Source organism: Pongo abelii, chromosome X (assembly GCF_028885655.2).
Source record: "Pongo abelii isolate AG06213 chromosome X, NHGRI_mPonAbe1-v2.0_pri, whole genome shotgun sequence".
Classification (NCBI taxonomy): Eukaryota; Metazoa; Chordata; class Mammalia; order Primates; family Hominidae; genus Pongo; species Pongo abelii.
This window is the reverse complement of record NC_072008.2, coordinates 23,407,872-23,552,050: the sequence shown is the minus strand read 5'-3', so window position 1 is coordinate 23,552,050 and position 144,179 is coordinate 23,407,872. Positions and strand designations below refer to the sequence as shown.

The 144,179-nt window shown below is 41.0% G+C and overlaps 1 protein-coding gene and 1 pseudogene across 1 annotated transcript; both read right to left on the bottom strand.

Annotated features, from left to right (window-relative positions):
* Positions 1 to 34,294: 34,294 nt before the first annotated feature.
* Positions 34,295 to 99,330, bottom strand: PTCHD1 (patched domain containing 1). Its single transcript, XM_002831455.3, has 3 exons — positions 98,925 to 99,330; positions 54,280 to 54,940; positions 34,295 to 42,016 (listed from the first exon to the last, which is right to left on the bottom strand). Exons 1-3 carry the CDS (start codon positions 99,273 to 99,275, stop codon positions 40,362 to 40,364), a joined length of 2,667 nt encoding a protein of 888 aa, XP_002831501.1. The 5' UTR covers positions 99,276 to 99,330; the 3' UTR covers positions 34,295 to 40,361.
* On the bottom strand, positions 82,700 to 89,588 carry LOC112130877 (protein Hikeshi-like; annotated as a pseudogene).
* Positions 99,331 to 144,179: the final 44,849 nt, after the last annotated feature.

The window sequence follows — 144,179 nt, the reverse complement described above, 5'->3', positions numbered from 1 at the left end:
GTTGTGAGCTGTGCTGCCTGGGGTTGAGGGAAGGGTGACACAAGCACTCCCTTGGCTGCCCTGGCTGATGTCTCAAGTCCACTGGCTGCAAGCCCAGCACTGCAGCAGGACTTGGCCAAGAATTGCAGTCCTTTGTGGCTTGGATTGCTGCTCAACTTTATTTAGTACCCCTGAGCATTTTAGTTGGAGCACTGAACTGAGGCTTGCCAGAACTCAGGTTCTGACCACTGGGATGGATAATTCCCCTCTGGCTAGGCCTGGCATAAATGCTCCCTCTGTGGATGCTGGCTGAATTCTGCCCTGCGTTGCTTTCCACTGTGACAGGGCAGCCCTGAGTTTCAATGCAGAATCCCACAATTATGTGCTCTCCCTCCTGCAAGTGCACAGATTCTCTCTTAATACCACAATGCCACTGCTAGGGGATAGGGGATGGGGGAGTGGTGGCATCGAGTGGTGGCAATTCAAGACTGCCTTTCCTACCCTCTTCAGTGCCTGTTTCTGTTTTATGAAATTAAAGCCAGGAACCTTGATTGCTTACCTGATTTTTGGTTCTTATGACGGTGCTTTTTTTCTTACGAAGGTGTGAATAGTTGTTCTATTTGGTGTTCCTGTAGGGAGGACGATCAGTGAAGGCTTCTGTTCAACCATCTTGCTCCTCCTTGAGTCCCACATCTTACTAGTCTTGAGGTGGGGGCAGATGGTGTATTCTAGGACTAACAGGACAGTGATGACCATTTAGCATGGCTAGTGTATAGCAGGCATGGAAGGAGGTGGTGTAAGTTGAGGTTGAATAGGCAGGCAAGACAGACTATAAAGTTTTGATTTTATAGGCAATGGTACATCACTCAATGTTTTATGCACAGAAGAGGTGTGATGGGCATGTAACTGGGAGGGAGCTAGGAGAAGACCCAGGAGTGAGTCAGCCATGGTGGGTCAATTCGAGTTTATTGCAGTAACGTGGATGAGGCATCATACAGACCTAAACAAAGGCTATTGTGGAGGGATAAGAAAGAGTATATCACAATTCATGAGGCATTTCCAGTGGTTCGCTAGAGCTAGCTTGTACTAGCTTGTGAGAGCTGATTCTTTACTTGTCTTCCAAATTTCATGATCAGTGTTTTCATATCAGTAGCTTAAAATTGTCCATTGTGGGAACATTTATGCTATGGAAATTGGCAAACATTGCAAATAAAGACTTTAGTTCCTTTTTCTGGAAAGCCATTTTACTAGCACACCACTATATTTAACCTCTGTTTATATGTCATTTCGCTTAGAAAGCCCTACCTTATTGCCAAAGCTGGATAAAGTTAATCTTTTGTGTGCCCTCATAGCATTCTACTCCTTCCACATTGTAATGGTCAACACTCTATATTTTGTTTTATAAAAAATATTTTCAATTTTTACTTTAGATTCAAGGGGTACATGTGCAGGTTTGTTACACGGGTATGTTGTCTGATGTTGAGGTTTGGCATAGCAGCCTACTGCTGCCACCACTGGTGCCTGAAGACGGGCCTACCTGGCATCCTACTCCCCAGCAAAACTTCACCATAGCCTCCACTGATAAGAGCACACTAAGCCCCTGAGGAAACATAATACGTGATAGGTAGTTTTTCAACCCTTACCCCCTCCCTCCCTCCCTCCCTCCCTCCCCCAGTCTGGAATTTTCAGAGCTTATGATTCCCATCTTTGTGTCCATGTGTACCCAATGTTTAGCTCCCACTCACTTATAATGAGAACATGCAGTATTTGGTTTTCTTTTCCTGCATTAATTTACTTTGGGTAATGGCCTCCAGTTGCATCCATGTTGCTGCAAAAGACATGATTTTATTCTTTTTTTATGGCTGTATAGTATATCATGTTGTATATATACCATATTTTCTTCATCCAGTTCACCACTGATGGGCACCTGGGTTGCTTCCATGTCTTTGCTATTGTGAATACTGTTGTAATAAACATATGAGCGCAGGTGTCTTTTTGGTAGAATGATTTATTTTTCTCTGGGTATATACCAAGTAATGGGACTGCTGTGTCAAATGGTAATTCCTTTTTTGTTGTTGTTGTTCTTTAAGAAATCTCCAAACTACTTTCCACAGGGGCTCAACTAATTTGCATTCCCACCAACAGTGTATAAGTGCTCCCTTTTCTCCTAAACCTTACCAACATCTGTTATTTTTTAACTTTTTTTTCTTTTCATTTTTTTTGAGACGGAGTCTCATTCTGTCACCCAGACTGGAGTGCAGTGGTACGATCTCATCTCACTGCAACCTTCGCCTCCTGGGTTCAAGCGATTCTCCTGCCTCAGCCTCCTGAATAGCTGGGACAACAGGTGGATGCCTCTACACCTGGCTAATTTTGGTATTTTTAATAGAGATGGGTTTCACCATGTTGGCCAGGCTGGTCTCGAACTCCTGACCTCAAATGATCTGCCCGCCTCGGCCTCCCAAAGTGCTGGGATTGCAGGTGTGAGCCCACTGCCCGGCCTTTTTTACTTTTTAATAATAGCCATTGTGACTGGTGTGAGATGGTATCTCTTTGTGGTTTTGATTTCCATTTCTCTGATGATTAGTGATTTTGAATGTCTAGGTCAATGTGTAGAAGAGTATTTCCTAGGTTTTCTTCTAGGATTTTTATAGTTTTAGCACTGTGTTTTGATAAACTGTTTGCTTGTTTGCATGTTATTCTGAATTGTAAGCTTTGTGATGGCAACAACATGTCTACCATGTTAACAACAATATCCCTGTGATTATTACATAAATAATTGTTCAAAAATATTTAGTGATTGTGTGAATGGATAATGTTTTATCTCAATAGGTTGTGTGGCCGATATTCATCTACAGCAATTCCAGAAATAGTGTATTTATATGATACTTAATTTTTCTTCTTTAGGATCATTTGAATATTGAAATTATAATGCAGTTATCAGAAAAGCCACACATACCCTCAGCTGTTGAAGGAGAACAGGAAGAATAGAATATTTCTCTGATTACAACATAAAGGAAATGTTTTAAGAGATAAATTATTTAATTTTTCTTCCATGTAGATATGAAGAATGTAGTTTTCTTTAAATGTTAAGTATAGCATGAGAAACAAGAAATTTTTGAAGATCTCAGCCTGCGTTTTATAATATCTAGAAAAGTACGTCTTCATTACTTTGACTTGAATAAAACATAAAAGTCATTAGGAAAAACTGAGACTTTTCTTTTCATGTTGTTGACATTACACCTGTCAACATAGATTACTTCCTGTTATACTTCTATGCATATATAAAAATATATATAAAGTATAGCCATTAAAATAATATTTGTGAGAAATTTATAACATAGTTGTGCTCGTTATCTACTGCTATATAACAAATGACCCCAAAGTGTAGTAGCCTAAAACAATGCACATTTATTACTGAACCCAATTTCTGTGGGGTAGAAACCTGAGAGCAACTTAGCTGGGTGGTTCAGGCTCAGGGTCTCTCTTGAAGTTGAAGTAAAGATGTTGGCCTTTGTTATAGTCATCTAAAAGCTTGAATGGGGCTGAAGTACATACTTCCAACATAGCTCACTTGCGTGCCTGGCAAGTTAGTGCTGGTTGTTGTCAGGAGACTTCCACTTAGCTGCTTGAGTGTTCTCATGTCATGGCAGCTGATTTCCTCCAGAGCCATTGGTGTGAAAGAATAAGCCAAAAAGCCTACATGCTTTTTATGAACTAGTCTCAGAAGTCATATATTCTAGTATTGCCATATTCTATTCATTGGAAGCAAGTCACTAAATATAGGAATAAGGGTGGTTAGGTTCTACCCTTTGAATGGAAGAGTATAAAAGAATTTGTGGACATATTTGAAAACCACCATGATGGTAAAATGCTATGTTGTAATGCTTAGTTTAAAAAAAAAAAGTCAAACTCAAAATTATTTATGTAGATTTTTAGAGCCTAACCTCCGAAGGTCTCTGTGTTGCCATGGGGTTAGAGTTGAAACTGCTGTTGCTGCTGCTGCCTGGCCAAGAAGCGAGAGGGGAGACCAGGCATTTTACTGCACTTTAAGGACAAATCCCAGTACTGCCGCAGGCTACTATGGGAATGAAGTGTGAGAAAACCGCACATCCCACAGCTACCTCCCTACATTGAAACCACTGAAAGTGGCCTCATCCTACCTGGTGGCAGGCCTGCAGCACAGCCACCACTGCCCACACCTGAGCATTTTGCCAGTGGCCTGGGGTCACCTCACCCTTGCCTATCAGAGACAGCACCTGAACACACTACCAGGGGGCCAGCTCTGCCAGCCCAGTCCGTGCCCCTCCATTCCCCTCCCCGGAGTTATTGAGCATACTGTGTAGGAGCCTGGAAATTGTTCAGCCCAGTCCACCATCATTGGTACCTAACACTCCTCCTGGAATCTGAGGTCAGGCTGACACAACCTATCAACACTACCACAGCTGGCGCCCACCTACACACACCACCAATGGCCATAACCAATATGTCATAGACACTCAACCTGTCATAGCCACCACCGGGACTAGCATGGACTGCTTGGGTTTCAGTAGGTTGCTCCACCACTGCTACTGCCATCACCCATATCATATTCGCTGCCCAAGGACCTCAGAACCTATCCACATGCCGGGCTTACCACTGCCACTACCACATTCAAACAAGCCATCTGAAAGCCCAAGAATGGAATCATCTAGGCCCCCTAACATTGGTATCAATGTAAGTCATGTTGGAGGCCAAAGACATGCACACTCAGCCTACTGCTGCCACCGCTGGTGCCCAAACACTGGCCCTCCTGGCACCCTACTCCCCAGTAAAACCTCACCATAGCCTCCACTAATAAGAACACACTAAGCCACTGAAGAAATCACAGATACCATTGACACTGTTTACAGCTGAATAAATCATACAGAAATCACACTACTGCATGCACCCAAAATAAAAGCCAAAGTACCCTACCTAACCAACAACATATATAGATCTTCAGAAAAAAAGTCTTCTTCTATGAAAGCAATCTAAAAAAACAGGAAGAAGTGACTATTACAACAGATGCACAGATATAAATGTAAGTACACAGAAAACATGAAAAAGCAAGGAAATATGACACTTCCAAAGGAAGACAATGATTCTCCAGCAACAGATCTCAATCAAAAAGAAACTGAAAAAATGCCCAGATAAAGAATTTAAAGGGAGGTAGAGCCAAGATGGCCGAATAGGAACAGCTCCAGTCTACAGCTCCCAGCGTGAGCAACGCAGCAGACGGGTGATTTCTGCATTTCCAACTGAGGTACCGGGTTCATCTCACTGGGGAGTGCCTGACAGTGGGTGCAGGACAGTGGGTGCAGCACACCGTGTGTGAGCCGAAGTAGGGCGAGGCACCGCCTCACCCGGGAAGCGCAAGGGGTCAGGGAATTCCCTTTCCTAGTCAAAGAAAGGGGTGACAGACGGCACCTGGAAATTTGGGTCACTCCCACCGTAATACTGCGCTCTTCCAACAGGCTTAACAAACGGCACACCAGGAGATTATATCTCGCACCTGGCTTGGTGGGTCCTACGCCCGTGGAGCCTTGCTCATTGCTAGCACGGCAGTCTGAGATCAAACTGTAAGGCCGCAGCCAGGCTGGGGGAGGGGCGCCCACCATTGCTCAGGCTTGAGTAGGTAAACAAAGCGGCTGGGAAGCTCGAACTGGGTGGAGCCCACCACAGCTCAAGGAGGCCTGCCTGCCTCTGTAGGCTCCACCTCTGGGGGCAGGGCACAGACAAACAAAAGACAGCAATAACCTCTGCAGACTTAAATGTCCCTGTCTGACAGCTTTGAAGAGAGTGGTGGTTCTCCCAGCACGCAGCTTGAGATCTGAGAACAGGCAGACTGCCTCCTCAAGTGGGTCCCTGACTCCCGAGTAGCCTAACCTGGGAGGCATCCCCCAGTAGGGGCGGACTGACACCTCACACGTCCGGTACTCCTCTGAGACAAAACTTCCAGAGGAACGATCAGGCAGCAGCATTTGCGGTTCACCAATATCTGCTCTTCTGCAGCCACCGCTGCTGATACCCAGGAGAACAGGGTCTGGAGTGGACCTTCAGTAAACTCCAACAGACCTGCAGCTGATGGTCCTGACTGTTAGAAGGAAAACTAACAAACAGAAAGGACATCCACACTAAAATCCCATCTGCACGTCACGATCATTAAGGTAGATAAAACCACAAAGATGGGGAAAAAACAGAGCAGAAAAAACGGAAACTCTAAAAATCAGAGCACCTCTCCTCCTCCAAAGGAACACAGCTCCTCACCAGCAACGGAACAAAGCTGGACGGAGAATGACTTTGACGAGTTGAAAGAGGAACTCTTCAGAAGATCAAACTACTCCGAGCTAAAGGAGGAAGATCGGACTAACGGCAAAGAAGTTAAAAACTTTGAAAAAAAATCAGACGAATGGCTAACTAGAATAACCTATGTAGAGAAGTCCTTAAAGGACCTGATGGACCTGAAAACCACAGTACGAAAACTACGTGACAAATGCACAAGCCTCAGTAACCGATGCAATCAACTGGAAGAAAGGGTATCAGCGATGGAAGACGAAATCAATGAAATGAAGTGTGAAGGGAAGTTTAGAGAAAAAAGAATCAAAAGAAATGAACAAAGCCTCCAAGAAGTATGGGACTATGGGAAAAGACCAAATCTATGTCTAATTGGTGTACCTGAAAGTGACCGGGATAATGGAACCAAGTTGGAAAACACTCTGTAGGATATTATGGCGGAGAACTTCCCCAATCTAGCAAGGCAGGCCAACATTCAAATTCAGGATATACAGAGAATGCCACAAAGATACTCCTCGAGAAGAGCAACTCCAAGACACATAATTATCAGATTCACCAAAGTTGAAATGAAGGAAAAAATGTTAAGGGCAGCCACAGAGAAAGGTGGGGTTACCCACAAAAGGAAGCCCATCAGACTATCAGCAGATCTCTCGGCAGAAACTCTACAAGCCAGAAGAGAGTGGGGGCCAATATTCAACATTCTTAAAGAAAAGAATTTTCAACCCAGAATTTCATATCCAGCCAAACTAAGCTTCATGAGTGAAGGAGAAATAAAATACTTTACAGACAAGCAAATGGTGAGAGATTTTGTCATCACCAGTCCTGCCCTACAAGAGCTCCTGAAGGAAGCCCTAAACATGGAAAGGAACAACTGGTACCAGCCACTGCAAAAACATACCAAATGGTAAAGACCATCAAGTCTAGGAAGAAACTGCATCAACTAACGAGCAAAATATCCAGCTAACATCATAATGACAGGATCAAATTCACATATAACAATACTAACCTTAAATGTAAATGGGCTAAATGCTCCAATTAAAAGGCACAGACTGGCAAATTGGATAAAGAGTCAAGACCCATCAGTGTTCTGTATTCAGGAAACCTGTTTCATGTGCAGAGACACACATAGTCTCAAAATAAAGGGATGGAGGAAGATCTACCAAGCAAATGGAAAACAAAAAAAGGCAGGGGTTGCAATCCTAGTGTCAGATAAAAAAGAGTTTAAACCAACAAAGATCAAAAGAGACAAAGAAGGCCATTACATGATGGTAAAGGGATCAATTCAGCAAGAAGAACTAACTATCCTAAATATATATGCACCCAATACAGGAGCACCCAGATTCATAAAGCAAGTCCTTAGTGACCTAAAAAGAGACTTAGAGTCCCACACAATAATAATGGGAGACTTTTAACACCCCACTGTCCACATTAGACAGATCAACGAGACAGAAAGTTAACAAGGATACCCAGGAATTGAACTCAGCTCTGCACCAAGCAGACCTAATAGACATCTACAGAACTCTCCACCCCAAATCAACAGAATATACATTCTTTTCAGCACCACACCAAACCTATTCCAAAATTGACCACATAGTTAGAAGTAAAGCACTCCTCAGCAAATGTAAAAGAACAGAAATTTTAATAAACTGTCTCTGAGACCACAGTGCAATCAAATTAGAACTCAGGATTAAGAAACTCACTCAAAACCGCTCAACTACATGGAAACTGAACAACCTGCTCCTGAATGACTACTGGGTACATAACGAAATGAAGGTAGAAATAAAGATGTTCTTTGAAATCAACGAGAACAAAGACATAACATTCCAGAATCTCTGGAACACATTCAAAGCAGTGTGTAGAGGGAAATTTATACCACTAAATGCCCACAAGAGAAAGCAGGAAAGATCTAAAATTGACACCCTAACATCACAATTAAAAGAACCAGAGAAGCAAGAGCAAACACATTCAAAAGCTGGCAGAAGGCAAGAAATAACTAAGATTAGAGCAGAACTGAAGGAAATAGAGACACAAAAACACCATCAAAAAATCAATGAATCCAGCGGCTGGTTTTTTGAAAAGATCAAGAAAATTGATAGACCGCTAGCAAGACTAATAAAGTAGAAAACTGAGAAGAATCAAATAGACCCAATAAAAGATGACAAAGGGGATATCACCACCGATCCCACAGAAATACAAACTACCATCAGAGAATACTATGAACACCTCTACGCAAATAAACTAGAAAATCTAGAAGAAATGGATAAATTCCTTGACACATACACCCTCCCAAGACTAAACCAGGAAGAAGTTGAATCTCTGAATAGACCAATAACAGGCTCTGAAATTGAGGCAATAATTAATAGCCTACCAACCCAAAAAAGTCCAGGACCAGATGGATTCACAGCCTAATTCTACCAGAGGTACAAGGAGGAACTGGTACCATTCTTTCTGAAACTATTCCAATCAATAGAAAAAGAGGGAATCTTCCCTAACTAATTTTATGAGGCCAGCATCATCCTGATACCAAAGCCTGGCAGAGACACAACAAAAAAAGAGAATTTTAGACCAATATCTTTGATGAACATTGATGCAAAAATCCTCAATAAAATACTGGCAAACCGAATCCAGCAACACATCAAAAAGCTTATGCACCATGATCAAGTGGGCTTCATCCCTGGGATGCAAGGCTGGTTCAACATACGCAAATCAATAAACATAATCCAGCATATAAACAGAACCAATGACAAAAACCACATGATTATCTCAATAGATGCAGAGAAGGCCTTTGACAAAATTCAACAGCCTTTCATGCTAAAAATTCTCAATAAATTAGGTATTGATGGGATGTATCTCAAAATAATAAGAGCTATCTATGACAAACCCACAGCCAATATCATAATGAATGGGCAGAAACTGGAAGCATTCCTTTTGAAAATGGCACAAGACAGGGATGCCCTCTCTCACCACTCCTATTCAACATAGTGTTGGAAGTTCTGGCCAGGGCAATCAGGCAGGAGAAGGAAATAAAGGGTATTCAATTAGGAAAAGAGGAAGTCAAATTGTCCCTGTTTGCAGATGACATGATTGTATATCTAGAAAACCCCATCGTCTCAGCCCAAAATCTCCTTAAGCTGATAAGCCACTTCAGCAAAGTCTCAGGATACAAAATCAATGTACAAAGATCACAAGCATTCTTATACACCAATAACAGACAAACAGAGAGCCAAATCATGAGTGAACTCCCATTCACAATTGCTTCAAGGAGAATAAAATACCTAGGAATCCAACTTACAAGGGATGTGAAGGACCTCTTCAAGGAGAACTACAAACCACTGCTCAATGAAACAAAAGAGGATACAAACAAATTAAAGAACATTCCGTGCTCATGGGTAGGAAGAATCAATATCGTGAAAATGGCCATACTGCCCAAGGTAATTTATAGATTCAGTGCCATCCCCATCAAGCTACCAATGACTTTCTTCACAGAATTGGAAAAAACTACTTTAAAGTTCATATGGAACCAAAAAAGAGCCTGCCTTTCCAAGTCAATCCTAAGCCAAAAGAACAAAGCTGGAGCATCACACTACCTGACTTCAAAGTATACTACAAGGCTACAGTAACCAAAACAGCGTGGTACTGGTACCAAAACAGAGATATAGACCAATGGAACAGAACAGAGCCCTCAGAAATAATGCCCCATGTCTACAACTATCTGATCTTTGACAAACCTGAGAAAAACAAGCAATGGGGAAAGGATTCCCTATTTAATAATGGTGCTGGGAAAACTGGTTAGCCGTATGTAGAAAGCTGAAACTGGATCCCTTCCTTACACCTTATACAAAAATTAATTCAAGATGTATTAAAGATTTAAATTTTAGACCTAAAACCATAAAAACCCTTGAAGAAAACCTAGGCACTACCATTCAGGACATAGGCATGGGCAAGGACTTCATGTCTAAAACACCAAAAGCAATGGCAACAAAAGCCAAAATTGACAAGTGGGATCTAATTAAACTAAAGAGCTTCTGCACAGGAAAATAAACCACCATCAGAGTGAACAGGCAACCTACAGAATGGAAGAAAATTTTTGCAACCTACTCATCTGACAAAGGGCTAATATCCAGAATCTACAATGAACTCATACAAATTTACAAGAAAAAAACAAATAATCCCATCAAAAAGTGGGTAAAGGATATGAACAGACACTTCTCAAAAGATGATATTTATGCAGCCAAAAAACACATGAAAAAATGCTCATCATCACTGGCCATCAGAGAAATAAATGCCAATCAAAACCACAATGAGATACCATCTCACACCTGTTAGAATGGTGATCATTAAAAAGTCAGGAAACAACAGGTGCTGGAGAGGATGTGGAGAAATGGGAACACTTTTACACTGTTGGTGGGACTGTAAACTAGTGCAGCCATTGTGGAAGTCAGTGTGGCGATTCCTCAGGGATGTAGAACTAGAAATACCATTTGACCCAACCATCTCATTACTGGGTATATACCCGAAGGATTATAAATCATGTTGCTATAAAGACACATGCACATGTATGTTTATTGTTCCACTATTCACAATAGCAAAGACTTGGAACCAAGCGAAATATCCAACAATGATAGACTGGATTAAGAAAATGTGGCACATATACACCATGGAATACTATGCAGCCATAAAAATGATGAGTTCATGTCCTTTGTAGGGACATGGATGAAGCTGGAAACCATCATTCGCAGCAAACTATCGCAAGGACAAAAAACCAAACACCGCATGTTCTCACTCATAGGTGGCAATTGAACAATGAGAATGCATGGACACAGGAAGGGGAACATCACACACCGGGGACTGTTGGGGGTGGGGGGAGGGAGGAGGGATAGCATTAGGAGATATACTTAATGCTAAATGACGAGTTAATGGGTGCAGCACACCAACATGGCACATGTATACATATGTAACAAACCTGCACATTGTGCACATGTACCCTAAAACGTAAATTATAAAAAAAAGATAAGTATTTTAAAAACTGATTTTAAAGAAGCTCAGTGACATACAAGAGAATTCTGAATACCAATACAGAACAATCAGAAGAACAATTCAGGATATGAAAGTAAAATTTACCAAAGAGATACATATTAAAAAAAATAACCAAACAAATTCTGGAGCTAAAGAATGCATCAAATTAAACAGGAAATACACTTGAAAGCTTCAACAGTAGACTAGATCAAGCAAAAGAAGGAGTCTCAGAAATTTAACAGAGGTCCTTTGAAATAATCCAGTTAGAGAAAAATGAAAAATTATACAAAAGAACAAGGAAAACCTTTATGACATTTGGGACAACATAAAGTGACCAAATATTCAAATTATTGGTGTCCCCAAGGGCAAAGAGAGAAAGAAAGGTTTAGAAGATCTACTTAATGAAATAGTAAATGAAAATTTTCCAGGTTTGGCTAGAGACCTAGATATTTAGATACAGGAGGCCCAAACATCCCCAGACATGAGGCAAAAAAGTCTTCTCTAAGCTTCATATTGGCAAACTGTCTAAAGTCAAAGCAAAAGTGAGGATACTAAAAGGAGCAAGAGAAAAGTATCTAGTCACCCATAAAGGAATCCCCAGCAGACTAACAGGGAGTTTTCCAGCAGAAACCTTACAGGCCAGAAGAAGATGGATGACATATTCAAGGTGCTGAGATTAAAAGAAAAAAAAAAAACAACAAAAAAAAACCCTGCTACCCAAGGATACTACTAGATTCGATACATAAATTCAATAAAGGTGTAAGATAGGAAATCAACATGCAAAAATTCGTAGTATTTCTCAACACCAATAACTAGCTAGCTGAGAAAGAAATGCAGAAGACAATCCCTACTACAATAAATATGAAAAAAATATCTAGGAATAAATTTCACCAAGGGGTGAAAGATCTTTACAAGGGAAACCATAAAACACTAATGAAATAAATTGTGGAGGACAGAAACAAATGGAAAACACCCATGCTGATGGATTAGAGGATTTAATATCATTAAAAGCACGATACCGTGCATAGCAATCTGCAGATCCAATGCAATCCCTACCAAAATACCAATGTCATTTTTCACAGAATTAGAAAAATTCTAAAATTTTTATGAAATAAAAAAGAGCACAAATAGCCAAAGCAGTCCTTAGCAAAAAGAAGAAAGCAGAAACATCACATTACCTGACTTCAAAATATATTAAAAGGCTATAATAACCAAACAGCCAAAAGGTTATATGTGCTTTCCTAAGGGCAAAAGCTAGTTTTAGGGCAGGACAAATTATGTCCTGCAGGACAAAACAAGTTGAGTAAATTAGCTTGGAGGAAGGACTGTAAGTGAGGCTGGTGGTAGGGCTGAATTCTGGTGTTAATGGTTTGTCCTTAAACGAAAGTATCTCCCCTGGGTGTTTGGTCTGACCTACCCATCCTGCCTTTATTCCAGCATGTATTGCATAATGTTTTTATGCTTTATTCTGCCTTATTGAATTTGATATTCTGATCCAACCATTTGGGACTATGGTCATCAAATCTCTCACTTCTTGAAGCTGGACATTCCAGATGAGGGGATGCAAATATTACAGGCAAAAATATTATTGTCCCATAATAACTCAAATGAAATTTGAGGCTGTATTCATGCAGTGTAAACTGGTAACCAATGACAATCAATGGAGAAAAATGACTTATGGAAATCACTGCTCTTTACAGTCAAAGTACAGATCCCAAAGATAGACAGTGACATCTGATTGATGCTGTTTCTGACAAATTGCTTTTCAGCTTTGAACATTTAGTGTGAGTTTGCTTCTGTTGATTTATATACAGAACATAGCCTGTTCTTAACTTATGCAGGCTCATTGAAGTAGCTCCCAAGGGGAAGTGAGAAAGAAAGTCTCCAGAAAGACAAATTGAGTTGGTGACTTTCCTAATAAACTATTGTTTGTATTGAAAGGTCACTTTGTGCTATAGAAATTGAGTATGCTACAACTCAATAGAATGTCTGCAAAATGTTTTGTTTTTTCAGGAGAGTTGGTGGTTGTATTAAGCTGTTCTTGCATTGCTGTAAAGGAATACCTGAGAGTGGGCGATTGATAAAGAAGAGATGTTTCATTGGCTTATGGTTCTGCAGGCTGTACAAGCATGGCAGCAGCATCTGCTTGACTTTTGGTGAGGCCTCAGGAAGCTTTAACTCATGGTAGAAGGTGAAGCAGGAGCAGGCATATCATATGGTGAAAGCAGGAGCCAGAGAGAGCATAGTGGGGAGGTTCCACATAATTTTCAACAACCGGATGACTGAGAGAACTCACTAGCTATCCTGAGGACAGCACCAAGCCATGAGGAATCTGCCCCATGACCCAAACATTTCCCACTAGGCCCCACCTCTAACAATGAGGATTACAATTCAACATGATATTTATGGGGGACAACATCCAAACTATATTAGTTGTCTTAAAATATTTCCTTCTCAGATGCTGCAGTAAAGTATTTCAGTTCACTTTATACCTTTCTGATGAAGACAAGATGAAAACAAAAATCTCCCAGATTTTTATTGCCTATTCAACCATGTTTCCTTACCTTCTTAATATTCCTCAAAATGGAACAAACTCCCACCTCTGCCTTTGGGCCTTATCCCACCCCATCATGTTCTTTAAGTCTCTTACACCTGGTTGGAAACTTACCTTTTCTTAACTCTTCAAAAGCTCTTTCAAGATTAACCTCCTCTATATTCTATTATTGCCAATCTCAGAGTCCTCTTAAGTCTCAAATCTTGAGTTGATGGTGTATTATTGATAAGTGGTTGTTTTTTAAATAATTCCCAAGCTGCATCTTTTCTGTTGTCCAACGTGGCGATATCATAATAGTTGAGAGCATGGGCTTGAATTTTAACTGCCTAGAATCAAATCCCAGCCCTACCAGTCATTAGCTGTGTGATTTTGGGCAAATTCCTTAACTTCTCAGCACTTCAGTTTTCTCATCTGTTAATTGAGGATAATATTAGTGTCTATCTTTTTTTGTACAAATTTATAAGGTATATAAGTGTGATTTTGTTACATGGTTATATTGTGCAGTGGTGAAGTCAGGGTTTTTAGTGTATCAATCACTGGAATAACGTACATTGTACTCATTAAGTAATTTCTCATCATTCATCCTCCCAACCTCCCCCATACTTCTGAGTCTCCACTGTCTATCATTTCATACTTTTTGTCCATGTGTACACATTTTTTAGCTCCCACTTATAGGTGAGAACATGTGGCATTTGCCTTTCCATGTCTGGGTCGTTTCACTTAAGATAATGGCCTCCAGCTTCATCCATGTTGCTCCAAGTGACATGATTCTATTCTTTTTATGGCTGAATAGTATTCCATTGTGTATATATACCACATTTTCTTTATCCATTTGTATTTTGGTGGACACTTAGGTTGATTCCATATCTTTTCAATTGTGAGTAGTGCAGCAATAAACATATGAGTAGAGGTATCTTTTTGATATAATAATTTATTTTCCTTTTTGTAGATAGCCAGTAGTGTAAGTGCTGTATAAAATGGTAGTTCTATTTTTAGTTCTCTCAGAAATTGCCAAACTTTATTCTATATTGGTTGTGCTAATTTACATTCTCTTCAATGGTGTATAAGCATTCCCTTTTCTTTGCATCCTTCCCAATATTTGTTATTTTTGTCTTTTTTAAATAACAGCCACTCTGACTGGAATAAGATGATATCTCATTGTGATTTTGATTCACGTTTCTCTGAAGATTAGTGTCGATGAGCATTTTTTTTCCATATGCTTGCTGGCTATTTGTATGTCTTCTTTTGAAAAAAATGTCTACTTCTGTCCTTGGTCCACTTTTTTTTCTGAGGCAGAGTCTCACTGTGTCGCCCAGGCTGGAGTGCAGTGGTGCAATCTTGGCTCACTGCAACCTCTTCCTCCCGGGTTCAAGGAATTCTCTCGCCAGCCTCCCGAGTAGCTGGGATTGCAGGCATGCACTACCACGCCCAGATAATTTATTTTGTATTTTTAGTAGAGATTGGGTTTCGCCTTGTTGGCCAGGCTAGTCTCGAACTACTGACCTCAAGCGATTCTCCCGCCTGGGCTTCCCAAATTGCTGGGATTACAGGTGTGAACCAATGCACCTGGGTTGGCCCACTTTTTAATGAGACTGTGGTTGAGTTGTTTGAGTTCCTCAGGGATCATTTCTATAGTTTGTTACCAGTGCCTATCTTATAGGGTTGTAAGCATTGAAGAGTCTGTATATCAAATGCTCAGAAAGCATTCAGTAAATGTTAGTTATTAGTATTAAATAGTAAGAGAAGCTACATCAGCAGGACAAGCATGTGTAGAGGAAAGAGTATGATTTTATTGAAACCCATATCTGCAGCTTTGTAGCATGGTGATATTGGGGATGTCACTTACACTTTCTGAGCTTTAGTTTTTAATATGCAAATAGAGATAATAATAAATATACTAACTTCGGGGCCGAACTGCTAGGGAATAAACATAAGGCTGGTACTTTGAGGTGCTGACAAATATTTATTTCCTTCCTCCCTAAGTTATCAATTAAAATAACCTTAGTTTTTAATATGCAAATAGAGATAATAATAAATACACTAACTTCTGGGCTGAACTGCTAGGGAATAAACATAAGGCTTGTACTTGGAGGTGTTGACAAATATTTATTTTCTTCCTCCCTAACTTTTCAATAAAAATAACTACTGCTTATTTTAATCAAGGTAATATTTTCTTTCCCATCACCTCCCAACCCTGCTAATTAGTTAATTCAGCAAAACTTTGGTGAAGAAAAAAATTAATCAATCTGTGTATTTAGCATCTTGGAGACTGAATCACCTAGCTTGTTGATTTTTTCACTCTCCAGCCTGGATTCACATTGCTTGCATTATTGTCTAGGTCTACTTATTCCTAGAGACCATCTACATTCCCAAGTAATATTCTTGTGTACACAGAATTTCCTGCCCTAAATTAAAGAATAGGTATTTGTGAATTGGAGGCAGCAAAATGGGTAGTCAAATCAACCAGAATTGAATGGTCAGTTGCTCCCTGGGGCTATGGAATTAACCTAAGTGGGTGATTTTGAAACCTTATTTTAATTTTGTTATTGTTTCCAAATCCACAGTGGATGTGGACATTGTGTCCAGAAGCATCCCTATAGCTTTCATGACAATAATATCAAATATTGAGGTTGATTTTTTGGTCGTTATACTCCATGAAGAAACAGTAAGGAGTTTCAATGTTTATCTTTGTACATAACATAGACCTCAGATTTGTGAAAAAACCCCTACAGTCTGTGATCTGTGGCCTTGGCAGCTTCAGCATCAACTGGGAGCTAGATAGAGGTACAAATTCTGAGGCTCCACCCTAGAACTACTTAATTAGTATCTCTGGAGCTGAGTTCCACTATCTTTGTTTTAAGAAACCCTCCAGGTAATTCTTGTGCCAGAGTTTGAGAAGCCCAGCTCACTAGAGTCTTGTCAAATTCTGAATGACTTGTAACAAACTGCTTTAAAAAAGAGGTAAGGTCTACTTTTAGGCATAGAAATTTTAAAAGGTTGGCTTAAGTCTAGGCACAGTTTCTCATGCCTGTAATGCCAGTGTTTTGGGAGGCCGAGACAGGAGGATCACTTGAGACCAGGAGTTTGAAGCCAGCGTGGGTAACATAGTGATACCCCTGTCTCTAGAAAAAATAAAAAAAAATTAGCTGGGCATGGTGGCACATGCTTTTAGTCCCAGCTAGTCCGCAGGCTGAGGCAGGAGGGTCATTTGAGCCCAGTAGTTTGGGGTTACAGTGAGCTATGATTACACCAATGTACTCCAGCCTGGGCGACAGAACGAGATTCTGCTCTAAGAAAACAATAACAACAAATGAACAACAACAAAAATGTTGGCTAAGTTAAAGTTTGTACTGTTTAATTTTTGAAGCCCTGAATCACTTATACTTCGCTTTATATTTTTTCACAACCCTGGGGCTTTCAGTACCCTTGAAGGATGTCATGGAATTCTAAAAAATAAACCCCTCAAAACAAAATAAGTTTTACTGTAGTTTTTAAAACTATGACATTCTGGGGCAGAATATGGAACCATTGGAAACTAAACAAATAAAAGGAGGCCAAAACTTCATAAGTCTGAGAGTCATTGTCTTCAATATTGGCCGGATGAATTTTATGATTTTATGACTAATTGTACCCGTACATATGACTGTACTTCTTTTTCTCTTTAAATCCACACTTAATTGAAAACTGTAGAATTATAGTTCATAATATAACATCTTTTCTCAGAAATGATAAATAATTCTGAGTAGAACTAAGTAAATACGTAGCATATTGAACTTTCATGGTACAGATCATGCTTGAATTAGCTTTCACTCCTTTGGTGGAATATGTAATGTCAGGGCAGCCTGTCACAATACAGCAAAACAAAAGCAACCCATCAGCTGCCAAGCATACGTCTATTGAAGAGGTGAAGAGTGTGGCGGACTTCAGCATGTAATGAAGCCTATTATTTCCTAGAAATTAACTGAGTGTTATTAAACTTTGCTGATGGCAAATAACTATTCTGACCACAAATTCCACCATTTATGAAATGTGAAAGGCAAGTGAGGATATGGAGTGATGCACACACACAAAAAAACCATAGAAAAAAATCCCCTTAAGGAAGGAATCTTATGGCTTTGTAACATATTGGCCTCCATGTAGACAGATATTGTTGGTGACCCACTCACTACTCTAGGACAGCCCATTTGAGTCGTTTTTCTAGGGCTAGGATATAGAAATACGGTCATAAATTATGGCTTGAATACTCAGGACCAGCTGACTTAACTCCTTTCAGTGGGAAGTGTCTCAGAAGCAAGGCCTGTGGACACTGGAGAAATGACAGTAAGGGGCGGAAACCACAAGAGGGGCTTCGCCCTCCTTGCCAATGAGATATTCTTATAACTTGCTCCGCAATCACCTAATCTTTTGGTAAAATGGGCCACCTATATATCCCCCAGTTTTTGCTTTAAAAATAAGTGCAAGAATTAAAATGTCTAAAGCAGTGCCGTGCCTGATTAGAGAGGACTAGATAGATAGAAGGATGATAGATAGAAGAAGAGATAGAAGAATGATGCCTGCTCTGTTGATCTGGGTGCTCTTGTGATCTTGCTGCTGAGAGGTGAAGTCCAAGGAGCAGGAAGAGGTGGGGATGGCAAGGAGGTAGAGAATAGGTGATGGCCAGAAATGGAAGTGGTCGTTCTCAGATAAGTCATGCATTTTGGGAGTTGTGTTTCAAGGGTATTCTCCTCTATCCTTGGTTATGGTATAAACAGTTCTTGAGTCCTTTGACAGCCATTCTATTGGGCAGCTCTTTTCTTGTGTGCTCATGTTCCACAAATAACCAGCGTGTAGAATTGTCTGGTGTGATGGATGTGTTGATCTTAGCCCTGTTGTGGGTACAGCTCCTGACAAATGACACTGTCTAGCCTGTCGATCACCATTGGCTAAAATTGTTCAGCTTAAAAAGTGGCTCATTTTGTTGACAAGGAAAGAAATATTTCTGACTTCAGGCCCGTTAAGTGTCATGCCCTCACGTCTTCCTTCTCTTTCAGAATGCACAACACCCAGCCTTATGGTGCCATAACAGCAATGAGAAAGGATGGAGTGTGGACGGTGGCTTCCCCTTGTAGGGAAAAATTTCTCCTCTGAGGTCTTCTTTCTCCAGCCTAGTAATCATAAGTGTATTTCCGTGCAGCTTTTCTTCATCCTTCAGGTTTTGGTTCCATTCCTTCAATTGCTTTTGGTAAAACTGATCCCATCCATGGCTCTAGAAGTGAGATCTCTTTCTTAGGCCTGAGATTCTGAGGGTAATCCCATTCCTTGACCATACCTATTTGTTCAGGGATGAATTTGTGATATCATAGTAATACTCGCAACTCCTGGGATAGAAGCTTCTAGGATCTTAAAGCTAGATTGATTCCCTCCCTTGAAGAGTATGTATCTCTAGGAGCCACTGGAACTGTCTTCAGACTAGAAAGGGGAAACATCCTGAGGATAAAGTTGACGCATGGAGGAAAGAATCTGGGCCTTCTGTTTCATTGTTGAACTACTGAATCAAATCTACCCTAAAACCTGCCTGCCCTAACCCTAAACTTTCAAATTACATTGGCATTTTATCGTTTAAGCTATTTTGAGTTGGCTTTTCTGTTACTTACAACCTAATTTACCCTAAAAATACAGTGAATAGAAATGGCATTGGAGGGGGGTGTTTAAATGAAGACAATTTTCATCATGTTTTCAAATTAGCAGATGAGACCTTTTGGAGGTCGTGGAATTCAGAGATAGGTAGAAGGCATTGCAGACATACAGGAGTCTCTTGGATGCTAGTATTGATATGCCTCTCTTCTTTTTCAGTCTAGTTACAAGTCCCTCAGTAAGATGAGTTTCTGCCGTAGCTGCATAATATTGAGCAGGTACTTAATGACTGTCATATCCAATTGAATAAAAGCAATGTTATACTACTGAGAAAGCATGTATACTTCTTCCACTCACTTCTTGGTAAATTTGCTAGTGTCATAAAGAGGTCATATTTTCACAGTTCATCAGATCCTGAGTCTTTGGGCCTTTTATTGAAGAGTGGATCTTTGGGATTATGGGTGATGGCCTTTTGCAGGACACTGGAATCAGTGCCATGGAGCACAGGAAGGGCAGGCAGCACAGATTAAGCCTTTATTATTGCTGTAGTTGCCTCCAAAATGTTTTGACACTCCCTTGCCCTCTTCAGTTTCTTTCTAAGCTGCATTGTCCTCTGTATCTTTCAGTGTTACTTATTCCATATACTTATTATTCCAGAATGAGTACACGTCAAGGAAATTTCACTTTACATAATCAAGAACAAATAACACATTGTTCATTCATAAAGGAAGGTGATGGTACATACTTGCCACGAAGATGATTGAGAGGTATTTCTCTTGAGGAAGGGGATCCCATGTTACTCTTCATAATTTCTTGGCCCGATCATGGGTCCCATTACAATTCATGCCCATCCAATGTAGGGTCAACAGTTGATCTGAGTGTACTTGCCTTTTAAAATAATTTACTTAGTATCTGTTTCTATAACAGAGTCTATAGTAGGCCATCCAGTTAAAGCTGCAATGAATGTGATCTCTTTCACAGAATCATCCTGTTAGAAGTAAGCAACAATTTAAAGACTTTTAATACATACAGCATCCATCAAAATCCTGTGTGATTTGAAGTTTTAATAAATTTTCTTGTCTGTAAGAGAAACCATTTATGAAACAAAACAGAGAAAGCATTAATACACGATTTAAATAAAAGTCTTAATGATTTGTTTGTTCTAATTTATTTATTTATTTGGAGACACAGTCTCACTCTGTTGCCCAGGCTAGAGTGCAATGGCATGATGTCGGCTCACTACAACCACTGCCTCCCAGGTTCAAGCAATTCTCGTGTCTCAGCCTCCCGAGTAGCTAGGATTACAGACATGCACTACTATGCCTGGCTAATTTTTGTATTTTTAGTAGAGACAGGGTTTCACCATGTTGCCCAAGCTGGTCTCGAACTCCTGAGCTCATGTAATCTGCCTGCTTCGGTCTCCCAAAGTTCTAGAATTACAGGCATGAGTCACCACGCCTAGTCTCTAATTTACTGATTTTGATTTCTTATGTTATACCCAATAGTTACATACAAATGTACCAAAAATGATGACCTACATAAAAGATAACATTACTGCAATTAAATGAGCTAAAACTTGAGTCATTTCCAAGTAGTGGCAACCATTTACAAATATCCTTTTCTTTGAGATATTAAAATGTCTTTGTCTTCATAGAATTACTTCCCACTTTTCATCACCTGAAGCAACTTAATTTGGTAGTGAATTAGAGGTCAGTATGGGCAGGGGAAATATTTAAATCCCACCTGATTGCCCACCACTTTCGTCACCTCTCTCATATGTTCTGAATATCCTCTGTTTTCTTTTGCAGGTGACTTGAGGAAAATTTAGGTGACTTTTTTATGTAAGTGGTTGGAATATTTGAAGGGAAAATGGTTACAAGGAAATGAATAATTGATAATCGATAGTAACAGAACATCATGATTTGTGTGCCACAGTTAATAATCAAGTTTGTTCCTTATAGAGGATCACAATGCCAGAAATACCATTTTTTGCACATATCAATTAAGCATATAAAATTTATAATCAAATCAACAATTTTTTTTTTTGCCAGTTGAGGAAATAACCTTGTTCCTTAATCCTCTCTTTCAGATATATGTTGTGATAGCATTCCAACAAGGGATTCTTTGAAATAGAAGGACTTTGTTTGAGAATCATTAGTCAAAGATAGGCGAGCAGAACAATTTAAACCTAAAACTAATTTATCAAAAATTAGTTTGAAATTAAGAAAAACTTTCTGGAATGATAATATAAATTAGGGTTACAACAGAAAAAAAGTACATTTAGGCATCTTTTTATAATATGATTTTTAAAGAAAGAGGTATACTCCCTACCATTGACAAGTTCTAGGATAGCTAGAAATGACAGTTTCAAACAGCCAAGCACCTTAGGAAAAAAATACTGTGTTAAATAAATGAAGTTTACTTAAATACAGATTAGGCACTCCATTCTTCCCCTTCTCACCCCCATCTCCTATCTCATCTACCTCTTGCCGGTTCAGGTACTCTAATCTCATGGTAATTTCTTTCTTTTTCTTTTTTTTCTTTGAGATGGAGTCTCGCTCTGTTCCCGAGGCTGGAGTGTAGTGGCGCCATCTCGGCTCACCGCAACCTCCACCTCCTGGGTTCAAGTGATTCTCCTGCCTCAGCCTCCTGTGTAGCTGGGATTACAGGTGTGCGCCACCATGCCCGGCTAATTTTTGTATTTTTAGTAGAGACGGGGTTTCACCACGTTGGTCAGACTAGTCTCCAACTCCTGACCTCGTGATCTGCCCACCTCGGCCTCCCAAAGTGCTGGGATTACAGGCGTGAGCCACAGCGCCTGGCCTCTCCTGGTGATTTCTAAGTGGCAGGCTGCCATCTTAAATCCTATCATTGTCCCTGGCACTCTTCCATTTTGAGATGAAGCTGAGGGATTAGAAATATTGTGTTGGGACTTATGATGCTGGGAAATGTTAAAGCTGGTACTTTAAAAAAAATTTTAATTTTTATGGTACATAGTAGATGTATATATTTATGGGGTACATGAGATGTTTTAATACAGGCATGCAATGTGAAATAAGCACATTCTGGAAAATGGGGTGTCTATCCCCTCAAACATTTATTTTTTGAGTTACAAACAATCCAATTATTCTCTTTAAGGTGTTTTAAAATACACAATTAAGTCATTATTGACTATAGTTACCTTGTGCTGTCCAATAGTAGGTCTTATTCATTCTTTTAAAATATTCTTATTTTGTATCCATTAACCACCCCACCTCCCCCGCCACCCTCCCACTACCCATCTCGGCCTCTGGTAACCATCCTTCTATTCTCTATGTCCATGAGTTCAATTGTTTTGATTTTTAGATCCCACAAATAAGTGAGAACATACGATGTTTGTCTTTCTGTGCCTGGATTATTTCACTTAGAATAACGATCTCCAGTTCCATCCATGTTGTTGCAAATGACTGGATCTCATTCTTTTTTATGGCCGAATAGTACTCCATTTGTGTGTATGTGCCACATCTTCTTTATCCATTGAGCTGTTGATGCATATGCATGCAAATCTTTTTTTTTTTTTTTTTTTTTGCAAATCTTAATTAGTGTAAACAGTGCTGCAATAAACATAGGAGTGCATATATCTCTTTGATATACTGATTTCCTCTCTTTTGGGTATATACCCAGAAGTGGGATTGCTGTATCATATGGTAGCTCAATTTTTAGTTTTTCGAGGAACCTCTAAACTGTTCTCCATAGTGGCTGTAGTAATTTACATTACTACCAACAGCATACAAGGATTCCCTTTTCCCTTTTCTCTACATCCTTGCCAGCATTTGTTGTTGAAAGCTGGCACATTCTTGTTACTGAGAACCAAGAATGTATACCTGGGAAAAATATATCAAGTAGTATTCCTAATTGTACAATGGCTAGTTTTTCTTGTCTGATTATTTCTTCAGCTAATAAGAAGTACCATCTGGCTGCTGTGGACAGAAGGATGGGATGTGCTATAGTAGAAAATAAAATATTGTGTAGATTACAACTTCTTCGAAGAAAAACCTGTCAAGGAATATTAAATAAATGCTTATATTTGGATATCTCTTGAAGAAATATTGGAACTACATCGAAAGACTGTGTTATTAAAATTGCTAATTTCTGCTACTAGTCTTCAGATGACAGTGCAAAATTGAACAAAGGAGTTTAAAATCATAGCCTCGATTCGAGCCAAGGGGTAGCTACCACAAAGAGAAGCCCTATAAAGAGAACAAGTTTTAAGCCACAAATAGTTTCTTCTTCTCCAGACTTTCCTTGAGATGCCTTCTGAATACAAGAACTTCCAGAGTAGCATGTCCAAATAACTGGAAACTTATACTCATTTTTACTCTAATTCTATAATTGACATAATTAAGGACTTCTTTTCATAAAACATAGACACAGAAGAACCCAACTCAAATTTGCCACCTTAGCAGTGAAGAGGGCCAGCAAGTTGTGGGAAGTTTCATGGAAATGAAAAGAAATTCAAAGAGTACATGAGTGATGTCTTACTAACTTCTTTATGTATGACCAGAGGAAGACAGGGAAAGGGGGATATTTTACTTTGAAAATGGATCTACCATTCTTTCTGAACACAGAAGAAACAATCAAGAGAATGGAACACAATTCAGCATGAATCCAGTGTAGAACTCATGTGGTGGCTATCAGGGAGGTTATAGAAGTGTAGCACTTAATATTTAAAAATACGAAGGTCATGGTAAATGCCGACTAATGGTGAGTAGCTTGCTTGCAGACAAGGGGTGGCTTCTTGTAGCTATGGTTGACAATTACCTCTGTTTGTTAAGATTTAATGGGGGAGATACAGGGTTCCCTGAACTCAGGGTGGAGAGGAAGCTCAATGTATGAACTGAACATGCCTTTCTGTTGATTTCATGTGCAACATTTTGTTCATGGCTTGGGCAGACATAATCTGCATTAACTATGATATCTGGAAGACAGTTGAGTATATGACTGTGCTGTGATGTGTTCATTAACTGAAGTACTTATGACAGTTCTAGGTTCTTTTGCTTTTGGATATGAGTATAATTTGATTTTATCTATGAATACATGGAGCAAATGTTAGTGCATAAGCCATTGGAATGGATATGGAATGGATAAGACACATTATAGATGCCAATCTTCAGGTGGTAAAGGACTGCCAGAATCTGACCCAGAAGCACTTCTTCCAAAATCATAATTCCAGACTCAAGGAATCTCGAAGGCTCCGAGGAAGACAAGAATGAGGGAGAGTCAGAGGTTTTCAAGAGGTCAGCCTCCACTAAATATCCCCAAGACCCAAATCAATGGTGTTACCCACCCACACATGTACTGAGGTAGTTACAGGCACAACCTTCAACACCAGGAAGTGGATATGTTTTAGTGGTAGTCAATAGCCCTTAAAAAGTGGCTGGATGTTGGGTGGAGGGATACAGGCAATGGCATGCAGAAGCTGGCTCCTTCCAATTTGTGAGAACTAATTGTGAAATTTTCAGGAGTTTTGCAAGCCAATTACTAAACCATGAGTAGCTTGGAATAGGCCATGCCACCCCTCTTCCCCTGGCAGCCAGTTGTTAAGTTTATCAGCCTACAATTGGATATGAAGCCTCTGGTAAAAACAAAGATAAACTAGAATTAGAGCTCTTCTTGGTGCTGACACTATACCCCAGTTTTTCTCCAGTCATCTGTTTTCTTAATCCTGTTCATACCTTAGAATGACGTAGCTTCTAGAGTACCTCATGAGCTATGATCTTTATCTGCGTATACTATGCCTATGGCCTTAGTTTTTTAGTATTGTTAACCATCTTTTACTTTTCCCTTGGTGATCTTATTCTGCTGGAGACCTTATCTAGACCTTAGCTTACCTGCCTTTAGTCTTTGCTTAGATTCCTGCAGCCGCAACCTCATGGTGTCTCATAGAGCTAAAGAATCTGTTCAGTGTGTGCATATATATATAAAATATGCCTCATTGTACCAGACTGCTGGTGCTCTGTCCTTATCCTTTAACACTTACCATTTTACTATATGCCAAGAGCATCTACTGCAGACACCTGTAGCTCTCTCCTTGAGGCCTCTTCTTCAGGTCACAGATGGGGCAGGCAGGCTGGAGGTGCTGGCAAGTTAATGAGGAGTTAATAATGGTGAGTTAATAAGGAACCTTTATCCAATATTTGATGAACGTGGAAGTTAAATACCCCAGATTACCCAGATAGAACTCTGAACTATGTTCCATAACCATCTCCCAGAAGTCTCCAAGGGGATTGGGCTCCAGGTGCCCATAGAGGTAACCTGTTCATTAATACATCCCCTGTTGTCTTCTTCCCAGTCCCTGTATCACTTTGCCTCTCCCTTGCTGGTACTCCTGGGATTACCTCCTAAACAAACCACTTGCATGCACATATTGTCTCCTAGTCTGATTCTGGGGGAGACCCAGCTGAGACACTCATCTCCCTCATCATTATGTCAATAACTGATTGTAAGACATTTATGAACCAAATTCTGAAAAATGTTTTGAGTTATAACACCTGAATAAGAAGATTCTTGGCTGGCCCATCACACACTAGTAATTGTTCGAATCGGCATCTGCTTTATTTTTAATGCTGTGTGATGGCCAAACATTTTGCAGTAGTGTTTGTTGTGTTTTCCCTTTGCCATGATCCAAGTAATGCAATAGGGATACATACATAGTTGTTTTTAGTTGTGTGCTTAATTTTAAAATCTGTATAAATATGAAATGACAGAGGTGTCTGTTTATTAAACACTGCAAGATTGTATGACATTACACAGTATGTGACAATATTTCAGCTCGTAATTGTGTCCTTTAGCTGTTGATACATAATTCTATAACTTTTAGGAAAGAGTTAATCTGGAAGCTGCATCAGCCACTCTTTTGCGGAACCCAGGAGTCGTTACAATCGCAGAAGTTTGGGAAACATTTGAGCCATACTAGCTGAAGTCTATGGATTGTTTTTTGAGTATTCTGAAACAGTAAAACAATAAGGGAGGAGGGAGAACACTTCTAGAGAGAGAAAAAACATTCAAATTAATACAATGATAAATATATTTTCACTTGCTAAGATTTCCAATTTCTTTAGTAATGGAAAGCTAATGCCCAGACCCTAGAAGGACTGAAAGTAAAGTCCTACTGTGAATTTGTATTTAATGACATTGCTGAATTTCCAGATTTTCTTTTCACGCCTACAAAAGAAATGCTGGGATACAAATCTCACAACTATAGTTATTTCAAATTTAAGTTTTGGACTCAGTGTGTATATATACAGAAATTATTTAGTAGTACTAGATCATTCTAAAATTTACCTTTTAGCCATGGAACATCAATTGCCAAGGTCTGTTAACCATATTCAGTACTACTTCCTGGTTTTGGGGTTTTTTTTTGGTCATTCTATAATTTTTCTATAATGCAAGGTCAAGTGAAAAATTAAGTGGGCCCCTTTTTCTAACAACCATACATTTCTTAATTCATATAAATGCAGACAAATATGACAGCCTGGGATCCTTTATTTGATGGCTTCTAGGACTCTATTCTTACAGATTCGACATCTGTATTCCTGTTCAAGCTATAGTGATGGGTACTTACTATACATTCTTTTGGGGGTCTCTCCCAATGGATGTTTTTGAACTTGGTTTAGGTACTGTGACTCAAGGGTTTTTGTTTCTGTTTTTGTTGTTATTTTCTGTGAGTCAGTGATGCTCTCTGCAGAAATGAAGATTTTTCATGTAGATGATGAAATGTTATCTCAGTGTAACACCTCGTGGGAGATAGCACTTGCCTCCAAGAGGGCAGGGTCTGGCATCTTGAGCCATGCCTTAGTATAAGAAATGTTAGTTTTCTCACCTCTCACTCTTTACAGTTGATTATTTTTTATTCTAAGAAATGACCTTCCATTTTATAAAGTAAAATCATTGCTCCCCATGGTGGTTTTGAATAGACTTTAGCCCTTTGTCAATTTTCTAATTCTAAAAATATTTAAATTTTATATAATATAACAATTGCTTCCCCCACCCTAGTTTTGTATATAGACTATCAACACCCTCATTCCTTCACAAGACTGCCTATTCAAGTATGAAGCACAAATGAGAATATGCTATAGTGAGTTTCTTTTTTTTAATATCTCTTATGGGCTGTGTGTGGTGGCTCACACCTGTAATTCCAGAACTTTGGGAGGCTGAGGCAGGAGGATCATCTTGAGGCCAGGAGTTTGAGGCTAGCCTGGGAAACATAGGGACACTCCCATCTCTACAAGAAATTAAAAAAGAAATGAGCCAGGCATGGGGGTGTGTGCCCATAGTCCTAGTTACTCAGGAGGCTGAGGCAAGATGATTGCTTAAGCCAAAGAGTTCGAGGCTACATGACTGCACCACCGCACCCCAGCCTGGGCAACAGAGCGAAATTCTGTCTCTAAAATAAAATAAAATAAGCCACTTATGTTTAAGATCGAGCCCTATTGTCCTGTTGATCTATGCCAGCTGAAACATACAGCTTTTCATCCCATTTTAGATTCCAGCAAAAGCTAAATATTTTATGAGCTGCAACACTCACCAATTTTGCAAAGGGGTATGGTAAAATAACCTAATTTAAGATCCAAAATCATCATCTACAGTCCATTTTAAAGTGAAAATTCTTTAAAAGGAAATCCTATTTTTATCTTTTCTCATAGAAAAAAAGGACAGAAATGGGAAGTAAAATATTTTCGCCTATCGAAAATTTTCCATGTATAGAAGTCATCTAGGTTGCCTGGTGACCTCATTGAAAGGAACAGTATTCATTCTTCTTCCACCCTTATGGGGAGGTTTTATCAGTACCCTTTTATAGGCAGCAACTTGAGTGTTGGCCTGTCTTCAAGGGAGATGTGGACTAAGATGGAATCATTTATTATAAAATGTCCCCAGAAATCTGGAATATGCACCTATCATTTTTCCATTAGGATAGAAACTTAACAAAGTATATGCTGAAAAATTAAAATAAACTCATTCACTTTCTCTTTTCCCTTAGCCTTTATTTTCCGGGCTATATAGGGAAATGTCAATGCTTCAGAGTAAAGCAAAGTGGGCAAAAATCCAAGGGATTAAATTTAGTTTCAGTGGCTGTCTGCTCACCATAAAATATTTCCAAGTTAGCTAAATTAATTGAACATGCAGTTATGAAATGGAATGCCCCAAGGAATTGGTAGCAAAGGCCTGGTGTGATATATTTACTTTTCTAACCTGAGTTTTTCATCTGCATTACAGGTTTGGCTTCTAAAAAGGGAAGTCAGCCTGGATTGCTGACCCTTCTTCCATTTGTTGGAGAGTTATCTCTGATGAGAGAATGTTCACGCAGAAATTATCCTGTGTATGTTTATACACACACACACACAGACACACACACACACACACAAATACACAAACTCTAGACATTCCCCACCACCGTGTGTGTGTGTGTGTGTGTGTGTGTGTGTGTGAGAGAGAGAGAGAGAGAGAGACAGAGAGATCTGATTTCAGTTTCCATGGAAATGGGCTAAATAAGGACTTTAGCAGACAGGAGTGAGTGCTACTTCTCCTTTAGCTGTTCCCAGCTGCTGGGTTCCAGCTCAGTACTATTGAAACAAAATCTGAAATCATCCCAGTTCTTTACATTATGATATTGTAATTTGGTACCTGTAACATATAATTTTAGATTCAAACTTTCTTTTGTGACAGTGATAAGCACTCATCCATTTATTTAGTCCTGTGAAATGAACTAAAAAAGAACACTCACCTAGCAACTCCCGACAATTGTTTTGACACCCCATGTATATATACTGCTTTGTTACTTTCCTCCTAGGTTTTTCTCCTTTCTCTCCATACAGGTGATGACCTATAACTAATACACCCCACATTTCCTCTCCCCATCCCTAAATACCCAGGGAAAACCAGAATTCTACAGAAAGAAGAGGCCAAGCTTATATTTTTTCTTAGGCTTCTGCTGACTTCCTGTAAGCTCAGGCAGGCAGGCATATAGGGTGCTTCCCACTACAATATTATTTCCCCATTTGTGATTATATATTAAACTAAGGCCAGGAACTGGTTTTTCTTTTCTTACTTCAGAGACAGAGGTGTAACATCATGACTGTTAAGCCAAAGAAGGCACCATATACAAGTTTTTATAAAAAGACATCTGCTGCTAAACAAACACACAAGCAAGCAAACACACAAAAAAACCCAAACCTCTGCCTGTAAGATATTGAGTCATATACACTTTTTTTGATTGCTCATCTGGTATAAACAAAAGAAAACATAAACAAGACAAAAGAACCCATACTAATTACTCTTAAAGAGAAACGAAATACCTGGACATAAAAAAGAAAGAAAAGGCCAGGCACGGTGGCTCACACCTGTAATCCCAGCGCTTTGGGAGACCGAGGCGGGTGGATCACTTGAGGTCAGGAGTTCAAGACCAGCCTGGCCAACATGGTGAAACCCCGTCTCTACTGACAACACAGAATTAGCTGGGCGTGGTGCACATCTGTAAATCCAGCTACTTGGGAGGCTGAGGCAGGAGAATCGCTTGAACCCAGGAGACAGAGGTTGCAGTGAGCCAAGATCGCGCTATTGCACTCCAGCCTGGGTGACAGAGTGAGACTCCGTCCCCCTGCAAAAAAAATCAAACTGGAGATATTCCCCTGGCCCACTGACATTTGACTCTTTGTTGTGTGTCTAGTAGAGGATTAGAAATAAACCCGAAAAAGTGAAAGCAAAAAAAGAAATATGTGAGATGATAGATATGTTAATTAGCTTGATTTAATCATTCCACAATGCATACATATATCAAAACATCACATTGTATCCCATAAATATATACAATTTTTATGTCAATTAAAAATAAATGAATAAAAAAGAAAAGGTGAAAGCAATACATTTGAAATCTCCTTTACATTCGAAATTTGATATCAATATTGAAAACAGGATGCTTCATTGGAAGATGGGATTTTAATATGAAAAGATAGTCAACTAAGGACTCAATGTTTTTGGCATGAGCCATTTCCCAGGTGACTTGGGGGCTTCTACATTGTATAAAGTCCATGTGCAAGCATGAAAGATCGCCCTCTGGTGAAAGCTGGTCAGATGGAGAGGAACGGTGGAATTGCCAATCATCAGTGGGATGGTTTTCCCTGCTGATTTTGTTTCTGTGTAGGTGTGGGATGATGTAAATATATATTTTAGGCATTAGAGAAACTCAAGTAGTACAAAATACTGGATTTTTTTTTTTTCCTGAAAGAGTTGGCCATTTTTTATTACCTTGATTTTTTAAACTATCTTTAAAAGGGAAATATACTGTACACATTTGCCTCAAATGTAACAACTTTAGTCTTATTTTTATAGATATTAAGAAATACTGGGGTCTGGGGTGGCACACACAGCCTCTTCAGATAAAACATTTCTGTTTATATCCACGAACCATTTCCCTGTAGATACTGCAAATAAGCAGTATAAACATCTAGGCTTGTTAATGTTCAGAAGGGCCTTGCTGTGATGATGTAGAGGGGCACCAAAGAAGATCTGTGTGTCTCTTGACTTTAGGTAAAAATTAGAGTTTATTAATGCCCCTTGCTGCAAAGTATTACAGCTCTTTGTGGGAAATTGTTCTGGGTACATTTTTGATAAAATTCCACCCTGAGCACGTTCTGCCTTTCATGGAGAAAAGTGATGTGACTCACACTTTGTAAAGCTTTAGGTTTGACTATTATTTTTTTCTAGTAGGGTTTTATGCTTATCTGTCTCAAAACTGACTAAGCTGAACTCATTATGTGCTCTAGCATTTGGATACTTTTTCCTAGTTTGAAAATAGTTTATTATGACCAGAATCACCCACTTGCCTAAGTGTGAAGAAACCCAACTAAAATACTGGGAAACACAACATAACTATGGGTTCTTTTTGGAGGAATAGATGATAAGGTTTCTGAATACTGAATTAGTGGTTACTTTGATTGACAAGCTGTGGTCTTATGATCTATTGCCATGGAAGCAGCTTAAAAATGTATTGTGATTTAGCCCATAATTTTACAATATAATATGCAATTTCAGGAACTTCTTTCACTAGCAATGACAATAAGAGAGGGGCCATGTTTAAATGTTTAAACTATTTTATGTCTAGGGTGAAGATCTTTTCCAACATTACTAAATATTCAACATAGCTTCTCTTCTTGTTTTCTCACCTACTACAATTAGACTGTTAAAGGAACATTGAACAGTTATGACTATTTTGTCATTAATAATTATTGGCAGAGGTTATCTTTGTTGTTAAAAATACTAAGAGCATTGGCTATGTAGACATACTTTTTACAACTTTGAAACATTTGCACATTTAGAGGAATGAGAGAAGTTTGATCAAGAAATTACTAAAACCAAGCTGACATTTCTTTTGTTTGGGCCTAGCATTCAGTATTCAATAATTTTGCTCACGGGTTCTAAGCTGGAGTGTAAACCACAACAAACAGTTGGTGGTTGTATTATGGGATCATAAACAATAGGAAGAGAACTTGAGTGTATTCAAAGCTGCTTAAGAGGAATTATAGGTCAACAATTCAAAAGAAAATATGGGGTCCCTTTATTCAGAACAACATAGATTCAGGCTCTGTATCTTTATCTTATAGACAATCCAGAACAATTTACATTATCCTCAGCTCATATTCAGTCATTCCTCACATGTTTGATTGTTTTCAGCTTCCCAGTAATTACTTTTTCCCTGTTATACTCTATGCCAAGGTTTTTGGGGGAACTGCACTAGGATTCCTCTTAATGTCTACTCCCAACTACTGTGTGTGTGTGTGTGTGTGTGTGTATGTGTGTATGTGTGTATGTGTATGTGAGAGAGAAAGAGAGAGAGAGTTTGGTATAAGCTTCTAAGCTTCTAGTCTTGGATAGTTCTTCTGTTGCTTGTGTGACTGTTCTCCTAAATGGATGTTGCCTATTACCAGGCCTCCGTGTATGGCACTTCCTTTCCTTGAGGCTGATGAAATGCACCGGTTTTCCCATCAAACTGATGCTAGGGATAAATGGAAACTGCCCACTTCTTCTTAAGACGAGGAGTTGGCAAGATGGAGGGATCACCCCATATATCCTTCCTCACCACTTCTTTCCCCCTTCTCTGGATCACCAAGCAAATATTCTAAATAGATTTCCACCATTCCATACCTTGGAAGAGATCTCTGTGGTTTTGGGTCTATGCTATTCTTCTTGCTTATGACTTGGAAAATTCCAAAAAATGCAATTTTCCCACTGTGAAACTGTTTGCAATTTTTAAATTGCAAGGCACATTCACTTTTCCGGGTTTCTTTTCTTTAAAGCGTACTGTTTGGCTGCTCTTAGCTGCACTCATGCATAAGAAACATATAGAAGGGGAAGATAACATTTTTTCAGTGGTATCCTGCAGACGTCTGAAGCCTTTGTCCTGCCAAACCTTACAGAACTATAGGGCTGCACCTGCCAAGGCATTTTAATGTGCCTCAAATGTGTCAGACATATTGTAAAAGGTGGTGTGCACGTGTATGTGTGCATGCACATCTGTGATATGTGTGTATGTAAACGTGCATATGTATATGTTTCTGTTTTATAGTTGTGTTGTACACACATATATGCACGTGTACATATATGTGTGTCAATGTGTATGTGTGTGTGTGAAGCAGAGACAATGGGTCATACCAGTTTGCCCAGTCACCCACAGTCCTGGGAGGCATCATGGCAACTGCCTTGGTGATTCTGGATCAGTGGGTAAAGGCAATTTTGACAGGATGGTAATTTGAAGAATAAATATCTGAAAGGCTGAGCTAAACATGTTCAAGATTCATCCTTGAAAATTAAGGAAATTGTTTTGTTAAAGAGAACGTTATCAGTTTTCCCCGACCATGAGCCTGGAATGAGTAATGGAAATGGGCTAGGTCTTTGCCATTTTGCAGGAATTAGAGAAAGCACTTTGTTGATCCTAATGAACAAATCCATTGCCAGGCGCAGTGGCTCACACCTGTAATCCCAGCACTTTTGGAGGCCAAGGTGGGCGGATCACGAGGTCAGGAGATCGAGACCATCGTGGCTAACACGGTGAAACCCCGTCTCTACTAAAAATACAAAAAAAAAAAAAAAAAATTAGCCGGGTGTGGTGGCGGGCACCTGTAGTCCCAGCTACTCGGGAGGCTGAGGCAGGAGAATGGCGTGAACCCAGGAGGTGGAGCTTGCAGTGAACCGAGATGGCGCCACTGCACTCCAGCCTGGGCGACAGAGTGAGACTGCGTCTCAAAACCAAAAACAAAAACAAAGCCCTCAAACTTCACATCAGATGCTACAAAGTTGAGCTAATATTCCTCCATCTCAACAGAAGGCTTTCCTCATCATGGCTGGGCAGAAGATGATGGAAGGGCCACTGATCCGCCATTGGTGTGTCCTTTGTGCTTCATGCAAGGCCAAGTAGTGATTCACCCAGCCTTTCCCATAGGTCAACCCAGGTGGATTCCGTTGTGCCTGAAGTTATACCAGCAGCAGCAGAGCCAACAAGTACAGTATAGTCATTTATTTTCCAACTTCCTCCAGCAACCTATATTTTATCTAGCTTCTGACTTGGAGTCAGGAGACCTGGGCTTCTGCATATTTGTGTATAAAACACACTTGTCCTTTTTTTTTTTTTTTTTTTTTTTGAGACGAAGTCTCACTCTATTGCCAGGCTGGAGTGCAGTGGTGAAATCTCGGCTCACTGCAACCTCTACCTCCCGGATTCAAGTGATTCTCCTGCCTCAGCCTCCTGAGTAGCTGGGACTACAGGCACGTGCCACCATGCCCAGCTAATTTTTTTGTATTTTTTAGTAGAGGTCGGGCTTCACCATGCTGGCCAGGATGGTCTCAATCTCTTAACCTCGTGATCTGCCCGCCTCAGCCTCCCAAAGTGCTGGGATTATAGGCGTGAGCCACCGTGCCTAGCCACACCTGTCCTTAAATGCACCCATCTGTCCATGGCCATGATTGCTTCTTTGCCCACTAAAAATATTAACAAGATGAATGAGACTTATTCTCTCCATGCTTGTTTGAGAGTAGGGTACTGCACGTGTGTGAAAGCATGCCTGGTGTCGACATCTCAGAGTAGGGCTCATTTGGGAGCAGCCCTTCCAAGGATGTGGTATGCAGTTGCAAAGCAGCATATCACTATATATAACCTGGAAATAGGCTGCTCTTCCCTGGTTCTTTGACAGGGCACACTTCTATATGTTGGCTTTGTTGGCTGCTGCCTTTATGTGTGTATGTGTGTGTGGGATGGTTACTGAAAATTTGAGGCTATATATATATTTTTGCAACAGTGAGAATGTGGTAGCAACCTGGTGTTCCTCTTGCCAAGAAGAGCACAGTACAGAGGGCTCCTTTCCTGGTCCTGCTGTGGAGGGCATATTTAGCTGCTGCTAGAACATGAATTGGCACTGAAAATACATTTGCAGAATAAAGAAATGAATGAATGAAAGAATGAATGAAGAATAAATGAATAGAAGTAGGCACTTGGCTTGGGATGAAGAAACCAATATTTTGAAGCATTTTTGGATCCTTAGAGAAAAGACAGTTCAAAAGTTCTTGATTGCTCATTAGCCAAAATGAGGACACCAGGATCACACTCCCAATGAGGTCTGTATGAATTTAGGACAGTGGTTCTTCACCCTTTTTCGGTCATAGACCTTTTTTGGAATCTGAGCCCTCACTTTAGGAAAATGCACATGTTGAACATATACACACATTTTTGCATGTAACTTAATTTTAGGTAACTCAGAGACCCCTCCCATGAACTCATTTGGCCCCCAGGTTAAGACCCCAATAATTTAGATGAATAGAATTTGGCAGTAAAGTGGCAAAATGGAGAAAGAATTGAGGCTAAGAACTAGATTTCAATTATAGTCTCATATCTGTTTCTAATTAGCTCTGTGAATATAATTTCATTACTTCAGGTTTCAGTTTTCTCATGTGAAAAACAAAGGGGTAGGCTTAATTCTAACCAAAGATTCATCTGGTGTCAGCATTCTGGAAAGAGAAGCTGCTGGCACATTCCACAGGAACATCACTTCTTCCACCAAGGTTTCTCTGCTTGTTTTCTCCTTGGTATACATTGGTACTAATTTTAATCTAACTCAAAAATCTGCACAGAGGCCATAGCTTTCCGGTTGCCTCCCTTCCTCTTCCTTCGACGGTGCTCTCATAGATATCAAAGAGGACTTCAAACAAATCACCTGGGCAGCAGCGGGGCGGGTGAGAGGCAAGCTGGGGGGGGACATCCTGGCACTGCCTATTCAGGTGAACGGATTATAGCTCATCCACTTTCCTCTTTGCTTTCTCCTGGACTGGCATGAAACAGAAATAACAGTTGTAACCGCCACAGGGAGGAACTCTGCAATGTGTTGGCTGCAGCCATTCTTAGTTCTTTGCCAGCGAATCCACTAACTTAATATTTTTCTTTGTATTGCAGCTTTACTATGCTTTTTAAAAATAGGAACTTTACGTCTCTAAATACCTGGTGCTTTTTACACAAAATTAAAAGCAAATTACCTAAAGGGAATGTTTACCTTCCCTCAGACAAACCTGCCACAGTTATTCAGTAATCAGTGGTGTCCATTCCCCATCCCCAAAAGCAAGTGCCTTTTTTTGGGGATCAGTTTTTTTCAAAGATGATAGTATGATGCCAACATCCAGGACTTGCAGCCCCTTTACAATGGCCCCACTATGTGGTGATTAGCTTTATTTTGAATGTCCTAAAATGATGGGTAATTAACTACCTCCTGTGGCAACTCATTGTTATTTGTAGCCCTAATCTCAGGCTCAAATCTACTTCTCAGTAGCTTTACATCCCGAGCCCTAGTGCTACTGTGCGAGATTGATGAATTACAAATAATGTCTTGAGTCTCTTTTCTTTGCCAGGCCTTTCCAAGAGTGCTTTCCAAATGTCAACTCTCATCTCATTCAATCCCCACAATATACCTACAATGTCACTCAAAGGTAGGCTCTACAAGAGCAGATTTTTAAAAATCTGATTTGTTGACTGTTGTGTCCCCAGCCTCTCGAACAGTATCTGGGCAATATTTGGCACTCAATAATTATTTGCTGAAATTAAAGATATTTACTGATATTATCCCCATTTTACAGATGAGAAAACAGAGTCACAGAGGTCAAACACTACTGTAAGCTACAGGGATACTTTAATAGGATCCAAAAGAATAAAGCCATTATGAGGAAGATAACATTTATGTCCAAGAGGTTCTGCCTCATGCCACACCCCCAAGACAGCTGCCCATTCCACCTTTTCTTGTGATGGACACAGCTGAGCTCTGTCATTGGCACTGGAGAAAAGTGGTGTCATGGTCCCATAATGCCACTTACGATTGGGTGATGGTTAGTTAGAATTAAAGGGTCATAAGGGTTACCAAGGGCCTCATTTGGAGCAGTATATCGCATACATAAGCGTGGCCATGGAGGATGGCATCTGATTATCACACTTCTGACTGAAAACTGAGGGAGTAAAAGGCAGAAGGTAGGAAAGGCAGAAGCAAACACAAACCAAATTAAAGCAAAACAAACATCAAAGGAACTAAAAACTCCAAAACCTAAAACAAAGTAAAACTTATGAGCTGGAACAATGGAGAAACATTTCATGAGGGTTTGTTTTCCTTTTTCTCTGGAACAAACTGTACTTCTTTTAACCTGAGGAGCCCTGATGATGCTTGTTGGAATGTTGCTTTATGCTAAACAATAATGCCCTATTTCAAGTATCATTTTCTTCCTTGCAAACACCACATTCCTTGTGAATTTACATCTTCTTCTGAGTTTCACTAAATGAGAGAATATCACCCTTACCCTGACTTTTAAAAATTTTCCTTATGAATGGCCATAAAAATCCCAGTATCACAGTTTTTTAGTTGACCAGGAGAAATATTTTTGATGAATGGAACATTTTCTTTGGTAAACAAACAATAAACACCAACTAAAAACCAACCAAGTAAGTTTCTTTGGTAAAGTGGATGTTAATGTCTTGGTTGGAATTAATTGAAAGAAAAAAACACAGCTTCTTCAAGTGTTTGCAGGGATCAATTTTTCCCTCTTTATAGCAATTCAAAAAGTTAAACTTGAAGTAAAGACTTAGATTTTATGGGGATGTGATTCTGAGTTACTTCTAAAGTGTCTTCTCCATAGTGGGGCTAAACCAATGCAGCAGAGCAATAATCAATAATCAGTATTAACAAATAAATAATTATCTAACAATAAATAATAAATCTTGGCATGCATAATCTCCCAATAGAAAAATTCATTTCACAGTCAGAATTCCTTAAGCCTTCATTTCAAGTGCTGAAAAGAGAAGTTGACAAGTTTGAAAATGCCCTTCATTAAAAAATACAATATCCCAGGGTATACAGAGACTCAATCAAGTTGGAAAACTATTATCTGTCATAAAACAAAGTTCCACTGGAAGTCATTCTGGTTGACCAAATTGAATGATTAAATTCTCAACAAAATCCATTTAATTGGTGTGTGTGTTGTGTCAGGTTTTGTGGAGTTGCTTTAAGCCGAGGTGCTCCACGTGGCTGACACTAAATCAATGACTGATTTAGAACACACTGTTCAGAAAATGATTTAGCAACACATGATTTAACAGTAAAACCAATCCCCTCTTCAGTTGTATTTTATAAATAATAGCCTAGTTGCAGGCCCCTTGGAGAGAGAATTGATCGAAGATCTATTATGCAAACTTGCCCTTTTGTGAGGACTGTACTTGTCCTCAGATTAAAGCTTATTATCTTCTAGTTGAGTGTATAACACGTTGGTATTATCACTTAGTGTGTCTGCAGAGGAGACTGAACAACTGTGTAATGCATTAGCTACAATCCCTTGCACATGTATTTAGAACTGTATGGACAACAGTACGTGAAATAGATAGCACAGGTTTGCACTCGGTGTGGTTACATCTGAATTATTCGGGCTTTTGGAAAGACAATGGCAAACCTAAACCTCAAATATTTTAATCCAAGACACTAAAAAAATGTCTGCCCTGTGGCCAATAAAGTCCTATGCTCCTTCTTTGGAAATGCATTTTGAGAGGAGTAATAGCCATCTTATGAGAATACTGAAAATTGGCCTGCCCTCTCTTAGGTATGCTGAAATGATGAAAATCCTTTAGCGGTGTGACCTGAGTGAGTCACTTTATTCTCCTAGGTCTCAGTTTCCTCTTCTGCAGAAGATAGGTAAGTTGCACAGTATGTCTGCTAAGGTTCAGAAAGGTAAGATGCTTTTGGGAAATGCTTACCACTAAAGATGTCTAAATAAGCTACATCTCTAAAGGGGAAAAATACTGTAGATATTTGCTTCAAATGTAACCAGGTTTTAGCTTCATTTTTATAAATTTAAAGAAATGTAGGGGCCTGGGCAACGTATACAGCCTTTTTAGATCTAAACCATTTCTGTTTAGATCTATGAACCATTCTTCTGTAGATACTGGAAGTCAAGAGTATAAATATCTATGCTTGTTAATGTACAGAAGGGCCTTGCTATGATGACGTAGAAGGACATCAAAAAAGGTGTGCGGGGGGACTAGCAAGGTGGGGTGCAGCCAGTTTAGCAAGAGAATTGGACTGCCATCATTGATAGATTTGTATTAGTGAATACTTTTTCCAGTCTTTTCCATCTATCTCCCTTTTGGCCCTTTATCTCCCTGCACTTCTACAAAGCTTCTCAGTGTCAGGATGTAGACTTACCAAAGATCTTCTTCCCCTCTCTGTCTCTGAGCAGCTGTGTTTCACAGCAAAGGCAGACTGGCACTACAAGTTGGAAGCAACAGCAATTAACTATTTCAGTGTTCATTTTTTTCCCTCAGTTATGTGTGGGCAGATGTTTCTGGGTATCCATGCAAAAAATGCACGTAGGGCCAACCACAAACAGCTGTAGCAGCTGGCTATTTTGTTGTTGTTGTTAGAATGGAGACACTATTATCTGGGTCCAAGTAGACACCTGCTTTTGCTCCATCATGCCAGGTATTTGGGTTTGGCCCTGTGGTTTTGGGTCCCTGGATCCTCCTGCCAAGAGCTGTAACTAATAAAGCAGACCCATTTGGTGACAAGTGACAAGCTATTCCAAAATAGAATCACACCAATTCTGCAGTGCTGGAGCTGTCATTGGTTTTAAGGTGTTTTAAGCAAACCAAACTATACAAATGTTAAAAGCATACCAATGGCGGAATATGATAATTTCATTCTAGACAATGAAACTGCTTCACCTGGGTGAATTTAGGGATGAATCAATTTTAGTCCATGAGTGATGGCCACTCTACCACATACCAGTTTCCAAGGCTCTGGCTTGCTTTTGCTGGTCAGAACTTTCACAAGCATCTCCTTCAGTGTTAGGGAGCTAGGTGACAGCTAAAACCCCAAACCACAGACCACAACTGGAGCTACTGCTCTACAGAAGTTCTAGAAGCCTTATTATTTGAACAATGCTTAAAGCTGTTTCTGCCTTGGCAGTTGACCTTTCAATCAGTGGGTTTTGTCACAATGCCAGCAACATCTGCAGTTTAGATACGTAAGGATCCTGCTTGTTAATAAGCTTTCTTCTACTTGATCTTAGTTTAAGAGACTATAGGTCTCCCAGGGTGTGTGTGTGTGTGTGCGTGTGTGTGTCTATGTGTGTGTGAATTCTCATAACAACTCTTTTGTTTTAAAGACTGAAAATATGCCATGTCCATTTCTCCCCATTGTCCTTTCCTTTTTTTTTTTTTTTTGGCAATGCCTGTTTCCTATCTTTAAAAAAGGGATCAACTTTGAATTTAATTGTTTCATTAACATAATCTCTTTGGTCTTGATAAGACCTAAGGTGAAAATATGCCAAGCAGACATTATCACACTGTTGTAATTTGGTCAACCACACGGGTACTATCGATATCTACCATTTCTACACACTCAATTTCCTCCCGGTTCTCAGGATTTTTCTTCTCTTTCCTTTTTTTCTTAGAGGGTGGCAGGAAAGTCAGTATCACAGGTAAAATGGCAAAGCAGTGAAAGAAGGTGACAAATGCTATTAAAAACAAGCACCTGAACAGTGTACAGGTCAGATTTGAAGGCACAGCTGCAAGAGGAATCAGACCAACAATATAGCAGAGGTAACTCTGTAAAATAGCTACCCCATGCACTTCCAGGGCATTTTTTACCCATTTAGTTCTTGTGAAATCCTTGCCCAGAACAAATGTGGATAACATTGGAGCACAATTGTCAATTGTGTAATTAATTCCATAAATTAAGCATAGCACAGAAATGCAGTCCAGTTCTACTTTCCATAATGTCATGAAACCTATCACTCCAAACTCCACGGACACAACTGTTAGAGTGATCCAGACGTTAATCAGTGAATCTGCCACCAGGAATGCCGAGAAGAAGAGCAGGAACAAAGCACTGATGCAGGAGTTGTGCAGGGGGGCTCCCAGAGAGGAGGCATATCGATCCATGTACACAAAGGACGGATTGAAGACGATGAATTTCACCTTGGAGGTGACAGAAAGTCTCCTCAGGGTTTCCAAGAGATCATAGAGTTCTTCTCTGTTTGTTTCCATGGTCTTGGCCACCAAAAACATTCTGGAGGCCACTACATCGACCTCATCATTGTATTTTTTAGAGAAGATGATGTCCTCTTGAAAATGTGAAAATTGAGGGGCTTTCAGAAAGGAATTCCTCAACATGTCTGTGAAATTTTTCTTAGGCAAGCCAGTGGATACATTGAGTTTCCGAAGGTAATTTAAATAGCTCTCAAACCAGGATATCCGCACAAACCCCTTGGTGTATTCTAGAACATCTTCTTGGACACTAGTGTTCCAGTATTCTATAGACTCATATATGTAAAACCCAATCACAGGACTGTAGTTGCTAAAGTACTTTTGCTGGGCAGTAGTGTACTCGATGGTTTGTGTCGCGGTTGCTACAATGTTACTAAGGTCTGACCCTTCACTGACCTGCAGATAGCCCATTAAGGCAAAGGAAATATAAATAAGGTAAAAGAGAACTACAAAAGGCTTGACATAGGTGTTGGTTATCCAGTCACAGTAATAGCGTTTGAGGAAACATACCAATAGGTGACTCTCGTAAGTGTTCGCTTCCTCGCCTTCAGCTGTGTCTTCACTGAATCTGGCCGTCAGGAGAAACCTGTACCATGCCGGCTTCTCCTGCAATGCCTCAGGCTTTGGGACTTTTCTACAGAAGATACTATGCTGGTAATTGTTTTCTATGTAGCCAGTGAACACTAGGCTGGAACCATAAAACGAGAGTACATAGAGGTAGTTGAAGAAGATTGCAATACAGGAATTGCAGCAGAAAATCCTGGCTGCCTCAATGTTCGTGAAAGGGCTGGCCCCTATGCCAAAGGTGACCAGGTACATGGCAGTGGTGAGAGAAAAGGGAAGCATGGAGTCTGCATAGACTGCTGCAGTTCTCTCTTTAACATGTTGGTCTTCTCTAGTTTTCCTCCAGGAGGATAACATTTCAAAAGTCCCATATAATCCATGACCTAAGGGGGGCAGAAAAAGACCAGAGCAGAAGTTTAAAGAACTAATCTCTTAAGAGGGAAATCAACTTGATTATGAGGGACTACTGGGTCAAAGGAACCGTAACCAACCCTAGTGGTGACGGGTATGTAAATGCCAATGATTTCTCCTATGCGGAGATAGACCCATGTTTTGATGAATCGTAAATGTTATTGGATAATGAAAGGGCAGCTAGAGAAGCAAAGATCTTCATATTCCCTCTGGCTTAAGAAAGTTATCTTCTTCGGAGTGTTGCACCAAACAAACTGCACTTAGATGAACTTTTGCCTATAGAAAGCTGAGTAGAGCCAGTCATGGTGGCTCATGCCTGTAATCCTAGCAACTTGGGAGACTGAGGAAGGAAGATGACTTGAGACCAGGAGTTTGATACCAGTCTGGGCAATGTAGCGAGACCTCATCTCTCAAAAAAAGAAAGAAAAAAAAAGAAAGAAAATGAAAGAACTTAGCCAGGAATAGTGGCTCATATCTGTAGTCTCAGCTACTCGGGAGGCTAAGGCAGGTGGATCTCTTGAGCCTGGGAGTTGGAGGCTGCAGTGAGCCATGATTGTGCCACTGCACTCCAGCCTGGGCAACAGAGCAAGACCCTGCCTCTAAAAAGAATAAAAGCTGATTAGACTTGTGCATATGTCTCTTGGGGATTTTTCCCATTAATAGCTTAGAGTTATTGGTGCAGTTTGGTTGGTGGAACACTCCAGAGAAGAGAAGATGTCTGGACACTCATCATTTTGCTTTCCATCCCCACAAGTCTGGCTAGGGGTCAGTGCAGAGGAAGATAGTGGGCAGAGGGTTCTGAGTTAATGTCCTGTCACCTCATTTAAAATTGGCCAACTGGAGGGTTTTAGTGATAAAGAGGCAGTGTATTTCATTTGAGTCTTGACAGGAAACTAAATCACAGCCCCCTCTTTTTTCCCTCCCCAAATATCAGGGCAGGAAGCAATAAATCTTAGAAAGAGGGAAGCAAAATAAGTAGGAGTGAAGAAGTTTCAGCGAAGAAAATATAGAAAAAATAAGATAAATAGGAACTCTCCTTGTTATTGATAAAAATTAGGATTCAGGTTGAAGGTTGATGACTTGCAATTTGTCTTCAGGGATCTGTTTGACCAATTTTGGTTATTCAAACATGACTTATCAAGCAGTGATATAATACGTCAGCAGTGACTCTGCTAGCTTCTCCGCACTATTTGATAGTGGCATCTGTGGGAAAGAGCCAGATCAGTAACCCCTCTGCGTAACTGCTTAGTGCCTTCGCCTCCTGGTTTGGTATTTCAGCAATACTGAAATAGCAGAGGTACAGTAAATTCCCATGTTCTAAACTCCGTTCTGCTGTCTGGAACCTGATCTAGCATAACTTCTACCACCTCTCCTAGTTGGAGCCAGACATTTCCCTACTTTGGGTCCCTGTGTTTCCAGGCCACTGCAACATTGGAAGGCTCACCAAAGTGACCCATTGTGGATTTCGATAACTCCTGTCTTGGCACTGGGGATCAGCAGCTCTAATTTCCTGCTTCCATGCCTTGGCATATTCAATCCCATTATTGAGGATAATAAAATCTTTACCCTGTGGTACAATAGTCTTGTTTTTAAAAAGGAATTTAAAATCTGCAGCCAAGCATAATGCTGAATAAAGTGAATCACTGTTATCTTGTGTGTACAATAGCTAAGTGCACATCTTCCCTCATGCCCAGGCTAGTATTTATATCCTTATTGTGAAGTCCTGGCCTCATACCTGAATGCCCATTTCAAAGTAATGATTTAGGCCTATTTCCTCAGAGGAATTTGGCATTTATCTTAATTTACTAGGCATCGTTTTACAGCCACTTTTAGAAGTCAGGTCAATACTGTCAATTTGTTAACTAGCACCGAGGCCCCTATTAAATTGAAGGCACCTAAACTCCCCAGACATGAAGTAAAAAGTACACTCATTGACTGGCATCCTGTTGTTAATTATGCTTAGGTAGTTAACATCTAGTCTGGAGAGGGAACATGATTAAATCTGTTTCTAGTATATTTTCAGGATGGACCCATTGACCTTTGATTAAGTAACCATTCTCTTGACAATGAGGGTAAAAAGAGAATACTTCTGAGGCACTGTCCCTGAAGAAATAATACTGACCTTTTTTTTTTTTTTTTTTTTTTTTCTGGGGCCATGTAGAGCAAGTAAGCTTTGGTGGGCAAAGCACACTTCAGGGGATCACTATAAATGGCAAATAATTTTTTAATGATATTTTCTTGCCAGAAACACACAAAAAATTTAAACAGGGTTTTAGTACTGAGTCATTAAATATGGCAAGAAAATAAAGCATATAGCAGAATTAGAATTAGTCATATAATAGAACTTAAATCTGTTTTGCAGTTCTTTTAAAAATCAGTGTGATGTTTTATAATGACATTATCTAACCCTGATTCTTGGAAAATACAATAAGAATCAATTTCATACCTTGCTGTTGAATAATCTTAGAAGCTAATTGAGAAAACGAATTTGAATTAACAGAGATATTAGGTGACAAGACTGAGGCTCCAGGGCCAAGAATGAAAGTAATCAAAATCAAGGAAAGGTGGAAGCAGGCTGTTGGCTTCTCTCTTGAGTTCTGTTGCTGCATTTTAAATGCCTTGTCCTTCTATAGTTTGATCTTTTATATTGAGTCCTGGCTCTTTTTGCATACGTTCTTGGTTTGGGGGCAGCTCCAAAGAGAATTCTAATTTTATTCTTAGGGGCTTTTGGAAATGATGCCTTTCCTTAGTTCTTCTTGCTACAGGTATGTACATGCAGCCACTCACAGAAATCAGAAGAGGCCCAGAGAAAGAATTTGCTCTAACTCATCACTCAGCATTTGTTGCCAGTTGTCCCTGGCTTTGCCTCCATAGGCCCTGACCATCATTCCTGATAGGTCAGATTCCTCTTTCTCAAGACACACCTCTCTAGCAGATTCCTACACCCGAATCCCCAAACTGGAGTTCTACAGCATCTTACAAGAGCCCTTTCGATTTCTGGGACAATTGCTGATACCATAACTGGGCCTCCTTCCTGAAGCTTTGTCAGTCAAGGGAGGGACAAGCGCTAACATAGCTGTGGTCACCTCTTAAGGATTAACAGCCTGGAGTGCCTGGCTGGCAGTTGTCCTGGCTCACAGCTGGGTATTTTTGCTGAAGAGGTCGGCCTGTTATCCTATAGGAAAGGCCATCGGTGAGGACTCTTGTGTTCTGGCCTGGATTCAAGGGGAGACACATTCCAAAAGCCCTAGGACATGAGGACCATCCTGCCCTCCAGAATGCCGGAATTATATCTGAGTTCCCCTTGGAACTTTCAAGGGTATCCTTTTAAATGCAAACTCCTCTGGGACAGTGGTCTACTGAAGCAGCTTCCCTTAGGTCTGGGGAATGGGACGGAGAATGGAAGTGGGAATGGAATAAAGAGGAAATGGCAGGTAGGAGAATTTCACAGAGACGAATTTCTTCAGTTTTTCCTTCAGTCAGGTCTGACCTTATCTTTTACTAGCACTCAAGAAACTGGGCCATTTGGAGTCAAGGAGAGGCAGAGAAGATAGATTTTAGTAGGTTCTGTTCCTCTCCACTTTCGTCTTTCAGTGGATGGCTCCCTTCCTTAGCATCATCATCATTCATTGCTTTTTTTTTTTTTGGAGACGGAGTCTCACTCTGTCTCCCAGGCTGGAGTGCAGTGGCGCAATCTCTGCTCACTGCAGCCTCGACCTCCCGGGTTCCAGCGATTCTCCTGCCTCAGCCTCCTGGGTAGCTGGGATTACAGGCACCCGCCACCACGCCTGGGTAGTTTTTGTAGTTTTAGTAGAGACGGGGTTTCACCATATTGGCCAGGCTGGTCTTGAACTCCTGACTTCAGGTGATCTGCCTGCCTCGGCCTCCCAAAGTGCTGGGATTACAGGTGTGAGCCACCACGCCCAACCTGCTCTCCTAATTTTGGGGCTGTAGTCCAGCAAGCAGAACTCTGACGCCAAATCTTAGAGACATAGGCAAACAGATACTGCATGTGGACTGAAGATACTTTTCAGAGGTCTGACTATTGTTTCCTACTTTTTAAAAAGGTATTTTAAAAGCAAAAGTACTGCTGTTTGCTTTGCATTCTAGTTTTAAAAACTTCTCTACAAAGTAGGAGTTCTATAAGCTTCTCTGTTAAATCTGACCAGTGGGCCTATGTCATTGGCATAAAGCATCACTTTGGCAAATAACAATTTCCCATCTCCAAAGTCCCAAGCCTGTTCACAAGGAATCCCTGGTGACAGAACTCATGGGGTGGGGGCAGGGCAGAGCTACCTAGTGATTTTGGTCACTAGGGACCCTGTGGTGGTAATGGGAGTCATGACTCATCATTTGAGGGCCAGGTCACAGCCTGAGACCTTGAGGTAAAAGACTATATATCATAGTGAGGATATCAGGAACCTCAACATCCTGACATCCTCACATTCCAAGGATTACCCTGGATGATACAACATCCCAGGGGATTCCTTCTTTTACAGTCACAGTGCAAGACTGAGGAGTTGCCAACGGGAACTGTTAAACACATACTGATTCTATCGGATTTTGAAGATAAAAATGCTTTTAAAGCATTCTCTTGTCCTTTAAAAGCATATTCAAGATGTTTGTTTCTATTTTTGTTACCCCGGATGTCTGTATTGTTACATGCATAAGAACAAATGCATATCAGCATGTGAAAACACACACACACAGACACAGACACATAAAGAGAAAGAGAGAGAGAGAGAGAGAGAGAGAGAGAGAGAGAGAAGAGAGCGCCAAGTTCTAATTATTCATGAGTGAATACTGTGAGGCAGCTCGAGGTTTTTGTCAGGCCAGCAGGGCTCTTCACCAATGTTGAGGCAAAACTTGGGGCAGGAGTGTGATTTTGAAAAGAAAACTGCTTTTATTAATTTTATTGGCAGTGAACTTTGGGGTTGTCATCTAATAAAATAAAATAGTGAAGAATTTAGGCTAATAATTTTTCTTATTCTCAAAAGAATTTTTATATCTGAATGTGTTGTTAACTCTCAGACTTTGAAGCTAATGAAGAGAAAAAGAAGCACAGATGATAAACAACCCTAATGGTGGGAAAAAACCTCAACTGGCTAATCCCATCACTGAGGGTGACTATCAAGCACCCTCAGAGATTAAATCTCACTGTCACCCAGAACTTTCTGGGTCCTGACCAAAGCCTTCAGGGTTGTTTATAATCCAGTAAGACAGAATCCACTAACAAATAGTTGAGAGTTAACATTTCTTTACCCAGTAGATATACTTCTGGAAAGTTGCTCATAAAGTGAATAATATTTTAAATGTATTTAGTGGTTTTGCTATTGGAGACAGTCTGGGTGATTTTTTTATTGTTGTTTGGTTTTCAATGAATAATCATAGGCAAATTGATCTACTTTGTATAATACTTCTGGATTTTGTAAGTCAGATTTTTCTTCAGGCCCAGATTTTCCCACCTGTCCCAACATACACAGTCACAAAACAGCAGCTGAGAGATGCCACTGGGTGCTACTCACATTTTAATCCTCTCCACCCTAGCAGGATTTCCTCATCCTGAGTTCCTCAAAGTAAGGAATGGCTAAGAAGGAGGAAATGGGATGGCTTGCTGATTGATGGATGATCTTTCAGTTTCAGTGTGAAAACATTTAATATCATGAGTCAATGAAGCTGTTTATAGCATGCCCGGGCAGTGCCAAATTTCATGTATGGAAATGAAATTACTACATTCTTCTCAAAAATTCGTAGACTATAATCCATAAGTAAAATCTGCTTAAAGCCTATTTTATTCTTAGAAAGGCTTCACTAAGTAGCTCATGTTTATAAGATGCCTGTTTTTCAATTTCTTCCACATAAATTCATGATTTTTGTGTTTTTGAGAAGAAATTTAAAGTGTATATATGTCTGGGTTGAGTAACATCTATTTTCAGGGAGAAGTTTATTAATTGGGTTACATTTACACTTTGCCAGTTTTAAACATTTACTTTACAAGCTGACTTGTTTGGTTTATTGCAGCCTGTTTTGTCTCAGAGTTAAGAGTAAGAATAAAGGTGTACTCTGTTTAAGTAAAGACAGATGCTCACATCAGGGGGAACACACACATCTTATTCTTTGTACTAGAGACTTGTCACATTTTGAAATTTCTAATCAGAGCATTGGGTTTTAGTCTTAGAAAGGATTTTTCTTCACTATATCGCTGTAAAAGAGAGCCCTAGAAATGAATTTGCTTATAGCTCTTCCTTGTTTAAAGATAAAGTATTTAGATATTGTGTGTATGTACATTATGTAACACCAGTGTGTATAAATGTGGCCATAGCATATATTCATTGCTTAATTTCTTTTCGTATAGAATACAAATGTAATATATAAACATATGTATATATGGCATATTCTATTCAAATATACTTTATATATTTACATACAAAATGTTGCACTCCTATACCAGATAGTATATACAGAGAAATATATAGCACTTCTATTTAAACATTCAAGCAATGTATATTACATAATATATGTTATAAACACATTGTATACATATAAATACATAACATGAGCTTACTACATATCATATTGCATATGATATATAATACAGCTAATGTGATATATAATATATAATATATATTATGCACATACACTATAAAGACACACATACACACAAGATGAATAGTAGGCTGATGTGAAATTTATTTTACTGATGAGGCAAAATAATGTTAGTGTTGCTACACCAATCAGTGTAGAGAAGGGGCTACAGAATCCCTCTCTTGGGCTCCATCTGTCTATATTTTGGTTCTTGATTAATAAAGTAGCTTTGGTGAAATGCAGGGTTTCCTTGACAATAACTATGAACCTGTTTCGGTTGTGAGCTTCTGTATATCCATCTGGTCAAGACTGCCCAGCTGTGACTTTCTGAGAGTCTAGTCCAAATGTAGACACTAGGTATTTCTCCTCAGGGTCTATGTTTAGTTCAGTGTCCTGATGTTGCCTCCTGCTGCCCAACCTTTACAGGGTCTGTCCCTCCCTCACTCCCTGGGCACGACCCGGTAGACAGACCACCCAGAGGATATCTGGGTCAAAGACAAAGCCCCTTTGTATTCCTCTGACTGAGTTCTGCCTTCCTGGACTTGTGCCCCCAAGTCCTGTTCCTGTCTTACTTTATGGGTAAAAGTAGAACAATAAAACTTGTTTTCTTCCATTCCCCTAAACCTATTTATTTCCACCTACTCTCACCCTAATGTGATTGGTGGAGCATAAGAATAAAAGGGCAAGAACGAATTAGAAGCCTAAATGACATAACCTCCTTGTAAATCAGTCCCATAATGAGCGTGGACCATTACAAAAAAAGATATTCGGGAGACAAACTTGGGAAATACTGTAAAATAAAATATCTCTTTTGAAAAAATAGATGTACACAAAAATGTGAACAACAAAACCCTTATAAATCACTTTTTTTCTCTAGAACATGCTGAACCTAGTGCTGATTTATATCTAAGCAAAGTATTTCCACAGCATTCTAATATACTTCTACTCCATCAGGCAAAATTGTCATATTGTTGCAAATAATGGATTTCTACAATAATGTATTAGGCTGAACCACAGAAAATTACCATTTTTGTAGTTCAAAAATGACCAGATAATGGTACCAAGTTTGTAGGCCAAAAATGGTTGGATACTGGCAATTTCATATGGTTTAAATTTTATTATTATCTGACTGATTTTTCCCCCATTTTCCATGACTTTCGAAATGTATCAGAATACTCTTCAGGAAAGCAAAATCGTTCAGGTTTGCTTAAGTTTAGAGCAAAAATAATTAAGAATTTCAATTTTTCAGTTGGAACTAAATTTTTTGCATGAGAGTTTTTGCCCTTCCCCTTTTATGAGCTCCACATACTGCATTATATTTCAAGTGGCATCATATGAGAGCAAATTCTTGAAGAATGGAACCCAATCTTCTGGTTTCTGCTACATATGAATAATCTTAAAATGTCCAGCTAAAAGAAGCCAAACTTCCCTGCTATTATTCTTTTCCTAGCACTAATCCGCAAATTAGAAATAATCCACTAATTCTTTCTTCCTTTCACATCCTTGAATCTGAGTGGCCTGGCTGGATAATTCAAAAGGAAGAGAACACCCTGGATCTGACATCTGACCTCAAAATCCCAAACATTTGAAAAAGGGCTTAAAGAGTATTTTTCATCTCATAAATCTCTGGGGCTCTTGTAACTTGATAAATGCAAAGCAACCTTTATAAACTTGATTACATGTAGAAACTAATATCCAAACTCTTTCACTATGACTTCAATTCTCCTTTTTAGCTGTACAGGATGTACATGAAGCAACAAACCTTCCAGATGCAGAAGGGAGAAAACTTTCCTTTGGTTCGATTCTATATCCTCTAACATTCTATCCCTTTCCTGATTTGTATCTGATCAGCAAAGCTGTGGAAACTTGAAGCCTGTTAAGGAGAGCTTGCACACAGAAGACCTATGCCAATTTTAAAAATCGTACCCAACTGGAGAATAATGGTGTAAATCTTCATCTTTTAAAGGAAATTCCATAACAGATTAAAATAATTAGCATCATATATTCAGAAATAGCAATTCAAGTAACTCACTACTTGATATCAATATATTTGGAAAGGGATATTATTTTATGCACGATAAGGGTATAGACCAAATAAACTCTTCTCCAAATTAGAGTAACTAAAAAATGTCGATGAACATTTATAACGCTGTAGACCTTTTAGGATTTCAGCTCTAAATAAACTGATATGACTCATCTGGACAGAGGTTTTGGCAGAAGTGGGATTGTCTAGTATGCACAACACTGATTAAAAACATTCTAAATCATGATGTATCTATGCTTACATCATTGCCAAAATGATTCATCTGTGTAGGATATATTCCTATTGCCAGAACTGTCGCATATCATCTTGGCTAGAAACACACAGTCACATCCCATTATGGTGAACTCTTAAGAGTTTATCCAAATTCTTTCCTCTTCTGGAATTTTGTCAGGTTAATACTGCTTGACACATGTGGTCTTGAAATTTTCCATTCTAAATCTAGTGTCATTTTGGCATTTGGCTGGATTTGGCCTGTGTGACCAGAATCACACTGACAATGTTCAGTTTGTTGAATTTTAAATCTATAATGTTTATCACATTATAGACCTATTGACAGCCAAGGAAATGTCCGTGTTTGAGACTTTTTCTAAGATACTTTACCTTTTAAATGAGGCTATCTACTTTTTGATTTGATTTTGTATTTATATAACATACTAAATCAAGATTTGCTGAAATCTGCTTAGGTTAAGCATAGCCATTTTAAGTTACAGACATGAAAATTTAAACACTGGACAGTTTACCGTAGTACCAAAACCCTTAGCACTGCATTTCTTCTTGGTCATTTGAAATATTTACTGGCATTTTAGGACTGGTCATCAAAAAACCCCAGAAGTAAGCGATGGCCTTGAATGCAACATTTATGAAGCTGCTCTTGCTTATATTTCATTTTATAAACTCTTAAAAATGAAGAGTTTATCTGAGAAATACAGGAGGGCGAACATCCTAAATCCAGGCACTGTTAGCTTTATGAGCGTATTAAGCACCCATTACATCGTGCAAAGTATTTATTGTAAATGGGCCTTAGCTACTAAAACATGTAGCTTCCTTTCATGTTATGACTAAGTAATTTGAGAACTCTTTGGGCTGAGAATGTATAGAAAGGTTGCACACTGATTGTCAGCAGGGAAAACTGCCATCAAATCAATGCACGTAACATTTCTCACAAATTGCAAACAAGGGCTTATTGGGCACGTGTGGTGCATGGTCTCTTTCACTGCAAATGCTAGATTTTTTCTGAATTGAACTCTGATGTAAAGTTCAGTGATACTCAGTCTTTGTGGGTCTGTGGCATTACTATTTCTGGATTTGTTTTTTAAAGACACTTCCCTGCTAACAGCATCTTTCCATCCTACCGTCTCTTACATCCTTCCCTGCACCAATACTATCTGCCATGGTCTGTTTTGTGTTGACTTTCCCTTACAATATTTAAAACCTCTTTAAAAAGTACAAAAAGGTAAGTTTTAAGAAATTTTAAATATTGCAATTTACTTTATAAAACTAATTTTAAGAAGTTTTGAGTATTACAGTTTCATTTTTTAGTGAAATGAAGTTTTGAATACTGCTATTTTACTTTACTTAAAATTAATTTTAAGAAACTTTAAATATTATAATTTTATTTTACTTAGTAAATTAACTTTTCAGAAGCTTTACATATTCTCACATGCTTTGAGCTCACTGGTAACATCCTGGAATGTCATAAAATCAGCACTGATTGTCCTTTTTCTAGCTCCGGTGTCCTTTTGCCTCACCTTAAGAAACTTAACGATCTCCCTTCAGTTCCCCACTCTTTTTTTATTCCTATTTCTCTTCCTCCCACAAAAGCAGCAAGAAAATGAAAAGCTAAAAAATGAAACTAAACGAAAACCCTTCCCGTAACCCCCAAAACATTCAAGATTGTGACTAATCATGAGCAAAACATCTTAATTTCAACTTTGATACAAGCCTCTGTTTCAGAAGCTACTAATACTCAGTCCTACTCACTCTTCAAGGAACCACTCTGTATTCCACAGTCAACCCACACGGTCTTGGGGTTATTTTAAAGCGGCAAGTTATGCTGCTTTCTTAATAGACTGAACTCAGGAGGAGGTACAGCGGCTTTCTTCTCTGTTGTTTTCAGCAGTGACAAGTACATTATCAAATTATCAGGCTGCTCAGTCTCCTTACAGTGCCCAGCTCTTCACAAAAGCTTCTAGTATATGTTTATCGACTAGGTTTCAATTCCTCAGGCCACAGAGAATCGAGGGCAGAATGTAATTCTGTTGCTTTGCAGCCCCAGCAGCCCTGCTCATCATGTGCCCATAACACAGCAGAGATTTCCTGAGGAAATTCTTTTCTACTACTCTAAAACAGGGCATAAGGCACACTAACGACCTCAACAGTGGTTATTTCTTAGTTAACAAAAAAGTGCCACTTCGTTTGTCATGTTAGTATCTGATTCCAAATGACATTTTAATTTTGTTAAAGGAATTGATGAGAAGCTGCCATAGAAAAGAGGCAAAGTGAACCTCTTGAATCCTTGGCCAGCAAGAACCCTGCCATCAGGCTTGCTGGGCATGCCATTTTCGATAACAGATGGACAGGGCAACCGACGTTATGGCCACTATGGCTTTGTTTTGACCATTAGTCTCCATCAGGGAGTTCCTGCAGCTCCCTGAGTGGACACACTGGAAACACGCTGTCACCATCAGCATCGCTTTCAAATATTCTCCTGAGTTCATAGTAAGAATAGGAAAAAAAGTTACTTCCTACTGGTATCTCACATGTCACTTTCAAAGTTCTTATACATTTATCATGTCCTTTTGTGTGATGCTCACATCCACTCTGTTCATAAGGTGGGGAAACTGAGAGTAGCAGACACGCTCAGTGCCAACCCAGCATGCCCTCCCATTCCCCATTCTTGAGCTTGCTGAAGGCTAATAACTACAAAGTTACCTGAAGGATTTCTCTGCCTGCAGGAGTGTGCTCGGTCTTCCCTGGGAAGTGCTGGGAGTTAACTGGCCTGGGGAGCAGCCCTCAAAGAATCACAAAGGGTCTGTGGGAAAATAGCCCAAATTTCTCACCCGGGGGGAGGACCTCTCCGAGGTGTGTTTTACAAGGTCTCCCAAAGGTCCCCAGTGGGGCTGAACCACAGGTGCACACAGCAGCCGGCCGAATGTAATATACCTTGGGCTCATTAACATACCTTCAACTGCCTGCCTTCAACTGAAGTGCCTTCAACCTCCACTTCCTCACTCCCGTACTGGTGCTTCCTGGGCTCACCTCCCAAATACACTACTTATATCCACATCTTTTTCTCAGGGACCTGCTTACGGGGAAGCCCAACCTAAGACACTGGGACACAGAGAAGATTAATACCTGCTAAACACCACATGGCTGCTCAATGGAGAGTCAGCGCTAGAACCCAGGACTTTGAACTTCTGGCACATTTACCAGATTAGGTTGTGTTTTGATGATTACCAGCACTTTATAGAGTGGGTCCCAGGACTTTTGGGCAAAATGAAGATACTATAAATGAAACAAAGTTGTTAGAAGGCTACTCCTGGCCTTTTAGGAACCTAGTCAACACCACCAGCAGGAGGAAACAGAAGAAAGAAGAGTAGTAATTACCTAGCATGACGAAAGGGACTCCCAGGAAGGTGGAATTATATTTCCCACCGGTAAGATTGATGATCCCGGCTGCAGTGAGAGTGGCCAGGCTTATGGTCACCAATCCGAGCAGGCCTAGCCAGGGTTTGCTGCGGACGCAGTCCTGCATAGAGCAGCACAGGATGGCCATGGCAACCACCAGGATCAGGCTGGTAACCAGGTAACGTTCCGATACGCGGCTGGTCTTCTGGAAATCTTCCCTCAGTGAGGAGGACGTGTAAGGGTACATTTTGACTTTGCTGTTGGATTTCTGAAACAGTCTGACAGTGTCGCAGAAGCTTGACTCCCACCTCTCAGCCACCATGTCATTGAGACTGTTGATGGACTGCAGGTAGTAGGTGAGCTGGATGGCCTCTGCAGATTTCACCCGGTCTTTGCTGTGCACAGTGACGCCCCCAAGCTGGTGCCCATTGTACACAGCCCTCCCGTCCTTTAAGTGAGTGATTGGGTATGTGATAGCAAAATTGGTCCGATTGGTGGCCCGAGCGTTCTTTAGCTCTTCCAGGACGTGCACTATGTCATCCACGATGCAAGTCTTATCATTATTCAGGATACATATATGGGCAAACGTGTAATTGAAACCAGGCCTTGGAACCTGGATCTTGGTGACAGCAGCATGCAACTGTGGGGAAAAAAATGACAGCATTTATTAATCAAATATTTCTAGTTTTGTTTTTTGGAGAGGGTGGACATTCCGTCTCTAAGCTAAACAGTTCAAATCAAATGTTATAAACCTAGATCAGAAATAGGTAGAAGGAATGTGAAACACACATTTGACCAGTGGTTCTCACAATGTGGCCCCTAGAACAACAGCAGCAGCACAAGCACCTGGGAGCTTGTCAGAAACGAAAATTCTTCGGCACCATCCCAGACCTGGTAAATCAGAATTTCTGGGGTGGAGCCCAGGAATCTGGGTTTTCACAAGCCCACTTAAGAATTCTGATGCAGCTGACGTTTGAGAAATGCTGCATTAAAGTACCAGTATTCTTTCCACGTGTTCTTCATTTGTGACCCAATTGGTCTATACTGTTGGGAAATCTTATATAGGTCCCCTGTTCAGTTTCCCTCTTGAAAATGTAACATAAAAAGTGAACTTAAGGTGCAATTCCAAATGCAGAGATCCTCTGCTGGCTCGTCCTTTGATGCCGATTTGCAGGACAACTAAATGATCTCTTCATCCAATTAAATCACTCTCTACCATAAAAGACAAGAGGTTTACCTTGAGGGTCCTTGTTTTCTCTGGCTTTCCTTGCCTTCATGTATGGGAAGGGAGCTATAACTGTAAGAGCCTGGCTGGGATATATGGGAATCATGCTGAAGGAGAACAATGGGATTTATTCTACACACCTTGCTCCATATTGAATTTGCTGTGCCCAGGTACTGAATGCTTGTCATCAAAATATGCATGAGAATAGAAGCACTAATTTAACTGCCCCTACTACATGCCAGGCACAATTCTAGGCTCTTTACACAGATAAACTTATTTAATCCTTGCAGCAAATTACAAAGTCGGTACAAGTACTAGCTTCATTTTTCAGATGAGGAAATACAGAGAAGCCAAGTCAATTGTCCAATGTCACACACATAGTAAGAGGCAGAGCTGGGCTATACCAGGCAGTCTGGCTCCAGAACCTGTGCTCTTGGCCCCTCACCATACACCTCTCGGCATCTGAATGCCTAAGGTTCTTGTTAGCAACTAATTTCTGAATTTGTGCTTTTACTGCCCCACTCCTAAAAGTCACAAATGCTCCATTTCAGATATGTTACGAGTATATGTAATCTACTGTCGAAGATAAGAAAACAAGGTAGTCGAGGGGTGTGGTGGGAGTAAGGGAGTTAAATGAGCTACTACCACGTGTCAGGGCTTCACAACTTAAATTCTCTCAACAAGTCACTTTACAGAGAAGAAAACTGGGGCTCAGGAGGACACGTAGGTAGGAGGAATGGCAGGGCTCATCACTGTCTTTTTGAAAATGGCATATCATGTTACTGTTTCAGTGGTAGCTACACAGGTCCTTAGTTTAACTGTTTCGACTCACCAGCAGCTTATCCTCGTGGTGGCTTTGCTTTCTCTGTATAAAATGTGGCCCGTGTGCAAAATGAGGCCAGTGACAGACATGTAGTTGAGTGTTAAGTAAACTAGTACATCTACGACTGTGCTTAGCACTGAGTGGATTCTCTCAAGAGTACAGATAGCCATTATGACGTATCTGATGAATGAAGGACACTTCATCTGTGAAGAAGCTAGAATTTAACATGCACAGAGTTGTTATACTGCAGCTGTGCCACTAGAACTCATTACCTTCTCCATGATCGTGATATATTTTCTCTCAAATCTGTTCTAAATAGATTATCTGTTAAGACATTTTGCTGCGCATGTGCCTGGATGAGTGGGATATTATGTTTTTAAAACAATGTGTGAGAGGCACAAGCTGTCAAAGTGCCTTCATTAGCACAGAGCATGAGTCGAGAATCCTAATTCTCAGCGGCCCCTTGCCCCACATCTCTTCATGGGTGCCAACCCACAGGATCAGAAAACATTTCATTGTATTATGTTTGGCTGAAATAATTTGAATTCCTTTATATAAATATGTAAACACACACACACACACACGCACACACACACACGCACACACACCTAGGAGGCTATTTTCACAGCCTAATTATATGCTAAATGTTTGTTTTGATGCTTCGGGATTAAATGGTGAGCAAAATGTCTTCAGTGATTTTAAGCTGTGAAAGTGTGTTTTTATCAATTCTTCTCTAAGCATGGCCCAGTGAATTTTGATTTAAAAGAACTCCTAGTTACAAAATATTTCAAATTATAAAAGGTTATTTTGGAAGAAAGAAGAACTTAGAGGAATTTAAAGACAAGAGAGAGTTTTGATAAGCATTGAAGAAAGACTTTGGGAAAAGATTCAGAATAGGCTAGAAAAGGAGTGGTATTGAAAGCATGCCCAAGTGTAATATTTAGTGCATTGTTTGTTCCCATGAGCAGTGTAATAAATCTCCCTTAAAGTGATTACTAAATATGTCAAGAGAAAAAGATTGCCAAATAAGATGGTGTTAAGCCACAGGGCTGAACCCAATTATAGCAAGGGGATATTTTCCATCCATTCTCTATGTCGACCATGCCCTGCTGGGTGGGGAGTTAGAAACTATTTAGTGATCTTCCAACTGTGCAGATCTATTGCTATGACCCCTAGGACCATACATTGAAGAAAACAGACACCATGTTAACCCATGTACTACAAGACCATAGGAGGGAATCTTGGAAAATGAGAACCTTAATGAAGTTTGAGAGGGAAGGTTTCTTAACTCAGTTCCAGAGCTGCTGTAAGATGCAACTGCCTTGACTTTCCGATAGAGTGGTGGGTAGAACATGTCACTCTTGCTTCTGAGTGGCAGAGTTCTGCAAAGTGACAAAGCAGCCAGAGACAGGGTGTTGGCTGAGGCCACCCACCTAGCAGGGGGAATCTGTAGGATTCTACTGTGGAATAAGAGGTGAGAGGATAATAAGAGTTATAATAAGGAGTTGAGACTCCCTTCTATGACTTCTGCAGTGGCTCAGTTCTGATCTTTGGTGCTTATGAATACACATAAGCACAGACACAATCCACTCTTGGAAATCCACATAGCCATGGGCAGATATACTGCACATGCTTCCTGAACATCTTCCTATACCGAGTTTTAGAGTGTCCTGATTTACTTCCCTAAAAGAACCCCACTCAATGCAGTAGAAACATTAGTGGATGTTCTAAACTGTAGTACCAGATATATTCACAGAAGGAAAATAAAGCCAGGGTTTGAAGCTATGCTTCAGATAAACCACAAAATGGACAACTGCAATCCATATAAGGTTGTTTTTGAACTAGGTAAGAGACGCTCTTCTCAGAAAAGAAAAAGAAGGAAAAAATGACACAAACTAATTGTCCTGACCCTTAATGTGGTCTAAATCTGTCGTGTGAAATAACATATAATCCATGTTTCTATAACTGTGTATAGATTCTAGATTATTCATTACACACACATTCAACAGGTACTCATCAAACCTACTATGCTGTCAATAATAGGATAATTTCCCTGAATTTAGCGTGCTTGCACTCACGTGTGGAAAAAAATCACGAGATGCAGTGTCCAAAACAAAGGGAAAATCCTAACAGTAAACAACGCCAAGTGCTTTGTACTAGTAAAGCCCGAACCAGTGTCAATTTCAATAACAATATTTTTTTTTTATTATTGTATTTGCTGCCAAAGAGACCAAAACTGAGTGTTAGATTGAGATTAGTTTTAAGGCTCTGACATCACGTAAATTATTAGCTTCTTTGCTCTCATCATTCTTCTGGTTAAGAATGATAATGATAATAGTAATTAGTTTTCTAAGTGCTTTCTATACAGTTAAAAAATGTATTTAAAACAGACTGTGGCAATGGTGATACTATTATCTTCATTTTATAGCTGGTACAACTGAGGCCTAGAGACTTTCAATCACTTACCTAAGATGAGCCCTTAAATAAGGGCAGACCTGATTATCAAGTCTTACTCCACAGCAGGACACTCAGCATAGATCAAAAAATTCAGCAGTGAGCATGAAGACAACTTGGGGGTGGATAAAGAATTGTCAGCTCACCTGCTTCAAGTGACTGGCAGTGGATATGACTGAGCTGTGGGATGGCCACAGTTGGAGATCTGGGGTCCAATAAGAGAGACCAGAAATAATCCAAACAGCTAAACTCATGTTCAGACAGCAGCAACATTACATGGCAGTATAAACAGGTCATGAACTGGATGGGTTTAGAGTTTAACGATTTTTCTTAATCTCCATCCAGCCTCTGGTGTTGCTAAATAAAACTTTTCAAAGACAGGCTTCCTAAGAAAAACGGTCCTGGGGCACAATGGAATCCAGTAATAAAAAGTTTTGACTTCCAGTGTGGCTTCTATTACCTACCTTAGGAGTGTCAGAAACTTCAGGAATCCCACTCTGCTTCTTTAAGTCTGAAACTTCACGTCTCATATTTATCAGTAAAAAAGGGTGTTGGTCTAGCTAATATTTAAGGACAGACCCTTCCAGTTTTAACACTACATAATTCTAAGATGAGTGATATCCACAAACTACATAATCAGACACTAGTTAAGAGAAAGTTAATAAATATCAAATTGAACATTATTACAGCTACTTGAGGTATGCTTTTCTGACACACTGAAGGTCTTTTTCAGGGCAATCCGATCTGATAGATGAAACCCAGAAGGAAAACAGGGTAAAGAATATAGGTTTACTGGGGGAAAAAAAAAAAAAAAAGATTTCCCTCTCTGAGTGATTTCCCATTCTGGGGAGGCGCTGGCTCTTATAATCCCCTTCTGCCAGATCCTGGGACAAAGCCAGCGTGGGCTGCTTGGTCACGACAGGCCAGAGTCTAATTTCCTCTCTGCCTCTCCTTGGCACACTTAGATCTTCCTCAGAAGACAGCAGGGACACTTTGTAGAGGACAGTACAGAAGGGAGGAAGGATGTATCTGCTCCTGAGTGGTGATTAACACAGGAAAAATACCTGTGGGTTTAGAGGATCTTATACAATACCTTGCAGGGTTTTGGGTTTTTTTTTTGTTTTGTTTCTTGTTGAAAAGGGAGGAGGGAAGGAGGAAGGCCACTCTGCCCATGCAGGGCAATTAACACGCTCTGGGGGCAGCCTCAAACAGTCCCCAAGCAATCTCATCTGTGAGGGAAGACCTGGAGTTCGTATGGGTTCCCCATGTCGCAGCAGGATGGAGCTCCAGTCACCTCCAGTGGGAGTTAGCCTGATGACGCCCCCTTTATAGGCTGTCTTCCCTTCCTTGTCTCACGTTTCCACCCCCTTCCCACGTCCTCTACTCCCAAATAAGCTGCATACATTAAAAAAATGTAAAAAGGAAGATTATGATTTGACTTCTTAACCTATATCATCCGTCCCCAAATATTACCTTCCAAGTGACACTAAATCAAAAGTGCTTAAAAGTGCTTTCAAGGAATATCTGGTTTTCACCCCCAAATGAAATGTTCCCTTCACTGAATACCTCCAAACTACATGTCTTGATCTGGGTCTATATTCTGCAACTGTAAATGGGTAGGTGCTAACTGGCAAGGTATCCTCACTCAGGACGCAAGAAAACACCTTGAAGTAGATGGATCTGGCTGCGGCAGTTCATAAATTACGCTAGCTCCCTTGGTGTTATGTTCTGTCTTTGCATGATCTCACTCTCACCCACTCTCTTTCCTCTTCTTTTAATAGAAACGCATTACATCAGAACGCCAGAAGTCGCAAGTTAGGGATTGTTACCGTGATTCATTTGTAGTGCAGCCAAAAGCAAGTTAGTCATCCCTTAATAAGTGAACAGAAATATCATCCTGCCTTTGAAAGATTACATTTCCAGAGGACACCAAATTTAAGCTGTGGATATAGCCAAACAAGTGACTATCTATCCACACACTTCCTCTGCACATGTGTGCCTGGTGCCATGCTCACCTGCTCCAGTGACAAAAGACAAATGGTTACCTCTGTCAGTTACGGAATGCTAGTGCAGGTCTGGGAGAGTGGAATAGTTCTGTTTTGCTCCTTACTCTACAAGGTGGTAAACTAAACACTCTTATTGCGGGTACTGACACTGACAAGCAGCCAAGACAGCCCTTATTGTAACTCTCCAAACAAGCTGAGTTTGTCTTTGTAGGCTTGGCTGAAAAAACAAGGCAGCTTGGGATTTGAAGCAGAGAAATCTGAGGTTTTAGAAACAAAAAATAGTGATGGTGAAGGAAAATGCAATTGCAGTATCTCATTGCAACTTCTGCCTGATTCCACACTGGTATGGATAAGACAGTCAGTACAGTGAACCACAGGTTCCGCAATCTCTTTATTCCCGTAGTCTGGGAGAAAATTTCACTTGTTCTTGATTTGTGAAAAAATCCTTCATATTATGAAGATACTCGGCAATCTGTGAAGTTCAACGTTCTGATTAGAGTGTTTAGAGTGGCTGATAGAGTGGCTATTTTTAAATTCCCTAAATCCTCACTTGAGTTTCATGGTCAAGCTGAAAGTGTAGTTGAGCTACTTTGTGGGTGAAGAATTTTGTTGGATAACTCTAAGAGGACCTGATGCTCACAGAAACAGGAGAATGTTAAAGCTGATTAGCTGGACAAATGGCAAAGGGAAGTCCCAAGGAACCAAATGCTTGGGCTTGGGAACAGGCAACAGCTGTTACGGGATTTGATTAGCAGACCACAAATAACCATGCAAGGAACAGGAAAAACAGGATGGCAAGGACATTCAGGTCTAGAGAATGACCAACCATGGACCTGAATGGGAGGAGCACTGTATCAGGTGTCAGAAGGCTTCAATTTTAGTCCTGGTTCTGGGTCTTGCTGACCACATGACTTAGAGATAAACAAAACAATGAACCTATGAAAACACGTCACTTCCCTGCTTTAAATTCCCCAAGAGTTCCTCATCATGCTCAGAGCATTGACTGTGGCCCCTGACATGAAACATTCTCCTTGCTGACCTCTGGACTCCCTTCTCGCTATGCTCACATTGCAGTGCTCGTCCTGTTCTTGATTCTGCCTGGGACATTCTTCTTCCAGACACAAAACTTGTGTTCTCATTGCCGTTACTTCCCTGCTTAAATGCAGTCACCTTTCCTGAGCTCACCCCTAATTAAAAAAAAAAAAAAAACTAGCATGTTTGCCCATCGCCATCATCTTTTCTTGTTTTAATTTTTTCATGGTACCGTCATGACATGACATTATCATCATCTCTGTTTTTATTCTGCTGCCCCCATTAGAATATGAATTATGTCATGCCAGAATGTGTTTCTGTTTGGTCCACCTCTACATCTCCATTAACTAGAACAGTGCCTGGAACACGTAATAATTGTGAAGTAAACACATGAATATAATAATCTCATGAGTAAAGGGACTTTAGTTTGTCTCATCATGGGCATGATGAAAGCCGAATGAGATGATCAATGTCCATGCATTTTGTAAACTTTTGAGAGCTACACAAATACAATTGTATTATTACACAGCAGAAAGCATGGATGGTAGCTCCTCTGGTGAGTGGTCTTACAGCTGTCCAAACGTAATCTACAATTGAGTCCTGGAGCCCCTAATCCTTCCCGACTTGACAGTATCTTGTGCTTTTGTGGGAGGGACATGGGTTATGAGGTTAGTACGCCATAAGTTCAAATCCTGCCTCTGTTCATAACACAGCTGGGCCCTGCTCATATCCCCTCATCCTTACCACTTCAGTGCAGTGCACATATCGTACCTATTTCCAGCCTGATGTGGAAATACTGGGGCACTAATATACTATCTCAATTCTAAGCAGGCTGGACCTATGACTAAAGACAGTCTGTGTATGAACAGCCCAGCTCACATGTCCTCCTAAATGGGTTAACCCTGCAACATGTGTTCCTCACTGTTTCCCAGAGTTCCCCAGCAGGATTAAACTCCAGTTGCCCACAGAGAAGCTGGCTTGACAATGCCTCCATAGCCGACGGCTTTTCTTCCCTGCCTCATGACGCTGTTCTCTTCTCAGTGCTTCCTGGGATTGTCTTCCAAATATTCTACTCTCACGAAGTGCTTGACTCCAGGTTAGCTTTTGGGGGAGGTCAAACTAAGACAATGACTTTAGGTATTTAATTCAGTTTTGTTATCTGAATTATGGGAATAATCCTTACCTCATAAAGTCATTATGATAACCTATAAAAGGTGTCTGGCCTGGCATTTAGTATTAGGTTAAACCATATGAAATTGCCATTTCTATAGGTTAAAAAGTAGTTGAATAGCAGCAATTTTATGTGAGTCACCTAACTCAGCTTTCGTCAGTGTTTGTTCTTTCCCCTCCTGCCTCTCCTTCTCCCCAAGAGTCCTGTCAGAACCTGAGCTTCCTGAGGGGGCTATCAGACAATTTTGTTTGGTTTCCAAGAGACAGTTTGGTGGTATCGGGGCAGGAGTTTAGAAAAAAGACAACAGTTTTGGGCTAGGAAGGATCTCAGAAATCTTCTCATTCCCTTTTCCACAAGCAAAAACAGGGCTGCACACATTGTGGGCATGAGTCCCTACATGCGACTGGAATTCACAATTTTAGTAGTTTTACCTTATGAAAAAAATCAAAATGCCATATAACCCACATCCCTAAGATATTTGAAACTGAATAATAATACTGTTAAATCAAAAAATATACAAATGTCTTCATCAGATGAGCTCTTTGGCAATATTTTTTCCTTGAAAGGATTTGCTATGTTTCTAATGGGCACTGAACTTGAGAACAATGGAAATTATGGCTGATGAAAGAAAAAATAAAAAGAAAGTTCCACCTAATGATATGGTAACAGCTCTCCTGAATGATCGACTATAAGCCTTACCAAGGATGAGTACTTGTAATTCATAAAAGAACGTATCATAGGACAGTGCATTTCTTCCTGACAATAATTCTTCTCTGTTCTCAAGGTTCTCATACAAAGCTACTGCCCTTAAAAATCAGAGGAGCATTTCAGCCACTGCCCTCCCTTTCCTGATCTGAAAAGAGGTCTCACAGGGCAAAATGTCAAACTATGATAGTTTCTATGACTCAGCTTGCAAAGGCCTCGACCCTTCTGGGAGGTGCTGATGTTGGTGGCATGGTTTAGCATGATGGAGTCAGACTGCCTAGGCTCAAATCCCAGCTTTGGCACTAAGGAGATGTGTGATCCTGGACACTAAGCTATTATGTAATGGCTATCCCTTGCCTCAGCTCATTCATCTGTAAAATGGGGCCAATAATAATACCCATCTCATTAGGATTGTTGAAGGATAAATGAGAAATTGAATGTAAATTGCTCTGTACAGTCTCTGACACACAGGTGGTACCCAGTAAATGTCTGATAGCAAAGACAAAATGAACAAACAGAAAACCCCATTTCTATCTTCTGTTGTGTCTTGTCTACTTCAACTTTCTTTTCCTTTAAATAGTGAAACTTCCTCCATTTTTCTTGAAAAGTATATTCAATGAAATGTAAAGGTGACCGATTTTTGCTCACATCTTTGCTGAAAGTCTAAGGGGTAAATGGAGTTAGAGGCATGGATCAGTATAAATATTTGAAGAGAACAGCTGGGTAGTATGTGTTTAAAATTGGCACTCCTTAATCCCAGTATAAGCTCCAAGTTTGAAAATTGTCCCATCATCTGCAGGTTAGCTCTCTACTTAGATTACTGTGTGCACATCAATTAAAGGAAGCCAGTCTAGGCAGGAAAAGATGATGGGGGCAAAAGAATGAAACTAAAAGGTACTAAGTGCTTGCTAAGTGCCGGACATTGTGCAAAGAATGCTACAATCTATCATCTTATTTAACCCTTATAGCAAATCACGGAGGTAGATATTACCACTCCATCTGCGGGTGAGGAAGCTGAGCCTCTAGGAGCTTAAATAACTTGTCCATGGCCAAAAATTTAGTAAGTGGATGAGCCCAGATTCAAATCCTGGGCTCAGAAAATTGTCGCCTAATGAGAGTTCTTCTGGAAAAGTAAAGACTTTATCCCCTTATCTCTGTGCTTTGGACATTTGGATATTGATTAACTTGCTTTCTGGTATTAGGCTTAAACGTGGTCAACTCACAGCATGAGATGGTGATGAGTTAGCAAAGTCAGGGTTCAAACATGACAAAGCAGCCTAGAAAAGCAACAAGACTCTGACCAGTACTAAACAGTAAAACCCAGTGAATGCCAGATATTTACAAAAGAAACCTCAGAGAGAAGCCACAAGCCCATTACCAATGACAAGCATGCACAAACAGCTGGAGATGAAGAAAACAGATGTGAAAAGAGAGAAGACTTTCATCAGTCAAAATAGCATCTTTTGCATCATGTATGTGTCTTTTTTTTCTTTTTTGAGATGGAGTATTTTTGCTTTTGTCACCCAGGCTGCGGTGCAATGGCATGATCTCGACTCACTGCAACCTCCGCCTCCTGGGTTCAAGCGATTCTCCTGCCTCAGCCTCCCGAGTAGCTGGAATTACAGTTGCTCGCCACCACGTCTGGGTAATTTTTTGTATTTTTAGTAGAGATGGGGTTTCACCATGTTGGCCAGGCTGATCTCGAACTCCTGACATCAGGTGATTCACCCACCCTGGTCTCCGAAAGTGCTGGGATTACAGGCGTGAGCCACCGCACCCAGCCATGTATGTTTCTTATATAACCCCTTGACCTCAGAAACACACGAGGAAAAAGAAAACACAAAACTTTACAGAACATACTTGTATAAAGGGTGGCAGTGTGTGGATTTACTGAAAATATCAGATTGAAGTTGGGGGTCTTATAGGACTTGGGTATCATCTCTCCCCACAGGGAGTTTAACACTAGAATATATATGCTTCACGAGGGCAGGGATTTTGTCTGTTTCGCTCAATCCTATCCCAAGTACCTAGAGTAGTGCCTGGCACACAAAAGGAGCCCAACAAAGATGTGCTGATGAAACCTTTAGTGTTTGTCCCTTCTTGCTGATTTATATTTCTCTGGTGACAGTGAATGATACTTCATTTGTACCCAAAGGCTACTGTGCTACATGCGTATCATTTACATCTTAAATAAACAGATGACATTGAATTTGGTCCTGTTGCTTACATCCTGCAGACAAATGGCTGGTCTCATTAGACAAATGGATATGGTTAAACTATAATCTCAAAAAATAAGAGCAGAGAAACAATTTAGGTAGGCAACTGAGGTCTGAAATAATTATGTGCTATGCTTAATTATAGGGTAGTTTGAATTTTTCATGTGTATTTGTTTTTCATATTTCTTTTTATTTTGAGGAGAAAAGTTTTTTGTTTTTTGTTTTTTTTAAATACAGAAGTCTGGAGACTATTATAAGAATTTCTGTGTACCTACCATCCATGTCTATCTGAAGATTCTGCTCCTCCTGCTAATGCTGTTGATGGGTAGTATGACCATATAATTTATCATCCAAACTGGAACACTTTTGGGAGTGCAAGGGGGCAGTGTTAATTTCACAGGAACAATAGGCATAAAATGGGACTATCACAGGCAAACTAGGTTGTATACCCTTCCTATCTCTGGATGTGTCAGACGATGCAAGCACTGATGTAACTTCAACTGCTTATGCCTCACAGCAGACCTGAGGTGACAATCCTTTGGTTTGTAGCCCACTGCTGCTGATGGAACCTAGAATATTGCATGTGACACCATCGTGTCATCATAAAGGTCTCCAGGAAAATAATTTGGAAAAACTCCTCTTGTCTGTAACCACTTCCAACCACACCTATGCTCCCACTATTGCAACTTCCTTCCATGTCAAGACTCTGATGTTTCTGCAAGATTCAGTTATCCTGCAGCCTGGTTTTGCTTGCTACTTTAGAGGTGGAGCGCATCCATAGGACCCTCAGAACATTTCATCTACCTTCCCTGAGCACGCCAGCCCTACTGAAATTGACAGATAGCTTCTACTAAGCTGTGTCACTGGCATTTGGCTTTTGGAAGTGATCTGCCCAGCCAAGAGCAAAGATTGCTTTCATGTCCAAAGATGTCACTCTGGGTGATTCTATCTTGCTTTAATGGTGACAATGGCTTGCTAATTTGGCTAATGAAAATTTTCAAGGCTCGCAGATGTGAAGTCTGTGATGGGTCTCAGACACTGGGCAGGTGGGAGGCCAGAGCTTTTTTGCTTTGTTGAGAATTAGAAGTCATGCTGATAAAGTCTTCTGCACTTCATCACCAATTATAGCAATGATGCATTTACTCAACATATATTAAGGGACTACACCATACTGGGCATTATGTAAGCCCTGGAGAGATAAAGAACATTAAGACATAACTTTATCCTCAAGTAACTTAGAGTTTAGTCGAGGGACTTCAGGCAGATTCTCAGAATTGATTAGCACAAGGGAACCATAAAGTTCAGTGAGTGTTACAGTGCTATGATAGAAATAGCTAAAGGGGTATAGGGAGTCTAGTATGTTGGTGTCTAGGATATATACGTATGTGAGGGGGATGCAGGGGTGGGTGTGTGTGTGTGTGTGTGTGTGTACCAGGAGCATGTGTGTAGCGGTGGTGAGTGTGCAATAGAATAAGAGCTGGAAAGGAGACAGGGGCCAGATGAGGGAGGATCTTATTCATTCATTCATTGAAATTTATTAGTAACTATTAGTAAATCTTACCTCAAGCCATGTGAGCAAGACAAACATGGTTTTGCCCTCACAGAAAATTCAAACTGTGGGAGATAAAGACAAGCAACAAGGGAATTACAAAATCTTTGGTGAGTTCTAAGACAAAAGAAGTGCAGAGTATTAAGGGAAGGGCACCCACACTGGCCTTGCAGACATCAAGGACGATTTCTAGATGAACTGACTTCTAAATTAGGACCCAAGAATGAGGAAGAGTTAATTATGGGCAGAGGTTTGGCTCAGGGCGTGGAACTGGGTGAGGGAGTATTTCAGGTGGAAGCTAAGGCATGGGCAAAGTTTCAGAGGCACAAAAAGGATGTCAGGGGAAATGGAAGTAATTGAGGCTGGTAGGAAAACGGAGAGGAAAGCCAGAGGGGCAGGAAAGTCCCAATCACGCAAGGCCTTGTTAGTTCAACTTGGAACACAGACTTTGTCCTGTGGGCAACTGCGAGCCAATCAAAGATTTTATCAGGGGATGAAATGATCTGAAGCGTGTCTTGGGAAGTTCACTCTGCCTGCAGTGTGGTAGCTAGATTGGAAAGGATGAAGAGTGTAACCACGGAGACAAAATAAGACACCAATGTAACAACTAGTTCACTGATGTAATGAAGGTCTGAACCGTGGGGGTCACACTAGCTTGAAGGAGACAGAAGGTTTATGCCTATACTTTTTTATAGGTCTGGACAGCTTAGCCAAGGCAATAAGCCAGGTAATAGAACTGGATGACAACTTTCAGCTCCATGGTACTGATTAAACATTTGGGCTGCATTTCCCAGGTTTGGGTGTTAATGTGCCATCTATCAACTGTAGATTTATAGATATGTAGATTTAGCTGATGCGTGGCTTTTCACTTTTGTGTATGCACACTTCTAAACTGCAGTCATAGACTATACAAGCACAGAAGTTCCTGGCCAATTGCTTTAAGTTCCTCTGCAGCAGATGCAGTTGGCACCCTGCTCATATCCTCTAGCCCTTATCTCTTGAGAGCACACCTGCCCGACTTCAAATGCCAGCACCCACACTTCTTTGTCACAGAGCCCACTTCACCATCTGCTTGGCAGGCCAGAAGTGCTGGGGAATTAACACTCCTTAGGAGCATCCCTCAACCAATGACAGATGGCACTTGGCCTATAAATACCCAGCTCCCTCCCCATGGGTGGGATCACTTTGGGGTGAGTGTGTTTTAAGCTGGTTCCCAGAGCTTCCCCATGTGTGATTGTGCTCTAGTTGCCCACAGAAGTGGCCTGCTTAATTTTAGGCCTGTTTTAGGATTGGCTTCTGAAACACAAACTAAGAAAATTTCCAATAATGCTCATAGCCTCCGGAATCAGAGTTTCCTAGTGTCCTCAAAACACTAAGCCATTCTAAAACCAACTCACCAACGTCTTGTATTATTTTCACACAGCCATATTTGAATACACAACACTCAACCCTTAGGGAATAAAGCTAGGATCTTGTGAGCTTCTCTTCATACTCAATCTTTTGATGGTAGGCACATTTTTATGATGATGAACACAGTAGGTATGCAATAAATATTTCTCCAAGTGGCCCAAACAAGTTCACGAGTGTAGATGGCCTGATGCTGTCAACTGCACTTCACTCTCATTTGGGACACAGTCCAATCTTTTCATTAAGGCTTAAAGCTAATCACATGTTGGGTCTAGGGTATACTGGTGATGAGAATGTACCGTTAACTCTTCAAGAAGTGCTTAGACCTGCATCCTGCCAGGAATGGAGAGCTGTGAGATGGCATGATCTCTTCTTTTTCTTCTGGCTGATGATAAAGGAAGCAGGCATTTATTTGGCTTTTACTTTATTCGGAATAAAAGCTTAGAGACATCGTTAGAAGCCTCTTTGCAACCTTCCGGATCATCTGAACAGGTAAGGTCTCAGGCTTCAGTGTTCTCTGTTTACAGCAAATGCTGGAATATTGCCCAAGTTGGATGAAAGTCCCTATCTTTACATTTCTGGATTTCTGCTGTTATGGCAGTAGGTGTGTGGGAGAGACAGCTGATGTGTTCACTGGATTCCTTCCCAGGCAGTGATGTGCCTGGGAAGTATGTGCTGATGGAGACAAATTCTCCATGCATCGGCATTGCTGCCAGTACAGGTGCTGAAAGTCCCCACGATGGCAGTGAGTTGGATGTCATTAAAACTGGGCTGATTTGTCTGCCAAGATTCAGGCTGCCTTTCTTCTTCTTGGTACTCACCATTGTTGGATGTTCTGCACTGCTGGGATGGTAGTCTAACTCTTCCACCTTACTGACAGGGTCACTGAATAGGGTGTGTGTGTGTGTGTGTGTGTGTCTCTACACTCTTCATAATTAAGGTGTAATTTATATACAGTACAGTGTGCAAATGTTAGGTGCATATTTAATGAATTTTTATACATAGATACATATAAACATTGCTCAGATCAAGACATAGCATATTTACAGTACCCAGAGGGCCCTCTCATGTCCTTTCCCAGTCAATATCCCCACTGTCCCCAGAGGAAAGCTATTCTGACTCTATCAACTTCAGCTAGTCTTGCTTATTCTTCAGCTTCCTAAAAACTGAATCATGTAGAATGCGCTCTTCTGTGTCTGCCATCTTCTACTTAACTGGCCTGTGAGATTTATCCATGTTGTTGTGCTTATCGGTACTCTGTTATTTTTATTTATTTTTGCCGTGTAGTATTCCACTGTGTGAAAATACCACAATTTACTTTTCCATTCTCCTGTTGGTGGACTTTTGGGTTGTTTCCAGTTTGGTTGTTCTTTAATTAAAACTGCTATAAACTTTCTTTTAGATAGCCTTTGGTAGACATATGCACTCCCTTCTTTGTTAAATGTTGAACAGTCAGTTCTATAATAAAAATAGCTTGACTTCCATTCCAAGATGGCCGAATAGGAACAGCTCTGGTCTGCAGCACACAGCGCCATCGACGCAGAAGACGGATGATTTCTGCATTTCCAACTGAGGTACCTGGTTCATCTCACTTGGACTGGTTGGACAGTGGGTGCAGCCCACAGAGGGTGAGCTGAAGCAGGGCGGGGCATCGCCTCACCCGGGAAGCGCAAGGGGTCAGGGGATTTCCCTTTCCTACCCAAGGGAAGCCATGAAGGACTGTACCTGGAAAATCGGGACACTCCCGCCGAAATACTGCACTTTTCCAACAGTCGTAGCAAATGGCACAACAGGAGATTATGTCTCACGCCTGGCTCGGCAGGTCCCATGCCCATGGAGCCTTGCTCACTGCTAGCACAGCAGTCTGAGATCCACCTGCAAGGCAGCAGCCTGGCAGGGGGATGGGCGTCCACCACTGCTGAGGCTTGAGTAGGTAAACAAAGCGGCCCTTGAAGCTCAAACTGGGCGGAGCCCACCGCAGCTCAGCAAGGCCTGTTGCCTCTGTAGATTCCACCTCTGGGGGCAGGGCATAGCTGAATAAAAGGCAGCAGACAGCTTCTGCAGACTTAAACGTACCTGACTGACAGCTCTGAAGAGAGCAGTGGTTCTCCCAGTACGTTGTTCGAGCTCTGAGAATAGAAAGACTGCCTCTTCAAGTGGGTCCCTGACCCCCGTGTAGCCTAACTGTTAGACACCACCCAGTGGGGGCCGACTGACACCTCACACATGCGGGTGGTCCTCTGGGATGAAGCTTCCAGAGGAAGGATCAGGCAGCAATATTTGCTGTTCTGCAGCGTCTGCTGGTGATACCCAGGCAAACAGGGTCTGGAGTGGACCTCCAGCAAACTCCAACAGACCTGCAGCTGAGGGACCTGACTGTTAGAAGGAAAACTAACAAACAGAAAGGAATAACATCAAAATCAACAAAAAGGACATCCACAACAAAACCCCATCTGTAGGTCACCAACATTAAAGACCGAAGGTAGATAAAACAACAAAGATGGGGAGAAACCAGAGCAGAAAAGCTGAAAATTTTAAAAACCAGAGTGCCTCTCCTCCTCCAAAGGATCACAGCTCCTCGCCCGCAACGGAACAAAGCTGGACGGAGAACAACTTTGACGAGCTGACAGAAGTAGGCTTCAGGAGGTCGGTAATAACAAACTTCTCCGAGCTAAAGGAGGATGCTGGAACCCACTGCAAGGAAGCTAAAAACCTTGAAAAAAGATTAGATTAATGGTTAACTAGAATAAACAGTGTAGAGAAGACCTTAAATGACCTTATGGAGCTGAAAACCATGGCACGAGAACTATGTGACGCATGTACAAGCTTCAATAGCCAATTTGATCAAATGGAAGAAAGGGTATTAGTGATTGAAGATCAAATTAATGAAATAATGTGAGAAGAGAAGTTTAGAGAAAAAAGAGAAAAAGAAACGAACAAAGCCTTCAAGAAATATGGGACTATGTGAAAAGACCAAATCTACGTTTGATTGGTGTACCTGAAAGTGATGGGGAGAATGGAACCAAGTTGGAAAACACTCTTCTGGATATTAACCAGTAGAACTTCCCTAACCCAGCAAGGCAGACTAACATTCAAATTCAGGAAATACAGAGAATGCCACAAAGATACTCCTCAAGAAGAGCAACCCCAAGACCCATAATTGTCAGATTCTCCAAGGTTGAAATGAAGGAAAAAATGTTAAGGGCAGCCAGAGAGAAAGGTCGGGTTACCCACAAAGGGAAGCCCATCAGACTGTCAGCAGATCTCTCAGTAGAAACTCTGCAAGCCAGAAGAGAGTGAAGGCCAATATTCAACATTCTGAAAGAAAAGAATTTTCAACCCAGAATTTCATCTCCAGCCAAACTAAGCTTCATAAGTGAAGGAGAAATAAAATCCTTTACAGACAAGCAAAGGCTGAGAGATTTTGTTACCCCCAGGCCTGCCTTAGAAGAGCTCCTGAAGGAAGCATTAAACATGGAAAGGAACAAACGGTACCAGCCAATGCAAAAACATGCCAAATTGTAAAGACCATTGATGCTAGGAAGAAACTGCATCAACTAATGGGCAAAATAACCAGCTAATATCAGAATGACAGGATCAAATTCACACATAACAATATTAACCTTAAATGTAAATAGGCTAAATGCTCCAATTAAAAGACACAGACTGGCAAATTGGATAAGGAGTCAAGGCCCATCAGTGTGCTGTATTCAGGAGACCCATCTCACGTGCAGAGACACACATAGGCTCAAAATAAAGGGATGGAGGAAGATCTACCAAGCAAATGGAAAACAAAAAAAGGCAGGGGTTGCAATCCTAGTCTCTGATAAAGCAGAGTTTAAACCAACAAAGATCAAAAGAGACAAAGAAGGCCATTACATAATGGTAAAGGTATCAATTCAACAAGAAGAGCTAACTATCCTAAATATATATGCACACAATACAGGAGCACGCAGATTCATATGCCAAGTGCTTAGAGACCTAGAAAGAGACTTAGACTCCCACACAATAATAAGGGGAGACTTTAACATCATTCTGTCAATATTAGATAGATCAACGAGAAAGTAGGTTAACATGGATATCCAGGAATTGAACTCAGCTCTGCATCAAGCAGACCTAACAGACACCTACAGAACTCTCTATCCCAAATCAACAGAATATACATTCTTCTCAGCACCACATCACACTTATTCCAAAATTGACTACATAGTTGGAAGTAAAGCACTCCTCAGCAAATGTAAAAGAATAGAAATCACAACAAACTGTGTCTCAGACCACAGTGCTATCAAATTAGAACTCAGGATTAAGAAACTCACTCAAAACCGCACAACTACATGGAAACTGAACAACCTGCTCCTGAACGACTACTGGGTAAATAACGAAATGAAGGCAGAAATAAAGATGTTCTTTGAAACCAATGAGAACAAAGACACAACATACCAGAATCTCTGGGACACATTTAAAGCAGTGTGTAGAGGGAAATTTATATCACTAAATGCCCACAAGAGAAAGCAGGAAAGATGTAAAATCAACACCCTAACATCACAATTAAAAGAACTAGAGTAGCAAGAGCAAACACATTCAAAAGCTAGCAGAAGGCAAGAAATAACTAAGATCAGAGCAGAACTGAAGGAGAGAGAGACACAAAAAACCCTTCAAAAAAGCAATGAATCCAGGAGCTGTTTTTTTTAAAAGATCAATAAAATAGATAGACCACTAGCAAGACTAATAAAGAAGAAAAGAGAGAAGAATCAAATAGATGCAATAAAAAATGATTAAGGGGATATCACCACCGATCCCACAGAAATACAAACTACCATCAGAGAATATTATAAACATCTCTACACAAATAACCTAGAAAATCTAGAAGAAATGGATAAATTCCTGGACACATACACCCTCCCAAGACTAAACTAGGAAGAAGTTGAATCTCTGAATAGACCAATAACAGGCTCTGAAACTGAGGCAATAATTAATAGCCTACCAACCAAAAAAAGCCCAGGAACAGAGGGATTCACAGCTGAATTCAACCAGAGGTACAAAGAAGAGCTGGTACCATTCCTTCTGAAACTATTCCTGTCAATGAAAAAGAGGGCATCCTCCCTAACTCATTTTATGAGGCCAGCATCATCCTGATACCAAAGCCTGGCAGAGACACAACAAAAAAAGAGAATTTTAGATAAATATCCCTGATGAACTGCGATGCAAAAATCCTCAATAAAATACTAGCAAACTGAATCCAGCAGCACATCAAAAAGCTTATCCACCATAATCAAGTGGGCTTCATCCCTGGGATGCAAGGCTGGTTCAATATACGCAAATCAATAAACGTAATGCATCACATAAACAGAACCATTGACAAAAATCACATGATTGTCTCAATAGATGCAGAAAAGGCCTTCCACAAAAGTCAACAGCCCTTCATGCTAAAAACTCTCAATAAAGTAGGTATTGATGGAAAGTACCTCAAAATAATAAGAGCTATTTATGATAAACCCACAGCCAATATCATACTGAATGGGCAAAAACTAGAAGTATTCCCTTTGAAAACTGGCACAAGACAGGGATGCTCTCTCTCACCACTCCTATTCAACATAGTGTTGGAAGTTCTGGCCAGGGCAATCAGGCAGGAGAAAGAAATAAAGGGTATTCAATTAGGAAATGAGCAAGTCAAATTGTCCCTGTTTGCAGATGACATGATTGTATATTTAGAAAATCCCATCGTCTCAGCCCTAAATCTCCTTAAGCTGATAAGCAACTTCAGCAAAGTCTCAGGATACAAAATCAGTGTGCAAAAATCACAAGCATTCCTATACACTAATATCAGACAAACAGAGAGCCAAATCATGAGTGAACTCCCATTCACGATTGCTACAAAGAGAATAAAACACCTAGGAATCCAACTTACAAGGGATGTGATGGACCTCTTCAAGGAGAACTCCAAACCATTGCTCAGTGAAATAAAAGAGGACACAAACAAATGGAAGAACATTTCATTCTCATGGATAGGAAGAATTAATATTGTGAAAATGGCCATACTGCCCAAGGTAATTTATAGATTCAATGCCATCCCCATCAAGCTACCAATGACTTTCTTCACAGAATTGGAAAAAACTACTTTAAAGTTCATACGGAACCAAAAAAGAGCCCGCATTGCCAAGTCAATCCTAAGCCAAAAGAACAAAGCTGCAGGCATCACGCTACCTGACTTCAAACTATATTACAAGGCTACAGTAGCCAATACAGCATGGTACTGGTACCAAAACAGAGATATAGACCAATGGAACAGAGTAGAGGCCTCAGAAATAACACCACGCATCTACAACCATCTGATCTTTGACAAACCAGACAAAGACAAGAAATGGGGAAAGGATTCCCTATTTAATAAATGGTGCTGGGAAAACTGGCTAGTCATATGTAGAAAGCTGAAACTGGATCCCTTCCTTACACCTTATACAAAAATTAACTCAAGTTGGATTAAAGACTTAAATGTTAGACCTAAAACCATAAAAACCCTTGAAGAAAACTTAGGCAATACCAATCAGGACATGGGCAGGGGCAAGGACTTCGTGGCTTAAACACCAAAAGTGATGGCAACAAAACCCGAAATAGACAAATGGGATCTAATTAAACTAAAGAGCTTCTGCACAGCAAAAGAAACTACCATCAGAGTGAACAGGCAACCTACAGAATGGGAGAAAATTTTTGCAATCTACCCATCTGACAAAGGGCTAATATCCAGAATCTACAAGGAACTGAAATAAATTTTGAAGAAAAAAACAACCCCATCAAAAAGTGGGCAAAGGATGTGAACAGCCACCTCTCAAAAGAAGACATTTATGTAGCCAACAGACACATGAAAAAATGCTCATCATCACTGGTCATCAGACAAATGCAAATCAAAACCACAATGAGATACCATCTCACACCAGTTAGAATGGCGATCATTAAAAAGTCAGGAAACAACAGGTGCTGGAGAGGATGTGGAGAAATGGGAATGCTTTTACACTGTTGGTGGGAGTATAAACTAGTTCAACCATTGTGGAATACAGTGTGGTATTTCCTCAAGGATCTAGAGGTAGAAATACCATTTGACCCAGCCATCCCATTACTGGGTATATACCCAAAGGATTATAAATCATGCTACTATAAAGGCACATGCACACGTACGTTTATTGCGGCACTATTCACAACAGCAAAGACTTGGAACCAACCCAAATGTCCATCAATGATAGACTGGATTAAGAAAATGTGGCACATATACACCATGGAATACTATGGAGCCACAAAAAAGGATGAGTTCATGTCCTTTGTAGGGACATGCATGAAGCTGGAAACCATCATTCTGAGCAAACTATCACAAGGACAGAAAACCAAACACCGCATGTTCTCACTCATAGGTGAGAATTAAACAATGAGAACACTTGGACACAGGGTGGGAACATCACACACCGGGGCCTGTCATGGGGTGGGGGGCTAGGGGATGGATAGCATTGGTAGGAATACCTAATGTAAATGACGGGCTGATGGGTGCAGCGAAGTCAGCATGGCACGTGTATACCTATGTAACTAGCCTGCACGTTGTGCACATGTATCCTAGAACTTAAAGTATAACAATAATAATAATAAAAAAGCTCTGGTGTGTGTTGGTAAATACCCCACCATGGCCATTTTTCTTCTACCAAGGGAGTGGGAGTTTGGAAAAGATGTGGCCATTCAGCTTTCAGGAGTCAGTAGGAGCCAGCCCCAGCACATCACTGGATATATAGACTCATGAGTGGAATTTTGGGATCACAGAGTAGGCATATATTTAGTTTAAGTTTCCCAAAGTGATCATAACATTTTACAGTCTCAGCAGCAATGTACGAGACTTCCAGTTACCCCAATTTCTTAGCAACACTTGGTATCGCCAGTCTTTTTAATTTTTTACCATCCTGATGGGTGTGTACTGGTATCTCATTTTGATTTTAATTCACATTTCCATGATGTCTGAAACTAGGCACCTTTCCACATGCTCATTAGTGCTGTGGCTATCTTTTTTTCTAAAGAAGTACCCGATCAAGCCTTTTGCCCCTTGGATATTAGGCTGTTTTGTCTTTTCCTTACTGTTCTGTTGGAGAATATCTAACTTCAAGACTAGTAAGCTAAACTGTAAACACTGCAAGAAAGAAGAGCCCCAGAGGCAGCCTGGTATGGTAGAAAGAGTCTGACACTTAAGTCATACAGGCTTGTATTCATATCAAACTAAGTTAGTCACTTCCTGATGACCTTGAGCAAGTGACCCTTCTGGAGCATCAGCTTCTCCATCATCAAAATGGGATTACTGTCTTGTAGTGTTGTTGGCTCCCGAATGAGACAACATAGATGAAATGCGTGGCAGAAAAGCCCATCACAGGTGTTCAGCACTCTTCAGCACTCCTCTGTGCATTGAGAAACAGTTCCCCATCTCAATCAGAAAATGTAGCTGGCACCTTCACCCAAAAGTTGCTATTTGTGAAGTGCATGATGGTTTTAATTTAATGCCTGGAAATCCCATATTTGTCCTGGCTGTCTAGTGGCGTTGTCATAGAGCAACTGCCTCTCTCATGATGTGAGGGTGGTATTCTTTTTGAGAAGCAGCACTTCTCTTTTTGTTGGAGGTACAATGGCAAGGTTTACTGGATGTGATATTCTGCAGTGACTTATTTGACGTGAGGTAGGAAGGGATTTACAGGGCACTCTTTAGAGCCCTGTCCTCTATTCTGGGGAAAAAGCTGGTGCGAATCAGCACTAATAAGAAACTGGGGCTGTTTCTGAAAGGGCTGCAGAGTGAGCAGCCAAGCTGTAGTCCCCTGCCCTCCCTTGTAGGAGTTTGGACTTGTGAGAAGTGATGGGCTTAGCTTAGGTATAACCTCCTCCAGGAAGCCTTCTCTAGACATGCATTTTAGATCCTCCCTGGTTCCCAGGGTGTATACACATCTGTTTCATCACTTGCAATATTATAATGGCATCTTCTTTCAGCTCTTTGAAGAAAGGAACTGAATCTTGTTATTTGTTATATCCCCGCTCCCAGCACAGTGCATTTGGAGAGTAGGCACACAATACTCAAGATAGAAACATTCTGGACAAGCCAACATACTCTTGTACAATCTCCTTGGCATCACCAGCATGCATTAAACAGCTTCCCCTTGCATGTCCTGAAACCTTGTTAAATATTGAGAAGTGATTAAGCAAAAGTACTATCTAATTCTGAAAGACTCGAGAAAAAAAGGAAAACAAGCAAACAAAAAAGCAAACAAACAAGAGGAAACAGAACATGTGGGAAAGGATCATTGTTAAAATAAGTGTATATATTTTATGTTTGTAAAAGTAAAGATACTGTGGCAGTTTAAAAACAAAACCAAACCAGAAAGTATAGGAACGCTTTTGCAGCCCAGCTCTCAAGGGAATACACAGGCAGATATTAATATATGCATTTGTAAAATGGCTAGCACACTGGGATGAGAATAAAATATTTAAAAATTCTCAGTCTATCATTTCTTCTCTCCTTTTCCAGGCTGAAGTAGCTTTACCAGAATCAATTTAAACCAGCCTACAGATCTCAAACTAAGTTTGGGTTCACTTAAGAAATTGATGAGCTTAGGTGTTACTCTTTTACCTTGTAAATAACATAGCTCATAGAAAGCTGAGACATAATGTAATAGAAGAACCTGGAACATAGCAGTAGCCCTGACATGCCACCTTAATGTTTTCTATCTCACACTAACCACTTAAAATAATTGTTAAAATCTGTGATGTGCTTATATTATAAGGTGCTTATGCATTATTATAATTGCTATGAGAGGGCTTTGTAACTTTTTTCCGTTGAAAAGGAGCAAAAACATCCTAAAAGGGAAAAAAGTGAAATGCTAAAGAGCAGACCATTTTGAGGTGGAAACATTTTCATGGTGCTTTGCACACAATTTTATAAAGAGAGACCCCAATAGGCGGCAACCAACTCTCAGTAGGGAAACCTCTGATTGTTTTTATCAGGCAGAGACTGGTGGCTTTGGCAGATCACCCTGTAAAAGACAGTGTGTCAGTCATTGGCTGCTTTCAACGTGTGAATCTGATGGTAGGGTGCACACTCACAGGACACCTTCCATGGAATCTCGGGGTCTATTAGCAGTGAGTGCTGAGGAAAGTTTGCTGTGCCTGCTGCCCTGCTGCCCCAGTGGGCAGGGAGCAGGAGCAACCGCACTCCATACCTGTTGCAGCAATTGGCTGGCTCCTCCCTACCCCCTCTCCCAAAAAAAGCCTTACATGAATAAAAGCAAACCTACACAAATGAAAGATTTCCCTGGAGAAAGATGGGAACAGTGTCTGGGTGGACTTTAGGAGACAACTTGGGGGGGGATTTCCGAAATATGCAGAATGGCTAGCAGCAGTTAAAAAAAAATAAGAATTTTGGCCGGGTGCGGTGGCTCACGCCTGTAATCCCAGCACTTTGTGAGGCCGAGGCGGGCTGATCACGAGGTCAAGAGATTGAGACCATCCTGGCCAAGATGGTGAAACCCTGTCTCTATTAAAAATACAAAAATTAGCTGGGCGTGGTGGCAGGCGCCTGTAGTCCCAGCTACTCGGAGGCTGAGGCAGGAGAATAGATTGAACCTGGGAGGGCAGTGAGCTGAGATGGTGCCACTGCACTCCAGCCTGGGAGACAGAGCGAGACTCCGTCCCAAAAAAAAAAAAAAAAAAGAAAAGAAAAAAAGAATTTCACCTTGTTCCCAAGCCATTCTAGCCCAGCTTCCTGAGGATTTCTTTATATATATACATATATATTTTTGTACTTCAAATTTTGAGATTGACAAGAAAGTTGTGTGTTTCTCTCTCTCTGTGTGTGTGTGTGTGTGTGCGTGTGCGTGTGTAAAACAAGCTGAGGTTATGTTTACATGGCACAAACAACTGAACTTTTTTTTTTTTTTTAAATCTGTTTGTCTAGACAGGCCATGGGAAGACAGATAAGTTGCAAGGATTATGGCTTTACACATGTTAACTCAAAGTTTTGTGACTTTTCTCAACATAAAACAAATGGAAAAGGAAGGGCGACCTCTCTAATTTTTCCAGGCTGTACCTTTGCTACCTCCTCCTCATCCATGCTGGTTCCTGGAATAGTTGATTAAAAACCTATGAGGCTTGCTCTGCACTTCCCGCTTCCTCGGCCTGAGTCTGTGATCCAGCCCCTCTAAATCCTCATCATTTGAACCACCTGAGGAACTTTACAAACTCAGATACCTGGGCCCACCCTCATACCATTAAATCAGAATCTGTTGGTGAGGGTTTAGATATCTGTATTTTAAAAAGCTTCCCAGAAGACTATAACGCACAGCCAAGATTGAGAACCCTTGCATCATTCATAAAATCTTGTTGATTTTGCCTCCCAAATCTCTCAAATCCATCCTCTCCTACTCCATTTCCATCACTCCTGATTTGGTTTCTAGCCCTTATAATCTATGAGGATGGCAGAAACAGCTTCCTAACTTAGCTTTTTTTGCTTTCAATCTACCCTTCATATGCCACCAGACTTATTTTTCTAAAACACAAATCCAAATCTGTGTTTCCTCTGCTTTAAACCCTTTAATGGCTCCCCTACGAATAAATGATGGAGCCCGTGTACATCTTAGATGATGATGGAAAGCAGCTCCTCTTCATCTTAGCTTACGTTTTTTTTTTTGTTTTTTTTTTTTGAGACAGAGTTTTGCTGTTGTTTCCCAGGCTGGAGTGCATTGGCGCGACCTCCGCTCACCGCAACCTCCACCTCCTGAGTTCAAGCGATTCTCCTGCCTCAGCCTCCCGCGTAGCTGGGATTATAGGCATGCACCACCACACCCGGCTAATTTTGCATTTTCTTTAGTAGAGACGGGGTTTCTCCATGTTGGTCAGGCTGGTCTCGAACTCCGAACCTCAGGTGATACGCCTGCCTCGGCCGCCCAAAGCGCTGGGATTACAGGCATGAGCCACTGTGCCCGGCCTAGCTTACATTTTTTCAAAAAAACTTTTTATTTAAGACTCATGAGAAGTTGCAAATTAGTTTACAGTTCCCATGTATCCCTTACTCAGCTTCCCCTAATATCTTTCATTACCATAGTAAATTAGCAAAACCACAAAACTGACTTTGGTCAGTGTGACAGGCCTTATTTGGATTTCACCAGTTTTTATATGCATTCTTTTTTGTGTGTATATAGAATACAATGAGATTTTATCACTTGCGCTTAATACAGTTGTAAAATGATCTCTTTTTCTATCTAGCAGCCGTTCCTAACTCTAACCGTGCATTAGAATTTCCTAGGGGAGCTTCAAATAAGTACCTAAGTTTGGGCCCCACTTTAGACCATGCTTTAGTCTAGCGCTTCTCAGACTTTTAAGATGTGTAGAAATCAACTAAGGATCTTGTTAAAATGCAGATTCTGATTTAGTAGGTCTGGGTGAAGCCTGAGAGTCTGCAGTTCTAATAGGGTCCCAGGCGACTGCTAGTGCTACTGATGCTGCCAATCTGTGGAGTGTATTTGGAGTAGGCCACTGTTTTTAGACCAATAAAATGAGAATCCATGGGTTTAAGGCTTGCGTAGTACATTTGAGTTACTACGGTGATTCTAATATGTAGCCAGGGTTGAGAACCACTGAGATATGTGATGAAATGTAAAGGCTGTGTGATCCTCGGAGGTCACACCATCCCAACCTCTATTTAAACCATTCTAGGTCATTCCAGTCTCCTCTGATGAGCTATTCAAATGCCAAATAATTCTTGGAGTTAATAATTCTTTCTTACTTTATAATCCATATTCTTCTTCTGAAATTTAAATATACCCTATGTGAACTCTCTCAACAAACTTCCACTTCAATTTCTTCGCTGTACTTTTGCTCATCTTGAGATAAAAGGGAAGGAGAGACTGTCCCTTTGCTTTCATACTCAAATTCTGTAAAAGAGATTGCTTCCACATTAGGACCTAGCCTCTTCTCATTCCCTTGTCAATTGGTCGCCAAGCTCACAGATATTAGAATGTTCTTTCTTTAGCACTCGACAAGACTCATTTTCAGCTGCTGACCTTGTTTTCCATCTTCCAGAGCAAACCCCAGCCAGATGGGAATTACCAACTTGCTGCCACCATATAAATACCTAAACCTACTCCCCTTCTTGCCCTCCTGTGAAAATCAAGGCCATGGCTCTCTCTCTTTTTAAGGTCAATAGCTTTCACTGGGTTTTATCTTTCCTTTCCTTCTTTCTAGTACAGTTCATTCCTTCTTCTCCCATGTCCTCAAACTCTACTAATTCTTTCCCATGGGCTTTAAAATATTTTCACGTCTCTTCCATATTTTAAAAAAGGCCTCATTAACCCCATGTCCTTTCCACCTTCTGCCACATCTCCCCTTCTTTAATAAACCCTTTACATTTGATGTCTCCAACTATACCTCAAAGAGTGATTTGTGCTTGCTAACTTTATTTCCTCACCTCCCACTCACTTCTCAAACCACTACAGTCTAGATTCTATCCTAGCGCTGAACCAAAACTCAACAATGAGTTCTAAGAAGATAAATTCAATGGCTACTTTTTAAATCTTCATTTCCTTAAACTCTGAGCAGAGGCACACAGTTAAGTCAATAATAAAATGTCAAGGGAGTACCTAAAAATATCTTGAGATGGTTAAGCATTTTTTTTCAGTTTTCAATGTTTTAAATTTTTAATAAAGATTTTAATTAAGCTTCAGTCACTAAGAAGTTTTTAAACCTAGGTTTCATGATTCTTTGACTTCATACTTCTTAAATGGAGTCAGTTATCTTCAAAACATGACAAATTTCAGAATCCATTAAAAATTATTTTATTCAAATTATGTTTTCCAAAAGAGAGGGTTCTGTGGTAGTCATCTTTGAAAGTTTTCATACCATTTCAGAAACACATTTTGTAGAATGAACATTTCATATAGGCTTGGTGTCATCTGGGCCTGAGAGACAGCAAACGATGAAGCAAAGTTGTATAAGTTGTCCAACATCTTTTGCGTGAACAGAGTGAATGAGTCAACTGAGAATACAGCGGCATTACCTACAGGAGTCTGCTGAGCCATACTGTCCAATGATTCCACCGAAATTCCTATCCGCGCAACAGATGGAGTTTGGACAATATTCATGGCTCCAAAAGGATGTTGGCTTCCTCCTCCAGATTTAAGACCTGAAATTTTGAAGATGGCACTTGGTTTCCCATACTGGCATCCCATTTGAATCAGGATAAGAAAAATAGACAGAGCCTACTGGATTCCCATGAAAATGGAATCCATATTTTCATGGGAATACAGCAGGCTTTGGTAAGGCCTGAGCATGGTTTCTTCACTGCTGCATCCTCTACTATATGCCCGGCAAACAAAAGTACTCAGTAAATATTTGTAATTTGACTGAAACCCTTTCTTTCTCCCATAATGAATTACATGACTCAACTCTTTCCTCTCCTCGTATCTTTCGACCTAGCTCTTCTCAGTGTTCTTCTGACTTCTCTACCTTTGCCCTATTTGTAAATTTGATGTTACTCATGACTATCTTTGGCACTTCTGATCTTGTCATAACAGAATATATTCTTCGCGGGCAATGAATTCCACCTCCATGGTTTGACTTGTCACCTGTACACTGACCAATCTCCAGTTCACAACACTTTATCTCTTCTTCAAACTCCGGATCTTAATTTCCATCTGCCTCCTGAAGATCTGCAAATAAATGGTATGGGAGTATTGCCACTGGCATATATACAACAGCTGGATCCTTTTCTCCAAATTTGTTCTTCCACCTGTTTCCTGTAATGGTTAACACAGCATCATCCTCTTTCTACTCACCCAGCTGGGAAACTTCTAAGCCAACGTCACCCTTTTCCCTTTGATGACTCCCAGATCCAGTGATCTTGAAGTCTTATTAATTCTATCTCCCAATCTTTGGGCTGGTATTTTCAGTGTATGTTCTGAAGCACATTAGGTTCTTGGGATGTTGATAGGGGCCACCAAAAAAGTAAAAAATATTTATCTCAAATAGATTTGAGAAATGCCAAACTGGACAGAGTTAAATAGGTTTCTTTACAGAGGTACTTTTTAGAGCTTTTACTATGATAACGTGCATGCAATATGAGGATCTGATATGGGGGTACCACATCTATTGTTTGCCAAAGTTATTTGGCCACAGAGCTTTTTTTTTTTTTTTTTTTTTTTTTTTTTTTTTTTTTTTTTTTTTTTTTTACAGCACTAAAGGGAGCTTTCCTAGAACACATTTTGGAAAATGGTGGTCTGATCTATGTCCTTTCTTGTCTTTCTGCAGCTATTGTATTCCAAGCCTTCTGTCTGCAGACTTTAACAGCTCCTTGGGTGCACAGAAGGCATCTCCCTATCTCCAGTGTCTTGCTTCTCCTATTTAACCCCTACAATTCTGTAAGAGGTACCCTTATTAGAGTTGGATCATGTATCTTCCCAGAGTAGTAGACATGCTGTCCCTTACTCTTTCCTGATTATCTATATCCTTACTTATTTTCTGCCTGTTTTTTTTTAATCCATTACTGACAGAGGAATGTTGAAGTCTCCAATATAATAGTGGATTTGTCTATTTCTCCTTTCAGTTCTATCAGTTCTTGCCTCATGTATTTTGATTCTCTGTTGTTAAGTACATACATATTTAGGATTGTTGTATCTTCTTGGAGAATTGATCCCTTTATAATTAGGTAATACCCCTCTTTATTCCTGATAATTGTTCTTGTTCTGATGTTAGCTTCGTCTGAAATGAACATAGCTACTCTAGCTTTCTCTTGGTTAGCAGAATTAGCATGGTATATCTTTCCCCATCCCTTTACTTTTAACTGTATGACTCTTTATATTTAAAGTGGGTTTCTTATAGACAATATAATTAGGTCTTTCTTTTTCCATAATCCACTTTGACAGTCATCATCTTTCACTTTGTATATTTATACCATTCACACTTAAAGTGATCATTGATATAATTAGGTTAATATCTACCATGGTGGTAACCGTTCTTTTTTTTTTTTTGCATTTGTTCCTGTTTTTTTTTTTACCTCCTCTTTTTCTGCCTTCTCTGGTTTTAATTGAGCATTTTATCTCCTTCGTTGCTATATCAATTTTACTTCTTTAAAAAAATTTTTAGTGGTTGCCCTAGCACTTACAATATACATTTATACCTAATTTAAGTTCACCTTTAAACAATACTGCTTTATATGTGGTGCATTTATAACAGGGTATTCCCAATTCCTCCCTCACATGCCTTGTGACATGGCTCCCATTCATTTCACTTATCCATGTTATAATCATCCAATATATTGTTACCATTATTGATTTAAATGAAGTTATGTTTCAGATCTATTAAGAGTAAGAAAAATAAAAATATTTCAGTTCAGCTTCATTTATTCCTTCTCTAATACTCTTCTTTATGTAGATCTGAGTTTCTGACCTATATAATTTTCCTTTTTCTTGAACAACTTCTTATAACACTTTTTGCGGGACAACACTGCTGGCGATGAATTCACTCAGTTTCTGTCTGAGAAAGTCTTTATATCTCCCTCACTTTGAAGCATAATTTTGCCGGCTATTGTATTTTAGGTTGATTTTTTTTTTTTTCATTTTAACCCTTTAACTGTTTATCTTCATTCTCTTCTTGCAATTTTTTCTCTGATAACTCTAATGTAATTCTTTTCCCTGTTCCTCTATTTATAAGGTGTCCCCCCGACCCTGGCTTCTTTGAAGATTTCTTCTTTGTCTTTGGTTTTCTGTAGTTTGATTATGATACACCTAAGTGTGGTTTTATGAGTACTTATCTGTCTTGGTGTTCTTTGAGCTACCTGGATCTGTGGTTTGGTGTCTTTAATTTTAGAAAGTTTTTGGCCATTGTTACTTCAAACGTCTTCTGTTTCATTCTTCTTCTGGTATTCCAATTGTGTGTATGTCATATATTTTGATAACCCTGTCTCACAATTTTTAGATGTTCCATTTGGGGTTTTTTTTTTCTCTTTTAACTCTTTGTGTTTCAGTTTGTGATGTTTCTATTGCCCTATATTCAAGCTCACTGATTCTTTCCTTGGCAGTTAAGTCTACTGATGAGTTCATCAAAGCCTTTCTTCATTTCTGTTCCAGTATTTATCTCTAGCATTTCCTTTTGATTCATCCTGAGAGTTTCCACTTCTCTGTTTATATTACCCATGTGGTCTTGATGTCTACTTTTTCCACTAAAGCTCTTAACATATTAATCATTGTTACTTTATTTTTTTGAGACAGGATCTCACTCTGTTACCCAGGCTGGAATGTGGTGTGATCAAAGCTCACTGCAGCCTCGAACTCCTGGGCTCAAATGACCCTCCTGTCTCAGCTTCCCAAGAATCTAGGACTACAGGCATGTACCACCATGCCCTGTTAATATTTTTTAAATTTTTTTTGTAGAGACGGGGTCTTGCTATGTTGCCCAGGCTGGTTATGAACTCCTGGCCTCAAGCTATCCTTCCACCTCGGCTTCCCAAAGTGCCAGGATTATAGGCATGAGCCACCTCGCCTGGCCTTCATAGTTACTTTAAATTCCCTGTCTGGTATTGAATTTAAATTCCCATATCTGAGTCTTGTTTTGATGTTTCCTTTGTCTCTTCAGAGTATATATATTTTATTTTGGCTTGCCTTGTAATTTTTTCTTCAAGACTAGACATGTTATATCAGTTAATAGGAACTAAGATAATAGGACTTTATAGGGAAGATTTATGTTAATCTAGGGGTCAGAATGTATTTAATGTTTGTTGTAGCTATAGGTACCAGAAGCTTTAATTTCCTCTACTGTCCTTGTTTTTGTCTCTCTTGTTGACGTTGGATTTTCCCACATACTTCTCCTCAGAGAGGGTCTGTGTCTTTTTGCTCTTTCAGCTGTAATCCACTATTATTAAACTGGAGCTCTGCTGATGTGGTAGTAAAGTGTGGTAAGGGGAAATTGCTATATAATCTTCCAATGAAATCTCAGTCTTTTAGTAGACCTGTGACCTTCACAAGTATTTCTCTAGTGGTATAGTTTTTTCCTGTCTTCTATTCCCTTCCCTGGCTGTAGTGCTTCAAATTGATTTCTTTGAATCCCTGACCCCTGTTGACTCTCCCCCCACCAACTCTTAGGTAAGGCAGAAAGGCTGAAGGGGCCTGAAATGGGAAAGAACCTAGGATAAAGTTTCAGAATCGTGCTCTGGTAAGTCCTTTCTCCTGGAGAGTAAGAATTTATTAATGGAGAACACTGGGTGCATTTCACAACGATAATATTGCTGATCCCATTTTATAGATGAAGAAATTGAGACCTCCCGGAGAGGTTAAGTGACTTGATCAAGGACACATTAATAGTTCACAGCCTCAAACACAAAACTTTGGGTTCTAAAGCAATGCTTTTTCCACTCTGCCCAAACTGGTACCCACTGAATTTTGGTTGCAACTGTCACCTCTCTCTGACAGCACTTGACATCAAACAGTAATTGACATTGAACATTAGCTGCCAGGGTCCTCCCTGTGACACCTTACCTCTGACAACTGACGACTCTCCTTTACCAAACTCTAGTCAGGCTCCTCTGAACCTTCTTCCCAACTAACCCTTGGCATTCAGATTTCCTTTTCTGTCTTTACATCATCCAATTTTAGGAAGACTTCTTCTAAATCCATTTGACCATAATCCCCCACCCTTTGTATCTGATCATTCTAGATATCTGATCAAATTATTCATCTCTGACCATCTCTCAGATGATATCTGATCATCCTGGCCAGCTTTCAGCAAGAATCCTGTCGGATTGGTTTAGCTAGAATCTGCCCCTTCCCCCTGATGTTTCCTCTTAATAATGTTGTATCCACTGACCCCATCCTGCTCCTTGGCTATAAATTCCCACTCTTCCTTGTCATATTCTGAGTGGGTCGGATCTCTCCCCTACTGCAAAACCCCACTGCAGTAGTCACTATAGTATCTCATTGGCTCCTGCTGAATAAACTCTGCCTTACCATTCTTTAACAAGGGTTTTGAGTAACTTTTTCTTTAAAAGAACCACAGTACTGGGACCCTGTCTCAGAAATGCATCATGTAGCTCCTGTTTGTGCCTGCTGTACCATCTGATTTGCTTTAAAGGACGTTCCGGAAAAGGCAAATGGCAGATGACCCTGTATGGGAAGTCGCTGGAAGAACGAAAGCTTTGGCAATCCCATATGTGGAGATGGTAGCAACGACATCCATGGTGTGTGTGTATTGTGGGGGAGGGGTATCTCTCTTCCTCCATCTCAGGGTGTCCTTTCCTCTACTCAGCCCCTTTCTCCTGAATTCCAACACCAGGAGACAGGCAGTAGAGTATGGCCCTCTGTTTAACATGCTTGTCTCACAGTGTAAACTTCAGATATTCAGATTTATTTAATACCCTTTGTAGAAGAGCTATTACAGCATCATTCAGAATTAAGTGCTGAGCAAACAACTTTTTCATCCTGCTTGTATCTTATTGGCCAGATTCCACAGAGAGAGACTGCATTTTTGGAAGTAGTCCTGGTAGCTAATTTCTAGGATACTTTATAGCAGTGGTTCTGAAAGTGTGGTCCCTGGACCAGCAAGAACAGCATCACCTTGTGAACCTGTTAGAAATGCAAATTCTCAGGCTCCATCCCAGACCTACTGACTCAGAAACTCTGAGGTGGAGACCACAATCTGTTTTGAACAAGTTCTCCGATGCTTATCTGCTCAAGTTGGAGAGCCACTACTTTAGCTTATAGAGGCAATTAAATAGGACTGAGTAGTCAGGATATACAAAGGTTCAGCAAGGTTCCTTAGATCCACTAATCTACTGCTCTACTCAAAATGTGGTCTGCAGTCCAGTAGCATCAACATCCCTGGGTGCTTGTTGGAATTGCAGAATGTCAGGGCTACTGCCTCAGACCTACTGAATCAGAATCTGCATGCTGAAATTCCCAGGGAATTTAGAAGTACAAAGTTTGAGAAGTACTGCTAACCCTCACTTACACAGAGGTTAATTTTGTTTGAAGAGATTAGGGATAGAGAACCAGATAGGCAGAGGAATCTTTTTTGGTGGATTTGAATGTGGAGCCTGAATAATTGTGGATTTCTTTTGGGATCCTATAAAAAGCAATTTTCTAAAGGGGTAGGTGGGGAAGCACGCTGAACTAAATGATCAAAATTCACAGTCTGCAAAATTTTGCAACATTCCAGTTTCAAAGGACTTTACAATTATCACTTTGCCTGGTGCTCCTGATCTCTGGCAATTCTGATGACACTCTTCCCTGTGAAGTGCTTGCAGATCTACTTATGTGGACGAGATTTCCCAGTGAAACACTGTAGTCATGTAAATTCAGTAAGAGAGGAGAATGATCAACGTTCTCACCTAAATCACTGGAGAATTCCTCTTTGGCATGCTGTGTTGTGAGATGTGGTGAGGAGAGCCCTGAAACCAGAGCCCGCAGCCTCTCAGAACCTTTAATTCAAAAGGCACTTCCCCGTGCAGGAAGTGAAGGCTTTTTTTGTGTGCAAAGCACCATCAGGCATGAAGAGTAGGTTCTGAGCCCAGAGGAACCCCGTTGGTGTGCTGGAATGCAATGCACCTATCCCCATCCGCAGCTCTGCCTGCCTAAGAACTTTCTGCAGGAAGAGGAGCTGCACGCTCAGCAGTAGGTTGAATCCAATTGTCTGTAATGACTCAGATGGAGTCATTAAAGACCAACAAATTGGCAATATGAGTATTGAATGTAGATTGAGCACCCATTATTGCCTGTTGGATCAAAGAAAAAAGTGGCTACATGTGTATTTACTCAACAGGCAATAATGGCTTTGAAAGAGCTGGCACATGTGAGGAAATAGCAGTCATTTTCAAAGTAAATAGTAATAATGATAACACACTTTACAGAAGGCTGTGGTTACACAGTGCCTTCACATACTTTATCTCATTCTATCTTTACCTTAAGTGGGTGAAAGAGATGCTGTTACACCCAGTGCAAATAAGGAGCCTGTTTCTCAGGGAGGTGAGGTGACTTGCCCAAAGATACATACTTAAGAGAACTGGAACTTGAACTTGGCTTTCCTGATTCTAAATCCAGTTTTCTGTTTACAACAGTTAAATTTGAGCCTTGCTACTCAAAGTGTGTTCTGCTGATCTGTAGCATCAGCATCACCTCAGATCTTGTTAGAAATGCAGACTTGCAGGTCCCACCCCAGACCCTCTGAATCAGTCTGTATTTTAGCAAGATGCCTAGGTGACGTGTGTGCATGTTAGAAAGTCTGAGAGCAATCAAACAATCTTTACTCAGTATGACTACCTGCCTATACCACAAGAACAAAAACAAAATCCAACAACTCAAACCTCATACAATTAAGGTATAAATATCACAAAATGTTCTTGAGCATTTATAATGGCAGCTCTATAGCAGAGATGCATTATTTTTTCTTGAGACAATTAGAAAGAATTGACAAAGCCATGGTATTAGTGACAGCAGGAGAGCCTCATGGAGGAATGGGTAAAGGAATCTTTATCTTCCACGCTGAAAAATTAGCAGTTTTAGTGTTTCCATTAAACTCACAGAAATATGCTGATTTTGTACCAGTATCATTTTCTTTTAAGTTTGCCTTTTAGAACAATACTTTCTGTTACTCTGGGCTAACTTTTAAGAAGAGTGGGACTGAGCAACATCAGAATGGTGATCTCCTGAACACTGGTGCTATGGTCAGGAAAACCACTTGTCCTTGAATTTTTCTTTTAAGTGTGTTTCCTATTTACATTTGAATATGGGTGTGGCCAATGTTTTGAGACTTTTCCTCAAGTGAATAAGGGAATGTGTGTGTGGGGACCTGGTTTCCAGGGTGCTCACTGGGAACTGCACAGGGATCCACCCTCCCACATGGAAATGCACCACTGAATGGAGACTGAGGTCAAGTTTATACCCTCCCAAACTGTACTTGGACCAGAGAAGGTTGTCAGATATTTGGTTTTCTAAGAATTTCTCCTTATATAAATGGCAGCAGATCTGGAAACAGAATGGATGCTTATTGCTTATGAACAAGTTTGAAACCAAGATTTGTCAAGTATGAAAAATGAATATAGAGCAAAAGAAATCACATGGTCATGCTACCAGGCAAAATTATATTTGACCAAAATAAATCAATAGGGAGGCAGAGCACATTTTCCATCTTACAAGCTATAAACCAGCAACAATTTATTAAGCACCTGCTGCAAACTCCACATTATGCTAGGCTCTAGGAGAGATTTGGCAGTGTCAGACATTGTTCCTGCCCCTGAAGAGTTCATTATCTCTCTTAAGAGAAATGATCACATGACAATATAGCAAATAACATAAGAGTCTACAGCTCTGCATTAAAGAATGTGGATAAGAATGAAAGCCCAATAAATTTAAGGGAGAGAAGAAGCCATGAATCTGAGAAAGCCTCATAAAATAGGAGGCATGTGAACTGGTCCTTAAAGAGAGGAGGAAGGGCACTTTTAGGGAGAAAAACAAAAGTAGATGTGTGAAGATGGGGGCCTGCAGACTTTTGTATTCATAAAGGTGAGAATGAATATGTGCTTCTCAAATGTAGAGGTTTGGCATGTAAAACCACACATCCTGTTGGTGTCTAGGCCCTGTTTGGAGTCATCTTTACCAGCATCCACTGGCACTTGTCAAACTTGAGAATAACTAAATAGCTATGCTGGATGATTCTTAACTGTAAGCTTCATGGAGACAGGGTCATAGCCATCTTGTTGAGTGAAGGGATAAATATCCATTCCTTAGAAACGGGGCCCTAAATCTCTAGATGTATAACTCTAGATGAATATAAGACCCTTAGGGCAGATGCTCAGGGTCCCACCCATATAGTCTCAGCTCACACTCACCTCTCCATGCTAAGGTTGCTTGCTACAAACACCTGTAACTCTGTACCCAATTCTTTTTTAAAAAAAAAAAAAAATATATATATATATATATATATATATATGGCGAAACACAGCATATGAAAATGCCAGAAGTTTAATGCTCCTAAACGCAGTTGAATCAATCGATGATGGCTGGAGTTGGGGGAAAAAATATTCAGCTTCTTTATCCACAACTGAGATTTCTCCAATACATTCTACAGTGTCTCCCAGAGTTCCCTAGTGAGACTGAGCCCCAGTTGCCCACAGTAGACCCTTGCTTAATAATACTCTCTTGATTGGCGTCCTGCCACTCACTGTTTTACTTCCTCACTCCCCTATCAGCCTTTTCTTATATCACCTCCCAAGATAACCGACTGCACTTAAATAAATCATCTTAACTGTACTTGAAGCCTATGAATTAAACCTAAAGTGGAAGACCTAACAACGGGGATCTTTCAAAATAGCAGAAACAATATTCTCAAGAGGATTTCTTAGAGAGCAAGAAGATAAAAATAGCTTTTTCTATTCCTCACTGCCTCCTTTTGTTCAAAATACGAATTCAGAAGTTGCAAGCACAACATATTATTCAGGGCTTCCCGTAAGAAATAACAACTGGTGTTGATTTCCTTTTTTTTCTTTTCTTGTCTTTTAAAGGTTAGCGATTACTCACCTCCCCTGCTGGTCATTAAATCAGTCTGGCAGGATTCCTCGGTAGTTCTGTGGCCTTCCGGGTATGTGGAGGAGACACAGGCAGTGCTGCAGACAGGCCTGCTTGCTGTGATGTACTATCAAGCAGGTGACTTCAAAGGTCTGCTTTAAGCCTATCTCAAGTATCACTTGGGGCTCACACTGAGCCCCGAAATCAGGTACCAGATGGCACATCCCACAAAGTCAAAGTTGATCAGCTCACCAGCACCTCACATTTCCCTGGCTCTTGTGCCAAGGGACTGGAAACACTCAGGTAGAAAACAAATAACTTCTGTTAGCTTACTTCTCCTTCTCATATTTATAAGGAGTCATCAGTTCAATGCCTGACTGTCCTGTGAGGTTTATAGGTCTGGTGAATCCTGAGAGGCTCAGTTTTTGTGGTCATTTAAAATATAATCATCCTTCCCTAACTCTAATATGGCATCTATCAAGATGCCATGAGTCATTACAAAGGTGGGCTTCCTCTCCCACTAAGGCTTTGTATCTAAATTTCAGTTTAATCAAAGTTTGTCTCAAATGTGTACCTAAATGGAGAATTAAAAGACTGCTCCCCAAATCTAAATGAGACAAGTGGGCATTTGACATACTAATCGCACAAATCAAATATACTTAAAAGAAGTCAGACAACCCTAGGATGAGACTGTGCTTAGATTATTAGGATACACTACCTACGAAATGAAAGGAGAATGAAAACCGATCTCAGTCTCTCCTTAATTTTCCCCTAGTACAAAAATAAAGAGTAAAAGTCAATTGACTGACCCAGCAAATGCACAAATGCTGCCCTTTCAGGCCCAGGCTCAATCTTTTCTAAGAGTATCTGCCACTTGGATAACTCACCAGAAGGGACTGGACTGCCCAAGGCTTCATAGTACCTGTCACCAAACAAAGCACCCTGAGATGCTAAGAGAAGATTCTAGCATCAGCCTCTGTGGAGATGACCTTTAAGGTGCCTTCTAATCCCAAGGTTCTTTGATTCCGTGTTTCTTTGATACAAGCTCTTCTATTGTCATTTTATACTTGGAAAAGCAGAGAGGCTGGAATAGGCAACAAAGCACTGCCTCCTGCCTCCTCAGGCCGCTGCTCACAGTGAGGTCTTACACACTGTCAGAAGAAGCCCGACCTAAGTGGGCAACTGCTACTGACTGATGCTTAAGGCATGCCAATAATGGGCACTCTAGCAATGGACAAGTCTCAAAGGCCAGTGTCAACTTAGCCACTTCGTCATTCAAGCAGTTATACTGCATTCAGTTTCTTGGGATCCTCTAAAGCAGGAGGGATTTAGACCTGAAGGGACAGAGGCATCGAAGAGAGCAAGATAGCTGCATTTTGGGGAAGATTACACTGGAAAATCTGGTCTCTGCTCAACTGCCCAAGACAGCATCACCTCAGAGGTCATAATATTTGTCCCCAGAGTTCTATGAACTTCTCTTTGGCATTTTTTCATTTTACATAATCAAAGTAGTAAAAAAAGAATCTTTAAAAAACAAAAGAAACATGCAAGGCAGAGAGTTTCTCCACCTTGGCACTATTAACATTTGGGGCTAGGTAATTTTTTTGTTGTGGGGGCTATGCTGTGCGTCACAGGATGTTTAGCCGCAAACCTGGCCTCTACCCACTAGATGCCAGTAGCACATGCCTCTTCCCCAAGTTGTGACAACCAAAAATGTCTCCAGCCATTGCCAGATGTCCCCTGGGTGGGTGCACGGTCAGCCCCGGTTGAGAACTACTGCCTTACAGATTAGCAGTATTAACTTCTTGAAAGTGCTCTAGTAATGAAATTTTAGACTACAGCACAGGAACTTTTAACGTACAGATAGCAAATCTCTCAGGCTTCGTGAGCCACAAATTCTGCTATATAGCCTTCTTGGTTTTTGTTTTGTTGTGTCTGTAATCTTTTAAAACTGTAAAAACTCAGTCTACGTTAAAAACTAGGCTGAAATTTGCTGATCCTTAGATTGTAGAGGAAGAAATGATGGTGATTCCCATAATGATTGAAAGTGTTGAGACAGCATTTGGAAAAACTATGATCTTGATCTAGCTACCCAGTCTTTGTGACCCTGAGCTAGCAGTTATGCTGCCCTTCTTGGAAAGCCTGAAGTAAATAACTTCAGGTTAGATTTTATTAACCTTGTTTGCAACTTAATTCTATTTAATGTATTTAAACATAAAAGGTTTAAGTAACACAGAAACTTGATATTTGAACGAAATGAAATCTCCTAGTAAATGGAAGAATGTTTGCTACGTGAGGATGCGTCCTTCCCATGGTTTGGAATAAAACATTCTGAGTTTCCCCTGAAGAAGAGGACTTTGTACAAAGGCAATTCCCCTACCCAATTTTCAAACTGAAATATGCTTTGATATGACTACGGGGGTTATCAAGGAGGGAAGAATGATATATTGCAAAGAAAGAATCCTAGTAACTGTCTGTAAAGTTGTAAAAATAAAAATCTCACTATGTAAATACATTTCAAATTCGTTTTTATGGAATTTTCCTTAACTCATCACATAAATGTCTAAGTAAACTAGGGAGGGTCTATTCAACAAGTATTTATTGAGTAGCTATTATGTGCCAGGGACTGTATAAGGCACTAAAGTTCAATCAACCTGGACCCTGCCAATGAGCAGCACTCAATCAGGAGGCAGCTACGTTCAATCATCCAGAGATTTTTTTTCCCAATAACATCTTCTTTCTATCCTTGTATATTGTTAATTATAAGTATCTCATGCTTTACTTTGGGCATTTGGAGTTTCTGTATGTGGATTTTAATTGACACTAGACAGAATCAGTCAAGAACAATATTCTTATGATCCAATTACCACTATTAGAACAACTGGATGGGATGGGATATAAAACTTTGGTCAACTGTACTTCATTTGGATAACAAAAATGTACATTTTAAATCATTCCAGTAGTGTATCATATGAAAGTAAATTACAATGAAAAGAACACTGGGCTTGGAGTCCAAAACCCTGGGTCCAGTCCAGTCCTGCTTCTAGCCTTGTTTTTTTTCCCATGGACAAGTCAGTTAACTTCTAAGAAGTAGTTTTCTCGTATGTAAAATGGGATATAGCATTTTTCCTAATTTACTGTATTTAAACATACTGTGTGTTCATAACCTATAAAGTCCTATAAAGATGATGTCGTTATCATAAGTACTGGGCTGTACTGATTCTTCACTTTACATAGATGATTCTGGAATAAATCAAGAATTGTTTTGTTAACAGCCTGGATCAATTATCAAAGGGACCTACTTACACTTCATTTTAGGTGATCGCAAAGAAACGTATGTATAAAAGCTTGTGAGGCCCTACTTTGAAATTTGCTTTGAGATGAACATCATGGATCTTCTGTTAAAAGATATAATCAGCTAAATTTAATTTCCTAGGAAAAGGAAAACGTTTGAAGAGCAGCATTTATTTAAAGAGGTTCAGAAATTACTGCATGAGCCCTTATCAGCACCACCAGGTCCTACCCACTTTTGCCTAATAATGCATCTTTGCCCTGTAGCCTTCAGGGGAAAGCAACGCTGGGGGGAGTCATGCCTCACAGTGTGGGGTCAACTTCTATGCTACAGTGGTCAGAGTATGGTAATCATATCACTTGCGAAAATTCGAGAAAGCTCCTCCAAACCAGATCAGCTGGATTTTCAAATACAGATATTTTTCTGTAATACTCTCAATTACATTTAAAAACGTCAACCTGGCTTTTCGTTTTCTGTCCTCACTCCCTCCCAGTCTATTTTTTTTTTTTGTCAGCAAATAGTGGGACCAATATCCCAAGAAGGATCTCCTTCACTGCACAGGTACAATCCCAAAACATTAAGAGGCGAGAATGGGTCTACTCTTCATGCTTGAAGCAACACCCTACACAGCCCTACAAGTCACCTCCTCAGTTTTGTACTGGGGTCTGAAAAAGCCTCAGACCTGCTTATGCTCTGTCCACTTCACTTCATTTCAAATGTGACGCCATAAAACCGGCAGGGACTGTTCGGTGTTGTGTAGTGTTAACTGTCAATGCTATCCTTGATGCCAGTAACGAAGTATCAGAATAACACTAGTAACAACAATAACAGTGATTCTTTCACTCCTGACACCTTTTGTAAAGGACAAGTCATCATGTTTCTAAATGGAAAAAAAAAAAAAAAAAAAGTGCTCACTCCCACACTTTACATTACCATGACTAATGAAGGTTCATCTTCCTGTCCCCTGGCTCCATACCTACCAAAAGTAGGGGCTGGATGCAGAAAGAAAAAATTAAACATATAATTTAAAATTGAAGACAGTTAATGCCTTGGTTTCGTAAGTCCGTATTTTTATAAGCCGTATGAACTCATTTGACCAGAGAGTCATCAGCTAGAAATAAGTTTGGACCACTGTTAGGCTTGGTTTTGATTTTACTCAGACACCTAGAAGATGAAAAACCATCCCACTTCTTAAAACAATCCACTGATTTGACCATTGTCCTTTAAAGTTGCCCTTTAGACATGGAGGCAAAGCCAAGCCTCCGTCTCTCCAGTCTCAACCTTCCCCTATAGCACTGTTTTCTGTCCTGAACTGATCAATATCAAGTAGGGAAGAAGTAATCCAGTTGAAAAGAGATCTGATGTGCTTGTTGATGTCTCATTAACCTTGAGAGTGTAACTGGTGACTGCCTGTCACAGTGGTGTGATGGTTTGTGAGGGGGGGAAAAAGGCAATGGAAACATCACCTTGAAAAAACACAAAAAGAGAAATATCATTTAGTAGATCATCAATCAAAAGACACGGCATTTCCAACTGTCAGAACTGGTTAAATTACAGTTTCCATATGCCCATGATGAATCTACTACGTGTTTTCTTGGGAAAGCTTTTGGAGCAGTATTTATCTGTGTCTCAAAATATAGTCACTAAAGTATTGAGAAAGATTTAAAAAACCACTTTGATGCCGGAAGTCTAATCATGAGAAAAACAAACATCTCGGGATTAATGTTATTAAGGTTCTGTGATGAGTAAATGTGTGATTTGTGTGCCATTAAAAATATCATGAGCCACTCAGTGTGGGAAGATCCTAATTCCATTGAGCCCCTAGTCAGATTCCCCTCATTACTAATTGCTGATTGATAACATGTCAACAAACGGACATAGGAAAATAATGGATGGAAATTAGCTCGTCTCTAGGGATAAACTATTACCTGTAGAGGAAAAGAAGAGGAAAGAGTTCCCCAGGTTTCCCGGCAGACTCCCCTTGGGATAAGTAGACTAGAAATCTAACTAGCCTCTAGTACCAGATCTGGACTAGAGACTCACACAAAACCATCACCTTCCATCCCTCTGCACCAGAGTCCCAGCTGGGTCTGGTTCTTGTCTGCCCTCCCCAAAGGAGAACCTTAAGTAAACAAGCCCTACAGTCCCCATCAGGGATTCAGATGGAACATTCTCACCTATTTTTACTTTTCTCTCTTGAGGTCTCCACTTTTCCATCTCTAGTCCTCACTCCTCTGCTTTTCTTAGGAACTTCCTGAAAGTTACCACCATTAACCTCACTTTCCACATCAAATTCCCAGCTCAAGCTGATGGCACAACCGGTTTCTGCGAGTGTCACTCTCTAACCAGCTGCTCGGTTTCCTGTGCTCTTCTCGGGGCCACAAAGCCTGGCTTCTGTTCTCACCCTTCTGGCTTTGCCCCTCACCCCCATGCTCAGATGCACCCAAATAAAAGTGGACTGATCGGTTCCCTCTTTTCCCAAAGTTTTGGCATTTCTTGAGGAGCTACTGTGAAAGACGAAGTAACTGCGAATTACAAACATAATTTCATACCCTGGAAGACAGAGATGGCTACCTCGCTCCGGAGAAGAAAGCAGCAGGGCAGCCCCCTGTCCTCGCCAGAGACCACACTTCTTTCTGGGTGGGTGGGAGGCATTTTCCTCACCATCCCGCCTCACATTCTTTTGTCCTTTCCCAACCTCCCCCGCCAACAACCGTTCCCCAAACACTCCGGGGGGCCAGAAAAAGGCAGAAACAAAACTGAGGACAGGGAGGGGTATCTCGGAATCCCCTCCAAGCATAGTATTTTGTTCTCAAGTAGTAGGACTTTCCAGAATGTCTTCTCTCTTTCTGTTCTTTCCTGGCCCAGTTACCCCAAAGCCTCCCCACCCCCAAGCCCACTGCGAGCAAAACAAGCGCACCGACCACAGCACTGTGGCCGCCGCCGCCCCAACTGTTGCAGCAGCTGCGGGGTGGCGGTACAGGCGACGCGGGCAGGGCCGGACCCGGACCCCGACGCTCCCTGTCCAGGAGGCTGGGAGGCTCCAGTCGGCCGCCCTGGTGCGCGCGGTGCAGGAGAGTCCCTGCGGCAGCTGCCTGGGCTAGGAGAGGTGGCGCTCTCAGCCGGGACCCCAGCGCAGTGCCAGCCCGACCGCGGCCGCGGCGCTGGCGGAGTCTGCCCGCACCCGTCCCCTCTCACCTTTAAGATCAGGTCGGTGTGATGCTGGTCCAGCATGTTGGCTTTCTGGAAGGAGGTGACGATGACCCGGCCGTAGCGCCCGGGGGTCTGCAGGTCCGAGTAGAGACGGTGCTTGGAGCGGTTGACCGGGAAGAGGCTGTTAACGAGGTTGCGCTCGATCTTGGCTAGGCTGTGCTGGGGCGCCAGCAGGTGCTCCACGCTCTCCTCGACCTGGTAGCGGCTGAAGCTGGCGCCGAGCAGGATGGAGATGAGCACCGGCGCCGAGGCGAAGAAGACAGGGTGACTGGCAATGAAGTGGCCGAGCCGGGAGAAACACGTCCTCAAGCCCCTGTGCAGAACCTGCCGCAGCATCCTAGAGCAGAGCGGGCGCGGGAGGAGGGCGAGGCGCACGCTCGGCGCGGGTTCGGGCGGCGGCGGCGGCGGCGGCGGCGGCGGCGGCAGCGGCGCCCTCGGCGGCGGCGACGGCGGCGGCGGCGGCGAGACCCTGTGCTCTCCCGGAGCCGCAGCACCACCATCGGGGAGTCCCGCGCCGCGCCTCGGGAGGGTCCCCTCGGGCCGGAGACACGCCCTCCTGCCCGCGGCCGCGCCCTCCCGGAGAGCCCCCCAGCTTGGCGGCCTCTGCGCCGCCCCCACTCCGCCCTACCGCGTGCGCCCTCCCCACCCCCCGCCGCCTCCCCGCCCGGGGGGCTCCGCGCCGCGCGGCCGCGTCCCCTCTCAGCGCGGGCGGGGCCCGGGGCAGCCCCCGCGGCTCGTCATGACCCCACTCACCCGACCCCCAAGGCCAACGACGGGGTGGTGCGGGGAGCGGCGACGGCGCTATCGCCAGGAGACTGCGCGCCAGCCCAGGAACACGAGGACGGAGAATTCCAGGCTACACCCAGTCCCCTCCCCTCCCTTCGCTCCCCTCCCCCGGCCCGGCCCGCGGAGCTCGCTCTCCCCTTCTCTGCCCTCCTCCGGGAAGACCCAGAGATAAATAAAGAAATGGCCCCGATTTTCCAAACAAAAAGTAAAGAGTTCTCCGGAGGGGGGAGGGGGCGGGTGTCGGGCGGACCCGCTCAGAGCCGAGTCTCTCCAGAGGCTGAAAGGAGCAGGCTGAAGACTGCGTGCGTCCCGACTCTCGCCAGGCTCAGGTGGTGGCGCGCACTGGCTGGTGCCGAGAGGGGGTGGGGAGCGAAGACGCTCGAACGTGGAAATCACGCCTCCTTCCAAATAAGAACCGTTTAAAATACCCCCAACACTGCAGCTTCGGCGGGACCGCGGGGTCCGGGTGTGTGTCTGGAGCACGTCCACTCAAAAGGTATCCGTGGAGAATCTTTCTCTCTGGCTCTAATTTAGGGTCGCTCCAGAGTGAATTGGGGCTGGACAGCTCTGTTGCACACCCCCCAACCTCCCACCCAGTCCTTTAGTAATAAAAGTGCTGATAATGACGGTCAGTCGATGGAACTGCCCGTCGCCTGGGCTCCCGGGCTCCCGAGCTCCGAGGCTCCCCGGCTCCCGGTTCTTCGCCCTGCCTTCTCTTCCTCCTCCTCTCTCTGTCGTCACCAGCAGGTCTGGGGGACCTTGTACGGCGTGGCTGGCGCGGGCGCCCCTGCGGTCGTAGAGTGTTTGAGAAAGGCTGGCCAGGGAGTCAGTAGCATTAATCCGCTTTTCTGCCTCACTCCGCCCTCTCCTCCCCTACATGCGAAGGTGTGAGAGTGGAGGGAACCTTATCTCAGACCAGGAGAGATACAGGTCTCCTAGCGTGTTGAGCCGCAGGGGGCGCGGAGGAGCCCGGGGGGCGCCGACGGCTTGGCAAAGTTGGGCGTGTGCGTGTGCGCGCCAGCCGTGAGCTAGCATGCAGTCACCGTGGTTCCCCTCGCACTCCCCCTCCAGAGAATTCCCCGAGAAGGCGGGCGCCGGCTTCGGCCCCGGGATAGACCTGCGGCGGCGGCGGGAACGGCCACGCACAGGTACAATTTAGCGCGTTTCATTTCGCGCTCCAAGCTCCTGGGTCTGTCCACTGCAACGCAGACCGAGTGGGATCTTGGAGTCTGGGTCACTGAGGCGCTCTCTCCAGCCAGGGGGATGGGATACAGGGCGCGGCGAGGGGTCCTCGGGCTCCGCGCTCTGAGCGCTCAGCCTCCCCATCCCAAGCCTTTGGTCACTACAGCTCAGCCTCCCAGTGCCAGGGGTCGAACGGGAGGCGGTGGCCCGCACTACGGAGCATAGACGTACATATTAATCAAAGCTGAAGGAAGACGGAATAGGGACAGGAGGAGGAAGGGTAGTGGTGGGGGAAGAAAGAGGAGAATGGGTAGGAGAATGCGCCTCGGGGAGGCATTTCCCTAACGTTCCCATTCCAGACTCCCCTACACCTAGCGGCCCTTCACTTCTCAAACTGAACTTGGGAACTTGCACGTTGGAAAGAGCAAGTCGCAGTTTGGGAAATCCTCCTTATTTGATGCTCTCCTCCCTTCCCCCATGCCGGACCCTCCTTCCTACCTTTCCTCAGCAACACCTGCTCCTGCTGCGCTGCCCACCCCGGGGGCGCACCTGCCCTGCTCTGCTTGTGCTCCCTAGATCCTTCCACCCATTTCTCATCCACTTTCTGTGCTCATCCTCGTTATTCCCTACACTGCTCTGTTTCCAGAGGCTCCCCGGGACGCCTAAGTCCAGCAGCTTCCAGCTGACTCCCCTCCCCCAGTATCGCCGTCCCTGGGAGGGACACATTGGTAGGGGCTAGAAATTCCCCTGCCACACTCCACTCGTGCCATTCCCCCAGCATCTTAATTTCTGCTCGTGGAGGTGCCGCTGCTCTGCAGCGCTTTGCTGATTCACCATGATCGCGGAGGGAAAAGCCTCACTGACTTGTGCCCCTGCAAGCGGCGAGGCGAGCTCGAGTGGCTGCGAGGGCACGCGCTTTGGGAAACCACCCACCATTGCGTAGCCGAGGTGCTAAATGACAGGGTGGATGCCCTGCGTGGCTCTCAGCCCGGGCAGACGGAAAGATGGAAGGGCGGGGAGGAGGGGTGGCGGTGGGAAATACTGCGAACCCAGCTCTTTGCGACTGAGCCAGCGGCAGCTAGTGTGTGGGCACTTCTCAGGAGGCCTAAAATCGGTCGCTGCACAGGGAATGAACAGAGCTGTTTCATGTGCCCCGATGCCAGCGCAGGGATAAAAGTAAGAGAAGGAAAACCAGCCGACAGGTCTGCTTGGGCGCCTTTAACATTTTGGCGAAGCTCTTTCATTCTGAAGTCTTTGACCCTCCGAATGGCTCCCTCCCAACCTCGGTTCGCCCTCGTCCTTTTAATGTCAGCCCTCACAAGGGCTGAAGAACGGAGTGCCCTCCCTCAGTTCCTGGGCTGAATCTTAGAGCGGGAGAAACTGCATTGCTCAGCTAGCCAGGGCGAGAGTGTTGTCCTCCCACACAGAAAAGGCCTTTCCTTTGGGACCAAGGCATTTGTTTCTAGTCCTCCCAACTCTATTCCTAACTGTCCTTATGTATATTTGGAGGAGCTTCTACCCTGTATGTTTCAATTTGGAGACAGAACCAACTGAGTGTGAACCTTGGGCCACCTTTTACTGCAGGCAATCCCGTTAGTGTTGTCTAAATTGAATTGGAGCAGCAGAGAGAGTGAGAGTGAGGAGAGAGGAAAGAGAGAGGAGAGAGAGGGGGAAGAGAGAGGGGAGAGAGAGAGGGGAGAGAGGGAGAGAAAGAGAGCCCACACGTAAGAGTGTAGGAAGGGTGTTGCCTCCCCCCGATTTTTCTTCTCTTTTTGTAGAAGTTCTGGGGAGCATTGCCTCCACCAACGACTTGGGTTTGCATTTGGGCCAATGACTTTGTGATCAGAGCTTTCACCAGTACGTTAATAAATTTTTACCTTTTTTGATTTAAAATTAATACATATTAATTTTAGACAATTTGGAAAGTAAGAACAAGAAAAAGAAGGAAACAAAAACACCTGTATCGGTGTACTCACACTACCTTTCAACCTTTGTTGATCATTTATTGTACACACAGGCAATATAATATATAAGTTGAGGCTTTTGGTTCTGTAGCCACTGAGTTGAATCCTTGCTCCACTATTTATTAGCTAAAATACAATGGGTAACTTTCCTTCTTTATGGCACAATTTTTCTCTTCTGGAAAATGGGAATAACAATTGTACCAACCCCATAGAATTGCTATGAGGATTAAATAGATTAACGCACTTAAAACAGTGCCTGAAATATCACAGACATATAATAAATGATATTGGTTATAATCCTATTCTATACACATGTGTGAAAAGAAAATCAGTCCCTGGTATTCAGAAGCTAGCCTGGCACTCACAACTAAGTTTGGTGTTCTCCCACCGAACATAAACCATTTCGTGAAACACTAATGTCAGATAAGAGCGTTCTGTAACTGTGATAGTTTAAGATAAAATTAGGAGCACTCCATAATCATATCTGAAAACAGACAAAACATGAACCCTGTCCAAACCACAAAAAATGATGAAGCATGTCATCCTGGCTAATATGAGGGACAGTTGTGGTCTTTTAAAAACAAATTACGGCTGGGCACGGTTGCTCAAGCCTGTAATCCCAGCACTTTGGGAGGCTGAGGCAGGTGGGTCATGAGGTCAGGAGTTCGAGACCAGCCTGGCCAACATGGTGAAACCCCGTTTCTACTGAAAATACAAAAATTAGCCAGGCGTGGTGGCCAGTGCCTGTAATCCCAGCTACTCGTGAGGCTGAGGCAGGAGAATCGCTTGAAACCAGAAAGCAGAGGTTGCAGTGAGCCGAGATTGTGCCACTGCACTCCATCCTGGGCAACAACAGCAAAACTCTCTCTCAAAAAAAAAAAAAAAAAAAAAAAAATTACAGCTTTAGCCTCATTCTAGTCTTTCTCCCTCCAGAAAAAAGATTAAGACACTCAGACATAAAACTACCCCTGCTTCCTAATGGCACCCAATCTGGTGTAAGCCCCCCGTATATACAACCCACAACCTTCCCCCAAATTACTTAACACAAGCCCAAATCCTATAAGTCCTTTCTAACACCCCCTTCTTGAGACACCTCTTAGTTCTCCATGGTGTCTGTTCCTCACTGCAACAAGAAGGAAACCCAGTTTGGCCAACTACTTGGTGTGGTCCTGGTGGTCTTTGGCAAGAGGACACTGACAATGTATATACAATATTTATTTTCTTTCTTTTCTAAAATTGAGGGTCATAGTAAAAATTCTGTTTGCTAATCATTTTTTCCCATTGAACATTTCCCATGAACAGTTTCTCATTTCAATTATTATTGCTATAAAAGATTTTATGGCTGCATAGAATTCTATCATACGGCTGAACCTTAATTTAACTTATGCCATGTTGTTGGTCATTTAGTTTTTAGAAATTTTACTAGTATAAGTAACACTGAGATGAACATCCTGTACATAAATCTCTGGCTGTATCTCTCTTTTCTTAGGATCAAATATCTGCCACTACATGTTAAGTAGACAGCTCCTAACAAATGCCTTTCTAATAATTTTTAAATTGGAAGGGACAAGGGCATTCCTTCACAGGGATTAAATTCTTTGATGAAATACCGACTTAGTCCTACTTTACAGGGATTTCTATCCTGTGCTACATTTGGAATCAGTTTCTTGGCTCAGTCCTTCTCAGATATGCCAGAGAGATTGATCATAATGGGGAGTAGGGATTCCAAAGAAAAGATTATTTGGTTTGATAAGGTTACAAAAAAAAAGGCCTGCTCTTGTCTAGCAAATGTTTCAAGCATTAGCTTTTAATCACATCACCATTTTCTGCCTGAGAAACAACAAAATATTTTCATGCATATATCTTAAATCTAAACAGTTCTATGTCAACCATGAAATCACTATGCATAGCAAGTGATATAATACGAAGGATATTTGGGAGGCTGCAATTGAAGGTGGCACTTAGTGTCGTGTGTTTATTATTTTATACCATCCCAATCTCAATAGTTCTGACATATTGCCAAGTGGTGGGTGTTTCTGCTATCCTAAAAGATCTATGTAAGATTTCTTGGAGAATGGAATCGCATGCAGAGAAGGTAAAAGTATAACAAGAATTGTCCTTTCAAAGCAGGGAAGCTCCTCTGGCAAACATCAGAGCTCCCTTGAGTGGGGACATCTCCATCAAGTATCTACTGGGTCTCAGCCATGTTTTGACCAAGAAGCTGTTTTACACGCAGCAACACTGTACTCCTTGAAATGGTACCCAAAGAGATTTCTAAAGATAGTTTAAATTTGAAATTGAAAAGAGAAAACATGTGTGGCAAGCCTTAATTGTTTGCTTAAGATAAAGAGGACACACTGTTGTGTGTAGATGATCCCTGCTGAAAAGTGGGCTAATTGTTATGTCTGGGTCTTTCAGGATGTTCTGCCAACTCAGCAGGCTCTCAAAAGCATCATGAGTCTTTTAGAAGAATGATTCGTGATGATGTAAGGAAAAAAATCATGCAAAATTATCTTCCTGAATAAACACAGGACTCAGGGCCAAAAGAGAGATATTTCATGTTCTGATTTAGGGGAAAACACTTTGGCACACACTCTCTGGATGTCTGTGCTCACAGTGCCATTGGTGAGTTGAGGTGGCCAGCTGTAAACCTTTGCTTTGCTTTTTTCTCCTAACAGAAAGCATGGCCATACCTTCTCTCTACCTTTCAAAATCCTCCCTTCCTTCAAGGTTCTCTCAAAATCCCAGCTCACACATCCAATAAACCTTCTCTGATTGCCACAACTAACATTGATTAATTTAACTCTATTAACTCAGCAATTTTATTTGAATTATTTCAGTGAGCAAGTTCCTACTGTGCTTGGTAACTAGGAGAAATTGAGCAAAGAATTCCCTGCTCTCAAGAAATTTGTAGTCTAATATGGTTGAATGAAAATACAGAGGATTAAAATATGAACTTGCATAAGGTAAATTTCAGAGAAGTCCTGTCCCATCAGTGTGTGAGATTCGTAGAAATCATAAATGATATCTGGCTGGTCCCTGGTCTTAGAATACCTTTAGTCCTAGAGTTAGCATCTTGCTTGCTGTTTTGAGCTTGTTTGTTGTCTGATGTTTCATATATATATATCTATATATATTATATATTTTTCCTATTCTCTTAGCAACATTTTAATTTCCTACAGGCCAAGGACCTTACCTTTTGATTTCACCTTCAGACCTTTGGTGCTAGGATTGAGCACAGAGCAGGCTTGAGTAAACGCATGTTAGTGGCTTATTAGAGTAAAATACACAAATCACTCAAGGAAGATAAGGATGCTGCCACATTCAGACAAATGATTTTTAAAATCATTTTGTTAGAACCATTGATCAGTTATTTTTTAAAAAGTAGTTCACAATTCTGATTTCACATAGTCAAAATATTTGTTAGTCCACATGAGAAATTCGAGCTGTAAATAAGATGGATGGGGAGTGCTTACTTAAGAGAAACCCTTTAAATTGGATGTGCATATTTTAATATGCAAAGGAATGTTGCTAACTATCAATGAGTATCTTTTTGCTAAACTGTGCTGAATGGGATACTGGTTCAGACACATTTTACAAGGAACACTTAGAGGCACTTGGGACATTGAAAGCAGCAAAGTTTATATGCATTTAAAGACTAATTTATAACTCAAGTGGATGGGCACGTAATAGTGTTTCAGCATGCATCAGCCTTTTGATCACTGGGCTGGGCTGGTGTCTCCTTTCTCTTTCTTCCCTTGGGGTGGTCCTAAAGTTTTAACATGGTCAAAGAGGATGATCACTGTATTCTGGAGATGCCTGAGTAATGTCACTTTCTTAATAGCAAACAAGGCACAATTCAGGATTTTCATTAAGTCGCGCTAATTTCCCCTCTACTGCATCTGTATGAGGAGAGTTTAGGTACAGTGCTCACTTTCAGCACCAGGGACAGATCTGATACAACCTAGCTACCCCTACCCTTTCCAACTTCCATCACTTGTAAGTTGGTTTTAGAAAAATTTTAGAGCTAAAGAAGTTCTATAAACTAATATAATACAGGAGTTGATCATCTTTTTCTAAACCAGGCCAATTAAGATGAAAATAAATTTAAATCGGTGGGCCACTAATCCAATATGATCATATTTCAAATTGTGTCCATTACTTTTATACCCTTGTGATGTTTGTATGAGGAGGGAGACATTTAAAGAGAAATGTTCGAAATGACTCTAAAATATAATCTCTTGCATTTAAGGAGTAATTGTGCTGAAAATTTACAGGAATGATAGAAAATGGGAAAAGAATATTTTTATGCATTTCATGTGCCAAGGTTAGCCCTAGGCACTTTCAAATATCTATCCCATATAATTTGCAAAATCACTCTGTGGGCTATTAAGCATTGTCAAACCCATTTTAAAGAGAGGAAATTAAGGATTAAGGAGATTAAATGTCTCATGCAGGGTTACACCATAATGGAAGTATAAATAGAGTGCAGGACTATCTGATATCAAAATGCATGTTTTTCCATTCACTCATTCTGCTGTTAAGCAAAAAATTACTTGATTCCATTTCTAAAATGCCTTGACTAGATTTAAAAACGTTCTAATCAGAAAACATAATATGCCATGAATATTATAAACAATTTAATGTTATTTCTGTATTTGCTATTCATTTAATAGTACTGTAAAATGGCAATATTGTAGCCTACCCATTAATTGGGTTTTCAGTGTTTGGATTCATTTCTAATGTTGGTATTCTTTAGAGGAGTTCTGTGGACCAACAAAAATATTGTATGGAACCCAAAGTGTTTGCTAATCTAATCCAACCCACTCTTTTTGCAGATGGCAAAACTTCTGCAGTCCTTGTCTGAATTCTACCAAGAAAAATCCCTCAAAATGTTAAAATGGAAAACTGTCAAGTGGTTCCAAAATACATAACAGAAAAAGTAACTGAATAGACTCTGACCTTATGCATGTTAAAATTTTTCCATTTTTTAGTGGTTCACCAGTAGTCGTGATATTGCTAAGGGAAAGCTTCTTTAATTCTCTTCCTTTACTGTGTAAAGTGAACAGAGATCATTCTAATCACCAGATCCATTGTCTTACGTTTGAACATAGGGGACATAGGAAAGCAGGGGGTTTCCTGATACAACTCCTAGCTTCGGGGCAGTCTTTCTTTGATGTTTATATATTTAATCCTTTTAAAACTCGTACTCCAGAGCGTAACCTAAGAACAAAGCACTTCATCCCTTCTGTTATTAGAACTGTGTACTTCTTGCTTTGACTTTTAAAAATGACAGAGCTACAAGGCATTCTGTTCCCCATGGCTGATCACTTCCTTCTCATAAATGGCATTATGTTGGTGAATTAATTAATAGTAAAATCTGATTTACATATTCACAAATATTAGAATTGTAGAAAAGTTAAATCAGGAGGCAGCCCCAAGTAGAGGCTGAGGGAAGACCAAAAAAAAAATCAAAGCTTCGTTTTTTAGACAAAGCACAGAACTTGGCATTTCTAGGGCTGCCCTGCTTCCACCTTCAGGCATCTTCTGAATATTGTAAAGGGGATTATTCTGGACATGGAAAGATCTGTTCTGCCATGGGTTGAAAGGTTTAGCCTCAGGTGAATGCCATTACCTCCTGCAGTGTGCTAAGCAACAGGAACTAAAGTATTTTGGGTACTGGCCTAGTCATCAACAGATAAGGTCCTTCATCTAGCTCTGTTACATCACTGTAGTTAAGATTTCTATCCTTAAAATGAGAATAATAAAGATGATGATTATGCTATCTCCCTCCTAAGCAGGGTTTCAGATGTAAAAGTTGATGATAAATGTAAAATGCTTTGAAACAAACACATACATTATTGCGCCTTCTAGGTCCAGGGCACTTTGCTAAATGCGGAGCATGAAGAGATGTAAAGACCTTGCCTTCAAGGTGTCCACAGTGCAGTGGAGTGAGGCCAACAAGTGAAACAAGAAAGTTGTGTAGTGTGGCAAGGACTTTGTCGTGCTATGCGATCAGTGAGAAGGTTCCTCTAACCTAGCCTGAAAAGCAGAGGCGGGCAGGGTGGGGCGGCGGGGTTGGAAAAGTTTTAAAGAAGATGTGCATAGATGCCATCTGGTGCTCCATCCTTATCCCCTACCCCCACCCCCAGAAGTTCACTCTAGGTACTTTCCATTTACACCGAAGTCTTCCTGCCTCTCTCTGTCTGAGCTGTTTCCTGGCCATGAGACACACTAGAAATGCCAGAGAGCTAACACCTCTAGAATTGACCTTAAATTAATGAGGGATTGGATAAATACCCAGGCTTCTTTGCCCTGCAGTGGGACAACTCAGAGATGTGTTTCTCACAGGCTCTCCAAGAATTCCAATGGAGTGGAGCCCTCATTGTCCACAGCAATAACATGCTCATGCTCATTAACACACCCTTTATAAACTTTTCTCTCTTCTCTGTCTCCCTTCTCCATTCCCTTACTCTGCTTTCTGGGAATCTTCTCTGAAATAAACCACTTGCTTCCACATATTTATTTCAGGATCTGTCTTTGGTGGAACCCAACCAAACACAGGAGATAACATCCAAATGGAGTCTCAAAGGTTAGCAGTTAGTTAAGCATAATAAACGTGCTGGTATGTAAACTATATTTCAGTAAAGCTGTTAAGTAAAAGAGTTAGCTAACCCACCTATGGAGAGAAAGAATATTCCAGGCAGCGGGAATAACATTCGAAATTATAAGGATGGGATAAAGGGCTTAGCTTGTTTTGAGAAATATGAATAGCTCAGGATGGATAGGCAATATTTTGAAAAAGTATACAGGAACTAGGTTAAAAAGGAACTTATAAGTTCAAATAAAGAGCTGGGTATTTATTCTGGAGATGACAGGGAGCCATTTCAGGGCTTTAAAGGGTGTTTATGGCCAGGTTTATGTCTGTTTATGTTTTACAAATCTGGTGGCCACATAGGAGGTGGATAAGGGGAAGTAAGACTAGAGGCTAAGAGACCAATCAGGAGGTCGTGATGATAACTAAGACAAGAAAGGATTAGGGCCTGAAGCAAGGTAGAGGCCAGTGGGATGGAGAGAAAGGGAAGAGTTGATATGTTTTTAGGGAGATAGAATTGGCAGGACTTGGATTATTGAAGAATGGAGCTAAGATACTGCATTGTGATTTCTGATGACACGATGTCATTCCGAATAGCTGTGCCAAACCATATCCAACCCCAGAAGTATTCGTTTATTTTTTATTTTTACCAAATTCCACTGAAGAAAAGAATTTCTTATCAGAGTGAGGAAGGAAAAAAGGTGGACTGTGTTAAGCTCTAGACTATGACAAATAGAGGGTGATTATGATATTTTGGGAATGAGAGCTGGACAATAGGGACCAGCAGCCTGGAAAGTGGTCTGGAGGAGTCTTCAAGGTAGAGGCTACAATCCATTAGGTCAAATCCACAGTGTAGAGATTCATGTGGATTAATAAATGTCCTTCCTTCTCAAAGAATTGAGTTAGATTTTAGGGCCAGTTGCTTGCGTGAGACAACTTCATTTGAAGAAGGAAAGGAGGTAAATCTGGAAGAAGAAGGAGAAGGAGGAGGGGGAGGAAATGATTGGCTTTCGTGGGTGAGAGTCTCTGGAAAACCTCCTGTCTTTGGTTCGTCTCAATTCTTTTTATCTTTGTAATGCAGAGCTGGGGATTGGGGATTTTCCTTCTGATGACCTTCTAGAATCCATCCCTGAAGGTGACCAAACACCATGCACTCTATACACAAGGCCCCTATTATTACCTGATGGTAGCTTATACTTCTGTTAGGAAACACACACACACACACACACACACACACACGCTTGCTTGCTTTAATTTACACAGTTGGCAATCACATTGAAGAAAATAGGACCAACATTTTATAGTATTAGATACTCGTTCCTTCATTGACATTTGTGCCAGGGCACTATAAATATGAGACCATTTTAATGACGTATTTTTAGTCCTGTTATAAATGATGCTGGTATGAACATTTGTGTATAAGATTTTATGTGGAAGTAAGTCCACACTTCTTTTGGATATATACCTAGGAGTGGAATTGCTGGGTCATTTGATAACTCCATGCTTAACATCTTAAGAAACTGCCAAACTGTTTTCAAAAGTGCCTGAACCATCATACATTCCCACTAGCTATGTTTTTGCTTTTATATCATTATATATTCTAAATTTTTCTCTACTTATTACTAGATGTTAATTTCACAAACCTTTGCAATCTCATTCTTGATATATCTTTAAATTCTCCTTCTTGTAAAAAACATTTTAAAAATATCTTAAAATGTTACTTGAAAATCCCCATACTATCCTAATAAGAAACAGTGAGATTGTCTAGAAAATGTATTGGATTAGACCAATGTATTACTTAGATAGATATGAGAAGCTATTTGTTTAGGAATCCTGAATTTCAGATTCACATGTCCACATCTTGCTGTGGCACCTCACATCTATAGAATCTCTAATTAAGGAGTAAAGATGGATTGTAGGGACCACTCATAGTCTGAAGGGGAAAGAAAGGAGGTGGAGGCAAAAAGGAAGTGGAAGACTCAGAGAGAGTTGTGAGAAGACCACAAAGACATAACACGCCCACTGTTATGGTTTGATGTAGGCAGAAGGCCAGTGTCTTAGTAACAATCATGGGTCTGGTTTGGACCCCCTTGGAAGCTTGTCTAATTCATGTCATCCTCTTTCTGCAGTTCAAACTACTCTTCCCAATTTACTTCTTTTGGTTTCACCCTACATCTATCCATCCAGTCCCCATCACTGTGGGCAGTGCATGATGAGAAAAAGTAGGGAGTGGGAAAAAGAGGAAAATGAGAAGAAACGTGTTCATGACCCCTTCCCTACTTCTTTGTCTCCCTATTTATTATCAGTCTGGTAGGCATACTGTTTAGTTTGCCTCATCTGGAGAGATAACACTTTCGTCTCTATAAAGCAGTTAGTATCACCTAAGCCACGGAAATGAACTTCCCTATGGAACAATAAAGATGAAATAAGGTAGTGACAAAATCCCACAGGAAGGACTATTAACTAATATTATTAAGTGATACTTCCTAAGTGAAACATCCCCTCCACTGTAATATTTCATTATTAATAGTCCTTGGGAGTTTCAAGAAAAGAAAAACCTTTTTATTTCTCTGGCTTGGTCTCCTGGTATTCATAAAGGAATCTAGGCTATGCTTTATGATGCCAAAAACCAATGGTCAATCCAGTCAGTCTTTTAATAGAACAACAATCAGCCACATTATTTAGTGTTATGTAGACAAACAGCTATTTGAATGAAATATTCACATGCAAATCAGTTGTTTTGACATCATCTGGGCACAGTCCAAGTAAATATTTAAATACTAATTAAAAAATCATTAATTTGAACCATATTTGTTGACTATCTCATATATATAGGAATATTTCCCATTTAACAGATGGCTTCGTATCAATCTCATCTTAGAAATTAGTAAACGCAGATTTTCCCAACCATGGAACAGAGGTACATACATAAGAAGGGGCCATAAGCAAAAAGCAGCTTTTGTTAAAATAAATTGGATTATACATACTTGAGGTTTCCAACATGATGTTATGTGAAGGTAACTTAAAGAAGATAACTCTGGAAACCAGGGCAGTGGTAATTCTTCAGCGGTTGTAAAACAATCTGTGGAAGAGAGCCCGTGGCAATACAAACATTGGAGATCTTGGTTGTTAATCTGTTGTGTTAGTTTCCTAGGACTGCCATAACAAAATAGCAAAAACTAGGTGGCTTAAAAAAAAAAAAAAAAGGAAATTGATCATCTCACAGTACTGGAGGCTGGAAGTCCGAGATCAAGCTGTGGGTAGGGTTGGTTCTTTCTGAGGACTGAGAGGAAGAATCTGTTCCATGCTACTTGCCTATCTTCTTGTGGTTTGTTGGCGAGCTTTGGCTTTCCCTGGCTTGTAGATTCATTATCCTTATCTCTGCCTTGATGCTTACGTGAGGTTCTCCCTGTGTGCCTGTCTATGTCCAAATTTACCCTTTTTTTTGAGTACACCAGTCATATTGGATTAGGGGCGCACCCTACTCCAGTATGACCTCATCTTAACTAATTACATCTGCAATGAACCAAATAAGGTCATATTTCCAAATAAAGTCATATTCTGAGGTACTGGGGGTAAGGAGTTCAATATAGAAATTTTTTGGGGGGGACATAAATTTATAAATATAAATTTTTAATGTAATTCAACCCATAACATCTGGTAAGAGATCAATAACACCTTCACAGAGGCCCAGCGGTCTCCGTGATCTCTGGCAAAATTCACTTTTGATCGGATGTTTTGGGGTGGAGATAAGGGCAAAGTAGAAAGACTAATCAGTTTTGTATACATCTGCTGTCAAGTGTATGCCGGGAACATATAATTCTATTTTTTTACTTAATGCCCTCTGATGCCTCTTCTCCACATTTCAGAGGAGTGGGACTAAAAGTTGCTTTAATATTTGGGGTCCGAGAGAAACTCAAACTTTGGCAAAACTGTCACAGTTTTTTGAGGGTGCTTTAGGTCTCTTCCAGGCTTGAAGATTATAATATGATAATATTCATACTTTGGATGTTCATATATTTTCCAGTCCAACTTGAAGTTTTGTGTCAGAAGACCCACAGGTATTTTCTTTTACTTTGCATAAAACTGCTCTCTCTTATAGGAGGTATTTTCCCCACCTCGCAAGAATTTTCATTTTCTTAACCTAACAGATGCCCTCTCAGAATCTTCCCTTCTCCTTTATTTGAAAACATGTGCCCGAGTTTCCCAGCTTAACTGCCACATCCTTTTGCCCCACCAGCACTATGGCCATCTCCATCCCATCCTTACCCTAACGTGACTTTGTATTTGGATTTGAGAGATTCACTTGGCTGTTGTTTCCCACCTGGAAAAAAGGAGACCGAAGTCATCCTTTTAAGTATCCTAAACACCTAGGTTAGCATCATCACATCTGAGTCATCAGCCTTTGCTGTAAATGATGGATTGCACTTTGCAAGGCTCTCTCTTTCTTGAGAAAATCACCATCAGTGTCCTGGTAGACTGTAGACTTTTTGTGAGTAATGTCACAGGATATATGTATCAGTATTAAGCTATGCTCGGAAGGCACCTTTCTCTTACCTGTGATAATGACCACCACCATCTTGGTCTCCTTCATTTAATAGCTTCTTCAGAAGTGACTCCTTTTAATTACTGCTGATTTTTGTTCCAAAGATCTAATAAGAAAATAAGAGAGGCTATGTCTGTGTGATGCAGGACCAATTGGAGGGTCAAATCAAACCATCAAGCAATTTGGTGGGAGAAAATTGTCAGGCCAAGCTTCCATTTGACACTCTTGACTACGTGTTGTATATGTTTATAAATACATATTTAATGATTAGATGTTTTTATATGGTATATACAAACAAAATCATGTTCCTTAGGTGTCGAGTGAAAGTTATTGAAGTAAAACATGGTTTCCTCTTTATACAAATCACTGACTAAATATTTATTATAAGCCCACTGTGTGCATCACTTGGAGGATGCAAGGAGGCACAAGTCCAGATTCCTGTTCTCAAGGAGCTTGATATCTTGGTGGGGAGCTAATATTCTTCATTCATTTAACACATGTATTTTTAAAGCAACTAATATGTTCCAGGCCCAACTTAAGAACTGATATACATGCTAAGTAAGCCATCATCCATCCTTATCTCAAGAAGGTTATAGTTTACTGGAGGATGTAGACAAGTTGACAGAAGGTGGCAAAAGTTTGGTAAAGACTTTACTAGAGGCAAGCACAGGGCATTATAAGAGTTGGTATTAGGGGTATCTAACTCAGACTGAGAGGGAACATAATTAAGGTGTTATGTTCCTGGAGGTGGAAGATAACTAAGACCAATGTATGCCAGTGCCATAAGTGTTCATCTCTAACCAGAGGGGTGCAGGCATAGGTGGCATTCAAAGATGGGGGAGGTCACCTCATGTCTGGGTGATGAAGGGGGACTTCATGGAGGAGTGGGACTTGAGATACACTGTGAAAGTTGATGTCAGAAACTTCACAGACCTTGCTGTGTGGTGCCTGTGCATTGTGGATACTCTCTGCAGGGAGTTCTGGTTATGAGACAAGCTTGGGGTCTAGTATGGTCAGAAGGAGATATAATTAGCCAGAAGAGAAGGGCTTGGCATTGAATCTGATAGCTAGTATTGCTATCTAAATGGTGTCACCTGAGTCATCAGTATGTGTGTGTGTTAAGGGGTTGCTATGGAGAGGTATCTCATAGAAGATGGGTATGGGAAGCGGGTAGTTGGCTACTTTGAGTTGATGAAGAGATATTGGCATGAAAAGACTATTCTGGTATATGAGTTAGGAATGCTTTTGTCTGCAAGTAATGAAACCTAACTAAGAATTGCTTTAACAAAAAAGGATTGCTTTTTCCTGCATAGCCCAATGTCTGGTGATATTGGTTCAACGGCTCAAAAATGTCAGGGCTGGCATCCCTGCCATCCCTGCCATCCCTGTGGCCTTCCCACCACGGTCATTGCCTCTGGTCAAAATATGACTGTTACAGTTCTAGACACATCAGGTCTGTATTTAAGACATGAGGGAAGGGGAAAGTTGTGTCTATTCCTTTAATAAGGAAATGTAATATTTTCTCCAGAACCACTCCAGTAAATTTCCTTTTATATCTGAATGATCAGACTTGTAGCACAGGGCCACGCCTACACTCATGAGACATTGGGGAAAGATTAGGTTTTTCAGCTTCTCAGAGAAGGGAGAAGGAGGTTGGAAATGAGTGTTTGGAGGACCAGGCAGGAATGTGTGTGCGTGTATGTGTGTTTGTGTATGTTTGTCTTGTAGGGGTGCCAGGGTTACTTGTGGCCTAGGCTGGGAGTCCGGGGCTAGGTGCAGTACCAAGAGATGCCCTCAAGGGGGAGCCAAAGAGAAGGCCACTCAGCTGGGCCCACACACGGTGCTCATTTCTTGATTCTTTGGGGTAGCTCTTCTCCACTGTCATTCTTTCTCTGTCCCTTCCATGGATCCATATCCTCTCCCTGCCTCTCATATGTTAGCTTTTTCTTGGATTTTGCCATTGGCCTCTTTTCTTCTCACCCTGCCCACACCTGGAGAGAATTCAGGAAGCTGACATTGGAAGGGCCTGAGATTCCTGCCAGGCCTAGCAGCTGTGCCAACCATGAACTCCCTCTGGGTAGGGTTTAGAGTTGCCAAGTCTCACATCCCAGTTAGAGAGGAAGAAAATAACAGGGGCTTGAGTGCCCGATGATGAGTGCCAGGCCAGTGTTAAGCCAGACTGGAGTCACCCTGGGATAAGAAATCTGTTCTCTGAAGACAAGCTTGATTTCAGACTTCTGTATTTTCTACATGGTTTCTGCCTTTCCCTTTAGTGTCTTGGTAAACTTGTTTTCCAGAAACGCCACGCTCATTATCTCAGAACTAAAAGAGAAAGGGAAATTGCCCACCCCATGCCAATGAGACCCTCATCCTTACATCTCAGGCTAGGAATAGAAGTCAACCCGTCATAGCCTGGGATACTGGTAGGAATGGGACAGTTAGTCAAGTAAATACCTAGGAGGTAACCAAGAACACGGGTGGTTTCTACTGTCCTCTCAGTAGAATTCATTTAGAAGTGATTCATTCAGGCCGGGCGTGGTGGCTCATGCCTGTAATCCCAGCACTTTGGGAGGCTGAGATGGGTGGATCACCTGAGGTGGGGAGTTCGAGACCAGCCTGATCAACATGGAGAAACCCCGTCTCTACTACAAATACAAAATTAGCTGGGCGTGGTGGCACATGCGTGTAATCCCAGCTACTCGGGAGGCTGAAGCAGGAGAATCACTTGAACCCAGGAGGCCGAGGTTGCGGTGAGCTGAGATCGCGCCATTGCACTCCAGTCTGGTAACAAGAGTGAAACACCATCTCAAAAAAAAAAAAAAAAAAAAAAAAAAGAAGTGATTCATTCAGAAGTGATTTTCAGCCACAGTTGCTAGTGAGATTGGGGAATCGAAATTTCTGGTGAAGTTGACATGCGGGGATTTAACATAAAGAAATACTTTGCCCTACTTAGTGGTTTTTTAAAAATTAAAAGAAAAATTTGTGGCTACATAGTAGGTGTATATATTTATGGAGTACATGAGATGTTTTGATACAGGCATGCTATGTGAAATAAGCACATCATGAAAAATGGGGTGTCCATCCCCTCAAGTATTTATCCATTGAGTTGCCAACAATCCAATTACACTCTTTAAGTTATTTTAAAATGTACAGTTAGTATTGAGTATAGTCACCGTGTTGTGTTATCACATAGTAGGTCTTATTCATTCTTTCTGACTATCAAGTGGTTTTTAATCACAGTGTTGATTTTGCATTTCAGAGAGCATTAAAGGTGGGCGTAAATGTTTATTAAAGGGCAGCATGGCCTACAAAAGCTAAGAAACACTGCTAGGGACAGTGAGGCAGGGCAGAGTGGGGCGTCGCGTGGAGACAGGTTAGATGACAAACCTTGTCTGTATTGCAAGTTGCCTAAGATGGAAACTTCTCTTGTACATCAGTGAGAAGACTTGGCCACTTTACCAATGTGACCAAAGGTGGGAACTAGGGCAGGTATTCTTAATCTTTCTGGTGCCATGCACAGCTTTGGAAGGCTGGGGAAGCCTATGAATTCCCTCTCAGGAAGTGTTTTTAAAAGCATAAAATAAAATATACTGTATAACAAAGGAAATCAATTATATCAAAATACAGCTACCAAAATATATTTTAAAAACAGGTTTGTGAAACAGTAATACAGGTGCTTCTTTATTAACACGTTAAATAACAAGATCTAACAACAGGTCTAATAACTTCAGTACTTTTGAAGTAGTGTGAGTGTTAACAGGATTTTGAGATATCTGCAACAACTGAAATGTGGTATGAAAATAACTGTGAATTTTATTGGCGACAAAGTCACAGGCACTGCTAGTAGTGCTGCAGTTTGTTACCTACGTTGATTTAAAAGAAATGCCAAATTTCAGTGAAAGATTAGAGGGAAAAAAAGTAAATGTTTCCCATCCAAGTTAGAGACTCCTGAATTCTACCCACAGGCCTCATGAGGGTCTACAAGTTTAGAGCTTCTGGCTACAGAGAGGAGAAAACAGGGGACTATATAACAGCAGATCAGTGTTGCAATTAGGGAGGGCAGGCAGAAGACTAGACACTAACCATGGAGGCAGCTCTGTCATTTGTCCTGGGCAATATCCCTTTTTTTCATGAAGGATCTGGAGTAGAAGCTACACTTCATTTCCTGGGTCTGTTTGGACTCTTAGATAGTGCCATGCTCAGGAAATGGTGTCGTTAATTTTTTATTGACAGTGGACTTGGTTATCTTGCAGGAGATTAATGGACTTAGAGTCTGGTCCAAGCCTATGAGGGTTTCTTGTAATGGTTTGCTTCCAGCCTTTCTGCCCTGACTGGATGTGATGAGCATTCACACAGTGTCAGCCAATGTAATATTTATTTGCCTCCTCCCTGAATGTGCTAAACGAAAAGCCAACATCAAATGCAAAGGAAAAGGTGCAAGAAAAGGATTTGGCTCTGGGTTCTCCCTCTTTCTGGATATGGCACTGGGAGTCTAATTACTAACCCACATCGAGCCCTCAGTCAGAAGGTCGCCTCAAGACTCATGTTAATCATTATTCTCATTTTGCAAACAGAAAAGAGAACTAGCCATGGGTTCAAGGCTGGAGAGCATGTCAGGGTGTGATGAATAGAATTTCCAACTAAAGAATCACAATCCTTCTGGCCATGGATGCAGTTAGTTACACTTTTAAAAAAGCATGCCTACCAGTAAGCAAGTAATTATTGAATGTCTGGCACGTGACTAGCAAGGAGAGGAAGGGGGTCTCTTTTAGCTATGATGGTCAGGCACGGCCTCTCTGCGGAGGTGAAGTTGGATTTGAGAGCAAAATGAAAAGCAAGCTGCCATGCAAAGATCTGGGTGAAAGCACTCCAGTTAGAGAGAATGGAGTGTAGGAATGCCCTGACATAGCAGCAAATGGTGAGGGATGGGAGAAGGCCAGTGTGCATGAGAGGGAACATGGCAGGTGATGGAGCTGGAGAAATAGGCAGACCCAGAGCTCATGGAGGAGTAGGGATTTTGGTCTGGTTGAAATGGGAAGTTGTTAGAAGGTTTGAAGAGAAGCAGCCTGCTTGATCAGCATGCTCTGATTTCTTTTTCCCTTGATAACTCTTGCTGCTGTGTGAGGAGAGACTGTCTGGGAGCAAGAGTACAAGGGAGGCGAAGATTGTCATCCCAATGGGGACTTGTGGTGACTTGGACTGGGTGTCCTAGTCAACTTGGACTGCTATAACAAAATACCATATTTTTGGTGGCGTAACGATAGACATTCATTTCTCACAGTTCTAGAGGCTGAGAGGTCTAAAATCAAGGTGCTGGCAGATTCAGTTCCTGGTTTGCAGATGGCCACCTTCTCATTGACTCCTCACCCGATGGAGAGAGAGAGAGGGCTCTGAGGTCTCTTCCTCTCCTTATAAGGACACTCATCCCATCATGAGGTTCCCACCTTCAAAATGTCATCAAAACCTAGTCACCTCCCAGAGGCCCCACCTCCTAATACCATCACATTGGGGGAAAGCGCTTCAACACGTGAATTTGGGGGCGGGGACAAACACTTAGTCTGTAAGACGAGGGTTGTAGCTGTGCATATATTGAGAAGTGGTCAGATTCTGGAGATGGTTTAGAGGCACAGAATAGCACTTACTGATGAATTAGATATGGGACATAAAAGAAAGCAAGGTGTCAAAGATGACTCCCCAGCAACGTGGAGAGAAGTTTCTGGGTGAGGGATGGGTACCCAGAAGTCTGCCATACCTAGCAGCTCTCTCTGTGGGGAAAATGTCAGGTTATGTGAAGTCTGTCTTATGTCCTCTGATACTTCTCCCTTGGAGTCTTCTGAATCCCACCACTTTTTCAGTCTCTAATTTCCTTTTTTGTTTTTTTTTTTTTTAAGTTCCCAAGGGCTGCAACCATGCTCCACTTTCTTAGAAAGCTCTATGAGGTAGCAGATAGATGGTAGGGTTTGGAATGCAAAACAACTAGCTCTTGAATCCTGCTTCCCCCGTTTATTTCTTGTATGATCTAGGAAATCTGCTTCTCTGGATACCAATTGTTTGCTGTCTATGAAATGGGATGAAATTGCATTACAGAATTTTTGGAGACCAAATAACACAGTGAATGAAAAGTGTCTACCCTAGAGCAGGCTCTCAGTAAACTCATCCAGACTTAAATTTTATTTTTTATTTTATTATTTATTATTATTATTATTATTATTATTATTATTTTTTGAGACAGAGTCTTGCTCTGTTGCCCAGGCTGGAGTGCAGTGGTGCAATCTCGGCCCACTGCAACCTCTGCCTCCTGGGTTCAAGTGATTCTCCTGCCTCAGCCTCCCGAGTAGCTGGAATTAACAGGCGTGTGTCACCACACCTGGCTATTTTTTTGTATTTTTAGTAGAGACGGGGTTCCACCATGTTGGTCAGGCTGGTCTCGAACTCCTGACCTCAAGTGATCCTCCCACCTTGGCCTCCCAAAGTGTTGGGATTACAGGTGTGAGCCACCGTGCCCAGCCCAGACTTAAATTTTAATTTACCTTTCTTGTATCCCATTTGGGGCCTGGCTTAGTGACAGGCTGGCTAGCTGTTCACTAATAAACTAGTTCATGTTGAAATGTTGTCCTGGTTCTCAAAACTGGCCGCATGTAAGAGCAGCTGGGGAACTTTAAATGCTCAGGCTCCATCTCCTAAGGTTTCTGATTTAGTTGGTTGGGTGGAGAGGGGATGTCAAAGAAGCAGTATTTTTTAACATATTAACATAAATATTTATTATAAAATATGTTTTCCAAAATAAAAAATAAATCGTGAAAAGAGTGCTATCATTTTATATTTCTCCAAATTTCTTTAATGTTTGGCTTAATAGAAGACAGCTGGATTCTCATATCTGCTCCTGCATTCAGTCTGGATGGTTGAGGCTATTCATCTTTACAAGAAACAGTATTTTTAAAAAGCTTCCCATGTATTTCTAATGAGAAGCTAGGTTTGAGATCCAGTGTTAAATCAGTGGACAATTTTAATTTAGTTAATGACCATGAAGTACGCAGTAGCATTTCTAGAATAATGTTGGAGTTGTGAAGATTTACCCCAAGTTGGAGTTTCATTTAAGGAAGGGAAGGCGCTTCTAAAGAGTCCCTCCATAGCTAATATGTATTGTACACTAGCTATGTGTCAGACAATGTTCTAAGTCCTCGCCCTGCCTTTTCTCTCTCTCCTGACCTTAGCCACATTGGTTACGGTTTTTAGCCAATTTTCTTGTTCCTTTAAAATCTCACATTCCCTGCCTTCACACATGCTATTTCTTCTGGCCTGCCCCTTATATATTTCCTTTGCACTGAGAACTTCTTATTCCTAATATTGTTTAGATTTCCCTTTACCCTTCATCTTTGTAGGCATTTACTGTTTTGTGGGTATTTCCTTACTTAATATCTGTCTTCTACACTATGATGTAAGCTCCACAAAGGTGGGATAGGGTCTGTTTTGTTCACCATTGAATCCTCAGTGCCTAACTGGCTTGGTAATATTTGTTGAATGAGCCCAAGGGAGGACACTTCTTTTTTCAGTACTAGACTTCATCAAGAGCGGTCTGTAGCTGGGGACAAATTCCAATGGCAGCTTCCCAGAGGACTCTGAGTGACTGTCCCCTTCCAAGCTGGGTTCTTGGTGCTGAATCCAGTCAAGCGGTCACTCTCTGCCACCTCATGGCCTCATTGTGCTTTCCTGTTATGTGGCCTTAGGACTATGCAGTGGTTTCAATAACATCCAAATGCCCATACAGAAAGGGTTGGAATCTTGGATTGTTGTTTGTGTGAGCCTCCTCTGCTTCTGTGTAAATCCCTGGCTATTAATTGATACATGGTTTGAGGCGCTGGGACCATTTGTCTAGGCAGCGTTACCGATGTCTGTGTTGGGTGCTGGGATGTGGTGAGGGCGGGGAGTCGAATGGGGCAGTTGACTAAATTCCACTGGCTCAGGCCCCAATTTCATCAAGATTTTTCATTATCAAATGCTTCACTGGCCTGTGGGTCAAAAGTGTGTTTTGATTAGTAATAATATGTAGTAAATTTTGGTGCCTGCCTACACTTTCTATAAGGGAATTGGTGGTGTGTTTTGGAGACAAAGCTCCAAGGTCATTTTTTTGTTGCCACATTGCCAAATATGAGACCTTTCGTATTTCAAGTTTGTAGGGCAGGCTGGGTGCGGTGACTCACGCCTGTAATCCGAACACTTTGGGAGGCCGAGGCGGGTGGATCAGCTGTCAGGAGTTTGAGACAAGCTGGCCAACATGGTGAAACCCCGTCTCTACCAAAAAATATAAAAATTAGCCGGGCATAGTGGTGCACCCCCGTAGTCCCAGCTACTGGGGAGACTGAGGTGGGAGGATTGCTTGAACCGGGGAGGCAGAAGTTGCAGCGAGCTGAGATCGAGCCACTGCACTCCAGCCTGGGTGACAGAGTGAGACCCGGTCTCAAAAAAAAAAAAAAAAAAAAAAAATCAAGTTTGTAGGGCAGAAAAACCTATGCACATCATTGAAAATATTTGTTGAGTAGTTGTGGGATGGGGTCCCTCATAAGCTGACTTTGAGGTAAAACATGAATATAAATATTTTATTTGGGACGTGATTCCAGGATGCACTGAGAAAAGAGGTGGGAGGTGAGATAGGTAAGAGAAGGAAGCCAATACAGGCACGTTACCGATAGGGTTACCTCTGTGGGTGACTGACCGTCAGTCTGATTATGTGGACTTCTGGGATACTGTATACAACATGCTTCAGAGTTGTCCCACCTAAGAGGTGAGGAAGCTGAGGTATGTATCGAAACACTTCCATCCTTCATTGGTTGACAGCCGCTGGAGGAGGGATGTTGATTCTTGGCCCTTTCAGCCTGCCCCACGTGCACACAGAGCATGTTCCTGTGGCTAGACAGAACCTTCAGGCAGAGAGCCACAAAGATTTTTCTCGAAAGCCATAAGTGTTTAAGAGAACAAATAGCAGCGAGCGGGTGTAGATAGGGCACCAACAGAATCTGCCATACTAAGGACCTCTGTGTATCTGCCACCATGCTAGGAATGGCCAAAAAATTTGCTACTTTGAGGCTTACAGTTCCAAGCAGTGACAATTCAGACAGATCTACAGGACATATAACATATAATAAATGTTCAGGACACATGCTTATCTTCAACAAGTACAAACCAGTAGACAAATTAAGAAAGAACGTGGCCTGTATGGAAACAGATACGTTATGTCAGCCAACACTAGCCCCTTTCTCGTTCTATAGATAAACTAACAGGATTTTGGGGGGAAGATTTAACAAATGTCAAAGATATCACAAAACAATCGTCAGAAAATATACATGATTACATTTGTGTACTTTACATACAGCTTTCCCACAGTTGACAGGGAAGATATAAACAGATTTAAACTGACAAATTTATCATCAAAAAACATTTTTTCTGCCTGTTTGCTGTAACTGAAGAGCTGTTACACTGAATGCAAATTGCTCTATAAATTAGGGTTTATGGTACTGGCCCTACTTGAGAGGTGTATTGTACAGAAGAGTTGAGATGAATAGCGGTAAATACTGGAGGAAATACTGATGTGAAAAGCTTTAGATGTGTGAAGAGGATGCATGTTGTGTGTGGTGGAGGCTGGGTGGGGTGTTGAGGACTAGAATTTAAGATGAACCAGCAACTAGCCTAAGGAACTGGTAAATAAAATAGAACTATTGTGAAACATTGTCTTATGCTTCATTTCCTTTGTATGCATATATGTGTTTTTTTCTCCACAAAAAGATAAACTAAAGCAAGGGCTGTTAACTCAAAAAATTATTCATCAGGGTAAGGCCTTATCCTGACGTACAAATGTCAACTGGAAGCGTAAGAAAAAATATTTACTTTGACTGGCTTGTGTTTTGCTTTGGGTTTGACTGAAAACCATTAGCATTTATTCCCAGCTTCCCATACCACCTCTAAATCACTGAGCCAAAGACTGGCTTCATTTTCTTGAGGTCGTATTAGCTCTGGGCATGAGGGGCCTAGTGATGCTCAGAAAGGGGGCTAAATGCTGCAGTCGACATCTGCCTGAGTTTAGTTTTCAAATGCTCACTTTGATGCATTGCATTAATAATTTTTAGAAGTGATCTTTTTTAAAAACCAAAGTTATTTACCTAGGGAATCATCTTTTTATATTTCCTGAATGATTCATTGGTTAATATTTAATTGAAATACAACACAACGAACACACTAGAGAAATAAAGATACTCTACAGATATAACAAATAATTATGGTATTCTTGTGTGAATACCCTGAAAGAATATCCAGTTTTCTAAATGACTCTTTTAGCTTGAATTTATTTCTGGGCTGTGGTCTTTGCTGCGGTGAAAGTGTGTAGTGCTATTTTCTGGAGTGCAATTACTGATGAGGTTGTTAAATATCAAGGGCTGGGAACCTTTTCCTAAGCTGTGGGCTAAAGTTCTGCTTATTTTTCCCCTTTGTAGTATTGACTGTGTCCTCATGTCAGAGTATAAGCACGATTATATGGGTGGCCTTTAATTCCTACAATGGTTGGTACTTTATGTGCCGCCTCCCTTAACTGGTAGGTGGGGGCAGCCTTCAAAAGGCATGGTGAGTGAGGTGTGGTTGTACCTGGCCTAGCATCATTTCAAATCACCATTATTGACACATGCAATAGATGGATTTACCCGGGGTGGGGGTTAATGGATAAAGGGACTCCTTGTAGACTCTCATATCCAGGTGCTCCTCAACTTACAATGGAGTTAGATCCTGATAAACCCATCCTAAGTGGAAAATATGGTTTAGGGGAAAGTACATTTCATTTACCCAACCTACCAAACAGCATAGCTTAGCCTAGCCTACCTTAAATGTCCTCAGAATACTTCCATTAGCCTATAGCTGGGCAAAATCATGTAACACAAAGCCTATTTTATAATAAAGTATTGAATATCTCATGTAATTTATTGAATATTTGTACTGAAAGTGAAAAACAGAATGGTCATATGGGTTCTCAAATTATGGATTCTATTGAATTCATATCACCTTCACACCATTCTAGAGTTGAAAAATCGTTAAGTTGAACCATCATGAGTCAAACTGTCTGTATTTCCTCCACTGGTGCCACCTTTAGTTGTACCCAGTATGACCTTGTAAGATGGCTGGAAAACCATGTTGCGGTTGAAGGATAAGAAAGAACAATGGCAAGGAACTGAAGTATTATCAGAATCATCTCTACAGCTTCTAAAAATAGCATATTGATCCTTTCCCCAATCTCTCACCAGCAATGGAAAAATCCACTTTTTCTTCATTGAGCATCACTGCCTGGATGAATGTATCAGTCAGGATCTAGTTAAGAAAAAAAAAAAAAGATACACTGGGAATTTAAACAGAAGGGATTTAACACAGGAATTGGCTACACCAGCATTGGAAGGCTAAAGAGCAAAAGGGAAGCTGAGGGAGCCGGAGATAATAATTGCAGGAAGCAATGCCCCTGGGCTGGGAGAACAAGAGGGAAGATGTGCTGTTTTAGAATCCGGGAGTTTGGGGAAGGGCCCTTCTGGGGCTGGTGACTGCACCTTTGTGGAGTAGGTGCCCTGCCTCTGGTACGTAGGCCAATGAGTGGGTGATCTAGTGGGTGCTCCAATAGCCCAGATGGCATGGCCCAGTGAGTTAGGGAGCACAGATGGCTGGTCCTCCAGCTGCCGCTGGCACCTCTGAGGGTGTAAAGTGAGGCTGCTATTAGAGAGATGCTGACAGAAACTGGGAAAGAAGTAGGAAGTCCCTTTCCCCGTCCAGCCACACTCCTCTGGGAGATCCTCCACATTCATTCAATCTCCTGATGGTGGAACTGGACAGGAAGCCAGCTAGCAAGGGACTCAGAGAAACATGGCTTGCAGAGTCCCAGCTCTAAGATCACAGGGGAGAGTATAGGATGGTGGGTTTGGAGCTGAGAGACAATAGGTAATGGAACATCGCAGTGATGCCCGGTCACCAATGGGAGTGGGTCTTTCTTTGTCCTTTGCCTTAGTTTCTACTGTCCATTCCTATTCAGCCTGGCCTATTCTGCCTGGCCTATTCAGTCTGGTCTATTCAACCTGGCCTACTGGAAGCCTTGGCTTCCAAAAGGGTAAAGATGTTGCACAAAATGCAGACGAGAGGACTTTAGTTGCAACTTCATGTCAGCAGTATTTTCTCCAGTCTTGCACTTCTGGAGGACCCACTGAAACCCTGCATGTTAAATGGAATGGAATAGTATAATGCGTTTTTGTTTTGAGATAGAGTCTCTGTCTGTTGCCCAGGCTGGAGTGCAGTGGCATGATCTCGGCTCACTGCAACCTCTGCCTCCCGGGTTCAAGCGATTCTCCTGCCTCAGCCTCCCGAGTAGCTGGGATTACAGGCGCCCGCCACCACGCCTGGCTAATTTTTGTATTTTTAGTGGAGATGGGGTTTCACCCTGTTGGCCAGGCTGGTCTCGAACTCCGGACCTCAGGTGATCCACCCGCCTCGGCCTCCCAAAGTGTTGGGATTACAGGCGTGAGCCACCGCACCTGGCCAGAATAATATAATTTTGATTTGACTTTAAAATATATCATTAATTTGAAGAAGATTTAAGAATATTGAGGCTTGAGAGAGAGAAGTAATGAAAGCACACTTATCAGAAAAGTTAAACTCAAGCAATAGATAAATCCATTTCCCATATAATCTCTTATGAAATACTTGGCTGTTTACAAGTAAAAACATTCTTATTCTGATTAATTTGAGGATGTAGTAAGGTCTTAAAATCCTCCCAGTTCACTTTGAAATGAACCAGCAAGCTGTAAGATTCTCTTTGATCCATGTATGCAAATTGATCTTTGAGGCTGATGCAGGTGACAATGGAATTTTCCAACTGCACAGCAGTGTATGCTTAATTATACATGGTATTGTTAGAAACACCCATTTTTCATGGAATTATGAAGGTTTCATAACTTTGGCAAAGTCATTTAATGAAAGCAGTAGTGAGATTGTGGCACTGATATACTAAGTAACATTTCTAATCATCAGTGATTGGGCTTTATAGGGGTTTTAAGTTTGTGATAAATAACTCCTTTTATGTCTGAGGGTATGTGCTTTATTAAAAACATTTAACATTTGTCAGTGAAAGTTTTTGATAAGATAAGCTGATTCAGTGGCTGATGTTATCATGTACCTTCCAGCAATTAGTATGCTTCCTTTAGGAAATATTTGGGGAAGGAAGGAAAGCAGTAGAGGAGGGAAAAATTTGTAAGGGGGGATAAATATATAGGTGGATTGGTTGTTTAAACAATTATTTGTAAAGTGCTGGAGGTGATAAACTTATTTGTGTCTGGAATGGACATTGATTTCCTATCAAGGAAATTAGAAACGATGCCCAGAAAAGGTCACCCCATGTTCCACTTTCTTTGTTTTTAGGTTTATAGCCTGGGTTCTCTCAATCTCTGAGCTTTTTGAAATTTTCACTGCTCTTTTCTTATTCCCTGTCCTGGGCACATAAGTTTCTTGAGTCTCCACTTGAATCCTCAAGATTGTCCTTTATCTGCTTGGCTGGCAAGCATCATGCTTTTATTTTTCCTTTTAATCATATTTTCTCAGAAAGTGGAAACGGTGATGGCATATGGTTTTGGAATCAGGGTATTCCTCCATCCACTTCAAATTGTCTCAGTACCACAGACTTCCTTGTAGATAAATTACGCACTTCTGAAAACAGGATGAGGTCTTTGAGACCTACAGCTATGCTTAATTATAATGCCTTATATTTGCATAATGTTTTAAAGTACATTGTCTCCTATAAAGGCATTTACCTCATTATATTTTAATTGTATTGTTTACAGGTCTGTCTCTTAATAGGATGTGTACTTCTGGAGGGCCAGAAATATATATTTCTCATCTGGCAGACCGAGTGGCTGGCATATAATTGTGCTTTAATAACCATTTGTTGAATATGGGATAAATCTTGTAGTAGTTTTACTCACAAGGTTATCCTATTAGATGAGTCATTAGATGGAAAAACCCTGATCACTGAGCCTGGTACACAGATGGCTCTCAGTAAATGTTTTTGAGTTAAGTAACAACTCCTGTGATGCAAACAAGTTTATTGTCAGGATGCTTATATGGGGTGGAGACCTGGAATGTGGATCTTTAGCTTCTTAAGGTGAGAATTTTTCCATCCCACCTGCTGGATCTCACACTAACATGTAGCCAAAACAGCAGAGAAGTGCTATTTCATTGGTTCTCTAAATAAATACCATTAGTCACTTGAATAAATACATCATATGAGATCATCTTGATAATGTATGACAATAGAAGGGAAGCAGTGTGAAGAGAGTTCAAAATAATGGATAACCCCTCAAAGCACATATTCCTTCCAGAAATGCAAAATATAATGGGGGTAGCAGATTTACTTTCATTATGAAATGTTGTTACAGTTGTAGCAGGCTGCAGCGGAATTCATAAGCATGGATGTTTAATCATTGTTTTTGACTGTAACCTTCAGGAGGCCAGCTTTTGTTATGGTTGGGACTGCTTCCTCAGTGCTTTGCACAGTGCCTGGACTATGGTAGATGTTGGCAGCATTAATGGTCCCAATTCTTCACTCCTTCCTATCCACATCCTTTGCTATCTGACTCTGCAGTTTGTCCCATTAAAGAGACAGATCCTGTGTTCTTGCCTTTCGGTTTTGAGTTTGGCTATGTGACTTGCTTTGGCCAATAGAATGTTAGCAGGCCAGAGGCTTAAAAGGCAGAACAAAAGTTTAGAAAGCACCTGAAAATGATGCTTTTCTTCTTGTGCCTCTGCTTTTGCCATGAGAGGTGCAGGACTGGGCTCACCTTCTAGTCCCAGGAGGAGGATGAGAGACATGTGGAACAGAGCTGAACCACCACAGCCAAGCCAGGCCAGATCAGCTCACTCCCAGCTGAGATCAGCAGAGTTACTCAGCTGAGTCCATCCTAAATTAGTTAACTCTCATCAAACACACACATCTGTGAGAGTATAATGACTTGTTTAGAGCTACGTCGTTTGGGGGTGTTTTTTTGGCAGGGTGGTATTTTTGTGGCAATAGCTAACTGATTCAGATGCTTAATGAATACTTGTTGAATGAATGAATGCATACATAGTATTGCATAGCCAGCTGTCCATAGATACTCATTTAATTTCCTAGTATTTCCCTGTCCCCACCCAAAGGAGTTATTGGGCAGTGAAACACAGAAGAAAATGCTCAGAGTTGTGCATTAGGAGACCCAGGTTTTAACAGTGGCTCTGCCAATCTTAAGTGGCTTCACTGAGGCAAATCTATAAAGCGAAGATGATTATATCAAATCTGTGCCCTGGCAATCTCGTATGAAAAGTGTGACGATGAAAAGACATGGTAGACTTTGAAAAAGTTAAATGTCCTCTACTAATATTATTACCAGGTTTCACCGTAGAGGCTCATATGTCTGACCTCATCAGAGCACAAGATATTTTACAAAATAATGTTTTTTCACAAAATAGAAGTTAGTGTGTGTAAATGCCATTAGGCTTATTTTTGCTTTTTTTGTAACCATTTTAAACATAATATTTTGACAAAATCACTGCTTCTTAATGACTCAGGGTTGTAATTATGAGTGGCAACAGTTTTGTCCTTTCATCAATTTAGCTGTAAAACAAGGTGGGATCTAGGATACCTCCAGTGACTTATATTCTTTCTTGTTCTAATGTTGTTTGTCTATTGTGCTGCCTTGCAGTGATGTCTTTGGGAGCTATTGAAATATGGAGAACGTTGGTGACCCTTTCACTGATGTCCACCCGTTGCACAACTGCTCCGCTTGAACAATTCTTCCACCTGTTCTGTTGATCTCATGTTCCTTTGCCCCTGGTGGACTTTCATTGGCTGTCAGTGTGTTGCTATTTCTAATCTATTGCCATTCTCTGCAAACATAGTCATTTGGAGGAGGCTAGTGGTGTCACTACATATTTCAAATATGATTAGGTTCCTAGCTTTTTGGGGCATATGTGCTGCTGGAAGCCCTTTAAACAAATTTTGGGGTTCCCTGGGTTACAACTAGCTGAGGCAGCTGCAAGTTGGACCTCTGATTGGCGAGGCTTTCCTGAATTGATCTTTTCTCCACAGCCATGCTTTAGTATAGTCTCGAGTCTATACCCAAATTGCTCCCCTCCCTTCACTGTATATGGCTTTATGTGCTTTGTAGGAGAAATGAAGCTGACTTTTCAGAAACCTAATCTTCGTCTCCTCTGCTTATTTCCTCTTTGACTTCTAGTGGAGAGTGCTATTTTACATCCCATGTCTTGAGAGTAAACCACCTGGGTGTGCTGATTATGAATGAGCCACTTCTGATCTGTGGTCCCACTAAGGATCTTTCACTTCAGTTATGTCACATGGTATAGTGGAAAGAACACAAATGTAGAGTCGGATTGACATGAACTTACATAGTGGCTTTGCCACCTGTTAATTGTTCTGTCTTCCTCGCTGTGCAATGAAGAACCTCTAGGTACTAGTTTTTCCATCTATAAAATGAGGTTAGTCATAGTTTCTATCTCATTGTCCTGTTTTGAGGTTTAAACTAGCTATAGGTATAGAAGTTTATCATTGTGCTTGGCAAATGTAATACTTTAATCGATGTCATCATTCATCTTATTATCAATATATTCACTGTAGAAATTTGAAAAATATGCAATGGTATAAAAAATTAAAAACACAGAATCCCATTAGAGAATTGTTGTTAATAAACAGAAAATTATTAACTGTTGTAAATAAACATATCACATATACACTATATATAGTGTGTGTTGTCTATATATATATTAATATAGAGAGAGTGTATATATCTATATCTATAAATAGTATGTGTGTGTTGGGGAGGGCGTATTTGCCTAGCCCACTTCAAGTTACTCTTCAAAATGGGTATTTTCCACAGCAACTGTGATTAGAATCTCAAATTTTGGACCACTTTTGGGGTTTCCCAGACCTGCTTCTGGAGCAAAGTATTAACACATATTTTAGCAAGTTTCTTCCCAAGGGGCTATGGAGTGGGGTTCATAATCAAGTTATATAGAATAATTAAAAGCTTCTTATTTTGCAGATAATTTGGCTCAATTTGATGCTATTCTCTAAGCGTGTGCTACATGAATTTTACATAGCTGTTTCTGTGTTTATCTTAGATAAAACGTTTTGAGCCAAAGATGCTCTGGGTTTTGTTTTTTGCGGGGCTGATGTCCAAAAGGTCAGCAATATTTTTCTGGATGGGATGGCAGGAATTATCTGTACAGAATACAGTAGTTATGTTGGGTTTTTTTTTTTTTGTCCCTTTTTTTTTTTTTTTTTTTAATAAGGGATTGCTCTTATTCCCTTAGAGATACCCCACAGATCAGGCAGCCAGAAATCAAGTTCAGTGTTCCAAGATGTCAAAGTTTCAGTTGACAAAGAGATTTATCTAACTCGTCTACCTCCTTCTTTGTACAAGATTGAGGCTGGAGAAGTGTCGCAACCCCTCTGCCCTAAATCAGGGAGTAAGATTATCTCCTGTCTGACAATCTAGGGTGAGGCGTTAAGAACTGAGAGGTAGAGTGTTAGATGTGTGAGCATTCCCACTCTTTGGCATGGCCAGAGTGTGGCAGTCTCTTGTGCCTAAGTGGTTACTACAGAAGGTGCCTAGAGATGAAATTCTCTTGATTATACCCCTAAGAGGGCTGCTAGTTTGGTGAGGGAGTCCCATCAGCAAGTCACCATGGGGAGGGTGCTGAGGAGGGGCAAGAACGAGGCCAACTTCCGCTGGATCTTCCATTCCAGGGTGCTATTCAGGGGAGGCCTCCCATGGGCTCCTTTGAAGAATTAATATGCTCTTTCCCCTCAGAGAGGCAGCATTTTAATTCTTGCCTCTCAGAGGGAACCCAGGGCAGTCAGAGTTAGACAGGACAACAGTGACGCCAATAGAAAAGGGATGGTGACCTTACTACCATTGCCACTATTGCATAAGATAATTGCAATTATAACCAATAAAGTAGAGGGAAGACATGAAAAAAAATTATTTCTCTTATCCCTCCCCACCACCTTCAATTCAGAGGAGTCTGAGAAGAAAAGAAGATAGTGCGTGAGATAGAAGCTCCCCTCACTTTGGTCTCACCTCTGCTCCAGGCCTCTGGTGCCACTAATACGCCTGGCTTGGATGAAGACCTTGAATCAAATATGAGATTGGAATTTTGAAATAGGAAAGGCTATCTTACCATTAAATTAATATTAATTAAATATTAAGTTAAATATATAAAATTATACAGTAATATAACACAATATGTAACATATAAAATATAAACAAGATAATGAAATATCCCAGAAAGAATTTCATCCAGACCTCCCTCATAATAAAATGAATGTAAACAAAGTAGATGAGAATTTTTAAGTTGGAGAATTGATACTTTTTAAAGATAGGAACTTCAAAATTAAATCAATAAATATCAATATGTGTGTTTGCACTTTTATGTAAAGTTTATACATTTTATAATTGCTTAACCTATCATTTTATTATTACTTTTTTGAGATGGAGTCTTGCTCTGTCACCCGGGCTGGAGTGCAATGGCGCGATCTCAGCTCACTGCAACGTCTACCTCCCGGGTTCAAGCAATTCTCCTGCCTCAGCCTCCTGAGTAGCTGGGATTACAGGCGCCCGCCACCACGCCCTGCTAATTTTTTGTATTTTTAGTGGAGATGGGGTTTCACTATGTTAGCCAGGCTGGCCTTGAACTCCTGACCTTGTGATCCACCCGCCTCAGCCTCCCAAATTGCTGGGATTACAGGCGTGAGCCATCTTGCCCAACCCATAACCTATTACTTTAAAATTTAGTCTAGATGATATTTAGTATGAATGTCTATAGGATTTTTTAAGAACTCAAAAATACCAGCTGGGAAAATTCGTACTGTGCTAAAATATAGTTTATGGGAGAAGTTCTCAAGAGGAAATTGCAAAAAAAAAAAAAAAATTAGAATAACCAATGTCTTTAAGTGAAAGGAAATGTCATAAATAGAGACACTGAGACATTTCCCTTTTCTTTACTGCTCTGTCAGTGATTTATTTGAGACTGAGGGCAGATGCCTGGATGATTTGTGAGGCCTACCTAATGCCATGGTGGTAGGGATCAATGGTTTGCTCTAAGAAGTAGTAAAATGCATCATCTCTATTGAACAAACGATATTTCTAAAAATATTTTGCTAAGCATAGGAGTAAAACTTGAGATTTACTGGCAGGAAAGAAACATTAGAAAGTTAATCCATCTGCCTCATGACATGATTGGCATTTCTCTCAATCAAACTTTATCTGTCATTCCCCTTGAAAGGAAACAGGTGCCTCGAAAAAATTGTTCATTTCTAGACAGTCTTCTTTGAAAGAGGAAGAAGAATTCTGCTTGACACAGTGCAGTTTACTGTATCACTTGTTTTCAGCAGGAGTGGAGGATAAGGGATTACTAAAACCAAATGAAGCAAAATGAATTAAGATGTAACTGTGTACCCAAAGCTAGGTGACTAAAAGAAGTGCTTTCTGTTTAATTATTTATTTTTTACTTTACTCATAAAACAAATTATAAACTCTATGCAAAAAATTTGGAAAAGTCAAATGAACACTAATCAGAAAAGCAATGACACCACCCGAAGGTAACTTTCTTGTCTGTATCCATTTAATTTTTTTATATGGTTCTGCTTTATTTAAAATATTTGCAGGCTGTGGATTTCAAACCAGAGACATGAAACCTGGAAACTTGATACTGCTGGACAAGAGAAAAAAAAGAGTGAGAATTGCAGCAAAGGATTTTTGAAACTGCAGAAATGTGGTGAATGTGTTTTTAAAAGATATTGCAAGTTAAATTGTTGTTAACAATAATTAATACTTTTGTTCTGGGAAAATACATCCATATTTTATGAATAAAATACATTCTAATACATACTAACTACTGTATATGATTAGTATGTAGGGCTGTGGTAGTCCAGGAAACATTAGGAAGTTGTGAACTTACAATTTTACAAATGTCACACATGGAATACAGAAATAAATGGATTAGAGTATTATCAAGCACTAGAACTCTTGATAATGGATATGAAAGCTTTTTTGTCAATTCAGATGTGCACTAAAGATACTATTATGACTATTAATTATTATTATTATTACTAAATATATGGAAACAAAATCAACATGAGAAAAACTGAAATTCTACAGAAATGTCTTCCAATTCTTTAGGAAGATATAATGGGCTGAATATGCCGTGTTAGTAAGAAATAGGTAAAGTGTGGCCACGTAAAAGAGTGATTGCATTTGATCCTATGAATCCCAAGGAGGCTAATTTTTTTTTTTTTTTTTTTTTCGTTAAGGATAAAAGGATGTTCCCAGGATAAAGATTTTGAATAGCTTCCTTAATTTAAAAAATACCTTTAGAAGTAAATATTAAATTAAATGATAACTAAATAGTATCCTACCCTTACCAGAAAATTTCTCATAACTTTCAGACTAAGTCCAGCCATTTTGTTTCCCTTTGGATGTCCCTTGATTAAAGCCTGGGCAGGGTTTTGGGAGCATATTGAGTTGTTTCCCTTTTTGAAAAACATTGTGGTCTTTTCATGTTGAGCATTTTCCCTAAGTCAGCCTGTTAAAATATTGCTTTCATGTTTTAGTTAGAAACATTTCCAGCACTTGAAAAGCAAATACAGTATGTTTATGTCATCTAACAAGTCGCAAGCTTTTTGCTAGTCTTTCACTGATGTTAAAACTACATAATTTGTAACAGCCCAAAATGGCTGAGATTGCAGGAAGTTGAATTGTCTTTTCTTTGAAAATTTAACATTATTATTATGACAGGGTCTTTATTTTATTCCTCTGTATGAGTCGAGGTAGGATCGGTGTCATAACAAACAATTCCAAAAATCTCAGTGGCTTAATACAATGAGAGTTTATTTATTGTTCATGTCAGATTTTAACTCAGATAGGGAGCGTGGGTGATTCTATTCCACTCAGTCCTTCAGGGATCCAGTCCCTGTCCATCATGTGGTATAGATCGCTTCCGCCCAGATTTCATTGGCTAGACTCAAGGACATAACCACTCCTAACTGTAATCCAGCTATATGCTCAGGAGGAAAAAAAAATGGTACTTTGTGAATGCGTAGTAGTCTCTGTATTACCCCCCTTAAATTGGAATAATATACAATAAAAAGTCTGAACTTTTCTAGATTGTTTCTTAAAACAGGAACTCACCATTACAATTAGAAGAATGGTTATGTAGTAAACATTTTGGCTTTGAAGTGTCCCCAGTCATACTTGGGCATTGCAAATTGGTTTTGGGGAGACTGAGGGTTGCTGAGCTGTAGGGGCCTTGATTCATGGTCACACATCAGCACATGGAATTCTATGGGGCAGTGATTTCTGACCTGAGGGCTCCCGTTCCTGAAAATTCTGAAAATGGATCCATGAATCCACATGCAAAAACACATCTAAATCAGCCACTGAGCCAGGACAGGGGACATTACATAATGCCCAAGAGACAATACCGTTCTTTGTTAATGATACACTTCTAGGAATTGGGTAGTCTTTCTTGGAGTCTGTTTATGATGGCGCCTACCAAACTGAAGGGTGTTTGGGGAGGAGTGACTAAGAGAATGAGGACACTTCAAACCATATCATTCATTCCACAGCATTGAAAGCCTTCCACGTTTTATTCACTGTGGGCTGGAGGTATGGGGAGAACAAAAGCAGCAGTGTTTCTGCCTTCATGGAACTTAATAATGGTGATAATGAACAAGGAAAAAAATGTGTGAGCATGTTAAATTGAACTAGTTATAAATTCATGAAGAAAATAAAATGAGGTGCTAGGGGCTATCTGGTAGGGGCGGGACTTCATTAGCTGGAGTAAGTCAAGAAAGTCTTGCTGAGGAAGTGAGATATTTTAGTGGCGAGCTGGATGATAAGAAGGATCCAGCCATGTGGGAAAGAACATTCCAGATAAAAGCTCTAAGGTGGGAATGACCTTGCTGTGTTCATGTAACAAAAAGGCCAGCGTGGCTGGAGTCCTGAGCAAAGGGGAGGAGTGGTGAAGAAGCAGTCAAAGATGGGCTGCGTCCATCTCGTCCATCTCGTGGTATTTGGATTTCATTCTAAGTGTGATGAGAGTTTTAGGTAGGAAAGTGACACGACTGGCTTTACATTATTAAAATGGCATTCTGGCTGCTATGTGGTGAATGGACAAAACAGGAGCTGGGTGGCACATTGCCCCAGAAGATGGGAGTATAGTGATTTTGCTGCTGGGGGCTGTGTTCTACGAAGTTTTAACCCCAGATTCTCATAGGAAACATGGACAGTGCAGCTGCAGGACTGATGTGTGAGCAGCTCTGCTATCTGCTGTGTCAAAATAGAAAGCTGTACTCTGGTACGCAGGGATGTCCCTTCCACCACACCCTCCTTTCCCGAGGCAAATTGCTAATTGCCATTAGCAATTACTTAGCAAGACTAAGACTAATTAACTTAATCTTATTATGAGAGGTCATATTCTGGCTAAAGTGCCTTCCTAGCCTCCCTTCCAGCTGGAGAGTGGCCAATGAGATGTAGGCAAAACATGTTGGGTAGGACTTATGAGCAGACTCTGTAAGAGGCACAGTTCTGCTTGGAACATACGTGTGATGGCTGGAGGTTAAGATAAATCTTGGGCTGCAGCAAGCTTGAGGATGGAATCCAAGAACTCAGCAGGATAGGGAGAAAGGTAAAAGGAACCCAAGTCCCTGATGATAACATGGAGGTGTCCTGCATCCCTGGATTGCCTGGTCCACACTTCTTTTATGCAAATGAAAAAGAAACTTCTATCTTGTGTAAACCACTTACATTTTTCTTCCTAGTAGCCAAATATTAATACCATTGCTAATTAATCTGCTTCTCCTCCCTAGCTGAAACTACTTTTTGAAACAGCATCCCCTAACTTCTGTGACATGCTCTATGACAGTTTCTTTGATTAGATAAGTTTGGAAAATGCTGTGTGCTAGGCCTTCTTTGATCACCTTATTTAAACACCACCCAAAGTGCGCTCCTTTTCCCCTCTTCCTGCTTCATATTTTCCCGTGTTCCTTATCATGATCTAACATAGCATATGCTTTATGTCTCTTGTACCTCTCCCTGAAATTCAAAACCAAGGACTAATTAACAAGGAGGAGAGAGGACAAAGTTCCTGATACTCCCCTGTCTCTTGTCAAGCTGGAACATTTTGTCTGGTGTGAACTTGTCAGGAGACAGCTCCCATTTTCCTGCTTCTGGCACTAATGATGAGTTTCCTAGATTGTCTTGGTAGAGGTCAAATGATGAAGGGGAGAAAGGCTGTGTCCAGCATTCTCTATCTGAAGGGAGCTGGCAGCAAGCGATGCTGAGATCTTGAGCAGATGACCCCAGATAGGGTGTGACATCTCCACTTCCAGGAAAAGGAAGGCATTTTTTTTTTCCTGGTCTGGGCATGTTGTGCTTTCAGGGTCACGCATCCCTGGGCTGTCCATTTACTTCAGAAATGCCCCCAGTTGTTAGTGAGGCAAGATCCTTGGGAGGTCAGGCCCTGGATCTAATCTGGGAGGACAGGCCTTTTATTCTGGTTTTGCAGCCTTCACACCTCCTCAGGGGAAAGCTATTGGCCTGCTCTTGTCCATCTTCCTCCCCTTCCTTGCCGCTACTCAATTTCTGCAGTTGTGAAAGGGAGATAGAAAAGTCTGAGATCTGCCTGCTCCACAGTAGTTTAGAGGAAATGAATCAAACAACGAAAAAAATCTCAGCTTATTGTTTTTCAATAATATATTGCTGCTTAACAAACTATTCTTGGACTTAGTGGTTTAAAATATAGCAATTTATTATTTCTCTTGGTTTAATACAAGTACAAAACAAGATAATGTATGTAAAGCCCTGAGTAGAGTGCCAAACACAGAGTTGGCGCTCAATAATTGTTAGCCCTTACCATGAAAATGACCTTGCCCAGGAGAATGTCCTGAGACCACGTGTCATTGTGAAATTGCATTTTGGAGCAGCGCAGGAGAGCTTTTGCACAGCTTAGCACTAGGTGTGCCCCTATGGTGTGCAAGGCCGCTGGCAAATATTTGGTGTGGGGCCTCTATTTATGTAAGCAATTCAATTAAAAATGTATCACAAAAATTCATGTACCAATGAGAGGTTTAACATTTTATTGATGAAGATTTAGAATAATAGGTAGAGATGCAGTATTTACATATTTGTTTATTGTCACATCAATGCACATGAGGATTCTTTGCCATGTCCAGCCATCATGTCTTCTTGTTCAGGTCTAGGTACCATCTATTAGTGTTTTATTTTGTTTTTACTGTTAAATGCACTGGATAATATTACATTGCCCCCTACCCTTCATGAGAAAGAGGTAGCAAGAGGTAATAGTACCCACAATGCTATGGGTTATTGGAACCGTTTGTATTGAAATCACGTAGATCTTCTTGCCCTGCCGCTCCCTAGAACCCTTTATTTAATGCTGGCTACTTCATTACTCATAATACTGCATCATCCATCGTGCTGCCACAAATATTGTCTTCCAATGACTCTCTCAGAGGTTTTTTTTACCATGTTTTGTTGATGCTGGACAGTCTTTTCCGGAGTATGCAGGAAAATATGAGTGATAAATCATTTTTCTGGTCATGTTAAATTTACCATTCAGAGTTTTATAGTGTACATGCACAAAGACATGTTTTCCAACCATGTCATCTCTAGAACTCTTTAGGCCATAATCACTGTATTCCTAGCATGTGATCTCTTTCAATGTTGAGCAGATCTTGGGTGCCAGTGGTAGAGGTGAAAAGGGTCACGTACTCCTGCTGCCACCTCTGTAAACCTGAGGCGGACTCTACATGGACAAGTTGACACATGTACCTACACATGTGGCTCAAGCCTCTTTCTGCCTTACCTGTAATTTTTCCTATCCTTGAATAAATGTATTGGCCAGAAAAATGAAGAAGGTTCTATATCAGTCAGTCGTAGCATTGATGCAGGATGCTACTACAGTGTAATGAGGGTTTGAGGAGGAGACGGTTTAAGGAACTTAAGTGAAGAGGGGTTTCTTATTAGCATTTGGCTATATTAGCTCTTTGAGGAGGACACTGGTTTGGCCAGGGACTCCGGTGGCAGCTTCTTAGAAATGATCTCCATTGCTAAGTATGCAGAAAGAAAATATTAGAACTCCTATTTATATTTACTTATGGTTAAAAAAAAAGAAAAAAATAAACTTCACGAGTTTAGGGTTGCCAGATAAAGTATAGGACACCTAGTTAAATTTGAATTTTTACATAAGCAATGTTTTAGTGTATATCCCAATGGGGACATATTCACTTATATAGAAACATAGATATAGATATATGTAGATACAGATATGTCTTATATTTATGTGTATCTCATATAGCATACAGACATATGTTTTTTACACATGTTTTTATCACAGATAGTTATGCAGATATTAGTTTTTTATGACAGGTATTATGAGGTTGTAAAATAACCTCATTTATTCCATTTGGATCTATGCATCTTTGTGGGATCTCTCTCGCTCTCTCTCTCTTTCTTTTTGTGGGGGCTGTCACAGCTTTAAAAACCAAGTATCAAAATAAACTGAATTTAGCACAATACCTCTAAATTAAACTAAATTAAAAAATAAAAGCACAAGTTTGATAATATTTTTCTCCTTAAAAATGTCAGATTTTTCCAGTGAGAGTAAAAATGACTTGTACCTTTAATAAATGAAACAAAATTAAACCTAATTTTACAAATGTTGCATTTTCATTTGAACGCTTTGAAGATTTCAATTTTGGGAGCATGTTTTGTAATGTGATAATATAGTAGTATATTAGAAGATATATCTATATATATATGCACATTATAAATAGAGATATGTGTATTTGGAGGTGTGCAAAGATGTTGTATGTGAATAGGATGCTTGACTCCAAAAGTTTGGAGACTCCTGGCTTAAAGTACTGTGTTAGAAAAGATGTGGTATGCATGTTGGTCTTAATGGAAGCAACTACTGATCTTAAGAATAATTCCTTGTTCTTTTTTTTTTTTTTCTTTTTTTCTTTTGAGACAGAGTTTTGCTCTGTAGCCCAGGCTAAAATGCAGTGGCACAATCTCGGCTCACTGCAATCTCCGTCTCCAGGGTTTAAGTGATTCTCCTGCCTCAGCCTCCCGAGTAGCTGGGATTACAGGCACGTGCCACCAAGCCCAGCTAATTTTTTGTATTTTTAGCAGAGACAGAGTTTCACGATGTTGGCCAGGCTGGTCTTGAACTCCTGACCTCAAATGATCCGCCCACCTTGGCCTCCCAAAGTGCTGGGATTACAGGCGTGAGCCACCACACCCAGCCCATGGTTCTTAAGTTGCAATCACTAACACTCTTTTGGTTGAACAGACTGCAAAATTTCACCAGACTTATACTTAGATGCCCAGACAAGAGACATTTGGAAGCCCTTCAACTTCCTGTGTAAAACCTCAGAAAGAGTGACCACACTGCTTGGGAGAGTAACTCAGAATCGTTTGTGGCAGAGACTTGGAGGTTTACAAGAAGACCTCATTCCTTAGTTCCTGGCTGCCTGGAATTCGTAGGGAATTTGCCAAGTACATTGTACCTCTGTATATCTGAAGACTGGGTGGGGAAGGGCAAATGTCAATGGAGCGTGAAAACCAGGTCCTTTTCCAGCACCTCTCTCCCGGGGCAATCACGTCCTGGGCTGGCGGCTTCTACTTTGCAGTGGGAGCCTCTGAAGGGCACAACCCATCCTGGCAGCCATGAAAACAGGTGGTCCCAGCTGCTGGATTTGTTGCTCTGTAAATCAGCAATAGGCATCCATGGGATGGTGATGTGACTCACTCCAGGGCCCAGGGTGGCAGGCAAGCACTCATCCCAGCCAGATTCCCCACCATGCTTCAGGGGTGAAGCAGCAAGGCCCTCACAACTGCAGCGAGAGAAGAGGCTGGCAGCATGGGTGGCAGGAGGCTTGGCAGCCTCACAGGATGCCTGCAAATACCTTTCACTTATGCAGTTTGGCAGTGCAGTGGTGCATGGAGACAGTGTCTTGAGCCTGGTAAGGAAATAATTGGCTTCAGAAGCAGATTTCTTACGTTGTAGTCTTGAGACTGAGGCTTCAAACAGTGTGGGAAGGGCCATGACATTTCCAGAAACCCTTCTCTTTTGCTGGCCAACAGATGGTGGCTCTAAATCTGCAGTGCAGTCAGGTTAGAAAAGAAGAAAGTATTTAGGGCGCTAGTAGAGCCATTATTTGAATAGTGTGGAACATAATGGTTTCTTTGGTAACCAAGCCAGGGAGACACCCACAGAAAGTTAGAATGCACTGGGCTCGTTTCTGTTCCCCACCCCACCTCCTAATCCCACAAGATTAAAATAGCATAAAGAGAAAAATGAGATGCAGCAGCATTTCATACAAGAGGGGATTTGTTCCCAACGAGAATGTATTAATGACCCGTCTCTTATTTTGTGGGCAACCAGATATAGCAGGTTTTTAGTTATGAATCTGTTTTCATGGTCACTCAGATGGTTTACTCTCCGCCCAGACTTGAGCACTTATATATAGATGGGGCACTGAGAAATATGAGATAGGGAAAAAAGAGAAACATTTAACCCATTCCACACTGCACATATTCTTAGTGCTAACCAGGCGGAGACAGCATAGAAAAGGCAAAACGAGTTTGAAAGGAAACTATTTGTCTTTGAAGAATAATTTCTCTTCAGCTCGATGAGTAATCTCTCTTCTAGCTGATAAAGTTCCAAATCCCTACTCTGGGTGAGGCTTTGAAAGTGTCAAATAACAGGATTCGGATACAAAGAGTCAAAAGACCCCCTCAGATTCATACTGCCGTCCAGTAGAATTTTCTGTGATGACGGAAATAGTCTATATCTGAACTATCCAATGGAGAAACCACTGGCCACATGAGGCTATTTATATTTTAATTTTAAGAAATTTAATTTAATTTAAAATTTAGTTCACCAGTTTAAATTAAATAGACATATGGGGCTAGTGGCTACGGGATTGGAGAGTGCAGTTAGAAATTCAGAAAGCGGATGATTTTCATTACTGTAAAATCACCAAATAGTAATTTTGTCCTTCATGTTTCACTTTGCTATTTTTTATTCTGATGTCAGCCTTGCTTGTCTGGAAGTCACCCCATGGGTTACCATAAGCAACATTTTACTTAACTGTTCTAATAATAGTGTTTCTAGGGACCCTGAGCACTCCGCAAACATCATCTCATTAATTCCTCCAAACTCCCAATGGGACAGGTATGGAGTACAGATAATTATGTTTAATTTTATAAAAGAGAAAAACAAACAGTAGTCTAAAAATGTAAATTATTCACAGTAAAGGGCCTTCTGGAATCCCAATGTTACCTTCTTTGCCTTTCATTGTCCTTTATAGTAGGAACTTAGTGTTTTCTCCTATCAGGGTGAACCATTCATCAAACATGTTAGGAATAAATGAAAAACCTACTGCATCTAGTTATAGATAGAATATGGTTCGCTTAACATTAGGTTTAAACAGCTAAATATTTCTTTCCTTCTCATTTCTACTGTAAGACTTGAGACTATACTCTACTCCTAGGTAACCAAGATAATTAGAAATGTGCTGCTTGTCTAGAGTAGCAAATCATCCTCAACTTTTGTTTGCCCTCTTTCATGCCTCTTTCAAGGATATAATACATGTACTTTTTAAAAAAATGCTTCTTTATACATGGTGCTTATGAGAGTGACCCGGAAGCATATGGTAATATGCTAACCAGACATTCATAGGAATTGAGGAACTCTATGAAATGCTTTTATTTGTACAATGGACATTTACGAAGCCCCTACTATGAGTCAACAAGTGTGCCTGGGACTGTGGATACAAAGTCAGCAAAACCACACAAAATTCCAACCCTTGCGTTTAAGAAGCTAAGAGACATTGATCAAATAATCAAGACAATATATGTAAAATTTCACCTATAGCAGGTGCCATGGTGGGAAGGTACCTGAGCTTGTAATAGGGAGAGTTGACACAGCCGGGGAAACCAGGGATCACCTGTCTGAAATTGGGGCCAAGAGCTAAAGGCTGAGTAGGAATCAACTAGGTAGAGGGTAGGTTGAGCAGAGAGTTCTAGGTAGAAGAAGCAGCATGTGCAAAACCCTGAGGTAACATGGAGCACGGTGAACATGAGGGACTGAAAGAATGCTGTTTTTGTTTGTTTGTTTGTTTGTTTTTGAGTTGGAGTTCGCTCTGTCACCCATGCTGGAGTGCAGTGGCGCAATCTCGGCTCACTGCAACCTCTGCCTCCCGGGTTCAAGCGATTCTCCTGCCTCAGCCTCCTGAGTAGCTGGGATTACAGGTGCCTGCCACCACGCCCGGCTAATTTTTGTATTTTTAGTACAGACAAGGTTTCGCCATGTTGGCCAGGCTAGTCTCAAACTCCCGACCTTAGGTGATCCGCCTGCCTTGGCCTCCCAAAGTGCTGGGATTACAGGCGTGAGCCACTGTGCCCGGCCAGAAGGCTGTTTTTGGGGAAACATATAGAGGAAAAGTGAGCAAGGTACAAGATAGGATTGGAGAGGTTGGCGGAAAGCAGACCACGCAACACCCTCAGGCTACTTTAAGCAGCTGTATTTTTACCTTACAAGCAATGGGTTCCATTGAAGGGTTATTGGGTGGAGGTGGAGGGTGTAGCCCATGAAAGATGTACATTTTCAAAAGATCACATTGGTTTATCTTGGAGAGTAGAGAACAGTTTGGATCATAGTTATACCAGGAGGTGGTGAGAAGCAGGCTTAGATTTGCAAAGACCATTCATTCTTTGCACCTGGATTTATTTTGAGCCTATCAGGCAGCCTCAGAAGTTGTACTTAACCACATTCCTCATCTATTGCATGATGTCTTTTGGTCTATTAGGGTGCTCTTATTTTTCTAGTAGGCCTAACCTCAGCAATGGTAGGTGGTGGGGAGTGGGGAAGTTCTGACCTATATAGTGTTGTAAGAATATCTTCTGTGACTGGTGATTTCACCATCTTAGGGTTTTTCCTTTTTTCCTCTTTGTTGCTCGTTTTTTCCAGAAAAGGTAAACACTATTCTTTCCTTTTTTCACTTTGATGTCTTGAATCCTTCA

What these genes read in the sequence shown, in the direction of transcription:
- PTCHD1 (XM_002831455.3), bottom strand. Translation starts at nt 99,275, where the DNA reads ATGCTGCGGCAGGTTCTGCACAGGGGCTTGAGGACGTGTTTCTCCCGG. An exon ending in ACACCGACCTGATCTTAAAG is followed by an intron (nt 54,941 to 98,924) that starts GTGAGAGGGGAC and finishes TTTTCCCCACAG; the next exon opens with TTGCATGCTGCTGTCACCAA. An exon ending in AGTCCCTTTCGTCATGCTAG is followed by an intron (nt 42,017 to 54,279) that starts GTAATTACTACT and finishes TGCCCCCCTTAG; the next exon opens with GTCATGGATTATATGGGACT.